This window comes from Mytilus galloprovincialis, chromosome 10 (genome assembly GCF_965363235.1).
Source record: "Mytilus galloprovincialis chromosome 10, xbMytGall1.hap1.1, whole genome shotgun sequence".
Taxonomy (NCBI): domain Eukaryota; kingdom Metazoa; phylum Mollusca; class Bivalvia; order Mytilida; family Mytilidae; genus Mytilus; species Mytilus galloprovincialis.
The window spans coordinates 65264095-65408273 of record NC_134847.1 but is presented as its reverse complement, the minus strand read 5'-3'; the positions used below and the strand labels follow the sequence as shown (position 1 = coordinate 65408273).

The window sequence follows — 144179 nt, the reverse complement described above, 5'->3', positions numbered from 1 at the left end:
ACAACGCCAGAGGCAAACCGTTTGCTATTTCCTTAAATTTGATTGGTCTTATATATACATATATATAGACCTTTATTTTTACTGATATAACTGATTTGATTTTTCCATACTTGATAATGCAGATAAAAATAGATATCCGAAGTGTCATTATCGGGTCAAACGTTGACATATCTCGAAAGCTGTCGTTCAAGTTGTTTATGACATCTTTTATTTCACAATATATATATTTGATAAAGGCTTAAGAAAAGTTATTGCGTTTTAATTTTAGCGGCCAAACAAACACGATACATGCATGTACAGTACACGAAAGCATGTGTATCATATGTACTTAGCGTGATGCACGCATAACCTAAATCTTTTTCAAATAGGCTAAATGAATAGCTTTTCACTATACATTTAATCGAATGTCAGTTGTTATTTTGTTATATAACAACATAAAGATAATGGAGTGCGATTTATATCAGAGAGAACCCTGTTGTTATGTAATTTGCACTTTAATGTCTTTAATCAAACCTAGGGCAATGTCCTACCTTATTTTCATCTGTTAAAATGGAAAATCACCGATAGGTTGAAGCACCTACAAGCCTATAGTTACATTAACGATTGCGAGGAACAAAAGTCGTAACAGATCAGCGGTCATTGAACCCTTTGATCTTATTTTTTCATTTCTATAATTAACCTGGTTAAAAAGAAATTCTATCGTACGGTGACCTATACTTGATAACTATGCCAACTGGTCCCTGGTGGAGAGTTGTCTCATTTGGCAATCATACCACATCTTCTTATACAATATAGATAGGTTAATCTTTAACCCGAATTTACAAATAGACAAAAGAAGATGTGGTGTGTCAGTGCCAATGAGACGACTCTCCATCCAAGTCACAATTTGTAAAAGTAAACTATTATAGGTCAAAGTCCGGTTTTCAACACGTAGCCTTGGCTATCACCGAACAGCAAGCTATGAAAAGCCCCATAATTTACTAGTGTAAAACCATTCAAACGGGAAAACCAACGGTCTAGCTATATAAAAAAAAAAACGAGAAACGAAAACACTTATGAACCACATCAACAAACGACAACTACTGAACATCAGATTCAAGTCTACTTCTGCTGCAAAACACAGAGCACTTCAAACTTGCATAGTTTTTGTTCTTTTAATAAAATTGTATAGTCTTTTTCTTTTAACTAAATTGAAAAGTCTTTGTCTTTTAACTAAATTGCAAAGTCTTGGTCTTTTAACTAAATTGCAAAGTCTTGGTCTTTTAACTAAATTGAAAAGTCTTTTTCTTTTAACTAAATTGCAAAGTATTGGTCTTTAATCTAAATTGCAAAGTCTTGGTCTTATAACTAAATTGAAAAGTCTTAGTCTTATACATACATTTCAAAGTCTTGGTCTTATAACTAAATTGCATAGTTTTTGTCTTTTAACTACATTGCATAATCTTGGTCTTTTAACTAAATTGCATTTAATATTTAGTTACAGACGTTTAAGATATGTAGGTTCTAAATGACTGCGGTACACTTGAACCTTATTATAGAAAGATATAGACCCCTTGATTGTAATCCACACCAACCCGGACATTTATATATGTTGTGTTGTAATCTTAACAGCGATTTATATTATTCCTGTTATATAAACATATGGCTCTAACATTTTCCTTGCTTTGACAAATGATTATAAATGCCCTCAGTGGTACAGAATACTCTTACTAAAAATCTGATGAACGTTTTAGTCCCATATGAAAGTAAAGAAACAATCAATCTTTCGATGATCAAAATTAGTCTTTTTATTACTGCTATATTTTCATTGGAACTATTCCTATAAATTGTGTGATTCAAATTTCTTTAAATCTAAAGGTTCTTTTTCAAAAGGTATTAGTAAATTTTTTGTCAAACTTTTATAAAAATTAAACGAGTCAAATCTAATATAATCACAGAAATTCAATTTTAAAAGGATAAATTACATGAAACTAGGCCGGAACCGACTACCGATGTTGTGTAATGCGGGGTTCACACATTGCCGATTATTGCTCCCGTTTGAGACCAGACAGCGATACGACACGAAAAGTGAAAAAGTCGGATTAGTATCCTCAATTATCTGGAATGTCCTATTATTGTCTGAACGCAGTCGTTTTAGTTCGTAACAGATTCCTACTGGTCGGGAAGGGTCCGAATAGTTCGGCAAAGCACCCCGACAGTTAGGTGCGTCCCGTAACATTCGGGGAAACTCAGCCGATTTTGTCTAGTCGGATTACAATCGTGCCTATGTCGTGACAGATTCTGCTGTATCGGATCGAATTCCTAACAATGTTCTTTGTATTCTGGACGGTGTCCTGTGGAACGAGAATGATCTGGAGAAGTCCCGACAATAACAGAATACAATACGACTGAGACCAGACAAAGCCGTTTGCAATGCGATAGAGCGGACCGTGATAGGATTACGTTCCGACAGTACCTGATCATCCCGATTATGCCGACAGTTTTCGAACGGATAACTTCCGTCAGCGTCGGTTCACTGTCTTGTCACTATCTGATCTCTGTCGGATTACATTCGGTAGAATCGGGACGCAGTCGTGACAGACTCGGTCGAATTTTACCTGGCGAAAGATACAAATCGAATTTCCATCCACGATTCACAGGATCTTGATCAGACTTTTGACACATTTTAATCGGGAATGGTCCTGTCAAGGACGGCAGTAAAAATCGTTAATGTGTGACCCCAGCTTTACGCTTTTTATTATTCATACAACTCGGCCAGTACTTTATAAACATGTTTTTGTTATGAAAATAAAGTCTAACTTGTTATTTACTTTTCGTCGTTTATACATAGATTTATAGTTATTTGTAAATATGGTGAGTGATAATTTATCTAAATAAATGACCAGTGTCCAAAATAAATAAACAACTGGACAGTCATGAGATTACAACAATAACCCCATCCAATGGTCAGTAATAGATCTTATTACTAGTTAGTGAACTGCCTTGACTTTATAGGTTACTGGTTGAAATACTTGTGTGAAATGTCTTGTTTCTGTTCACTAAGTAATCACACTTGTTACACATGTTACACTTTTAAAGGAATCTTGGCTATGGGAGAAAGACTAATTACATATGACACATGAAGCATTGGTTGTTAATTATTCCTGTCCGATATTAAGATGGTTAGACGTAGCTATTTCTAGGCGGTGTACTTACTATAGTGTCTGCATTAACCTACATCAATTTGTTTCGTATAATCTAGTTTTCGGTGGAAACATTCTGTTTGGTCAAAACAATCAGGGGAAATATTTCTCTGTGCGAAATAATAAATAATCACTAGATATCGCAGTTCTGCCAATATCGAACAACAGCCCATGTGAATGAAGAGTGAAAAGATATAGAAATCAGGTACTAACGATCAAAGACAGAAGACCAAGACCAGCTGGTAATAATACCAACGGTGAATAATACACATTTAAATATATCCAAAGGAGCTAAAAAAAAAATCCCCAAATCGAAAATATAATTCCATAATCATGGCAAACTGCGGCAATTTCCACAGCTCTAAATACTGTTCAGATTACACTTAGGGTATACAACCATTACTTATCCTGCATAGCTGCATATATTATCACAATAAAGACGAAACGGCACCTTTAAGGGGTTGATTGAGGTAAAAACTTCCATGTTAAAAAGTGGCGTTTTTTTTGCTTGAATTTCCTGTTCTTAATCACGAACGACCCAAATTTTGAAGCAGTGTTCATTATAGAAAATTAAAAAAATAGAGGTATTTTTTTTATTTAAAGTGAGAAGTATCAATCTAAAAGATACAATATCCACAAACACATGTAGACGAACAACAGGTCGACAAATTATATATTTTTCCTTGTAAATTGGAAATTTCAAAATTCATCCCCATTTACATATTTATAATAGACAGGTTATCTAATATTAATGCTTGTTTTTAGTCTCACATTCCTCAAGCAAATATTCATTTCTGTCATTTCAAAGAAAACAGTTGAGAAAAAATAAATAAAGAGCTTTGGTGTATCAATTCAGAAACAAGCATCCCTACTAGCACTGGATTTACTTTTACTGGGAAAAGGGGGTAGTTACCTTGCATTATTAACTTAAGTTCAGTAGTCATGCGTTTCAGAACAGATGTTTTTTGGTTTTTTTTCATTTACTAAATACAACCTAATAATTTTTAAGTTGATGTAATGAGGGTTTTTAACTGAGACAAATAATTCGCAGTTAGGAAATCCACCCACCTTTAATTTAACAGGGACTCGTGCATTCATTTTATGCGAAAAAAGTAAATTCCCAAATGTAGTCACTCATATATTTGTGATAACTTCTGTACTCAACGATATTTGATAACATTAATTTATAATCATTGGAAACAAAGTCAACAAACAAATGATTGCATGCAGTACACGTATATGTCATTATGTGTTTAACACCTAAAAGTCCTATCGACTTGCATGGCGCAAAATTTCAAATAATATCCGAAAAGAAAGCAAAGCATATATATCCGAGAAAAGCTAGACAAGAAAATGTTCTTCGTCTTTTTAGGACAATAAAAGTTTGATATATAATGTTTTTTTTACGGACTTAAAAGGACTTGCACGTAGAAATTAATTTTCGTAACAAACTTTTAAATATTTCACCGAATAGTGGGCTACTTCTTCGTATGGCTGCTTTATTCATTTCAATTATATTGTTCGTCATATTTTGCATCAAATTGAAAAACTCGTATAATAGGTTTTTTTGTGATTACCGTTTAGTATGTTATAAACCAAATAAGCTTTTTATTGTAAGGACTTATATATTGCATATCCATCAACATAAAATGAGCTAATCCAGCTATATAGATCATCATTCTTTTAGAGCCGCTTCTCACTCTAAATATGTAACAAGTTTTATTTATTCTGATCTCTCATTTCAAAACAATTAATGCTTTAATCCTTTTAATTCGTAGATCTTCGAAGGTAACAAGTTGTGTTGCTACAAGTCGAATAGAATCAATCTACCTTTATATAATCCTGATGTAAATCAAACATGCATGACCTATATTATATGCATTGCACATATTATCATTTAGCAAGCATAATTTAGCAGCAAGCATCGATGAAAATTTACTATGATATTTACACATCTTACCTTAAATGTTCCTGTAAAATGAATAACCAAAGCTTCACTTTATATAACATGTATAATGTCATATGATAATAATACGTAGTGCGAGCTAGTATCCTATTTTTTTGTATTAAGTTTCATGAGCTTTGCACATGATAAAACTCTATTAAGTTTGCATGCACTAGGATGCATTAAAAAAAAATGCAGCGGATTTTGACACACTTTTCGTACGAACAATTGCCAGAAATAACATATATTTTCCGCTTACGATATTTTGATTTGATGTACTTTGTGTTGTCCTAGATATGAGACAAAGTATGTGCGATATTAAAGACTCTCTTCAGGGTCATTGCCGATCAATATAAGCGTGATATTTTTAGAAAGGTTTCATAATTATTATTTTTTAACAATTGATGGATTGACTACTTAATTTATTTAATGATTTTATTTATATTATATGTTTATTAATTCATTTTTATTTATTTAGATGTGTATTTATGTTGGGTTTTTTTTTTTTTTTTCATCTATCCATTTTTTATTCATTTGGCATATCTTAACCTGGTAAGATCTGTAAAAAGAATTTGCACAATACAGGGTTAAACTCAATGTTCTTAAACACAAACAATTGCATAAAAAATTTATATAGTTTTTGTGCTAATAAAAATAAATATTCAATCCGTAAAAATATCCTACTCCTTCCACCAGAATATCAAACGCTCGAAAGTATCAAAGCATGAGATGAACTGTTAATTGTTTTTAAATTATATTTTCAACGTACCTATCGACAAAGCATACAGCAGAATTTCCTATTTATGTGAATCATTTGTAGATAGGAAGAGTGGTATGATTGTTAATAAGACGACTATTCACCACGCTTCAGAGTCCATATGACAAAGATGTAAGAAACTACATGCATATTTCACCGTTCGACCTTTATGGCAAATACAATATTAGGATAAAGGCGGACGCAAGGCTGGACAAGAATAGAAGTTATATATTTCTGTAAAATAAGCTTTTGTAATAACTTGTGAATATCCTTGAAGGGGCGATTAAATTTTTTTTGCATGTGAAGGGAATTAAAATTATCATAACCAAACCGGAGAAAAAAACAAATGGTCAATAAAGTTTTATTTACAAAATTCAGTGCACTAATGTGTGTGTTTGTGAGTTAAATTGCAGATGTTTTTGCTTTGTTTTAGATGTCTGGAGGTTACTATGTATGACACGTCAAAACATTGTCATCTGAACTCTTGCATACAGTTACTTCTGGTTAAAGATTTTTGTACATCGATATTGTTTCATCAGTTTCTCGAAAACCTATTCAGCGGATATTTATTTGTTTATTGGTTAATTCGAAGTTATTTGCCTATTTGGTATTTTGATTTTACTTTTTTACATTTATGTATTGGTATATATTTGTTTCAAAACTTTTAACAGCTTTTTGTTCAAAGTTATCAAAGGTACCAGGCTTATAATTTGATTTAATCTGCAGTTGAACCAAATGCTTGGTAAGGTCTCTGCTCCTATAATGCACACACAAAAAAAAACGCAATGCAATTTCGAACTGAGACAAACATAATTTACATGCGTGCGTTCTTTATTGTCATTTCTATTCACTTATATTTTATCCACTACTTTCTCTCGTGCAGGAAGAATGGCTAGGAAGAGTTATCTAATATACCAAAAAAGTGGTGCGTATTAATATTTGAAGATATGTGCCTTTTTCGGAATTTGCAAGTATTATATACTTTACAATTCATGATGGTGTTTATTGCGTCTCGGATTATCATGGTGCGAAGTTCTAGATTAATGAAAGGATTAACAACTGATTACTTTTTAAGATAATAATATAAACTATTAAAAAAATCAATAGTTTTTAACATAAAGAGATTTGATTTATTTCTATAAAGATATTGGTTTTTTTTATCAGAGATATTCTGCAAAAGAACACCATTTCGATGATCTGTTATCAAGAGGTTATTCTGCAAAAGACCTAGTTAAAAATTTTACATTAAAATAAGTGGCCTGATATAACATGTTGAAGAGAAACGGACTCAAAAGCAATTGTTTACTAAATATGAAAGGTTGATAAATAAGTAATACATCATAAATGTACTGGATATCAGGTGATATAGTAATACACTAGTAAGAATGGGTTCAATGTCATAATTATAAAAGAAGACGCCTGTATGCACTCTGTTTATCAAGTAGGAGACATTTTGTAAAAAAAGATTTATGTTATTTTTAAACCTTTGTCAAAAGGTTCAGGGTTACTTGTTCTACATTAAGACGACAGTAGTTTAGCGATGTTTAAAGCTCGTAAATGGATAAGAAAGACATAATAAATACAAAGTGATAGATTAGCATGAACTCCGAAAGAAGTGAGATTAATTGCGTCGACAGTGTTAGCGTCTACTCCTTGATTCGAGCGTCACTGATGACTCTTTTGTAAACGAAACGCGCTCTGGTGCATATATACAATCAACGATGAGTTTATTTATTTGTATGCATCATTATCGATGCGTATTCACACTCAGTCAAAATGTCTAAAAATCTGGAATAAGAAGCAATCCGTAAAATTACAGATCTGATTACTTTAATAGTATCTAAGAGTCTAAGACCGAGAAAAAATGTCGCTTTTGAGATGAGACATCGTCACATTGTATCGGTCAACCAACTCATGATGATAACTTTTAAATGTATGTAGTGATGTAGTCGTTCTTTCAAATAACTCTGAATAAATAAATGTTCGTGTAACACTCCTTATAATGAAGTCCGTATAGTGAGAACATGTACCAGCGTAACGTATAAACTAATATGTAAACGTCACACGATGGAGCATTGGGAGTGAGGGGGGAAAGTTGACACTTGAAAGTTAAAATCATCATGTTTGTCATATATTCTAGCTTGAAGTCATTCATATGTGTCGATATCAAGAAAAGTTAAAGATAGGAAGTAAGCGTACTTTCGAACAGTAACTTTAATCTCGAGTCCATTGGGGTACAAAGCACTTATTGAAAAGAACATCATCCGATTAAGAGTAAGTGCCCATGTGCTCATATGATTCAAAACACACGATATATTATTGTACATATACTTTTGGTCCTTATCGGTTTTATCCGGCATTACGGTCATTACACTTTGGCATACTTTGTCAGTAACTTAACTAAGATTTTAACTCCCTCAGGTAAAGTTATATTAAACGAATTTGTTTTTATTTTGGTCCTTTTTGGTCACATAGCTCTTTCATTGTTTCGGTTCATATACATCCTTGTCTTCCAAATATTTGGCTTTGAGTGTTCCCGTCGAAGGTAAATCCAGACAAGCGCTTCAAACACGTGACGTTTATAGCTGTAATACCACCAAAACATGGTACGTCATATCCAGTTGTATACGAAAATAGGTAGAAAAAAATATTCCTATGAATTTGACAGTTATAGGTAATTAATCCTATATTTTATTGCAGAAAAACATTTTCTGTGTCATAAACATATGGGTTGGGTATTGCAGAGCACCATTATTTTTTTCTGGGGTTTCTATAGAATATTTGGAAACTCGAGCTAACTTGTACACAGGTAAAATGAGGGGGAAATTATATTGGTTAACTTTCAGTTATGGTTATTTTCTTATATGCAATGAAATGTTATGTGTCTATAGTACCGGACAGGATAAAACTTTACTCATGCCAAGTATTTCTTTATTTGAAACAAAGACTAATAGGGGAAAATCATTGGTGGTATTACATGTACACCTCTAAAGTGTTTTTATTCATATTTTACAGCGATGAGTCGTAATTCATGTTTGCTTTACAGATTTGTCAGACAATTTATTTTTATTTTGCAGATTGTTTGAGTTTCAAAATGACAGTGCGTTTTACAAATAGGTTTACCCCCTTCTTCCTGTTTTTCGTTACTGTCAATTAAATTAAGAGTACGACACAAATGCGTGCATTCTTTTTTCATTTTCTTTGTTCGTCAAACAAATATTTACGTCACTCTCTTTTTTAATACTACTGAACATAATGATTTCATTTTTGGTCAGTAGTTTGACAATGATGAGTTGTTTCAGGGAAAACGGTACTATTACATTTTCCTAGCATTAGGTTGGCCAAGGCAGGTGAAGGAAGTAAACTTCGGAGCACAGTGATTGGATATAAGGGTACAATATATTTTTTTCTTTCTTTATCTATGAATAACCCCAGTGTTTATGTTTACACCTTACAATATAAATTTTGAAACCTATTGAAATATTTTCTGTAGAATGATTCGAAAAGACTTCAAAAATTTTATACATTTGGTGTAAAATTACGATGGGCGTGAACAACATAAACAAGCGCCGTTGGTCATGATACTATTTGGCTTAATTTTTTAAAACACAATAATAAAGTAATAACACCACACATAACTGTTTTATCCAGGTTTTTATTTTAAAAAGTGGTAGAAAATGTTAGTATTGTCGCCTATGGGAGAATAAATAAAACCGTTTTCCCTACATGTGGCGAATTTTTGAATCTGCAGGATAAGTTCTTATCTATAAAATGTTTGTTTTGACATTTGAATGCCTTCATGTCCGGCTATTTTGCCTGACATCCCCTTTCTGTTTGCCGATACGTTATAGGAAACACAAATGTTTCCACTCGTTTTACAAATCAAAATTTACTCTTTTAACACCTTATTGAACCCGTATAGCCAAGTTTTCAAACTTAATTCCCCTATGCACTGGTCTAGTGTGATCACATTCGGATGAAGGGTTGTGATTTTTATTTTGACCTCTACGGGACTAGTATCGAGTTTCTGAACTGAAAACAATTCGAAAGAAACAAATATGTTGCAATGACTTAAAACCAAATGTTCAAGAATTGCATTGATACACAAACTTTAAGTAGTATTTCTGTTTAAAAAAGGTAGCCTAGTTCCCTTGCTTTTTAATTATTAATTAGATTTTGTTGGGACTATATATCATCAGAGATTATAGGAACATACAATTCTTCAGTAGCACATCGCCTCTGATATCGTGATAGTGTTCTCGCCTCTAATGCGGGAGGTTCTGGGTTCGAAATTTTGTCTTACCTAAGACTCTCCGTACCAAATGGCAAAGTTCTGTTATCAAAACTTATGTAAGAAATGTAATATTAACTTTCGACACTTAACTCTGACTTAATAGTTTCTGTGTAAGCAACCCAATACTGATTATGAAGTCCGTATAGCGGCCTGATATTTTATAAAAAGGTGAAAAGGAAGTAAATTAGCTCATCATAGTTCTCAGGAATAACTAATTATTCGCAAGGCGTGTTTTGACTACAAGAGACTCATGCATGACACTCGTATCAAGACAGTGCAAAAGGCCAAATAAAGTACGAAATTGATGTGCATCGAGGACCCAAATTCCGAAAGGTTTTGCCTGATAAAACTACGGTAATCTTATCTTTGGGTAGGAAAACTTTAGTATTTAAAAAAAAAACAGTTTTGCTAGCAGTTGACCTTATGAATGACGATTCATGTCAACACAGAAGTGCTGACTTCTTGACAGGTGCTAATCTCGGGGAGAAATCGCCACTAGCAGTAGCACTGAAACAGTGGATGTTAACAAATTCATCATATATACCAGGATTAACGTTTTGTACGCCAGACGCACTGTTGTCACTGGAACTCAAATAAAAAAGTTCAATAGCCCAAATCAAGTACGAATAACTTACTGTTTATCAAATATGAAAGGTTAATAATATGTACTTGATCTGAACTTGATGTCAACTGCTAGTCATTACACTGGTAAGAATGAGACCCATTTAATCATTCTAAATATCACACTCCGTTTATCAAGGTGTCAAAACATTTTGTACTATATGAATTATGTAATTCGTATACCATTGCCAAAAGGTTGAGGGTTAGCTGTTCTTAAATAAGACGACAGTAGTTTAACGATGTTTAAACCTCATAAATCGATTAGGAAGATACCAATCAAGATAACAAATAAAAACTGAGATAATTACATGGATTCCAAAAGGAACAATACCTGACATTATGGTATTAAAACAATAGAGTATAAATAGAGTACTCATACTCAGTTTTAATCAAATATTTCGAGCAGAGATTATGTTTTTTGAGTACTAATTAAAATCTAATGATCGTAGTCCCGGGTGCGTCGACAGAGAAGCGTGAATTCAAATGCGCTCAGTTACAATCGGGAATAGTACACATTCCGTAAAATTAAAGATCGCACGACTTACTGATATATTAGGCTCTAAGATCTCGAAATGATGTGTCGTTCAATCAATTCGTAATGGCGACCCTCAATCTTACGTAGGATCGATTTTAATTTTTCTTCCTCATAGCTCTGACTGAACAGTTTTTGTGCGACCAACGCAACCCTGATTATGAAGTCCGTTTAGGATGAACATTTACGAGCTATACGTATTCGCTGGAATATGTTAACACAATACAATAAAGTGAAGGATATATGACTGCTTACATAAAATAGAAAGTGAAATTTAGAAAGTGAAATTCATCATGAATACCACGTTGGCTGTGTCTTGATGTCTTTATAATTTTAGTAGTCGAAGCCATCAATAAATCTGCAGGCTTTTAAAACTTGATTTTAATATGACGTCCATATTACGCTTTGTAAACAAAGCCGTATTCTGATGAGTACAACATATGTTTGGCACTTGCGCACAAAATCACTTTACATTCTCTTTATTTTGATTTTTTTCCCTAATAAAAATACATTTTTTAATAACTTACATAAAATAAAAATATAAAAAAGAATATAATATATTTAACCTGCTATTAGTTTTTAAACTTACCAATTATGAAAATGAAATGTACATAATTTACGAAAAGGAAACGGGAAAAGCCAAATATTCCCACGGTATTTTCGTATGCTTCGACCTATAAAAATACAGTGTGTCATATTAGAATCGGAATCATTCCTTCATATATAAAAAAGAAAATGTGGTATGATTGCCAATGAGACAACTATCCACAAAAGACCAAAATGACACAGACATTAGCAACTATAGGTCACCGTACGGCCTTCAACAATGAGCAAAGCCCATACCGCATAGTGAGCTATAAAAGGCCCCGATAAGACAATGTAAAACAATTCAACCAAGAAAACTAACGGCCTTATTTATGTAAACAAATGAACGAAAAACAAATATGTAACATATAACCACATTTGTACGTAAATTTCCGCAGTATATTTTTTTAACGAACATATATCATCAAGATAACGGTAAGTGTTGTTGAATTTATCAATTGAATGCAATTTCGACGGGTCTTTACTGATTTTAGTCATGAACTGTGATTCGTAACAGTACAAAAACAAGTCTGCTATTAAAGGGGCACAATTAGTGACCATGGGGATACCTACAACCTGTCGATAAACTTTGTTGCCGAAACGTACATAAATGTTATCAAGGAGAAAATTAATAGCTTCAATCATCTCATCACATCTTCAGTAAGTATATCTAGCATATTTACCTTTCTCATAAGAGAAGAAGGCTTTAAATGAGTTGCAGTAAATATATCTACATTCAGCTTTACCAAACGACCATTTAATTAAATAGGAAAACTTTTGTTTAATTAGATGTTCATTTTAACATGGTAGGCATTAAATTTGACTATATTTCACACAACGCTAACGCTCAGTGTAAAATATCGTCAAGTTTAATGCCTATCCATGTTAAAATGAGCATAGAGCATGACATGAAGGAATTATTTCTTGATGAAGTTGGAACACTTTGCTTTTCCTCCTACAGTACCAATCGTTACTGCAGAAGAGAAGACGATAATTGTTCTCACCTTAACATGTATATCTACTTCTGATAAATCAAATGGAAAAAAACATTTGGTCGTGCAGGAGAAGACACAATGATATTTTAGAATCTTCGAGTCTGGATAACGACACTAGTATGTTTTCCGTACGTGTCAATTTGGCATCCACATGGGCAATTGTGTAATAAATCTGGAAGCATAAAACCTTCCGAATGCCAAGAAAATATTCATAAATCTTTTAAACAACTTTGAATAATTTTATATATACTGCAACTGTGCTATTTGCATTGACCGTATATTCATATGTGATATACAGCCACTGACCGTTTATCGCCTTGTTTATGACAATGGGTTTTAATGGGGCTTGTGTTGCTTTCTCTGTAGATTTCTGTGTCGTATTTCGTTGACTTCCATTATTTATCTTGTATTGGTGTCATTTTTCATTTTGGCCATATTATTGTCTATTGTATATATATATATATATATATATATATATATATATATATATATATATATATATATATATATATATATATATATATATATATGTATTATGAATTTATGGATGCATGTATAGTCTGATAGCTTATCGTATTGATTTGGCCATGTTATATAAGTGTGCTTACATTTCAATATATATTTTCCCCTACATATCTGGACGTCAATGTGTTGGAGCGGGGTTCGAACTCACAACCTCAGTGTTGACTGGCTAGCGATGACAGTAGTAACTACTTAGACCAATACAAGTGTATTTAAAATTTCAACTCTGAACATTCCTGATTAAAGGCAAAGCATTGAACGCTGTTAGAATTTTTTTTTTTTTTTACATTCATTCGACCGATGTTATTGCTGATTGCACCTCAATATATTATACTTTTTACGTACATTTCATTAATTTTCAACTGAGAAATTTTATAGTATTTGAAAAACAAGTACGCTGCAAAACCATGTGACATTTTGACAGTTGTTTATATACTTTTATGATAGTTTAGCAACCCTCCACATCCCACACAAAAACTAATTTCTATACATTTTAATATCCTCACTCTGTGCGCTGGCCATTTGGGATGAGGGTTTATAAGAACGTGCATACACATTTCGCGCTAAGCTGTAACAATCTTTAAAATTAAAATAGGGAACTACGTATGTAGTTATAGAACATTATTGAACATTTAATCTGACTGACAGCAATTTTCTGTCAGATATGTCGTAGTATTTGGACATCGATATCATTAAGTCAATATAGACAGAATAAATTTCACCAAATCTGGCAGTTATTTCATTTTATGTGCTGATAATTAAAACGATTTGATTGATGAAAACATTTATCCAAGGAAAGTAAAACGACTTCAGGTTTTCCATAGACACAACTCTGTGCAACATTCAAAATTTTTGAAAAAGTAGAATAACAGATACCGAACTCAGTGGAACATTCAAACCGGAAAGTATCTTATCAAATGAGAAAAATAAAAGCCCAAACATATCTACGAATGGGTAACAACTGTTATATACCTGACTTGGTACATGCATTTTCTGATGTAGAAAATGGTGGATTAAACCTTGTTATATAGCTAGCTAAATCTTTCACTTGTGTGAAAGTCGCATTAAATTCCATTATGTTGAAAACAATGTGCGAACAAATCAGATATAATAGGTTAAAATGTCAATAATAGGGGTACATCAGTCAACATTGTGTTATAAAAGTAAAAACTATAAAAAAAAATACTTCCTTTTTCTTATTTTAGATTTTATTTTAGTACTATCAAATAAGGTTGAGATTCGGCGGTCATTTTCATTTTTCCATTACTGAAAATAAACACATTTGTTATAATATCTTTTCAATTCTGGTATTGTATTTTTTACAACATGTACCCTTGGACATATTCGAGAATAGCACATATTTGTTTTGTATGACGTAAGTATCACGTGTAAGATTCAACTCACAATGTCATAAGCTGTTTCTCTGTGTGTCAGTTATACATGCTAACACATGGTCTATGTTTATTTTTAGCGCTTTGTAATAACATTCCTGCCACTCTATGCTGAACGTGAAAGATAGTTTTAGCCTTATATAGATTGTCGCTTCTCTTTCCTGTTGAAAATTTTCCTTAAGTTTTTTCTTACCGCAGAACATCTTAAATTGTTGTTATCATTTCATTTACCAATATTTCATTCAGTATTTGTTCCTGTGTAAAAATGTTTGTTTGTCAAACGTAAAAGTTCTGACTTTAAATCGGTCTCCATTAGCTATAACGATTCGTAATATGGGTTGTATTAAATAAGAAATCTTCAAGTCGACTTCTTTCAATGTAAAAGATATCTACGTCATGTACGTTTTAGTCAAACTGACATAAACCATCGAAGTCTTCTTGTTATCCACAAATATAAGGGAATATAGCACGATACATGAACAATTTCATCAGTAAACACTTTCACTCAAATTATTTGTAGCAGAGGTTTAATCGCGAATCCAAGAATATTACACCGAAACGCAATGTATGAATTAGATGTAAGATCAAAATATTTGTGTCTGAGTCGTTTAATTAAAACAGTTCTTGTACTTCTAATTTTGATTCTGGGTCGGTACGATTTGTAAACATTGGCGCCTGTTCAAATTTCCTAAGGGGGTTGAGATCGGCCTTCATTTCCAAAATTGTTTTCCAACTACTATGATCACGCGATAATGAAATAGGTACTTGATCGTTTACACCTTTCTCTTGATCAAACAGGAATTATCTCGTTCTCCATCTACTTATTGCTGTGTGACACGGTGCAAACCAGTTTTGTCTTTGTCTTTATATATTTTTAAGTCAACCCCAGTTTCTAAAAACATCAACATTTATTTTGATATAAATGTTTTCAAGAAAGTGGTACGAGCGTCATTATTTGATAAGAGAAGATGTTTCTGTGTACAAGCTATTGCACAATTATTCAATTTTGCACTGATCAAAGACTATAGTTGATCAATGCCAATGCCATACTTCCCCCCAGATATAATAGAAACATCGTAAGCGTGTATAAAGTGTTTCCCTGTTAATGTCCTATAAAAAAAAAATGAAAGGAAAACTTCAAGCAAAGCAACGCTCATTTACTGTAATTGCTTTTCATAGAAGGTTCAGCACCGCTTGAAATTATTATTTCCAAAAGTTCTAAATCTGCATCCGCAGCAACAGCGATGAGTAGAGCCATATTTTCAATTGGTGATTTGAAATTTACATCGTATCCATTTTTGATAACGCTAAACTAATAACAAAAAAACAAAAATTCTGAACTCAAAAGTTAAAAAGGAAATTCCCTAATGAAATGGCAAAATCAAAAGCTTAAACACATCAAAAACATGGATATCAACTATCATATTCCTGACTTGGTACAGGAATTTTCTAATGTCCAAAATGGTGGATTAAACCTGGTTCTGAAGCTAGCTAAACCTCAAAATTGAATGACAGTCGCATAAAATTCCATTATGTTGACAACAAGCATTAGCCTTTCAAAAAGGGCTAGTCGACTCTTAGCTGATGAAAATGGAAAGTGCTCTCGCTTTGTAGATTTATTCATTTACTAGAATAGCCACGTGCATGCATCAATCAACAAATTTTACCACACACGTGAGGTCACACGTTATGAAGTAGTATATATCGTTTAACGTTGTTGTTTACGAAACTCCAGAGGATTCGACTATTTATAGATAAAAGTTACCTGTGTACCAATATCATGAATATGCATGATTAATGACCAGGCAAAATCTAATTGCTAAAATAGAGAGGACAAATCCGATACTCTACGGGATTGAAGAACATTTACTAGGTTTGGATTGTCCTAACCAATCAATAAACTTTGATTATTCACGTCTCGTAGTATCTTCCAATCAGGGAGCAAGAAAATTCACGCACTGACTGTCCATCGTTCAATTCTTAATCTAGGAGTCGATAACAAATAAAACTAAACAGACATAATAGGTAAATATGTCAAAAATAGGTGTAAAACAGTCAGTGTTATAAACTTAATCACTATAAATACAAACAAATTTGTAAAAAAATACAATAAAAAGGCAACGGCAATGCACATCAGCAAAAACAAAACGATAGACAATAATACAATTATTTACAATAGCATAATTACACAATGGCGGGATGTATAAGAACCGAGTTACGTCTAACGGGTATTACCAAAAATAGACTAAACAGTAAAATAAATAATATTACAAAGAAAAATAAAAGAACACTTATAAAGATGATAAATAACGACAGTACCTAAAGTCTATACTTCGGGACCATCGTGAACCATTTGTGTAGTTGATGAGGAAAATTTATCAGTTTTTCAATAGTCATAATATAATGTAAACCTGGCGAATGATGAAGATGTAAAAGAAGGTCATTAAAAATCCCAGAGAACTATCTAGATTTGCAAGATTTTTTACATAAGGCCGATGATAGTGATTTTGTTGACTACGCTGGTGTCATTAAGTTGTATCAAAAATAAGCTCATTACATTAAATATCACTGCAGGCTTGTTATTATCATTGCAACCATAGGGCATTACAGTAGCGATTTTCCTTATTCAGATTTTTTTCTCAGTCTTTTCGGACAGGTTTACTTAGTATAGGGGTATTAGTGTGGTGATACATTTTCTCACTGATGCATACTTTCATAGATAAAGATAATAATGATCCGGTTGATTAAAATTGTTATAAAGAACCCTGAATTGTTTATCTTTATCATCAGACCAGTGTTCCATCTTCTTACGCAGTGATGTTAAGGCAATTTCGCCGAATTTCACGGAATTTTTGTCAGGGGTAGGTAACTCCGCAATTACCTCATTATATATTCATCAATGGCGGATTCCGTAAGCAGCGTCCATCGATAAATTGTTAAATACAAATTGCATGCGGACATGCGGATAAAAAAGTGATACTGGTATGATGTCATTTGATTATTAAAATAAGATGACGGCATTTATATGCTGAAAATATATTATAAATGGTTGCAATAGATGTTTTTATTGCCGGGATTACACCCCACCTATTTCCGAGTAGCAACCAATGAGAGCCGATCATCCCCAAATCGCCGTCATTAGATGTTTGGAAGTTTGCAGAATGGAAAGCACCTTGCCGGAGCAATTATTTTCTCTAATGTGTGAAAATATACCAACAAAAATAAGTGACAGCTACAAAATATGTAAGCATTAATGAATGTAAGTTGTTTACTTTGTAATTCATCCATTTTAGTAGATGAAAAAGGTGGAGAGTTAGAAAAAACGAGTTTTTTGTCTAACGTGGTAACTACACGTGTTCAGATGGGGGGAAATTAAAAAAGGTATAATTGACTTTCATTTTTAAATTGATAGAGGAGCAGATGAAATGAATGTGTACGTATACTACCACTTGCATTCCCGATATTTAGGGCACTCTCACAGCGTTTCTTCGTAAATTTTTTTAATTTTTTGTTGTGAGCACCTGCTTAATTGTCCGTTCAGATAATCATTTCTGGTGATCAATTTATAATTTTATAATCTAGGAACAAACAAATAAATCAGCCTATCAAGATATCATTCAGTAGACTGCACAAAATACGTTCATTTCCGTAAACGACAATGTCTGCGGAACAGTCCAGAGGTTCAAAAGATTTTGTATAATAAGTTTTGTTTCTGATAGGTTACTAGTAAAATCAGGAGTCGTGTTTAACATATAACATGTCTTACACGTGCTCCTTTTTGCCGTTTTTGTATTTAAAGGGATTGTGCTTTTTAAAGTTAATTATGGATAGGCATATCTTGTAGCATTTTCCTGTTTCGTTCGTTTAAAAATAATACTTACGTCACGCTTATTGGTATGCTCTTCGACTTTTTTCTTGTTTGGCTTTATAATTATTTTGATCTGAGCGTCACTTATGTAAACAAAACGCGCGTCTGGCGTATATATTTATAATCCTGGTACCTATGATAACTATTATTAAAAATACTCCTGAACAGAATGACTCAGCCGTTTAAAAGTGATGAGATGTAATATTGTAGCCGTTTTTTTTGGGGGGGGGGGGAAGATCAGCCAAAATTTTCCTTCTATTTATCGATACTTTTTATATAATTGTTCTGTGTACTACGAATATTTTAATCAAACTCTTCTCATGTAGTGCTGATCAGAATGATATGTGTTATTTCGTCGGACATTTACTAACTGTTGTAAGTCGATTGAATGTTCGATGCCTAACGTCCAGTGATAGACATTTCCTGCTTGTGAAGGACGGGTCTGTTGCCGATGTTTTAGTTTTATCAATATGATATTTAGTCACATTATTCTGCAATGATATATGACTATCAAACAGAAATAATGCATATTTGGTCAACAGCCTGGCAGTAATTGTGTGAGCGCTAATCGGATATGTCAGACACCTTTGACTACTTTACCAATTTTTCGATACTAGTTTGTCGAATAAACGTATAATGTTCATCTCATATATCTTCCTCAACTTAACTAAATAACTATATATCTGGTCTGCAACAACTTCGGGCTCTTTTGGATCTGTCACACATTTGTTTAAGATTTCGATCCTTTGAATAGTGTGTTTTGATATGCGTCCATATTCTTGTACCTATTCAATAAATTAGTGTGAATTTGATTTGAGCAAAGATGATCATATGATTGACAAATACAAGTCAGTTATATTATTTGTTATCTTCAATTTTATATGATGCTTTTTGTAATAAACGTGACCGGTCTGTAGCTTATTACTCTGTTTACCATTAAGTGTTAAGCGTTGATGGATTAACAGATTGTTTAACAAATTCCATTTTAAATTGTGAGTGATTGATAAATGAATTGGTGTGTAGTCTCCAGCGGCAAAAAGTAAATGAATATGAGGACGAGAACATGATAGAGAGAAAGAGTATGGACCCTGTTTTGTGCTACCAAGATACCACTGTGGTGTTTATTTGAAAGGAAAATAATAACAACATTAATTTTAACAAGAAGGCTATCTGTGTCACATGGTTTCTTCTGGAGAGTTGTCTCATTAGCAATCATACCTGATCTTCTTATTGTTTTACACAATTAATCGCTCTGTTCTAGCTGAAGAACGAACATGTATAAACATGACGACTCGCTTTGTTTATAACAGCAACTTCATTAGCATTTAAAACAATGATTATGGATTTCATTTTACAAGACCCTACACGTACTACACGTTCTAAATGATTCAAAAGAAGAAATTATTTATTGTCGTTCTACATCTCAAAGTTCAGGTCTCCGACACGAAACTTCTCTACAGTTTCGTGACCTGAGAGAATGGGCTTATGGGTATGAGTATGCGTCAAATGATATGGTAGCCAGGGTTGACGAAAAGTCCTCAAAAATGCGATATAATTGATGGATAACCCATTATTTCCCTTAAAACTGTCGATAATTTAAGCCTCGAAAATTTGATATAAAAATAAGGATATGTGGATGTAAGCAATTTTAGGCCACCAAACGGCCTTCAACAATGATAAAAGGCTTTAAAAGGCCCCGACATGAAAAATATGAAACAATTGAGAAACCTAACAGCCTGATTTATAACAAAACAATTAACGAAAAACAAATACGACATATTTGAAACAGCCGTTGGACGTCAGAGTCTGACTTTTATGCATATTTTGTCAAAGTGAAACCTAAGTGCCAATTATAGGAACAGATATTAAAATGTGTTTCGTAGGTAATTTTAACACTTTTAAAAAAACTAGAATAACACAATTGAATAACAACAGCAACAAATTATTTAATAATTAATTTACCTACATGAACAACGCCACGTGTGAGAACTAAAAAATATTGGGAAAGAAGATTTGACAAAGCAACAACAGCCAAGTGATGTACTAAACATCCACTTTGTGAACTGTCTTAAGAAAAACCTGAAAACTCATTTAATCAGACATGCTTTTTCATTGTTCTTAAAATATTTCTGTATCATTGTAATTCAGAATTTTTGAACCATTATTTTTGAATTTTTAACTTACTTTTATTTTAATGGAAAATAGTCAAATAACAAAAATACTGAATTCCGAGGAAAATTCAAAACGGAAAGTCCCTAATCAAATGGCAAAATCAAACACAAACACATTAAACGAATGGACAACAACTATCATATTCCTAACTAGTGTTATTGTCTCCTTATTTTTACCATGCCCGTTTTATATAAATTTTATTGTTTTTCAGTTAATATTTATAGTGCAGTTTTATATGCTATATATTTTAAATCAGTTTTTTAATGATTTTGTATCATGGGCTTTAATATGTTATTGTTAATAGTTATATATGTGAATGGATATATATGATGTAAAGCGCTTATGGTTATTTTAATATTGTATAATGCGGTGTTTATAAATACCGTATTATAAACTATCAGCTTCACATCAATTAAAAGCCTAACAACGACATTAACGTTCTCTACAAAAGGATTTCAGAACATGGGAATAGACTTGAAAGTCGGAAAACATGTCAGGAAAGTTGTCGCTGATGGTCGTACGATTCATCTTCTACAGAATCAGACAACAATGATTTTCCAAGGTACCTATATTACAAAAAAACTTTTAGGCATTCCTAGTCAGAATGCGAGACGCTGTAAAACATAACATCGATTCCTTCTTGTCCATGGACAGTCGATTTTTTTGTCAAAGTGACGGGTAAGAGTGAAACAAGAATTATCAAGATATTTCTTAGCTTGAAGCAGCCATCCGCAAAGGTGAAGACAGCACAAACTCAAACAAATCTAGAGACTATAGTACAGAGTCTCATAAACCTTTCCGAATCTTTAATGAAGTAATTTTTCTAAATTGGTTCTTATTCCTTAACATGTATGGTATTAGTTGTTCAAAAGTGGGTTGTCATTTGCAAATAATGGAATAATGTCGGGAGGGGGGGGGGGAGAGAGACCAAACCAAGGAAGTTAAATAAAGAAAATTATCATATTTAAGCACATAGCTAAATAAAGAAAATTACCATCTTCCTTTCTTTGAAAAATGTACACTTGTTAACTCTTAATTTAAAAGAAAACTGTGATTATTATTCTTTTAACACAAAACAGCTGCAAAACACAACATTTTGCTATGTAGTACATGAAACAAATTTTAAAACGCATGTAGGGTTTGTTGCTGACTTCTTCTTTTTTAATTGTTTAATTTTAGAACTAAGAGAATGGAAATGGGAAATGAGTCAAAGAGACAACCCGACCAAAGAGCAGACATATTTTTGTTTTCACTTCATCTTCCGTTGTTAACTTTTAAATAAACCAATAATGTGTATTAAACAGGGCTAATATCAGCAACAATCAAAATATTTGTAGTTAACAAGGTATTTAATAAAGCAGGCAATCAACGTTAAGTTTCCAAACTTGATGTTGCTTTCCAGTTTTATTTTATACCTTGTTAGTAGCAAAAATTCAAAAAGTTCTGTTTCTATATGATCAGGAATCGTTGAGATTGGAAGGTCATTTTTATTTTGCAATAATTGAAATGTACACATTTTCATCATTTACCATCCTGGTCTTGTATTTTATCACCTTGGGCTGTGTGGATGTAGTAGAATATGTCCCCGAGCTTGTGGTGTATGCCCTTATATTTTTCAATTACAAATATAAAATTTAGTCTGGTATCTTTGATGAGTTTTTTTTTTAGATCCATGTACACTGTGAATTTGATGTAAGTATTACATGCAAGATTATACACTTAATTTATATAACGTTTCTCTGTGTCCATCACAGATATTCAATATTTGAAAGTTTCATTAGACAAAATAACTCTGATTGAAATATTATTACATCTTGTATATTGTTTCATATATTAGTTGCATTGATACAAAATGTTTATTTTCGCACTGTAAAGTAATAACCATGGTATTTTCTACATAAGAATATACCTGTACCAAGTCAGAAATATGAGTTGCTTTACGTGTTTGAGCTACTAATTTTTCCATTTGCTAAGGGACTTTTCGTTTAGAAATTTTCTTGCAATTCGGTATTTTTGTTTTTTACTATTTACACAATGCTGACATGAATGTCGGTTCTAGCCTAGTGAAGTTTATTTCTTCTTTTTGTCCAAAAAAGTTAATAGTTGGGGCTAAATAATTAATGTTCAAACATGCATCATCAACACAAACAAAGTTTCATTCATCAGTATTCTTACTTTAGTATGCATGTCTTTTCTTTCCGACTGTATCATAGTATTTGTTAGTATTTTCTCATGGAAAGAAGTCACAAGACAGATTTTTGAAATCAACTCATTTACAAATTGTTCAAAGAAGTACAACTTTTCTATAAACTTAAATATCAACACTTGCAAAACCCCTCATTAACATATCTACTCAAAAAAGTAATCTCAATCCACGAAAATTGGTACCCCAAAAAGTAAAGAATCCACAGTATTTCAAAATCTTCTATATAAAGCTCAGAGAAAGATGTTCCCTATACAAATACCACCAGCTTAGCAAACATTTGTTTCTTGGCAAATACTTTCTTAAAAGCTTCTGTTAAAATTTAAATAAACTTGCCATTTCAGGGGCAGAGGATTCACTTATTTGTGACTTTAAAACACATGTAAATGCCAGTAAAATAACTCCAAAAAGTCTTTTAAGTTTTATTATTATATTTTTGTATAAAATTGAATGACATAATCGATTTCTAATACTTTTCCATAAATATAAAACAGTTCTGACACATAAAACATCTTCGTTATCTTGCCATTCTCCTGTATCATTGAAATTTGAATCGGCCACATATCCATATGTTTCACTTAAGCAAAAACCTGACCTGAATAATATGAATAGCTAATTCTTTGATCATGGTTAATTTACAATCAATATAATCTTAAAACTTTTACTTAGGCAGTGTAATGTTAAAACACCACGAACTAGAAATAAAGAGTGTAGATATTTGTTTCAATAGAATTTCTTCTTATTTATAATACATGTAGTACATTAGATAGTTGTAGCTTATTTAGATTAATATTTCTTTTCTTCAACTTTCATAAAGCTTCTGAAAAGCATTATCTTAATAAGCATGAATTATAAATTGTTTTTATACTTTTGTCTCTTTCTACATTGAAGGTAAAAGGTAATATTTAATGTACACAAATTGGTTTTGTATTTATTTTTTCTACATTCATTATGAAATCACTTTCACTAGCATGAGACATTATAAAATATGTACACAAGGTTTATGTGTATTAAATATAAAATATGTACACAAGGTTTATGTGTATTACATATACATTAATATACAATATCACTTCATTGGTAATCATTGTTTATAAAACAGCAGGCGTATAAATACATTATGTGAACACAACGTTAAGTAAAATTATTCTTTTAAACAAGTGTGTGTGTGCCTATATAATATTATATAATAAAAGAATACAAAAATAGTTAAAATCTAAAATATCTGGCAAAGCAACGATAGTTGAAATACACTGAAATGACAGCACCATTAAATAAAAAGATATTAATATAGACATGTATTAAAACTTTAAAATTATCATTTCTGAAATATTGAAATAAACAACATATGCCAAGCCTCAACATTGTTCATTATCCTCTTGTTCAAAAGCATAGGAAGAATGTTTATAACTTATGTAATTTGTATGGACAATGATTATTTGGATGAATACATATTTTTAGCATGATAGTCTCTTCAAAACAGTGTAAATTATGTTTAGGGCTGATTTTTGAAGAACATAGATATTTAACAAAATTCATCTTAAAAATTGTTGTTAGTCAAAATATGAAATAGCTTATCAGTTAAACTGCACACTAATCATCAGTAATCTGTCAAAAAAATAATTGACAAAGAAAAATTATAATAATTCATTCTGAAAAATAAACAATCATGAAATGTCTTAAAAACATACAGTAATAAATCACAGGTGCTCTGACTTATTTTACACAAACATAAAATATTGCACTGTTGTTAATTTGTATAAAATTTTGACATTGAAATATGTCTTCAAGGAGCTTGGCTTTCTCAACCCTACCTGCAGATGTGGTAAATATGAAGTGGCTTGCAAGAAGTCTACTTTTAGAGATGCATACCTTTTTTATGCAATTAGTAAATATATTTTTAAATATGTGTAATTTTTCTTTCTTTTTTCTATGGTTTAGTTTTCTTATAAAATCTGTTGTTAAAAAATATTGTCTGGTGGTGCTTTCATTAAAAACAAGAGAAATTTGAAATCCCTATCATCTTTTAAATGACTTTGACAAGAAGGCATTTAATGATAAAAACAAAAATTTGAGAAAGAGATTATCTTTTAAAAAAAAAAATGGTTTCTAAATAAAATGAGTAAAAATCCTATGCAAATAGTCTATGATAGGAACTGCCTTTAAAGTCATCTAAAATTTTAAACAATAATGAAAGCTGTATAATTATGAAATGTATTTAATGAAAATGTAAACTGTACTTATAAAATTAAGTGTAAAATGCAATTCAGCATTTTTACATCAGCATTATTACACATAAATGAAAGCATCATAGTAAACTATTTAATTTTCACATGTCTTATGTTCAAATCATTTGATCTTTTTTATCACATAAAACAAATCATTTATATCCCAATATATACAAATTATCACATACATGCAGTTTTTTATAATTATACATTCATACACACACATTTACACTGGTATGCATAGATTTTGGCACTGGAATGTTTTACTGCTGTAATTCTACATAGTTAGCTGGGAAAAGTCCTGTTTTACCATGACAATCACCTCTCCACCAACCTTCATCAATCTGGAAAAATAAACATGCCACATATCATTACATTGTTATCCTACAGGCTCTCACTTGTTATTTATTAAAGTTGTGTGTTGGTGTATCCTACACATTCAAAAACTATTGGCTCTGTCTAATTATATTTTCAGACTTGAATTTTCTTACTTTGAGAGGTTTTTTGCTTTGTCTACAAGTTTTTCAAAACAATTTCTTCCTACCTGAACTAGTAATTTTTCAAATGATTAAAATTAAACTAAATGTTCATTCTTTTCATTTGGATTTTTTAAGTAATAGAAGATATATAGCATACAGCAATATGACAGCAATCATTAACAGAGAATCAAAATAAATTTGAGAATGGAAATGGGGAATGTGTCAAAGAGGCAACAACTGGACCAAAGAGTAAAAATCAGCCGAAGGCCACCAATGGGTCTTCAACATAGCTAGCTTCAGCTGGCCACTAGAACAAAAATGCAAAAATAAGATATCTAGACAACAAAAAACTGTCTCTAAAATAAAGACATGCGTGTAGCTTTAAATCACACTATTTTTAAAGCTGCTTGCCTAGGAGATGAGAGAAATTGAAAATCAAGACACTGTTCCAGTGTGTGAAACCTTTTTTTTTCTTGGAACTCGCTAAATTTGCGAGCAGATTTTAATTTCACCTCGCCAAATTGAAATCCCACTTGCCAGTTTGGCGAGTGTCTAAAATTTTTAACTCGCCATCTTATTCAGACATTATTTATTATATGTATTAAATTTTTTTTAGAAATAGCTCCAAAGTTGCTACTGTTACCATATTTAATGCATTTTTCAATATTTATGCTATGAGAAAAACAAATATTGTTCTGCTATGTACACTGTAAAGATTATTTTGCTGACTTTTTCCTTTCTTTCATTTTAATTAAAAGCAGAATTAATAAGCAATGTACAACCTAAAGATATTTATGTCACCCGATCGACAATGTTGGGTGACATATTGCTTTTCCTCTGTTTCTTTTTATGGCACCCTCAACGGAGTTGGGGTGACGTATTGTTATTCTACGTTTCTTTTTTTTCTTATTATTATGGCACCCTCAACGGAGTTGGGGTGACATATTGTTATTGTTCGTTTCTTTTTGTCTTATTATTATTATATTTATTCTTCCACACTTTTTTGTCCATACTATTTCTCAGAATTGGCATAAACAATATTGATGGAACTATACCATAATGTTGACCACCACATTAAATAGTGCAGTGAGGTATGGCATCATCAAGATGGCTGCCGTTGCCATGGAAACTAAACAAATGTGAAAAATTTCTGTTTTTTGTTTTGGTGAACTGTTTGAATATGCTTACACTCAGAATCATCATATTTTAATACAATGTAGGTGCCAACTATATACAGCTGTTGGATGATTTTCGCACACATTGGACCTACAATGTTGCCATGGAAACTACACCAAAAATTTCAAAATTCTCAAAATGCTCCAAACTTCAGGAAACTTCACAGTAACGATGAGCAACATTGGAAGATGTGGAATTTGGCTTTGGAATTTCCAAAATATCTGTTGTTACCTTGGAAACAATGCAAAAAGGTCAAAACTTTGGATTTTCACAGAACATTCCAGAACATCAATGTTAAATTAATTCTAGAGACATTAAATTGTATATGATTATGAACGGAAAAAATTGCAGCAGGGGTTTGACTTTGGAATATTCAAAATGGCCGCCGTTACCATGGAAACAGCAAAAATATCCAAAATTTCAAAATGCTTCAAACTTGATGAAACTTTGCAAAAATGTTACTTGACATCTGTAGATGCACTATTTGACTTTGGAATTTTCAAACTGGCTGCCGCTCACCTGGCAATGGGGGAAGGGTGCCATCCGTTATTGCTAGCAATTACAAATCTAGTTATGGCACCCTCAACGGAGTTGGGGTGACATATTGTTATTCTACGTTTCTTTCTTTTCTTATTTTTCTTCTTGCAACAAATTTTGTCCAGGGGATTTCTTAAAATCCAATGGACCAATGTCGATGGAACTCTACTATAATAAGGACCCCAACGTGCAGAGTTGCAGTAAGCATGGAATGGTTCAAGATGGCTACCGTTTCCATGGAAACAGAACAAATGTGAAAAAATCTAGTTTTTGGTTTTGGTGAACTGTTTGGATATGCTTTAACTCAGAATCATTATATTTTAATACAATGTAGGTGCCCACTATATACTGGTTTTGGTATGATTTTGGCAATAATTGGAACTACTATGTTGCCATGGAAACTACACCAAAAATTTAAAAAATATCAAAATGCTCCAAACTTCATGAAACTTCACAATAACGATGAGCAACATTGGAAGATGTGGAATTTGGCGTTGGAATTTCCAAAATAGCTGTTGTTACCATGGAAACAAAGCAAAAAGGTCAAAAATTTGAATTTTCACAGAACATTCCAGAACATCAATGTTAAATTTATTCTAGAGACATGAAACTTTATGAAAATGTTCTCCAGTATGCCAAGATGTCAAGACAATATTTTGAAAGTTCAAAATGGCCGCCGTTGTCATGGAAACTAGGGCCAAGTTTTGCATTGACCCTATGGAAATATGCATAAAATCTGCATTTTCTCAGAGAGTAGTGCACCAAAGTTAATGAAACTGTATTGATATATAACATGACATGTGGCAATGAGACGTCTGCTTTTAGAATTTTGGAATTATCTACTGTAACCATGGTTGCAGCACAAATGTTCAAAATTTCCAAAAAAAATTATGTGCTGCAAACTGGATGAAACTTTACAGGAATAGTGACTGTCATGTGCAGAGTTGCATTTTGAAGTTGGAATTTCCAAAATGGCCGCCGTAACCATGGAAACAGCAAAATTGTCCAAAATTTCAAAATGCTCCCAACTAAATGAAATTTTGCAAAAATGATGACTTGCATGTGTAGACGCACTCTTTGACTTTGGAATTTTCAAAATGACTGCCGCTCGCCTGGCAATGGGGGGACGAGGGTGCCATCCGTTATTGCTAGCAATTACAAATCTAGTTATGGCACCCTCAACGGAGTTGGGGTGACATATTGTTATTCTACGTTTCTTTTTTTTCTTATTTTTCTTTTTCTTCTTCCACACATTTTGTCCGTCGTGTTTCTCGGAATCCAATGGACCAATGTTGATGGAACTTTACTATAAGGAGGACCCCCATGTAAAGTTGTGCACCTTGGTATGGAATGGTAAAAGATGGCCGCCGTTTCCATGGAAACAGCATAAATGCGAAAAAAATCAAAGTGTTCCAAACTGGAAGAAACTCCACAGGAATGTTGACTGGCATGTGCTGATTTCCAGTTTGACTTTGGAATTTTCAAAATGGCTGCCGTTACCATGGAAACAGCTTAAATATCAAAAATTCTAACTCTTTCGTTATAAGATCCAACTGGATGAAACTTTATGAAAATGTTCTCCAGTATGCCAAGATGTCAAGACAATATTTGGATAGTTCAAAATGGCCGCCGTTGTCATGGAAACTGGGGCCAAGTTTTGCATTGACCCTATGGAAAAATGCATAAAATCAGCATTTTCTCAGAGAGTATTGCACCAAAGTAAATGAAACTGTATTAATATATAACATGACATGTGGCAATGAGATGTACGCTTTTAGAATTTTGGAATTATCTACTGTAATCATGGTTGCAGCACAAATGTTCAAAATTTCCAAAAAAAATAAAGTGCTGCAAACTGGATGGAACTTAACAGGAATAGTGACTGACATGTGCGGAGTTGCATTTTGAAGTTGGAATTTTCAAAATGGCCGCCGTAACCATGGAAACAGCAAAAATATCAAAAATTTCAAAATGCTTCAAACTTAATGAAACTTTGCAAAAATGTTACTAGACATCTGTAAATACATTCTTCGACTTTGGAATTTTCAAAATGGCTGCCGCTCACCTGGCAATGAGGGGAAGGGTGCCATCCGTTATTGCTAGCAATTACAAATCTAGTTTTTATTATTTTTCTTCCACACATTTTGTCCAGGAGATTTCTGGAAATCCAATAGACCAAAGTTGATGGAACTCTACTATATTGAAGACCCTTAGGTGAAGAGTTGCAGTCACCATGGAATGGTTCAAGATGGCTACCGTTTCCATGGAAACTGCAAAAATGTGAAAAATTTTCAAAATTGTAAATCTTTCATTATAAGACCCAAGTGAATGAAACTTTATGGAAGTGTAACCTGATATGCCTAGATGTGCATGCAATATCAAGAAGTTCCAAAATGGCCGCCATTGTCATGGAAACAGTGCGAAAGTTTAACATTGACCCTATGGAAAAACACATTAAAACTGCAATTTCTTGAAGAATATAGCACCAATCCCAATGAAACTTTATAGATATGTAACATGGCATGTACCAATGTGGCACCTGTCTTTGGAATTTTGGAAATGGTACCCGTTACCATGGAAATACCAAAAATTTCAAAAATTTCAAAATGCTCCAAAATTAAAGAAACTTTACAACAATATTTATAAACTTCTGTAGATGCGGTCTTTGACTTTGGAATTTTCAAAATGGCTGTTGCTCACCTGGCAATGGGGGAAGGGTGCCATCCGTTATTGCTAGCAATTACAAATCTAGTTCTGTATTATTATTATTCTTCCACCTATTTTGTCCGGCAGTTTTCTACGAGCCAATGGAACCAATCTTAATGAAAGTTAACTATAATGAGGAACATAAAATTTCGGGTTGCAGTAGGTCTTAAGAACATAAAAAATGGCTGCCGTTGCCATGGAAACAGAACAAATGTGAAAAAATCCAGTTTTTGGTTTTGGTGAATTATTTGGACATTATTAATCTCAGAATCATTATATTTTAATACAAAGTAGGTGCCCAGTATATACTGGTTTTGGATGATTTTGGCAATCATTGGAACAACTATGTTGCCATGGAAACTACACCAAAAATTTCAAAAATATCAAAATGCTCCAAATTTTTTGAAACTCCATAGTAACGATGAGCAACATTGATAGATGTGGAATTTGGTGTTGGAATTTAGAAAATTTCTGCCGTTACCATGGAAACAATGCAAAACTGGTCAAAATGATCCAAAAACCTTAAAGTGGCATTTACTTTCTTAAAATGGTAGGTCAAATTGATCGAAACCTTGATGGTATGGTCCCTCCCATGTACCAATGTGGTATATGCCATTATATTTTGGGAATGGTCTCTGTTGCCATAGGAACCATCACAAATGTCAAAAATTTCAAAAATTTCAAAATGCTCCAAAATTGATGGAACTTAATAGGATTGTTGACTGTCAAGTCTGCATGAGACTTTTGAAGTTGGAATTTCCAAAATGGATACCGTTGCCATGGAAACTGGAAAAATGCCAAATATTTTCGAAATGCTCCAAACTTAATGAAACTTAATATTATTGTAAACTGGCATGTATAGATGAGACTTTTGACTTTGAAACTTTCAAAATGGCTGCTGTTGCCATGGAAACAGCAAAAATGTCATGTTTTTAAAGATGATCTAAATGTACTGAAAATTTACAGAAAAATGTATAGCCATGAAAATATGTGCATTCATTGTTAAAAGTTTTTGAAATGGCTGCCGCTTAGTGGCAATGGGGGGAAGGGTGACATCCGCTATTGCTTGCAATAGCAATTCTAGTTTTGTTTACTTTTCATTTAAAAACAGAATTAATAATTATCATCTTATTTCCCATTGATGCTGTTCATTTAAATATTCACTAGAACACACCAGCGAAATCGCGGGCAATCAGAGCGTGGTTGAAAGTATGTGAAGTGTTGTAGGAAGAATTTTGCAAAAGATTTAATGACTGGAGAATTTTAGGAAAAGTATCAAAAGTCATAGGTACTTGGGGACAGGAAAATGTTGGTTTTTTTTTTATCCTTCCTTTATTTCCCTAATTCCCATTTTTTTGTTTTCTATTAATTTCAATATGAACATACATTTAGTATATTCAGAACATTCAAGTCAGGAGCCTGTGATTCAGTGGTTGTCATTTGTATATGTCTAAGCCTTACATATTTTTTTTCGTTCATTTTTTTTGTACATAAATAAGGCCGTTAGTTTTCTCGATTGAATTGTTTTACATTGTATTTCGGGGCCTTTTATAGCTGACTTTGCAGTATGGGCTTTGCTCATTGTTGAAGGCTGTACGGGGACCTATAGTTGTTAATTTCTGTGTAACTTTGGTCTCTTGTGGAGAGTTGTCTCATTGGCAATCATACCACACCTTTTTTTTTTTTTTTTTTTGTTATAATGAATTTTTGTAAAAGATTTAATTGATGGAGAATTTCAGAAAAGGTATCAAAAGTCAGGTGCTTTGGGACAGGACAATTGTTTTCCTAGCCCTGCTCCTCCTTTATTTTTGAAAAATTCCCATTTTTTTTATTTGTATTAACATTAATAACACATGCATACTTTTAACGCTTAACTGTATATAATGAACATTCATTACTATAAATAAAGTGTATTTGCTTTTTACTTTCAATTGTCAGGTTACTAATCGATCAACGGCGGTCATTTCTATATTATACAGACTCTCTCTCTCTTTTAAGTTTACTCTGTGACCTCCGTTGATAGTAAACTTGAAAAAGATAGCAGATAGAAAATACACTTTATTCGTAGTATATGTATCAAAGAATACAGAAAAACGTAAACCGGAAGTCTAATATGACTTAAAATTTTGCCCAATGACTGAATCAATATCCGGATGCGTTTTTTCTTGTTTTTCTCCCAAAATAACTCAATCTGAATAATCATAAAAATGGATGACAAATGCGACTATGCACTGTACCTATAGGACACAGAGACATGATGATTATTTTATTGTGGAAAGAAGAGAAGCGACACACAAAATGAGGTCTTCTCGTTTAATAGTATAGATTATAATTAAAATTAAGTTTTTATTTACGGTTTACAAGAAATTTACTCTTGCTTCAATCTTCAAAACATACTTTACATTGCCAAAAGGAAAGTGAAAGAAAATTTGTCTATCTATAAAACACAGTTTGATTGGTTTAAGTTTTTCATACAACTCATCTAGCCAATCAGAACACATGTAACATAATATGTATCACCTGGGTCTCTGTTTAAACAGATTTCAAGGATAACAGTATAGATTCTTGGGGGAAAAAAGTTTTTGTTACGATCTTTTTGATGGCTCGATTCAAAGTCGCCACAGAAGAGCTATTCGCCACAAGTGCAAGTTCTATTGAACCTGGACTCGCCAAATATGATTCTTACTCGCATTTGGCGAGTTGGCAAGCAGAGGTTTCACACACTGCTGTTGTGAATCAACTTCAAATAACAAATTACAGCAATAAGCATGATAAGAACACAATGAATAGATTGAGTGAAATATGAAAATTAAAACATAGTGAAAGTATAACTATATGTGCATTTAAATTGCTTTAGTCTAGTCTTTGTTTTAAAACACATAAACAAATTGTTCAGATATGTCTCACAACTATGCAAAAGTCAATGGACCTTGACTGGATACAAATTATCTATACAAACCTAAAGATGAATGTAATGTGCTGCAATACTGAATCATACTTACAATTTCAATATTTGTTATGAGGTCATCTGGGTCAAAGGTCAATTCATCATCATCAGCTGAAATCATAAAATATCATTTATGATTTAAAACAATTTAAAAAAGAAAATGATACTGTTACCGATTCAACAAAAAACCAAAACAGGTAGCTAATGGTAATTGAGTTGTATAAAAAAAATTGCAATAACCCATATTTGCTAGCTTATGAAGATTAACATTTATAATTTCAACAACCATTATATTATGTCACTCAGAAAACTGAAATTTCACTATTTTGTAATTGTCTCCTCTTAATTAGGATGTCAAGATATTCCCAAATAAATTATTATAATAATACATTTCCAGTTGTGATGTATCTTAACAGGGGGTTGTAGAATGTGAAGGTATATTTACCAGCTTGGTAATCATATAAAGCAACAGCAGTTTTTCCAGCTTCTCCCGATGAGACCTGTGGTTCATAATCTTGTTCTGTTGACTCATTATCTCGATGCGTTGGTTCTTCTACTGGTTCTTGTTTGTACTGCTGAACATCATCATATTCATCTTGTTCTTCCTCCTGTATCTCAGTTGGTGCTGCTACATCACCATATGCATCAGGTTCATAGTCCTCCTGGGCACTGGTACCAGAGTAATCTGGGTTCGGCACCATGACTGTTTCCTCCTCCTCCTCTTGTTGTTGTGATTGTGCTGATGCAGCATCTGCTTGTTCTCTATCCCATCTTTCTTGGTTCTGTCTTTCCTAGTAATATAGTAAAACAAAATAAGATTAAGGCAAGGTATTAAATAGGACTAAATACTGACAATAGCATAGAATAGTAATACTACTTTTAAGTTCAAAGCTCTGTCTAGTATAAAGGCAGAAATGAAACACAAAGGCGTATAAATACTAAAAATAATAAAAATAATAAACAGCAATAAGCCACTGTGACAATTATATTACTCGACATAAAATACTGTAAGTTCAGAAATTATTGTGTGCATTTATCATTGCAATTTTATAATTTTATAAATTTATTTTAGAAAAAATAATTTCTGAATTTATAGAAGTATCTTATTTTTGTTACTTGTTTATTTTAGATTTTAATCAATGAGGACAGGAAGAATACCCCCAACCCTATTTAGTAGTAGTAAAAGTTTGTACCTCTTCTTGTTTTCTTGATATTTCTGATTCCCTCTCTTCTCTAGCCTTCCGTCTAGCTTTCTCTTCCTCTGATCTTTTCTTTGACTCTTCTTCACCTGCCTTTGCCATATTTTCAAATTTTGATCTTAAATTTTTAGCACCATCTGAACCTATAAAGAAAATGAATATAAATATAAGAAGGGGCAACCAATTATAAAGTGTAATTTCAAAGCCCTTTAAATTACCTTTATATATTGACTTTATTTTAAGGAAAATTAATAAATTGAGAGAGGCATTTAATTATCTTAAAATGAGCTGAAAAAAATGTTTTCCAAACTAAACAATATTTTCTTTAAGACATGATATGATTAACAAATTTTAAAACATATAAAGTATATAAATTTCCTTATATGTTTCATCTTGATAAAAAGATATTTATCTCTTATTAACTTTTAGTCACAACTCATGAGGTAAAATTCTTAGCTCCTTTGAAAATTGGACATGAAAAAATATTTCATTAAGATATAATGTAATTAAAGCCACAAAATTGATTCTATGTGACTATTTTTTTTTCTATAAGAAAACAAACTTTTTGAATTGGATTTACCAAGCAATATACACTGGATGAGAAGATAGCCTAATTATACGAAAACGAACTTTTTGAAATTGATTTACCTAGCAATATACACTGGATGAGAAGATAGCCTAATTGCTGCATGTCCCATTAATCATTTATTTTGTTAATTATTTCCCCTTATAAATTAGAAATATAATGATAGAATGTCTATCTATAACCACAGCTTTTACTTACTAGAATTAGCTCTCGTCTTTTGATAAGTTGTTGATGCTCCTTGCATATCCCCATAACCACCAGCAGACTAAAATAGAAAGTCAACATGTTATATCCAACGTATAAAAAATTTGAATGCAAATACATTGTCTGTCTGCAATATGCAAATAAGATAAATAATTATAATTTTAAAACAAGAAATATAAACAACTTTTATCACATATGTTATATGACAAATACAAATTTGAATCTTAATTGGATGAAAGACACAGTCAGGAAAACATAATGTTCCCATATTATCATAGGCTAGGCAATAAAAACCATGTATATATAATGTTAGTTGGTAAAAAACTAGTTTAAAATCACTTGGTATTTCGAGTACTCATCCTTTGTAAGGAGAACTCTCGGTGGTTGTCTAAGTCCTATCTAAAAGTATTTCTTTATTTCGAGAACTTAGAGTTGATAGATCTTTGATTATTTCTGTTGAATGTATTCAAACTTTTAAAGACCTACAATATAGAGCTTAGTACTTTGTAGTATATTGTTGAAGACTGTATGTTGCCCTCTAAATGTGTTTAAATTATTTTTGTCATTGGGTTTCTGTTTGATTGACGTATGCCACACATCTCCTTTTATTCATATAAACAAAGTTAAAATGAGTTTTGATAACAATTTTGTCAGCGCCACTTTGACCTTTAGTTTTCTTTTTTTGTGTGTTGTAACCTATAATTTTGCAATAAGATTGAATGACCACTTTGTTCTGGTAATGTTCTATTAACTCTCTAATGTAAAAAAAAAATCATTGCACTTAAATAAATTAAGAAAACGTTAAGCCTTTTTTTTTTTGCCATGTTTCATAACTAATTTTCAAATGTTTATTCCTAAAATATCGAGAGTGTTAACCAAGTTGTTCATGAGTTGTATGTGATCCTTGTACCTGATCTCTTCTGTCCTCCTCTACTCCAAATTTGCCACCAAATCCTTTTTTGGAATCTGTTTGTGATGAATGTAAAGCCATTGTTTCTTTACTGTCATAACCAGCTGCTGATTGGTCAACTCTGTCTGTTTGTACACCATACTTTCCACCAAATCCCTTAGAATGGTCTTTAAAAAAAATTATCAATGATATATTCAATTTCAAATCATCACATCTAATTATAAAATATCTAGTTCTAAATTCTAATGTTATAAGTGTATCTCCTAAAGCATGAATGATGTTGGGAGTACCAACATAGAATCTAAAAAAAACAGTTGATAATATTAATATTCATGTATCAATTATTTGGTTTTGTAGGTTCTTAAGACAGATTTTGATAGTTCACCGGTATGTTAAATTTATTACTTTTCTTGAATTTGTGCAATTTAGAGTTTGACACATTGTATATTATAGTGATCTTTAGATGTCTTTTTAGTGTTATTGGGCAGTTTTATTGACATTTAATCAAATATTTCCTTTTATTCATGATGGTATATGTGCAGGGAATTATTTTAAACAACTAACCTGTTTGTGACTCATGTTTTCCTAGTTGCTCTTTGTGATCATAACCAACAGCTGATTTATCTACTCTATCTGTCTGTACACCATATTTACCACCAAAACCTTTAGAATGGTCTGAAAACATAGTCATAAACATAGTTTGAAATTCTGGAATTTGATGTATTAATAAAAACAATGCAGAACGTTTTACATGGAGGCAAATTTGTATTCTTCAAACCAATGTTGAAGCATGCCAGAGTATCCACTCAATAATAGGTCTTTTCTTTACATTGAACATATAACAAGGATTTTTTTTATATCAGGTCAGAAATACTAAGGCCAGATCAAATACAAATGATGTCACAAAGGTGAGACACAAGTTGTTTTGAAGAACTGACCTAGGTGATACAAGTGTATGGAAAACCAGTAAAAAAAATAAAAGAATTCTCAAAATGTTGATACTTTGGTCATTCTTCAAACTTGTTTTTAAGAATAAATATATGAATACTACCTTGTACATTTAGTTTCTGAATGATGAAATAAGCTTGATAAATAGCAATGAGCACTAAATTGCAATAAAATGTTTTGTTTGAAAGCAATGAAATGTTTTGTATGATAGCAGTGGCATGCTTTGTTCTATAGCAATGAATTGTTTTGTTCTATAGCAATGAAATGTTTTGTTCTATAGCAATGGAATGTTTTGTATGATAGCAGTGGCATGCTTTGTTCTATAGCAATGCAATGTTTTGTTCTATAGCAATGAAATGTTTTGTATGATAGCAGTGGTATGCTTTGTTCTATAGCAATGAAATGTTTTGTATGATAGCAGTGGCATGCTTTGTTCTATAGCAATGAAATGTTTTGTTCTATAGCAATGAAATGTTTTGTATGATAGCAGTGGCATGCTTTGTTCTATAGCAATGCAATGTTTTGTTCTATAGCAATGAAATGTTTTGTATGATAGCAATGAAATGTTTTGTTCTATAGCAATGGAATGTTTTGTATGATAGCAGTGGCATGCTTTGTTCTATAGCAATGCAATGTTTTGTTCTATAGCAATGAAATGTTTTGTATGATAGCAGTGGTATGCTTTGTTCTATAGCAATGAAATGTTTTGTATGATAGCAGTGGCATGCTTTGTTCTATAGCAATGAAATGTTTTGTATGATAGCAGTGGCATGCTTTGTTCTATAGCAATGAAATGTTTTGTTCTATAGCAATGAAATGTTTTGTATGATAGCAGTGGCATGTTTTGTTCTATAGCAATGAAATGTTTTGTTCTATAGCAATGAAATGTTTTGTATGATAGCAGTGGCATGCTTTGTTCTATAGCAATGAAATGTTTTGTTTGATGATAGCAATGAAATGTTTTGTATGATAGCAGTGGCATGCTTTGTTCTATAGCAATGAAATGTTTTGTTTGATAATAGCAATGAAATGTTTTGAATAGACAAGGAATTATTTGGAAAGTGAAATTGAAGCTAGTTTTAGTATCAGCAGCAATATTGTGCACAAGGATATATCCCAAAGGAGATGTGAAAAATCATTAAATCCATGACTCCATACACACTTGTTTATAACCATATAATAAAGGTTTCTTTTATCAATTTGAAATATAAGCTATAGAATGTTGCCTAAAAATCAATTTAAATATTATATTATGCACAATTTTGACCATTTTTCTGGTGTAGTCAAATATTTTTGTGTACAACACTGGCTTAAAAATATGGTATTAAAAATTAGGTATACTATTTTTGAAAAGTAAAAACTAGTAAAAACTATCAACATATTTATTGTGTGATGCATATCATGTATTTTTCAAATAGCAGAAGTGATAGCAAAAAGTACAAATGCAAAACCTTCGTAAGAACATCACAAATTATTCTGCTCGATAAAAATAAGTAATATAATATTAAATGATTTCTTGCAAGATTTTTTTTTAATATATCATATATCAATATTTTTGCCGAGGATATTCCTAACAGGATACCCACTCATTTAAATAAATATGAAAAATAATTTATGTAACTGGAAGTGAAGAACAGGCCTAAAATATGAATCAATAATTTGTTATATTAAATATACTTGAGGTTTATCAAAAAAATTTAACAAAATCTATCAAACAGAATATCCTTGTGATATCCTTTACTAACACAACACCAAATCTAAAATCAACCAAACTACACACAAACACAAGCCCCAACAATACCTGTCTGAGATTCATGTTTTTGTAACTTTTCCTGGTGGTCCCAGCCAAGTGCTGATTTGTCCACTCTATCTGTTTGTACCCCATATTTACCCCCAAAGCCTTTAGAATAGTCTGAAACCATGTAATATATAACAGAATGATTATAAACAGATTTAAGAAAAAGATTTTAGAGAAAAACTTTTAGTAAGAAGCTCAGTTTTCATTAGAAAGCATATTGGAATATCATTCAAAAAAATATATAAAAAAATACAAAGAAAATCTGAACAAAACTTTGTATTAAATTTTCTCCTGCAGGCATACAATAAAACACTTTTTTCAAAGTTTCTTATTGTATAATTATGCATAAAGTCATATATCATCTAGTTGGACAAATCATAAATATAAAGTGAACAGATAATGTGAAGGTACATATACTCAATCATATTTTCAGAAACAGTGAAACTTATCTACACCAAACTTTAATTAACTTTACAACCTGGTTACACTATCTCTTGTTCCAGAAAATATAATGAATAATTTGTGGTATTTCAACATTCTTAATACCAACAAATGTCTAGTAAAAACTCTCAATCATATTTTCAGAAACAGTGAAACCTATCTACACCAAACTTTAATTAACTTTACAACCTGGTTACACTATCTCTTGTACCAGAAAATATAATGAATAATTTGTGGTATTTCAACATTCTTAATACCAACAAATGTCTAGTAAAAACTCTCAATCATATTTTCAGAAACAGTGAAACCTATCTACACCAAACTTTAATTAACTTTACAACCTGGTTACACTATCTCTTGTACCAGAAAATATAATGAATAATTTGTGGTATTTCAACATTCTTAATACCAACAAATGTCTAGTAAAAACTCTCAATCATATTTTCAGAAACAGTAAAACCTATCTACACCAAATTTTAATTAACTTTACAACCTGGTTACACTATCTCTTGTACCAGAAAATATAATGAATAATTTGTGGTATTTCAACATTCTTAATACCAACAAATGTCTAGTAAAAACTCTCAGTCCATTGAATTTGGTTTAGATAGGTTTCACTGTATAAACATCAGGAGTTTGTTTTTTAGGTAGCTGCATGAGGAATTTGTATGTAATTAGGTACAATGAAGCTAATTGAGGAACTTGTATTTCAGGCAGCTGCATGAGGTGCTGTTATCCATATTTATGAAGTATAAAAAGACATAACTGAAGACTTTATATTACAGTAAAGATCTTCAAATATAAAGACGATACACAAATATATATTATATTGTTGTTTTTAATTAGTTTTTAAAACATCTCAACGCCATTGATAACAATACAGTTTTGATGTGCAATTTGACATGCTCCCATTTCCCTCAAGATAACTAAATATTATGCTTTGCAATATGGCCAGCTGTGCTTCAAATAATGATGAGAATACAATTACAAATGTACAATGTTTGACAGTTATCTCATAGGATATCTCAATAAGCTGGTGTTAATGTCCCAACCAATAGCAGCTAGTTTGTTAATAATAACCCCATGTCAGTAATGCTTCTTAACTTGTCTTTGATGAAAGCATGATTACTATGACTATTTGAATTATTGGTGTTAATCAAGAAATATTATGTCTTCCTTTGATCTACAATCAGATTGATGAGGGAGAGAGAGAATGAGATTTCAATTGTTCTTTTAGACTTGTAAAATTTTGTATTTGGTCACAAAACAGTAACTCTGTTTCTCAATATCATTTCAATAAACTTTTATCTATATATCATACAAATTTCTGAAGAAAATAATTTGTTTCATGCAAGACAAATGTTTAACAAATTCTACAATTTTTGTCAATGACTAAATACCTTATAAAAAACGTTGTGTTGCTGTATTTCAACTTAAAAGTAAAACAAACATCACAGACAGACACACATATAAACAATACCTTTCTGAGACTCGTGTTTTTCAAGTTTTTCTTGATGATCATAACCAAGTGCTGATTTGTCCACTCTATCTGTTTGTACCCCATATTTACCCCCAAAGCCTTTAGAATAGTCTGAAACCATGCAGAACAGAAGAAATTCATGAATAGAATTAATATATTGTTACATGAATAGAAAAATACTGCTACATGAATAGAATTAATATATTGTTACATGAATAGAATTAACATACTGTTACATGAATATTATTTAGAAGTAAAAAGACTGAAGAAACGAGATTACACAGATAATTCAATTGAATGAATTGAATGAGAGAAGTAAACTCTATAGTAATAACACAATATTTATCAATAAGCATTTTAAGCATATCTAATAAAATAAAGAATACCATAAAGTGTTCCAGCTAGGCCGTTTTCAGAGGGTGCTGTGCCCGCCCTTTCCCAAATGCCGCCCTGTGCTCTATTTACAGTTTCCAAGGCGCCCTGCCTTTTTTGAAGATCGTTTGTATAATATTTTGTTAGTATTGATATGATCCGCTAATTACTAAATTTTACCGGGCCAAATGTTTACGGCTTTGTGTACGACCCCATGCTAAACAACGGTTACAACTGGTGTCATAATCTGTTGTTATAGGTAATCCGTTTATCGGATGGGTCATTAATGATTATCAACATTAATTCATTTAAATAGAATCGGTCAGTCGGCAATTATATTTCAAGAAATGTGCATACGACAACTTGTGCACAATTTGCAATGTTTACCGTAGTTTCATAGAGAAAACGTAATGACAAAAAGTTGAAAACCATAACCAACTTGTTGAAGACATCGTTTTACTTATTTTCCGTGAAATAAATAGCAAATTCAGACGTATTGGTCATTGACTGCCCTCATTTTTGATACGAAAAATAATAAAATCGGCCGTCATATTGTTCATATTTACATCTCTTACGTACTGTTTATAATCCTCCAAAGAAGGAGCACACCCAAATAAAGAAAGATAACTCAATCTGATTTTTTCCTAGCATTGAGTAACCAACTTATATTTAACATATTCTAAAATATGTCTACATACTTCTTGCTTAAGAATATATATGGTTAGGTATTTTGAGTTATGGGAAAAGTTAAAAGAGGGTCTTGGCTTAGTAGCAGTGTTGCTAGGGTGCCTTGGTCATCTTATACTGTATTCTTTATTTTTAATACAAATTTTCACTGTTGCTTTATCCTAACATTGTGCATTTACTGAGCACAGCTGTTTTGTGCTGTATTGCCATTAACATGATTAAGGACAGCAGAGGTAGAAAGGTGAAACTGGTAAAGTGTGTCAGACCATAGAAACAGAATGAAGCAGGTCACCTTTCAAAACATACTGCATATACATAAAACTCAACTGTGCCAAGCAATGATCTAAAAACTTGTGTGACAAGCTGCTTGACAAGTTTTTCAGTCTAAAAAGAAGAAAGACAGAGTTCTATATCGGCTAATGGTGTTGTTCTTGTATAACCAGTGATTCAACGAATAAACACAATGTTTGATTAATATCTTTATTAAATCATGCCCTTTTCATATTATCATATCACCGATTAAATGCCCCTTTTCTGGATTGGCACCCTGCTCTTTTGAAATCCTAGCTGGAACACTGATAAATATGATAAAGATTTAGAAAGGCCAGATCCGTATTTCTTCAGTACAATACCTTTCTGTGAATCGTGTTTATCTACTTTTCCCTGGTATTCATAACCAACAGCACTCTTATCTTTCCTGTCTGTTTGAACCCCATATTTACCCCCAAAGCCTTTAGAACCATCTGAAAACAAGCAGTGCATAGCAAAAGGTTGAAGCAGAAAAATACTGCTATAAAAAGAAATGAAAACAATATATGGTCCAATAATTTATAATTTCAAAGTGTCTTTTCTTTCAGCATAATAAATATACTTGTTGAAAACTATGCGGTTAGTGGAAAACATTACTAATATTAATCTCTATTTGAATCATTTTCTATAAAACCAAGTTAATTATCTCCCCTGAATTGAAAAGTTATCACCCCTTGCAAAACTAAAAATCCAAGGTTTTCAGCATTGTGCATTAAAATTTATTTCCAGTTGTGTCATGTCTCACATTTTAAAAATAAAAACAAAAAATTAAAAAAAAAATTTGATTGTATCTTTGTTTATTAGTATCAATCTGATTATAAAAATTCATACTAAACACATTTCTGGCTTCAAGAAAATTTAAGATACATATTGTACCATCTAATATGAGGAAAGGAATTGTTATTATTCAGTAGCTTTAATAGCAGAACTGCAGCAAGTAAGATTTGTAGAAAGACTTTATTATTAGATACAGCATGCAGAATAGTATAATCAGTTATATAGCATGTCTTTTTTTAGAGTCATTGGGTATTTGTCTGATTGACACATACCCAACATCTCTATTCATTCATGCAGATAGTATATGAGCAGTGAACCAACCTGTTTGTGACTCATGTTTTCCTAGTTGCTCTTTATGATCATAACCAACAGCTGATTTATCTACTCTATCTGTCTGTACACCATACTTTCCACCAAAACCAGTGGAATAATCTGTAAATAGTCATATAATAACTGCATTCAAATCAATAATAATGTTAATGATGTTACTAGATAGATTAACTCTGCAGATAAAATCAAACAAATGGGTATTTCAGGTAGATAACAGAGTGAAAACTTCTGATATATGGATGGTATGGCACACTTTTGAACAGTCAACAATCTAGACATCTGATGTAGAAATGATGTATCAATGATATATATGATTGATTGATGATTGCTTAATGTCCAGTGGCAAATATTTCATGCATGTTTCAAAAATGATAAATAGGATGGAGGATATTTTATTTATACCATAAATATAAAGATCTACTATGTGTAGAAAACATGTCGAAATCATATTTCATTCAAATGCATGACAATAAAATTCTGTAAGTGTAAATTTGGATTAGTTTTTATGATGACCAAAATGAATGCTGGTTGAACAAGAATGTGTCTATAGTACACGGATGCCCCAGTCGCACTATCATTTTCTGTGTTTAGTGGACCGTGAAATTGGGGTAAAAACTCTAATTTGGCATTTAAATTAGAAAGATCATATCACAAGGAACATATATACTAAGTTTCAAGTTGATTGGACTTCAACTTCATCAAAAACTACCTTGACCAAAAACTGTAACCTGAAATTTGCACTATCATTTTCTATGTTCAGTGAACCGTGAAATTGGGGTCAAAACACTAATTTGGCATTAAAATAAGAAAGATCATATCATAGGGCACATGTGTACTGAGTTTCAAGTTGATTGGACTTCAACTTCATCATAAACTACCTTGACCAAAAACTTTAACCTGAAGCAGGACGAAGGGATGGAAGGACATGGACGGATGGAAGAACGAACGGGCGCACAGACTATCTATCGTAGGTGGGGCATAAAAATACCTTCTTGATGACTTTTTTAATGCTACTAACTTCCATGGTCTAATTAGCATTATGCTTTCACACAAAATTCACATTAGTTAGAACCAATAATGATTAATTCTCAGTATTCTTATAATGCAGTATAAATAAATTATAAAGACACAAACCTTTCTGAGAAGCATGCTTGTCTGTTTTTCCTTGGTAGTCATAACCCATAGCCGCCTAAATATACCATATAGTTTTATCATTAAAGAATTTTTGATATCATTATAAATGAGACCACCTTAATATAGTTTTATCAATAAATAATTTTGGATAAGAATCAGACCACCTTACTAATACTGTTTTTTATTGTGTTGATGCAATGCAAGGGTTAAAGATTTCATTTTAGTTTTTTTTTCAAAATACATTCATCACACGTTTTGTAAAATTATCTAAAAAAAAATCTCTTTAATAAATGGAATTTAAAAAAAAAATCCTTTTTCTCATCTTTAAACCCATTTCACTTTGTTCAGATGAAAAGTAACTTTTTGATAACAAATATGAAACAGTTAATAATTATAATAGCAGTTCTAACAATGTTCTACGATTCTAAATTTTATGCTGACTGGCTAACAGCATGCATCAACCCTTGCTTAGGCTACTGCTCATGCTCTGTTTATTAAGTACATACAAAGTGTTCTCTGGGAAATGTCAAGACAATAATGTTCTATTTAAAGAAACACCTCGTTATTATGTTATGTTGTACAGCAAATCTTCACAAAACTTCTAGCATCAACTACAGAAAAACAGCTCTAAAGACTAGTCCTATTCAGATAATTACGGAAGGTGTTAAAATTACTCCATGATTAGTTTTGAATATGTAACTTTAAACTTAAGAACTTAGGTTTCGGTACAAATTTTCTTAAATATGAGCCAATTGAATATTAACCTGATTGCTGAATGTGAACCTGAAAGCTGAAAGTTAATATACTGTATATAAGACAAAACTAATGTATTAAATTGTTAGATCACTGAAACTCCACACTGGACTTTTTTTGGTAGAAAAACCAAGACTAAAATTGTTGAATGTCAAATCACCTAAATCAAACTTGAGTTATTCTGTATAAATAATTCATATTTCAATGTTTTGTAAGGTTTGGTCCATTATCTGGCAACATTATGACAAATTAAAAAAAACAAACACAAAAAACATCTTTTTTCTTTAATTCTGATCATTCTATATACGAGTTGGGTGAACCCCAGATCCACATGACTTTACCTGCATTTATCAAGTGACACAGATGAATAACCAAACAGATAGACAAAGGCTTACAACTCACTAAGATCTGGGTGCTATGCCAAATAATTGTAAAGTGTCACATGAGACCATTGTCTCATCTGCTCTTGCTATTGTCGAAGTAAATGTGTTATGTTGACTGCCAAAAATTAAGTATATTTATCAGTAAAATATGGAAAAAAACTTTCTTCTTAAGATTCTATTCTTTATCTTGAATCAGCTTCTATCCAAGTTTCATACTTTCAACAAAAACCCATCATTATCAGAGTATGTACGATCACTCTCCGAAAATTTTCTTTCCGAAATATAATTACTCTACAGATATCTTACTTTATCTTTACGGTCTTGCTGAACTCCATATTTGCCACCGAATCCTTTAGCTGCATCAGTCTGACTAGCGTGTTTAGATAAATCTGCTTGATATTCATGACCCACAGCCGACTAATAAATGAATTAATATTGACTAGGTTATGAAGCAATACTAGCAACAAATCAACATAGTAATGCAGAGTTATTTCCCCTTAACAATAATGCAATGTTTTTGCGTATCATTATTCCTCTCATAGAGTAAAGTTTCTTAGAATCATTTCCAGATATGTATTTGATGAAAAGTACTTTAATCTTTCATTCCTTAATATGTTGGTACCAATAAATATTATTGAGAAAAAGTTGTCTTTTCATGGATATTTGATCTCATGGTTTTGCAAAAGTCTGCAAACAAACATTAGAAATTCATTTTGAACACTGAACATTTAATTTCCAAGTACAAGTATTACCATTCAATGTAAGAAAATATGTATCCCCAAATAATAATGAATCCATGTTATTAGAAATAAAAATAATTTAAAACAAACACTGACTGAAAAAAGATTGCAGTATGAAAAAGACAATTCAATCATATTCTATTTAAAGAAATGGATTATGAATCATCAAAATTTTGTGATAAACCAGTTCCTTTTCTTTGTTGTCCTAAAAATTTGGAATCTTAAAACATAAAAATGTTCATACTTGTTCTACATAAAACAACTCTGCATATCAAACTATTGCCAATACTTTAACATTATATGAATTCAACAAAGCATGGATTATATCATAACACAGCAAGCATAAAAATGATTCAGTAATAATCAATTCTACTGGTGATGGATTATTGATGAAACTTTAAACAAATAGGATCTGCAGTCAGTTTTTATCATATTCCTTCAATGTGTATGTAAAACCACAAGAAAAAGATTTACATTAAGTTATTCTGTATAATTTACTATAGAACGGAGATACAATCAGAAGAATCTCAATGAGGGGTTAGACTAGACTTTATTTCTAGATTTTGCTTCTGATTAAGGAGGCTCGCAGGTATAAGATTTTCAGAAAAAAAAATAAACATTTATTTTTCATTACAAATTTTATTTATTACCTTTAGTAGTTGTTACTTTATCATATGGTACAAAAATCATTCCAAAAAATCAATTCGTGTTGGTCCCAGGTGACTTTTAAAATGTAGATATCATTGAAAAAGCTCCAAATTATCTCCCCTTGATGCAAAAATGCCATTCTTTGGCTTTAAAATTGAAATATCTTTTTTAACTCATCGGTGACCTATATTTTTTATTGTTGTTTTCGAATAAGCTGTACATAAACTAAATAATTGTAAAATTTAAGCGATTTCTGTAATTTAGTTCTTTTTTTATTTCGATATTATTGCTATTTCTCCTATTAGTTCAACAGAAACAAAGGACATTAACAAAAATATATGCTCTTTTCGAAGGCATATTGTGAGCGTAAATGAACAGTGACCCCATTTTTTTTTATTTCTTTTTTCTATTAAGTATAAGATAAAGTTCATTTATACAAAAATAGAGCCAAATCCTATGTTAAATAAAAAAAATTGATTTAGACCCGCGAGCCCCCTTAACATTAAATTGAAAAACAAAATGTGCTTTTCAATTAAAACGTTTAAAAATATTCCTTTGTAAACTTGTCTCTCACTGAAAACAAATTTAAAACATCAAAAAAGAATTTTAGTGACATCTAATTCTGAGCCATGTTCACAACCTTAAATAATTTTACTATAATAATGTCTTCTGAAGATAAAGACTCTTTCATCAATTGCATTGAAATTCTTTAAAATCTAGTGACTTTATTAAAAAGTCATGCAAATTATTATAAATCTATGAGATGTGGGTTATTTGATCAGTTTACCACCAGAAGGCTACAAAATTGAAATTAAGTTTTCATTAATTTTACATTGGATACTAATCATAATTAACCTTCTGATTAATTGTTTGGAAATTCTGAAGATTCAATAACTAAATTTATGTTAACAAAAAATTCCACATAGCCTAACAAATAAAAATTAAGTTATCAGTTCTAAATATCTTCATTTTCAATTAAGTCAATCTTCAGATTTCTGCTTTTGAAATTAGAAATAATTAAGTCAGAAAATATAGTTGCTTCATTTTATGAAGGAAACTGCAATTGTATTGTTTTCCTTTCTTTTTATTACTTCCTGTTTGCAGCGTGTTAATAAGAAGAACATTCCATCAATTTCTAATGTCTTAATTGCAAATTCCTGTACAACGAATATCATTCAAAAATTTACAGCATGAAATATAAATATAATGATATTGCCTCAATTAAAGCACCATGCAATATGTTTGTAACATTATCTTATACAAAGTGTACAATTCATACAACATGTACAATACACATCTAACCTTATACAAAGTGTACAATACACACAATACACATCTAACCTTATACAAAGTGTCCAATACACACAATACACATCTAACATGTCTAACCTTATCCATTCTGTCCTTCATAACACCAAACTTTCCACCATATCCCTCAGATGCTTTGGGACCTTTCTCATACTCATCTTTTTTCTTTTTGTCATCATCAGTAGCTACCTGGTTCCTCAAATCCTTTAAACTAGTAAAATAATACATAGAAAAGGTTTGAAAAAAAATCACAAAGAACAAACATTTCAAAATGTAGACTGTCAAATAATTTTTCAATACATGATAAATGCACATATAATTTTGTTGAAAAGACATGACAAACAAAAATGTTTGTTGTTGTGTTGACCTTCATGTATTAAGCATATCCCCACTCATAATTCAAAATTGGAAAACAGGAAGTAAGTGTCTGAAAAAAGAACGCATTATAACTCCCTTTATTTTTATCATGTGAATTCTATAGCGACTTAAGCCTATGGAGACAGTTTATTAAACCTTATTATTATAGACGTCCATTGTCGTTCAAAATAGTGCAACTTCTCAGCACTGAAAATGTAAAAGATTTGCATAATTTGTGTAAATTCTTGATTAATGCACTTAAGTATAGGACCGAAATGTTATTGATCAATACTTCATATTTATTTGCTTCTCTGATGTATTAGATGTATGTCATGTTGTGTTATATATATAATCAAAGAGCAGATTGCTCTGAGGGATATGATTGCCATTGTTTTCATTGATACATGTATTAGTATTATTTTCAAAAATAATTCAACTGCACATGTAAAATACTTGTAAAATGTAATTTATGTAATCTGAATAGATATTCAACTTTAAAAATAGCCAATCCTCGATACAAGTGTATGAACAATGTACTTATTGTCTTTTATTTTTGTACTATTAATTCCAATTTGACTTTCCACAGCAGTCACTGAGGGTGAGAGAAGGTATTTCACTTCGTACCTTATCACTTATTTTCCTATGTGAATTCTAAGTGGAACCCCTATTCCTAGCTCTTTAGGTATTTAATTTCCTTTGGGTCAGTGGGCATGACTCTTTTCCATACACATTCCTCTGTTTAAATTGCAATCGATTTTAATATAATACGACGTCTATCGACAGAAAGAGTTAATTTTTCTCAACGTATCGTCGTTTTACAAAAGTTACTTATGGAAGGGAGACAACTCGAAGCGATAATATGGAAGACTCCATTTGTTATCAAACTTGGGAATTCCCTCTAACGTGTTCCTAAATTTATAAAAACACTAAAATATAAATACTGCTTCATTCTGATTTTCCGTGTTGTTAACAACATGCATACAAGTCAAGGGAAATATCGACACATGAAGATTATGAGAAGAACATAATAGGAAAGTTGTTTAAATTCAATCCTTTTGTTTTTTATACCATTTAAAGCAAAACAATCTCAAGAATCTGAGATGTTCCTTGATGTTTAGAATAAAACGGTTGATGTGAGAGCATGGCCCTGAGTCAATGGTATGTCTACAGATTGCTTAAAAGCAATCGTATCCCAAAAAAATGTATTTGTATTTATTGCACTGATAAGCATAATGTGCTTAAAGTAATAAAGAATTGAATTGAAAAAAACATATTACATTTACTTATGAGCTCCTCATATAAATGTAATTAAAGGAGCGGCATAATTTACATTTATAGTGTGAACATGCCTACATGTTAAAGTAAATAAAAGTCTTACTTTAATGACCCTTGATGACCTGAACCCTCTATTGTTTTAGCACCCCATCGCTGTTCCTGTTCACTTACATCATTCTGAAAAAAAAAAATTGAACATAAGTTATAGTTTTGTTTGTTGTCAAAGGTTAATTGGTTAACTGTCGGAAGAATATTGAATACCAAAAAAGCTAACCCGTTATAATGGATTTCAAAATAAAAGATTTAACATCAAAATACATCAAATTTATTTAAATATGTTTTGTTATGATGTGTGGGCAGCTTTTGTCTAGCTGCCCTTAACATGATATGTACAAAATGTCAGTACATTGTAATAAAGACTCAGTGGTTGCAATTATTCATCCAAACCTTTCTTTACTGTTGGTTATTTCAAATTACAATAAAATGAATGTGTACATGAATTATATTTTATGTAGTGAAGATCCAGCAATCCATAACTTTTTACTGGACATGATTGAGAACTTATTTGATATTTATTCAGTCAAACCAATCTCATGAATATTGGTCTTAATATCATCAACAAAGTCTCTTAAAAATTAAAACAGTTCATTTACAAAACCAATTACTAAATTCAACAGATATACAATTTTTCAATAAAAGATTGTTTGTCACAATTTACCTCAAAATCTGCCTCAGTTTCCCAATCATCATCATCAGCACCATTTGACGAAGACTTCACATCAACTCCAGCTCGCCACATAGCTGAAATATTAAGGGGAGACGTCACAACATTTTGAATTTAGTCCCTAAAAGTAATACATGTACATGTTCAAATGTTTTCGATTAATATAAAAAAGATGTGGTAAAATGTATGATTGGCAATGAGACAACTATCCACAAAAGACCAAAATGAAACAGACATTAACAACTATAGATCACCGTACAGCCTTCAACAATGAGCAAAGCCCACACCGCATAGTCAACTATAAAAGGCCCCGATAAGTCTGATTTATAGATTATTTTCTGATTTACAGGATTCTTTTACTATCATGACTATATCTTTAATCTGAGCTGATTTCTGATTTGCGTCACAAATGCTTCATATGCCTAATTATGTCTATGTTATTTTTCATTTGTTTCTCAAGCATCCTTGCCATCTTTAGATACATGTAACCTTTACAATGGTTTTGTGTGACAACATTTTTAAACTAAAGGGAATTGTTAAAACAGTTTCAATGCTCTTTTTTCAGAATATGGCTATATTCCTCTGAATGACCCTATATTTTACCCAGAATAACCGTCATGCCACAATCATTTTGTAAATATTACATAAAAGTTTAAAATTGTGGTGCATAATTCTATATGGGAACTTGCTTGTAAATGTAAATACATGTTAGTTTTTCGTGCATATCTCAACTTGTCGTGTTTGTATGAGGGTCTGTTATTCTGTAAACATTTAATTTTCACCCCTTTTTTCTCTATTCTTCAAAAAATTAACCCCCATTTCTCTAATCTTCAAAAAATTAACCCCTTTTTTCTCTAATCTTCATTTTTAAGGGCATTATTCTTTAATCATTTAACCCCATCTTTTTTTTTTTTATCCAATAGCAAATTTCATACAGTACATTCTTTGTTACATTATATTAAACAAAACAAAATTCATGCACTAGGCCAATTCAATGACGCAAATTATAAACAAATTATGTGTAATAAAATTTAGTATAGTGGGGAAATTAAATTTCTTATCCCCTGTTGTAACCCTTTCGCCAATGAGTCTGGTTTACCGTGATTCATGCTTCAGACAGCTGATGATGAGTCCCGTTTTACTTGGATCGGAAAACCTCTTTTATATTTCACGCTCTAAACAGTGCAAACACAAGTTATCTTTCTTTGTCAAATACCCGGATGAAAGTGTAAACATGGCGCTTCCATTTGTTCAAAACCTGTGTCAAAATCAGAGGAAATTTGGAAATGAGGATACATTTTTTTGAAAGAATATGGAAGAATTGAAGCCAAACTAGTACATGTAGTATACTTTTTGACATAAAATGTTGTTTTATGTACAAAACACTTTGAATGGTCATCGTTCAGTGTAAGGACATGAAGGAAGATGTACAGCCTTATTAAATCTTTCAAAATTTTGCAGTTTTGGGTTAAAAAATTAAGATATGGGGTCAAAGAGCAGAATTTTGAGAATTTCACCTAGATAATGCAGAAAATTTGAATATTTTATGAAGAAAAATTATCAAAACATCAACAAATCTGTCAACATGGTGTTAGTGAATGAACATGATGAAATAAAGACACAAATAACAACAGACAAGCTTTTAAAGGTGTTTAATACTAGAATGTTTAGTGACCATGTAGCAGGTAGGTCTTGCTTGGACTATATAATAAAGTACAATGTATATGTAATGGCCCAAATATTGTCATCCCCAATCCCCATAATGACCTCACATAATGCTAAAATTCTGAAACTATGTTGTAACTGGTCACTAAACATTCTAGGATTAAACGTCTTTATAAAGGAATTTATCGGTGTATAAACTCGACCAATTCACTCACAAACAAGCAAACCTTTTAAGATATGTTTGTCAGACTCAGAGTGGTCCAGTTAATACACCAATAAATTCCTTGAGTCACTTTGTTGTTTGATGTTTTCAATGATATTGAACATTTTGTTTGTAGTATTCAAAAGTGCAATAATTAAAACTGATTTCAGCTGAAGACTCACTTAAGGTTCATCATAACAAATGAACAAATATGGCCGTATTTTCACTTCAAAAACTACTCTGTGTACAGACTTACCTGTGCTATTTTGAAAGTTTTAATGCCTAGCATCCACTAGATGTATGAAAGTTAAATGCATTTTGTGTTTAAGAAAGATCTTTCTTGCTTTTTGATGGGCATTTTTTTTCCTTTCTGCAGAAGGTGTAAAAACAAACACCTGAATTACTTTGATACTGTCCACTTACCGACTCAGATAAACTCTTTAACTTACTGACAATCAAAACAATACAAACCGATTGTTTACCTGAGGGAGCATCTCATAGTTATACCACAACTTAGTTGATTTTCACACTTTTTGCATGAAGGAAAAAAAATGCCCATCAAAATCCAAAAGAGATTTTATCTTTCTGAAACACAAAATGCATTTAACTTTTTTATATCTAGTGGATGCCAGGCTTTAAAACTTTCCAACTTCACAGGTAAGTCTGTACTCAGACATGTCAGAGTAATTTTTGGCATGTAAATACAGCCATATTTGTTCGTTTGTTATGTATGTATGTACTGGTAGATTCCTCCGTTATTCGGAGCACCCCTCGAGAGCTGTGAGGGTACAGTGGAATCCGAGTACACTCCCTTTCGGGATTAATGGAGATGTGTCACTAACGTATATACAATGTGCAATATTTACAAGGACAATCCCCACCCCAACACAAAGGGAGTGCTAGGACACCGGGCTATCTGTTATTATGGTGAAGGAAGCCAAAGTTCTCGGAGAGAACCACCGGGACACTCGGCGGAAACAGACAAACCGTAGAGATATCAGTAGCTGATTGATCTCCAGGTCAAAGCAGGGGACAACTTTGACCAACCGAGGCCCCCAAAGTACCCATTTTAGTTTAAACTCCGGTGTGAGTACCAGAGATGTGTGTGAGAGGGTGAAAATCACCCTTCTGTTGTACTGAAATTTTTAGCATCCCGAGTCAGAATCGAACTCAGGACCTTCAGTACTGTAGCCATCGGTCTTAACCACTAGACCACGAACCTTAATTGATAAGTTTGGTGGCCATGGTAAAATTTAGACTACTTGGCTTGGTCACCAAAATTATCAATTAAGTGAGTCTTCAGCTGAAATCAGTTTTAATTATTCCGCTTTTGAATACTACAAACAAAATGTTCAATATCATTGAAAACATCAAACAACAAAGTGACTCATTCTGTGAATGATTTTTTTATGACAGTGCATGTCGATCCTCTAAGTTCTAACTTAGCATATAGAAGTAGGCGCATGTTTACAAATATCGTGCATACGAATATTGTCGATTCAAATATACTTTCCGACTTTTCAGGCTTACCTATTATAGACACTTAAATGAATTAAAATTAATACAAAGAATAACAGTGTACGAAAACTTTTCTTCCTGAATCAACTTCCCACTTCCGGCTAAGTCACATGACCAAGGCGTTCAAAAACTCCGGTACTTCACGGTAATGCAAGTTTCCGATTTTCGTTAACAAGGCTTGGCGAGTGAGAACATACCGAGAAAAGTTTTCTGACGATTGAAAGTGATATATCAATCGTTCTTTGAAAAGGATTTTTCCTTTCACACTTTTTGAAAAAAAGACGTTTCGGCCATAGAACCAGTTCGGTCTTGGGTGATTAGGCCTTGTTCATTTCGGCCAAGTTCCACTTCGATCATGCAGAGACATATACTACAATCAGAGACATATAATACAATTGTATTATATGTCTCTGCTACAATATTATATGTCTCTGGACCATGTAATAAAAATAGTTGCAGTCATACTTTTATTTTATATAAAATATATTTTGTTACATATATATACTTTATTTTTTTACCGTGTGGATTATAATTACACAATGTTGAACTTTGGTCACGTTTTTTTTAAATTTCAATTAGAATTGGGCTAGTATAATAGTCCCAGATTAGACAACTCTCAACAATTGACCAAATGACAAAGAAGCTAGAATATGACCAAAGAGCAGAAAACAGCCGGAGGCCACCAATGGGTCTTCAACATAGCGGCGGGAAAATTTCGCACCCGGATGTGGGCTTCAGTTGACCCCTTTAAAGTTGTAAACTAGTTCAGCGATGATTGAACGTCACACTCAAACCCCGAAACATATTTAAATTAACCGAAATTGAAAAAATGATCACAGAAAAACAACAAAGACAAGACGGGTTCCTGACTTGGGACAGGCGCAAAAATGTGGGGGTTAAACATGTTTTTGAGATCTCAACCTTCCCCCTAAACCTCTCGGCCATCCAATGTGGAATAAAAAAAAACCGGAAAACTCACATGCAATAAAACACAGTTTGAAAAGAAGTCCGAGTCCGATGTTAAATAAGAGGGTAGTAAGGGTTATTTGCGTCGTTTTCGGCCTTTTATTTCGCGTGTTTTCGTGTTTTGACATTTTATTTCTCGTTTTCTCGTGTTTGGTTCGATGGGCGTGCTTCGTGTTTCCTCTTGTTTATTTTCCGTGTATGGTTTAGGTCAGTCTATTCCCCATTATGACTGTTTTACGGAGTGTTCATTCACATTGCTTTAAGACGTGTCTCGGTACTTAGTATTTGTTTATCCAGCGTTCATGTATTTAGTTACGAAGTTTTATTTGTAATTCTTCTGAATGATCAATCGAATGTTGTTTTGTGTCTTATCGTTTGAAGTTGTGATTATATCTTTTATTTTCTATTTGTATGTAAAAGTAAAGATAATTAATCAACCAGTTCAGTTGTATGATTTTCGTTTAAAGCAACTATGTGCACAGGATTTATTTGTTTTACAAAGTTTGATTTGGAAGAAAGGCCGACATAGTTGTTATTTGCACTATTAATAACACAATTCTAAATCAATATTCTTGTTATAATTGTTATTAAAAACATCAAATAAGATAATAAGAAACCTAATCTTGAATTGTATTAAATTTTTAGTTTATACCAGTGACGTTATACTTTTAGACAATATACGTATAGTGTCTTGAAATATGAAATTTATTTGTATGAGGCTTAGAAACGGGAAAATGCGAGGTTCTACCGAGCATTTTCCCGTTTCGTGCCGAATACAAATAAATTTCATATTTCAAGACACTATACGTATATTGTTTTTATACTGAAATCGATAAAAAAAAATAAAAAAATAATAAAAATATGAAACAAACATTATTAAAAAAAAGTGTTTGGAATTTCCCCCTTGGGGTACCATTTTGGGGTATTTCCCTATGAGCGTAGTCTAGGCGGTAAGCATTGACAATTTAAGGAATTAGAAAGGGAAAATGAATTTAATTAATAACATTTGATAAACATGGTATATAAATTACCAATTTGAAGACATAACAGGTTTAAATTCATAACAGTTTGACCATTGTTACTACATGTTGTCATGGTTGTGACGTGACGTTGTAAGTAGGCGGGGCTTATAGGTGAGTTGAGGTCATTGACGTATAAAGCTAACGTTTATACGTATAGCTTTATCTGTATAGTAAAATAGCTGATTGCAGTATAAAATGTGTTTACCAGTGACGTTATACTTAATATTCTTGTTATAATTGTTATCAAAAACATCAAATAAGATAATAAGAAACCTAATCTTAAATTGTATTTAATTTTTAGTTTACCAGTGACGTTATAAGTTAATGTGGCGTTGGTCCATTCGTTTTACAGACACATACTTGTAATTCTATTAAGCTGTTTATTTATTTATGATTTTAGTTATTTGTTGTTATGTATTTCTCTGTCTTTGATGGTTTTTTTTTTCATTTATTTGTACTCTATTCCCGTCATGTAATGTTGTCATTTTAGTAGTGTATTTAACCGTGCCATAAAGCGCGGAGGTTTGGCTAGCCATAAAAACACGTTCAACCTACCATTTTTTTTTAAATGTCCTGTACCAAGTCAGGAATGTGGCAGTTGTTATCTAATAGTTCGTTTCTATGAATGTTGCATTGTTGTTTGTTTATTGTCGAACTTCTGTGTTCTGCCGTTTTATTTCGTTGTTTTCCCCTCTTACAGTTGATGTATTTCCCTTGGTTTTAGTTTGTAAGCCGGATTTGTTTTCTTTCAAACGCTTTATGACTTTTGAACAGCGGTATACTACTATTGCCTTTATATAATACCTTCTTAAACATGTGTAATCTAAACAAAATTGAAGCCGAGAATATTGTAACGGTAACCATTCTACTTCTGCAATTTTATTGTATATGTATGGTATGTTATAAGATCTATCAAATAATTATAAATAATATTTTTTTCCAAAACAGATGCAAGTAGCAGACGCTAAAAGGTGACCGCGAGGTCTTCATCATCACTAATAGTGGCTGCACGATCTCAATAAACGTAATAACTTCTTGTACTGTTTTCTTTGATATTTTCGATTTTATTTCTCGTGCTTCGTTTTACCCGATTTTTATTTTTCGTGCAACGTTTTTGTGATTTTTATTTCACGTGTTTCCGTGTTCAGTACCCTTCCCCCTTTACCACCCTCAAATAAGGTAACACAAGAAACTTTCAATTCTCTCTTATGGCTTTAAGATAATGCTTGGATGATTCTCCGAATTCCACCCTCGAAACAACTACCGTAGCCTTTGTCTTTGGCTACATTTATAAAATGCATGATTATCTGCAACATTTTAGTGATCATTTGTTATTTTATCATTATGGCATATGCATTAGACAGACATCTTCGTTAGTTTCCTCACTAGTCTTCCAGTATAATACGCTCTATAAAATAATTAAACTTTCTTATATATTGTCGTCCAAGTTTGCGGTACCAATAATGATAATATAATAATATATATATTCAGGTAAAGGCAGGATGTACAAATACATAATCAACCTGAAAATATAACAATAATTGTACATGTTCGGACTTCCTAAGGTTCTGATGCCGTAACTTAAGGATGAACCACGAAAACAATCAAGCTTATATCCAATGGGGTTGGTTCCTTATAGTCTTGATATAAAATAAATAATTTATCATTCAATATTACAACAATATATAGTATTTACGAATCACTGCTAAAAAAATTCATATAAAATGCAATATAATAAGATATAAAATCTGCATCTGACATTGACATGAGTTTACTCATTAGGTGTTTCTTTATTTCATACTTTAATCTTAATTTTTAAATTCACATGAATAACTTTTACCAGGGAACTGTATATTTCATATACAATTCCTCTTGCTTTTACATGATCCGGAAAAGCATTACAGTTTTTTATATCACAAAACAGATAGAAGAAGATTCTACACATTTTTGACATTTGGAGCATAAACAGTTGTAAGCAGTTGTCACGGTCTAGTGTTCTTAATTTTGGAAGTTTTTAAACCTTTTTTTTTTAAGTATTTTGGACATTTGTTGTGAAAAACATTAAGTACATGATTTAGACGAAGTTGTTTCACTCTGTTACAAACACTCAATAATGCCATTTTTTTTTCAAATTTATTTACAGTGATTGGTCTTTTCTGATGTAGTTTAATATTATAAACTTTGCAGTACTTATAACTTTATTTTGAATAACCTAAAACCAGTCTTTAAGTTTCTTGGACAGACCTTCATACCAACAAGCACATTCATGCGGCATTGACGGATACAAAATTAGAAATTTTGGTTGATATTATATACAGAGGGAGTCACTGAAGCAAGACTGGAGCGGGCACCCCTTATCTAATAACAAGTTTTGGGTCCTCCACTGATATTCAAGATGGCATTATATCAATGCAGTACACTAGGTTTTTCTAGATTGCCGAGATTTCATTTGATTTACTCTCAATTTTAATTACATTCTGACAAATCGTGTTTATCAAAAAAACTTATGAGCGGTTGATGCCTAAAGGTGTTTTTTCGTTATCACATGAAAAATAAACAGCTGCACCACGAGCGCATGGTACGCCCGTCGTCTTGTGTGTGAAGTTTTATGCAATTATCATAAAAAGTTTCTGAGATACAGCGCGACATGCATGGGAACCCCCCCCCCCCTTTTTTTTTTTTTGCAAAAAACTCAATAACTCCAAAATAAAATTTTGAATCATTACCAAAAAATATACAGATCTTAAGATTAATATAATTACGAAGTCTATAAAGTTTTTAAGCAATAATCATTAAAGGTTTTTAAGATCCGGTGCGACAAGTATAACCCAACCCCCTTTAAAAAAACCAACTCAATAACTCAAAAATAAAATTTTGAATCAAAGCCAAAAAGTATACAGATTTTAGATTAATATAACTAAGAAGTGTGTAAAGTTTTAAGCAACAAACATAAATCGTTTTTGAGACACGGCGCGACATGTGTAAAAGTCGACACACCTGTCTTAGTTATAAAGACCCGTAACTCAAAAAGTTTAAATCTTAATTTCACCAAATAGAATACAGATCGTTTGACCCATAACAAACAACTACCTATGTTAACATGGTTAAGTTTCATGATATTTTGATAAGTGGTTCACAAGTTACGGTGCGATGTGTGGACGCCGGACAAACAGACGGACGGCCGCCGGACATTTGTATACCATAATACGTCCCGTTAAAATTTTGGCGGGTGTATAAAAATTGCAAATCGGAGCGTGGATCGATTGATTGATGGATCGGTCGAGATCAGCTGGTGATCCGGAAAACCAGGTGGTGACGGGAAAACCCCCGATGTTTACAAATAAAAACTTCTTCCTGTTTTGAAATGTTTGTTTATCATCTGCTAAAATAAGAAATGACCAGATATTTTAAGCCTTAGACAAACGAAGGTTGATTAGTTTCTATTTCAGTAATTTTTTGACCGATAAAGAACAAAATTATATAAGATTGTAAGTATTCGCAACAGAATTCTGAATTTCCAAGCTGATTTAGTCATGTTATATCAGATGGATCATTGCTGGGCTTAATTATCTTGATCTCATGCATTACTGGCTACATGCATATCATGTTGCTTAATATATATTATTTTCAGCATTTATTTTATATAATACAGTTGTAAATCTGTACAACATTTAGTGATTAAAAAATGATTTGATATATAAATAGAATTTAATGTGAAAGTTGGACATATGAAGTTGATATGAAAAAAGAAATCTGGCTAAGTATTCAGTATAGTGCTGACAGTGTGTGACAAAATGTATGATTTTAAAAGTAGCTGTTTCAATCATAATAACATGATTTTCTGAAAGGAGAATGATTCTAGTTTAGGGTTTTACATGTAAAAAGATAGTTATTTAGTCAGAAAACATAAAATTAGACCTAAATAGCATGTTGGACAGAGGTTATGTTGGACGTAACAGGACATTGAAAAATGAATATTTTCCTTTTATATGAAGGCTTTGTTAATAAATATATTAATTTTTCTCTGACAGTTCATAAGATCTTCAATTAAAGTATATCATTTTGTTAAATGTTTCAAAAACTAACTTATAAATTTGAAAAATCTTAAAATATGTCGGACAAACGAGGACATTTTTGGATGAGAATTTGTTCCATTTGCATCATTTAAAGTCAAAAACAAAATCAAAACTTTGCTGTTTATACTAGTATCTACAGCTGGTGTTCCTCAGCAAGAGGTAAAATGGTTCATTATTAAATAAATGGATAAAATGAAACCATAAAAAACTGTTGGATGAACAGCGTACAGAATTCATTTATTGTAGGACAAACATAGGACAGATTATATTCCCTGTCGTACAAAGATAGGACAGAATTCATTATTTTACTGATCCTAATGGCAATTTAAAAATGGGCACCTCTTCAGAAGAGACGAGGAAGGGTCTGAGAACTATTTTTAAATTTATGTGGACTTGCTAGTTGTTAACAAGTTTCTTTTTACTTTTAAAAAGCTGTTACGTCCGACATTAGAGATTTTGTCCTAAGGTTCGTCCAACAGAACATTATAGGACTCTTTGTTACTCCTAATTTTCAAAATTATGTCAAATTTACACTGTCAACAGTTTAAAACCTCTTTATTTTTCATATATACGGTAGTAATTAAGGTTAACATGGTTAAGTTATTGTCAAAGTGGAAGTGAAATTGATTCCGTGACTTGTGGTAGCCATTGTAGAGAATATCTTGGATGTTGGACGTAACATTAATTCGGATGTAACTTCCATCTCTTGGTTGGACAGAAAGAGCGTTCAACCCTTTGATGTCGTTGACCTCGAATAAAAAGGAACAGTTGACAGCAATACCAAATGCGCAATGCGATTGTCTTAAAATATGTTGTCATAAACATTAAAAAAAACTTAAACCGAGTTGGCAACTTGCAAATGAAAATTGAAATTTTCGCCCGTTACGGTTGGACAGATTTTTCAAGAGTAAACTTTAATGACAATTCCTGAAAAAAAAAAGTTTCTGCTGTATCTTCATGATGAATTATCACATTTTAGTTAATAAGCTGAAGCCTCAAGATATTTTGTGCATTTAATTGCCCTCTATTGTTACATAACTTATATTTTATTTTCTCTTAGGAAGAAGACAGAAAATGTTAGTCCGACAACATGACCATTTAAAATTGTTTTTAATCCTTATTTTTCGAAGATTTTTCATGTTTTAGTGTCCTAAACCTTGCCAACCCTATTGTATTACCTGAAAATCCTTTTTACCTAGTTGCCATTCATAAAAAAAGGTTTATAAAACAATTTTGATTTTGGGTCATTCGACCATGTCACAAAATAAGCATGCACAAAACAGGGAATTCAACACTTCATTTATAAAATACTTTATTCAACAATAAACTTTTCATATGAGACTGTTTATATTATCTCTTCATTATACAGTGGATTGATTAGCTACCTACATTTAAACTCAAAATAATTTAAAATATGAAAAAAATGCATTTTTCTGGGACACCCATTGAAACAGCATTTTACTGAATACTTAGCCATCTATTAAGGTAATTATATTACAATTTTATTGTATGTCAGTATTGCAAAATGATTCATTTTTTATACGACCGCAAATATTGAAAAGTCGTCATCCGTCGTCTTCTGAAGACATTTGGTTTTCGCACTCTAACTTTAGTAAAGGTAAATAGAAATCTATGAAGTTTTAACACAAGGTTTATGACCTTAAAAGGAATGTTGGGATTGATTTTGGGTGTTTTGGTCACAACAGTTTCAGAAATAGGGGCCAAAAAGCGCCCAAATAAGCATTTTCTTGGTTTTCGCACAATAACTTTAGTAAAAAGTAAACTGAAATCTATGAAATTTTAACATAAGATCTATGACCACAAAAGGAAGGTTGGGCTTGATTTTGGGAGTTTTAGTCCCAACAATTTAGGAATTAGGGGCCAAAAACAGGTCCCAAATAAGCATTTTTCTTGGTTTTTATACGACCACAAAAATTGAACACATTAAACACATATTGGTATGATGTTGGCGTCGTCGTCCGAATACTTTTAGTTTTCGCACTCTAACTTTAGTAAAAGTGAATAGAAATCTATGAAATTTTAACACAAGGTTTATGACGACAAAAGGAAGGTTGGGATTGATTTTGGGAGTTTTGGTCCCAATATTTTAGGAATTAGGGGCCAAAAAGGGCCCAAATAAGCATTTTCTTGGTTTTCGCACTATAACTTTAGTATAAGTAAATAGAAATCTATGAAATTTTAACACAAGGTTTATGACCACAAAAGGAAGGTTGGGATGGATTTTGGGATGTTTGGTTCCAACAGTTTAGGAATTAGGGGCCAAAAAAGGGCCCAAATAAGCATTATTCTTGGTTTGGCACAATAACTTTAGTATAAGTAAATAGAAATCAATGAAATGTAAACACAAGGTTTATGACCACAAAAGGAAGGTTGGGATTGATTTTGGGAGTTGAGGTCCCAACAGTTAAGGAATTAGGGGCCAAAAAGGGGCCCAAATAAGCATTATTCTTGGTTTTCGCACCATAACTTTAGTATAAGTAAATAGAAATCTATGAAATTTAAACACAAGGTTTATGACCATAAAAGGAAGGTTGGGTTTGATTTTGGGAGTTTTGGTCCCAACAGTTTAGGAATAAGGGGCCCAAAGGGTCCAAAATTGAACTTTGTTTGATTTCATCAAAAATTGAATAATTGAGGTTCTTTGATATACCGAATCTAACTGTGTATGTAGATTCTTAAGTTTTGGTCCCGTTTTCAAATTGGTCTACATTAAGGTCCAAAGGTTCCAAAATTAAACTTAGTTTGATTTTCACAAAAATTGAATCCTTGGGGTTCTTTGATATGCTGAATATAAAAATGTACTTAGATTTTTGATTATTGGTCCAGTTTTCAAGTTGGTCCAAATCGGGGTCCAAAATTAAACTTTGTTTGATTTCATCAAAAATTGAATAATTGGGGTTCTTTGATATGCCAAATCTAACTGTGCATGTAGATTCTTAATTTTTGGTCCCGTTTTCAAATTGGTCTACATTAAAGTCCAAAGGGTCCAAAATTAAACTAAGTTTGATTTTAACAAAAAATGAATTCTTGGGCTTTTTTGATATGCTGAATCTAAACATGTACTTAGATTTTTGATTATGGACCCAGTTTTAAAGTTGGTTCAAATCAGGATCCAAAATTATTATATTAAGTATTGTGCAATAGCAAGAAATTTTCAATTGCACAGTATTCAGCAATAGCAAGAAATCTTCAATTGCACAGTATTGTGCAATAGCAAGAAATTTTCAATTGCACAGTATTGCGCAATAGCAAGAAATCTTCAATTGCACAGTATTGTGCAATAGCAAATATTTTCAATTGCACAGTATTGCGCAATAGCAAGAAATATCTAATTGCACAATATTGTGCAATAGCAAGAAATTTTCAATTGGTGATATCTTTCTTTGTTCAGAATAGTAGTTGAATCAACTTAAATCATTGTTTTATACAATATATACAATGTATATTCACTTTTACTACCAACCAATCTTTACCATTCAGTGATAACAAGCACTTTATTTTACATTTTAATATTTTATGATGTATTTAAGAGTAGTTATTGTTACAAACTCCATTAGAAATTTGAATTGATATCAGTTTTGGAAAAAGGGAAAGGGGGATGTGAAAAAAAAATGGGGGGGGGGGTTAAATTTTTCTCATTTCAGATTTCATAAATAAAAAGAAAATTTCTTCAAACATTTTTTTGAGAGGATTAATATTCAACAGCATAGTGAATTGCTCAAAGGCAAAAAAAAAATTTTAAGTTCATTAGACCACATTCATTCTGTGTCAGAAACCTATGCTGTGTCAACTATTTAATTTTAGATTTAAATAAGTTTGAAGAAGAAATCTTTAATTGATTTGTAAAATCTTGACATTTGTTTTGTGTAAAAAACCCATATAATGTCAAAAATTTGATCACAATCCAAATTCAGAGCTGTATCACGCTTGAATGTTTTGTCCATACTTGCCCCAACTGTTCAGGGTTCGACCGCTGCGGTCGTATAAAGCTGCACCCTGCGGAGCACCTGGTTGCACAATAACTTTAGTATAAGTTAATAGAAATCTGTGAAATTTTAACACAAGGTTTATGACCACAAAGGAAGGTTTGGATTGATTTTGGGAGTTTTGGTCCCAACGAAATTAGGGGCCAAAAGGGTCCAAAATTAAACTTTGTTTGATTTCATCAAAAAATGAATTATTAGGCTTCTTTGTTTGCCAAACTGATCGTGTATTCAAATTCTTTATTTTTGGTCCTGTTTTCAAATTGGTCTACATTAAGGTTCAAAGGGTCCAAAATTAAACTTAGCTTGATTTTAACAAAAATTGAATTCTTGGGGTTCTTTGATATGCTGAATCTAAATATGTACTTAGATTTTTGATTATGGGCCCAGTTTTCAAGTTGGTCCAAATCAGGATCCAAAATTATTATATTAAGTATTGTGCAATAGCAAGAAATTTTCAATTGTACAGTATTCTGCAATAGTAAGAAATCTTTAATTGCACAGTATTGTGCAATAGCAAGAAATGTTCAATTGCACAGTATTGCACAATAGCAAGAAATCTACAATTGCACAGTATTATGCAATAGCAAGAAATCTTCAATTGCACATATCGTGCAATAGCAAGAAATGTTCAATTGCACAGTATTGCGCAATAGCAAGAAATGTTCAATTGCACAGTATTATGCAATAGCAAGAAATGTTCAATTGCACAGTATTGTGCAATAGCAAGAAATATCTAATTGCACAATATTGCGCAATAGCAAGAAATTTTCAATTGCAGTTTTTATGAAATATTCTTTGAAAATTTGAGTTATCTTTCTTTGTCCAGAATAGTAGTTGAATCAGCTTAAATCATTGTTTTATACAATATATTATGATGTATTTAAATGAGTAGTTATTAATGCAAACTCCATTAGAAATTTGAATTGAGATCAGTTTAGGAATAAGGGAAAGGGGGATATGAACAAAAATGGGGGGGGGGATTTTTCTCATTTCAGATTTCATAAATAAAAAGAAAATTTCTTCAAACATTTTTTTGAGAGGATTAATATTCAACAGCATCATGAGCATACATGTAGTGAATTGCTCAAAGGCAAAAAAATGTTGTTAAGTTCATTAGACCTGTCACCACATTCATTCTGTGTATAAAACCTATGCTGTGTCAACTATTTAATCCCAATTCAAATTTAGAGCTGAATCCAGCTTGAATGTTGTGTCCATACTTGCCCCAACCGTTCAGGGTTCAACCTCTGCGGTCGTATAAAGCTGTGCCCTTTGGAGCATCTGGTTTTAGTTTATTGTATGTTATTTTTTTTTTTTTTGCACAGTAGCAAATATTGCACATTTTTTAAAAGAGAATGACATAATTCTGATAGTGTCAATCAAATTCAATAATGGACAGGATGGAAAAGAAGAGAACACAAATTGATTAACACATTGTATTGTTTTGGAGAAAAAAGGGGGATTGTCATTTTGAGATGTAATTAAATTCGTTTTCTGCTTTTCAAATTGATCTTTTAATAAAATTCATTTAGACAAGGGACCTATTGACATTAAAAGCTGCGCCATGTTACTTATCAAATGACATATTTACCTTTCTTTTTGAAGAATTGGAATTTTGCAACATCTCTTCATTGACTTAGGCAGCAACCATTTGATTTTCTGGGGGGGGGGGGGCTATGGTTTTTTTTTCTGTACAAACTTTTTTTTTCGCCTGCGGCGAAAAACAATCTATTTTTTTCGCGACAAGTCGAAAACAATTTTTTTCTTTCAATTTTAGCATTACATATAGTGGCAGCTGAGGGGGTAACAAACAATTTTTTTTTTTCAGAATTCAAAACAAATTATTTTTTTCTCCTAAAACTGGAAACAAACTTTTTTTTCCAAAAAAAACCATAGCCCCCCCCAGAAAATCAAATGGTTGCTGCCTTACATAGGAGAAATAGGTCAGATGTCTATAAAAATGCTACTAAGATTTTCTGTTTCCCACTAAAGGAAAGAGGTTTTACTGGGCACTTGAGATCACTACACCAATAAAATCTGACGGCCAATGAAGTAGCAAATAGTGCTGAAGCATTGGCAGATCCAGGTTCAGGGGGTTGAAGGTGCCTTTAAACACAAGTCAATCAATCAACAAACTGATGTTGTACATGCATGCATGTAAAATGTTATTCACATATATTTTATTTCATTTAGTTATTTCATCATTAAGACATTTGTATGCAAATCATTTAATGTAATTGAGAAGACATTTTAAGTTTAAAAACTTTTGTCTGATCCTATTGTCATAGTCTATTGATCATAACAATAAAATATGTTTAAACAACAACAAGCATCCATTTACACATCACACAACAATTTTTAAGTTGCATAAGAAAAAGTAAAAAACAAAGAAAAGAATTTGTGATAATAACAGAGCCATAATTAATTTTATTATTAGACATGTTACTTAGAAAGAAGGTCTGAATAAGATGTCAACAAGGAAACATGGCCTGTAGACATAGCATGCACAATAAGTTGAACAACTTACACGGACATCATACGTTTCACAATGTTTCAAGTTCAAGTATCAAATTATGTTTTTTCCTCAATATCCCTGTTCTGCGTGGTAAATGTATGTGAAAGCATGCCTAACGTTTGCAGTTGCATGTACTTATTTTTCAAATTTTTCTTTTTAGTTAAGTAATCGTTGAAGATGAATTTTGGCTCGTCTTTTGTGTATGTTTATGATGAACCAGAATATGAGGTTGTATCTGATGAAGAGTATGATGAAGGAATGCAAGTCAGGTAATATATGTGGTGATACTAAGTCAATGGAGATAACCCTTGGATCCTTGGTCACTGCTAATGGACAGTTGTTACACTTATTGGAATTAGCAGAATGTACAATGATCCAGTACTATTTTTTTACATGTTCTCTATGGATTAATGCTTTGTATGAAGGTTTAGGAGGGGGAGTGTTATTTATGGTTAATAATAAAGATTTTTTACTGGTTCCGCTGCAAATTGTGTATAGTTTGGAGGACCTTGTGTCCATCCTTTTAAAAAATCCTGGATCTGCATCTGATAAATGCAGCTTACTTCACCTGTTAGTTTTACCATTAAGGGTTTTCTATGTATTGAAGGCTGTGTTTTTAATTATTACCTAATAAAGAGTATTTTACTGTTTTATTAATATTTCTATATAATTTGCTATTTTTCTGCCATTTTTTGTTCCATGGTCTATTGCACTAGAAATTATCGTTCTATTGCACCATGGTTTGGTCTATTGCACTGACCTGTTATGACCTCTTATTCTGAAATCTGATTAGGTATTCATGTTGTCCAATCAAAATTGAACTGACTCAGTATGTATAAGGTAATACAACAGTTATTGAATGTGTAACAGTGCAATAGATCAAAATATATTTTCCTCGGTATGAATATCAGCTCATTGTTCTATTGCCCTCAGTCGTTGGCTTCAGGCAATATAGAACAATGAGTTGATCTTCATACCGAGGGAAATATATTTTGATCTATTGCATACCGGTAGTTACATATTAAATAACTGTATAATGTTTTACCCCTGTCTATGTAAATAAGAAAAATGTGGTAATTGAGCCAATGAGACAAATCTCCAACCAAGTCACAATGTATAAAAAGAAAACAATTACCAACAAAGACAACCTACATATCTGTGCATGTACCTTTGGAAGTACAAATCATTATCAGAGCTTCCTGAACATCTTTTTAATTACCGGTATGTGTGAGAATGCTGTTCAGCTGTATGATGCATTTTTTATACGACCACAAAAATTTTAATTTTTCGTCGTATATTGCTATCATAATGGCGTCGTCGTCTGCGTCGTCGTCTTGCGTCGTCGTCCGAATACTTTTAGTTTTCGCACTCTATCTTTAGTAAAAGTGAAAAGAAATCGATGAAATTTTGACACAAGGTTTATGACCACAAAAGGAAGGTTGGGATTGATTTTGGGAGTTTTGGTCCCAACATTTTAGGAATTAGGGGCCAAAAAGGGCCCAAATAAGCATTTTCTTGGTTTTCCCACTATAACTTTAGTTTAAGTGAATAGAAATCTTTGAAATTTTGACACAAGGTTAATGACCACAAAAGGAAGGTTGGGATTGATTTTGGGAGTTTTGGTTCCAACAGTTTAGGAATTAGGGGCCAAAAAAGGGCCCAAATAAGCATTATTCTTGGTTTTCGCACAATAACTTTAGTATAAGTAAATAGAAATCAGTGAAATTTAAACACAAGGTTTATGACCACAAAAGGAAGGTTGGGATTGATTTTTGGAGTTTTGGTCCCAACAGTTTAGGAATAAGGGGCCCAAGGGGTCCAAAATTGAACTTTGTTTGATTTCATCAAAAATTGAATAATTGGGGTTCTTTGATATGCTAAATCTAACTGTGTATGTAGATTCTTAATTTTTGGTCCCATTTTCAAATTGGTCTACATTAAGGTCCAAAGGGTTCAAAATTAAACTTAGTTTGATTTTAACAAAAATTGAATCCTTGGGGTTCTTTAATATGTTGAATCTAAAAATGTACTTAGATTTTTGATTATTGCCCCAGTTTTCAAGTTGGTCCAAATCGGGGTCCAAAATTAAACTTTATTTGATTTCATCAAAAATTGAATAATTGGGGTTCTTTGATATGCCAAATCTAACTGTGTATGTAGATTCTTAATTTTTGGTCCCTTTTTCAAATTGGTCTACATTAAAGTCCAAATGGTCCAAAATTAAACTAAATTTGATTTTAACAAAAATTGAATTTTTGGGCTTTTTTGATATGCTGAATCTAAACATGTACTTAGATTTTTGATTATGGGCCCAGTTTTCAAGTTGGTTCAAATCAGGATCCAAAATTATTATATTAAGTATTGTGCAATAGCAAGAAATTTTCAATTGCACAGTATTCAGCAATAGCAAGAAATCTTCAATTGCACAGTATTGTGCAATAGCAAGAAATTTTCAATTGCTCAGTATTGTGCAATAGCAAGAAATCTTCAATTGCACAGTATTGTGCAATAGCAAATATTTTCAATTGCACAGTATTGCACAATAGCCAGAAATATCTAATTGCACAATATTGTGCAATAGCAAGAAATTTTCAATTGATTGGAGTTATCTTTCTTTGTCCAGAATAGTAGTTGAGTCAACTTAAATCATTGTTTTATACAATATACAATGTATATTCACTTTTACTACCAACTGATAAATTAAAACAATCCTAACCATTCATTGATAACAAGCACCTTTTGTTACATTTTAATATTTTATGATGTATTTAAATGAGTAGTTATTGTTGCAAACTCCATTAGAAATTTGAATTGAGATCAGTTTTGGAAAAAGGGAAAGGGGGATGTGAAAAAAAATGGGGGAGGGGGGTTTAAATTTTTCTCATTTCAGATTTCATAAATAAAAAGAAAATTTCTTCAAACATTTTTTTGAGAGGATTAATATTCAACAGCATAGTGAATTGCTCAAAGGCAAAAAAAAAATTTTAAGTTCATTAGACCACATTCATTCTGTGTCAGAAACCTATGCTGTGTCAACTATTTAATCACAATCCAAATTTAGAGCTGTATCCAGCTTGAATGTTGTGTCCATACTTGCCCCAACCGTTCAGGGTTCAACCTCTGCGGTCGTATAAAGCTGCGCCCTGCGGAGCATCTGGTTAAGATTCATTGTTCATCAACTTCCTGTTCATTGAATATTTATATATTCATGTATGAAAGTTTGGTCATATTTTTCTAGAGAAGTATTAAAAAAAAGGTTCCTGGAATTTGTTATTATACTGCATGATACATATTCTTATCCTTTGCTCTTCAGCTTCCTGTTAGCAAAGTACTTTAAGGGGAGGTACATGTATCATAATATGGAGCAACAGCCTTCAATATTTAGAAAACCCTTAATGGTAATAGCCAGATATCTCACACTTCTACTTGTTTTAGGGAAAAACTTTTTTGGGGTACATTATACCCATTAAAAATAAGTTTGCATATTTTCATTCTACCGCAACAAAAATTTGGAATCATATAATGGTATGATGTCGTCGTCATCAACGTCATCAGCGTCGTCCAAAGACACATTTGCTTTCTGGACAATAGCTTTAGTTTCTCCATGAATGGATCTCTTTGAAATTTAATAAGATAGTTCAATACCACAAAAGGAAGGTTGGGATTGATTTAAGGGATAATGGTCTTACTGGTTTAGGAATTAGGGGCCCAAAAGCGCCCCAAAACAAGCATTTTTATACTTTTAGGATAATAACTTGTGTATAATATAAGTATTTCACTTGCTCTGAAATTGTACCACAATGTTTAATACCGCAAGTAAAAGATCTGGATTCATTTTGGGGTCTATGATGTCAACAGTTAAGGAATTAAGGGGCCAAAATGGGCCTAAAACAAGCATTTTTGTAGTTTCTGGACAATTACTTGTGTTTAAGTGTATGGATCTCTCTGAAATTGTACTACAAGGTTCCATACTACAAAGGAATGGCTGGGATAGAGTATTGGGGTAATTGCTCCAAAAGGGAGGGGTCTAAATGTTTGGAGGTTCAAATTTTTTTAAAGACTTTAATTTTTTTTTTCAAAATTTTTCGAATTTCAATTTTTGGAAAGTTTAAAGAAAAAATCTGTAATTGTACAGTATTGCCCAATAGATTTGTAAGACCTTGACATTTGTTTTGTGTCAGAAACCTTTATTATGTAAAAAGTTTGATCACAATCCAAATTCAGACAGTATCAAGCTTGAATATTGTGTCCAAATTTGCCCAAACTGTTTAGGGTTCAACCTCTGCAGTCGTATCAGGCTGTGCTAAGTGAAGCATTTTATTAAAATGTATAATGATACATATTCAGGAATTGATAAATGTTTATTTAAGTTGTCAAATTTATGAGAATTTTCACTGTAGTGATGAAGAGTCAGATGACGAAGAGGCTCTAGAAACAATAGCCGAGAAATCAACACTAAATAAAAGAGGAGCAGATCCCAATGTCGCAGATGGAGCAAGTGGGTCAAATTTTACAGATGCTATCATGGAGACTGGTATGATATATTAAGGACAATTTTAATGTACTCTTATGATTTTAATTCAGCAATGCCAGATCTGTATTTGGTCACTGCAGATTTTACAATTGTTTAGATTTCCGAGTTAAAGGCATATCATGCAACTAACTATATGTTTTATGACTTGCAGAAATTAATAATGTCATTTTAATTATCTACTGCAAAATTTAAAGAGAGGTCAAACAGCTTCTTGATTTTAGATACGTATACACTTTCATAAAGTACCTATGTAAATGAAAATTTAGCATGTTGCTGTTTATGAACTAAGTAGAAAAAGATATATATACATATAAAAAAGAAGATGTGGTATAAGGTATATATATTAAATTAAAGCAGTTTATTTCTCAACAAAAAACTGATCATCTTTCTTGACTTAGCCCAATAGTGATATATCAAATTTGATTTTTTTTTCACCACTATTCTTGAGAATATTATTAAAAATGATAGTCAATGCTTTTCCAATCTGTCCATCTTTGATTTTAATTTCTTGATCAGATGAACCACAAATTAAAATGTAAAGTAAATTTACCAATTTTCTAATGGCTTGTATGCAGACTATACTAACAAAACCATTCAAAATATCCATGAAAATTCAAATTAATCCTTGGTTCCCAGGAAAATAAATGAATTCACAGCAATGATAATTATTATGAATCAACTTTAACGATAGAACCATTGAATTACAGATAAACCAGAAGCTCCTCCTCCAGCCCCACTTACGCCCGGAATCTTAGGCGTAAGACCACCACCCCCTCCAATTCCATCTTTTCCGAGGAGGAACACCACTACTGATATAATACAGCCATCGGAGCCAGCCAGATTACCCCATTTTCAGAAGAAGAAGAAAGGTCACTGGAGAAATGTCAAATCACATGAAGTGTGTAAGTAATAGTTTAGATACAGCATACCATTGATTTAATTGGAAAAACTAGTAGTGAAAAGATTTTACAATAATCAAGATTTTTTTAAGGAATATATTTATTTGTAGACTTTGTTAACCACCATACAATTTAATTTGAAATGATGCACACAGCTTTTCCAATTTGTCCATCTGTGATTATGATTCCTTGATCAGGTGAACCTGTGGCAATGGGTCAGTTTGAGCTATTTTCACCACTTAGCATATATCCCCCACTGATATCACTTTACTTTTACAAAAATCTTCTACTCTTAAACATTTTGGCATTTGCAAGCGAATTTGGACACAATAATACCTTAGAAGATGTAGTTCAAAAACTTATCTAATGAACTTGCTGTCCAACTAATACAGTAGTCATGGCTAAAAATAAAACAAAGGGGTAAAATGCAAGTATTGTCTTGTATCTTGAGAAAAAAAATTAGCAGTTGCAAAAATGTCTATGAAGCTATACATTCTGTATGGACAGGAAAAGGATGACCAAGAATCAATCATTAAATTTGTAAACAAGGTCGTAATTGTCAGTTCTAATATTATATGAGTTACTGCCCTTGCATGATATTTTTTTATTTTGCTATAGTTGGTAGAGAGAATTCAACCAGAAAAAAATATCAACAAGAAAGAGATATGTGTCTTGAATCATATTCTAGTATACAATACCAGAGAGTTGCCATTGATAAACAATCAATTCTGTACTTCTTTTTGTAGACAGTGCCCAACTACCTCAAAACCAATCAGGAAGGAGAGAGAGAAGAGCTGATACTAATGTGGTCTCTATCAATTTCTCTAAGCTGATAGCCCCTGGCCACATGTTTACAGGAGACCCTTCCTACTGCCAAGATTGTAAAGCTATATTGTCACATGTTAGTAAAATTACAAAAGACAATGAACAGCAGGTGAGATGATTAAAAAGTAACTTTTATTTGCCCCTTGTATAATGATGAAATGAGACATATGCTATAAAATAGAAGATTTGGTATGGTTGCCAATGAGACAACTCTGTCACAAGAGAACAAATGACACAGAAATTTACAAGTATAGGTCACCTTACAGCCTTCAACAATGAGCAAATTTCATAGTCAGCTATAAAAGTCCTCGAAATGACAATGTAAAACAATTCAAAGGAGAAGACTAACGGCCTAATTTATGTACAAAAAATGAACCAAAAAACAAATATGTAACACATAAACAAACGACAACCACTGAATAACAGGCTCCTGACTTTGGACAGGCACATATATACACAATGTTTAATGAATATAAAGGTAAATTTGTCATCAATGCTGCACTAAAGTCAGAGTTGAAGTAGAATGCAGTTCTTTACTGTCAACGAAAATAAATTTCATCAATTCATGTTTTAGTTTATTGAAAACCCATCAATGTTCTTCATTTGACATTACTTCAGGTGGTTATTTTAATGCCTAAATCTTTGATTAGTTTATATTTAAAATGCATTTGAGTTAAAATTGATTTATCTACAAGTTTTTATTTACAAACGAAGCTGTATTAATTTAAAGTGAATTGACATGTTCTTTACTATTTAAGGTTTGGTCATGTGAGTTTTGTAACAAAGTAAATGAGATTGACATAATGGAAGAAGAAATTCCTAAAGAAAGGGACGTCACCTTTATGTTAGAACCTGCTTTATCCACAACAACAGCTGGGCCTTCTGGAACTGATGAGTCTCTTGTTATCTTCTGTATTGATACATCTGGCAGTATGTGTGTTACTACTGAGGTGAGTCCACAATTGATTAAAACTAATATCTAACATATTATTCTAGCCATTGCAAATGGACATTAAGTTTTACCCTTGTCTGGTCTCTGACTTTAGTTTACCTCAACCAAATGTTATGAAACTTATACACAATGCTTATTACTACTGATCAAGTTTGAATTTGGGGTGGCCTCACTTTTACTGTTCTAGAGTTATGCCCCTTTACAAATGGAAAAATTGCTTAATTTATTCGTTTCCATTGTCTTAAGTTTGTCTTAACCAAATGATATGAAACTTATACACAATGCTCAGATCAAGTATTAATTTGGGTAGCATGCCATCACTTTTACCAAACTTGAGTTATGTCTCTTTATAACTTTATATGCAATTGAGCATCGTCTGTGTCCAGTGAACATATTCCCCATTTATTTTATATGCAAACATACCATTACAAATTATTCTTTTATACCTGATAAAAGTCGAGATGTTTTGCTGAACTAACTATTAAATAATTACAGGTAATCTTGTATATTTCTGTTAATATCAACAACATTTTATTGTCTGATGAAAGTTATTCCTCATTGGTGATGGCCAGATAACAGATTAATCTGTCCATATTATAAATTTTATAACAGGTGCCAGGTAGAATTAACTTCAGAGGATCTCACGCCTTGTCACGCATACAGAGAACAAGAGAAGACCAAAGAGACCAATACCTCCCTAATCAGCGACGAGATGTCACCTTTGTGTCACGTCTTCAGGCTGCACAAGCTGCTGTTGATCATCAGTTAGAGGAAATGTTGAAGGAACATCCTAACAGGAGAGTGGCTCTGATAGCTTTTAATAACGAGGTTTGTTTCAACATTTGTCAAACTTACAACTTCAAGACACTCATTGCTGTATCATACAGAGATACTTCATTAAAGTAATTTACTAAATTGTGATAAATACTTATCTGGGGTTTATTCAACACAACATTCATAAATAATATAATCAACTGATCAGGTGTTCTATACGTAACTCTAAACAACATTTTTTTTTTAAATATGAATGGATAATATCTTGGTCAATGGTCTTTCATTTGTTTGTGATTGACTGGTTCTGTTTAATTAACAAATGTTGCATGTCCAATGAAATGAATGGATTTTATAAGAAATTTGCATAACATATAATAATAAGTGATAAAGATTTCATAGTTGAATATCGAATTTCTATTTCTATAATTATGTCATTTATTGACAAATGATGTAGATCTTATCTATGTATAGGTTACTGTAATTGGTGATGGAAAGGATACCCCAGTAACTATAGCAGGAAGTAAATTAACTAATAAAGACGAGCTAAAGGATATAGGTAAAGATTTAAAGATGCCAGTGTCAATCAAGGATACCAGACAACAACTTGGTGGTCAGGTCTTTAGGTAAGTTTGAACTGTCATTAATTATTGGTAACATTAAAGGTCACATTCACTTTTTAGTCCAAAGGGCCAAGTGACCTTTTCTCATCACTTGGTGTCCGTCATCCGTCGTCAGCGTTAAGTTTTTACATTTTGAACTTCTTCTAGAGAACCACTGAATGGAATGAAACCAAACATGGCATGAATGTTCCTTATGAGGTGCTGACCAAGTGTTGTTACTTTGTAGCCGATCCATCATCCAAGATGGCCGCCAGCAGGGGATTTAGTTTTACATAGGACCCTAAGGGAAATGTATACAAATGACTTCTTTTAGAGAACCACTGAATGGAATGAAACCAAACATAGCATGAATGTTCCTAATGAGATGCTGACCAAGTGTTGTTACTTTGTCACCAATCCGACTTCCAAGATGGCCACCAGCGGGGGACTTTGTTTAACTAAGGGTGCTATAAACAGTTTCGTATAAAAAACTAGGGGTTATTCCCGTACTAAAAATAACCATGGAGGGAAACCCCTGTTTATTTACTCAATTGGTGAAAAAGTATCATGTTTTTTGTATTTGATTGTAAAAATTAGTTAATAAGCTTTCAATTAAAACAGGTTGAACGATTGAAATAATTTAAAAAATTATATTAACTTTACATATTTTGAGGGGAGACAACACTGTAAACATCCTGTTTTTTTGGCAGTGAAAATTGAAAACTTATTTGCAGCCACTGTAGCTCTTTTCGGAGCAGGAGATAGTACCCTGAAACAAGATTTTTTTGAAAGGCCAGGTAAAAACCTACAAATTTCATACAGTTTTGATTATGTAAAATGTGCATGGATCATGTCTTCATGGGTGTGCACATGACCTGGTTTCAAGTTTTTATACGACCGCAAAAATTTTTATTTTTCGTCGTATATTGCTATCACGTTGGCGTCATCGTCGTCGTCGTCCGAATACTTTTAGTTTTCGCACTCTAACTTTAGTAAAAGTGAATAGAAATCTATGAAATTTTAACACAAGGTTTATGACCACAAAAGGAAGGTTGGGATTGATTTTGGGAGTTTTGATCCCAACATTTTAGGAATTAGGGGCCAAAAAGGGCCCAAATAAGCATTTTCTTTTTTTTCGCACAATTACTTAAGTTTAAGTAAATAGAAATCTATGAAATTTTGACACAAGGTTTATGACCACAAAAGGAAGGTTGGGATTGATTTAAGGAGTTTTGGTTCTAACAGTTTAGGAATAAGGGGCCAAAAAAGGGCCCAAATAAGCATTATTCTTGGTTTTCGCACAATAACTTTAGTTTAAGTAAATAGAAATCAATGAAATGTAAACACAAGGTTTATGACCACAAAAGGAAGGTTGGTATTGATTTTGGGAGTTGAGGTCTGAACAGTTTAGGAATTAGGGGCCAAAAAGGGGCCCAAGTACCGTAAGCATTATTCTTGGTTTTCGCACCATAACTTTAGTTTAAGTAAATAGAAATCTATGAAATTTAGACACAAGGTTTATGACCACTAAAGGAAGGTTGGGTTCGATTTTGGGAGTTTTGGTCCCAACAGTTTAGGAATAAGGGCCCAAAGGGTCCAAAATTGAACTTAGTTTGATTTCATCAAAAATTGAATAATTGGGGTTCTTTGATATGCCGAATCTAACTGTATATGTAGATTCTTAATTTTTGGTCCCGTTTTAACAATAACAATCTTTACCATTCAGTGATAACAAGCACCTTTTGTTACATTTTAATATTTTATGATGTATTTAAATGAGTAGTTATTGTTGCAAATTCCATTAGAAATTTGAATTGAGATCAGTTTTGGAAAAAGGGAAAGGGGGATGTAAAAAAAAAAAGGGGGGGGGGGAGGGGTTAAATTTTTCTCATTTCAGATTTCATAAATAAAAAGAAAATTTCTTCAAACATTTTTTTGGGAGGATTAATATTCAACAGCATAGTGAATTGCTCAAAGGAAAAAAAAGTATTTTAAGTTCATTAGACCACATTCATTCTGTGTCAGAAACCTATGCTGTGTCAACTATTTAATCACAATCCAAATTTAGAGCTGAATCCAGCTTGAATGTTGTGTCCATACTTGCCCCAACCGTTCAGGGTTCAACCTCTGCGGTCGTATAAAGCTGCGCCCTGCGGAGCATCTGGTTTATGTTCAAATTAGACCTTTTTTTCCCCATGTTCATTGGATGGAATATTTTTAATATTATAAAAAAGTACACATTATTTTAATTTCATTATAAACTAGAGAACATTCTGATTCCAGTGATATCTAGTTTTATACAAGTATCTTTATTAATCAGTCCACTACTAAGGGTCACTTATACATGGTCCCTCAAAATGTGACGTCATAGAAAAAAACTGTTGATTGCACCCATAGGACTCTAAGGGAAATGAATACAAATGTCTTCTTTTAGAGAACCACTGAATGGAATGATATCAAACATATGAATGTTCCTGATGAGATGCTGACCAAGTGTTGCTACTTTGTAGCTGATCCATCATCCAAGATGGCCACCATGGAAAATACATACAAATTTCATCTTTTAGAGAACCACTGAATTGAATGAAACCAAACATAGCATAAATGTTCCTTTCCTAATGAGGTGCTGGCCAAGTGAATTGAATGGAACCAAACATAGCATAAATGTTCCTTTCCTAATGAGGTGCTGGCCAAGTTTTGTTACTTTGTAGCCAAATTTTATCTTTTTTTTATGTGATTTCAAAAACCCAGGTAGAGTCAGGTGAGTGATACAGGTTCTTGAGGGCCTTTAGTTACATTCAATAGCATTGATTTAGGACGAAATTAAAATTAAAAAGCAAAACAATCAACAAAAATTTGTTTCTAAGTTATAATTCTTAGCATTTCCTGGCAAAGTGGATAGAGAATATAAAAACACATTTATTGTGTTTAAAAAACTTTTATTTTACCATACAAAATTATTTAGATCAGTAATTCACAATAGCAATATACGACTGAGCCTAATTATTTTCTTGAAAAGTATATTAAATAATTTAGATAAATAATGATCGCCAAAAATTATCAAATTATTGCTTGAAATTAGAGACGGTCTAAGAACTGAGGACTTGAGATAAAAGTAAATAAAGCAAAATTGTTATTTTGTTATTTTATTTTGTATTAAGTTTGGAGGAAGGTGGAGCAACTGCATTAGGGCCTACTCTTTTGATTGCTGTTACCATGGCAGCACAACATCCAGGGTCAAAGGTGATTATTTGTACAGATGGTATGGCGAATGTTGGCATGGGAAGATTGGACAACGATAATGAATTACATGAAGGAGAGTTTTATGAAGAAGTTGGATTGGACGCAGCATCAAAAGGGTATGACATCTTTGCTTTGACATTTACTATTTTTATGGTACCCATTGAAACAAACTAAATTTTCCAAAACAAAATTGAAGATTTATTGAAAATCTGTGTTTTTAAATGGGGAGCAGCAGAAAGTGATATAAAAATATATTTCTGAGATACTTTCTTGATACACATGTATTTATATTATTAATTAAGTTATTACATTACTCAAAAAGATTTCCCCGATGCCCCTTCTCCAAAAAAAAGATTGAAATTCCTTCTACGAAGTCTACTACTCAATGCTTTCAAGATAGTTTGAAAACTATATCAAAGAAATTGTCTTTATATTATTATTTTTTTTTTCATTAAACATTCTATGTTAAATAATCTTATTGGAATAGGTAGGATATTTTTATGGGGCTTTACTAGCATTATCTTTAGTTTGACTTTTATTGTCTATGTTTCAGTGTGACAATCTCAGTAATCAGTATTAAAGGAACAGATTGTAAGTTAGTACATCTGGGAAAACTTGCTGATACCACTGGTGGACAGGTAGGTTATAGGTTTTCAGTATCTGTCATATTTTTAGTATAAGTCAATATATTGCGTTTTATCATCCTGTCGTCTGTAAATGTTGACATATATGACTTACACAGATACTTTGATATCTACCAAAACTATGATAGAACTAGAACACATAGATATAAGAAGATGTGGTATGAGTGCCAATGAGACAACTCTCCATCACAATTTGTAAAAGTAAACCATTACAGGTCAAAGTACGGCCTTCAACACCAAGCCTTGACTTGAAAAAGCAAGCTGTAAAGGGCCCATGTCTTGTTCTTCCAATTTTTCATGTTTAGTAAATCCATTGTGAACATATCAAAGAGTACAAATAGAAAGTACAGAAAATCTCAGACACCCTGGTGGTAAATTTTGCTTGTAATCTGACTTGAACAAACCTTTTATACCACAGACAGAAAATCTCATCTCTGAGAGTTTTAAAAGATCATCTACATGGTTACCATGGCTACTCTGAAGGAAACAATTCTTTGGTCTATTTTATGAAGAAAAAAAGGAACATAACATCATAGATCAAATATTAAAATTCAAGAATGTTGACAAGAAAACTTTAATATGTCAAATCATAAGAAATGAAATTTGAGTTGATTTTACATTCTTAAAAAAAAATTTGAGATGCATACGATCTTCAAAAAATTACCGATGGCTATGCATTTTTTATTTTCTTTACTGTAGGTTAACATTGTTGATCCACTCAAGTTGACACAGGAATTTTCTACCATCTTGGCTGATCGTATCATAGCAACTAATGTTGTAGCTACTTTTTTGCTTCATAAGCAACTGTAAGTCTGCTATGCTAATTATTTCCTTGTTTTTACTCTCAACTACTGTGTGATTTATCAGGAATGAAATTGCTGCATATTTTACAAAGTTTCTAAAATAACATTGATGAATGAATGGATTATAGATGACTGTGATTACAGTTCAGTACAAAAGTTTTAACTGTTGATACTTTAAACAGGACTGTTGAAATCAAGACCCAAACGGACATATTTTCACATGGAACATGTTATTTTATGTTTCATCAAGGATTGACTTTTTATACGACCGCAAAAATTGAAAATTTTTGGTCGTATATTGGTATCACATGGGCGTCAGCGTCGTCAGCGTCGTCGTCCGAATACTTTTGGTTTTTCGCACTATAACTTTAGTTTAAGTAAATAGAAATCTATGAAATTTAAACACAAGGTTTATGAACACAAAAAGAAGGTTGGGATTGATTTTGGGAGTTTTGGTTCCAACAGTTTAGGAATTAGGGGCCAAAAAAGGGCCCAAATAAGCATTATTCTTGGTTTTCGCACCATAACTTTAGTATAAGTAAATAGAAATCTATGAAATTTAAACACAAGGTCAATGACCATTAAAGAAAGGTTTGGATTGATTTTGGGAGTTTTGGTCCCAACAGTTTAGGAATAAGGGGCCCAAAGGGTCCAAAATTAAACTTTGTTTGATTTCATCAAAAATTGAATAATTGGGATTCTTTGATATGCCAAATCTAACTGTGTATGTAGATTCTTAATTTTTGGTCCTGTTTTCAAATTGGTCTACATTAAAGTCCAAAGGGTCCAAAACTAAACTAAGTTTGATTTTAACAAAAATTGAATTCTTGGACTTTTTTGATATGCTGAATCTAAAAATGTACTTAGATTTTTGATTATGGACCCAGTTTTCAAGTTGGTCCAAATCATGATCCAAAATTATTATATATAAGTATTGTGCAATAGCAAGAAATTTTCAATTGCACAGTATTCAGCAATAGCAAGAAATCTTCAATTGCACAGTATTGTGCAATAGCAAGAAATTTTCAATTGCACAGTATTGCGCAAAAGCAAGAAATCTTCAATTGCACAGTATTGTGCAATTACAAGTATTTTCAATTGCACAGTATTGCGCAATAGCAAGAAATATTTAATTGCACAAAAATGTGCAATAGCAAGAAATTTTCAATTGGAGTTATCTTTCTTTGTCCAGAATAGTAGTTGAATCAACTTAAATTATTGTTTTTCTCATTTCAGATTTCATAAATAAAAAGAAAATTTCTTCAAACATTTTTTTGAGAGGATTAATATTCAACAGCATAGTGAATTGCTGAAAGAAAAACAAATTTTAAGTTTATTAGACCACATTCATTCTGTGTCAGAAACCTATGCTGTGTCAACTATTTAATCACAATCCAAATTTGGAGCTGAATCCAGCTTGAAAGTTGTGTCCATACTTACCCCAACCGCTCAGGGTTCAACTTCTGCAGTCGTATAAAGCTGTGCCCTGTGGAGCATCTGGTTTCTCTTGACATCACTTTTTAACTGCACTACATCTATAGATTATACAAAGCTCATATAGTTTCAGAAATATACGCTGTATTAGAGATGGGCCCAATATTATAGTATTATTGTTTTGCCTTAAAGCTTCAAGTAGCCAGTGAAATCGTTTTTGGACCATTTTCATTTTTGGACTTGTACATCTCCCTATTTGAATAAACTAAAAAACTAGGAATTTTATATGAACATAGGTTTGTGCAACAGGATGATAAAGAAGAAAGTAAAGTGGTCAGACAGATAGGAAATGTTACGGCAGATACAGAAATCACATTTGAGTATGGTATCAGAACTGGTCAGACAAAAGACTCTTCACCTATGGAAACTGACAGCAAGAAAGAAGGTATTACAATATAAGTATATCAATATATTATAGGAATTATCTTTAACTTGATCAGTATGCTTGAAAAACATTTCCTGATGTTGAAAAAATAGTCTGGTTTATTTTTCAACATTATCAAATTCATACCAAATGTCATGGCATAAACTAACCTATTTTAATGGTTTTACAGATTAATATACAGTTTTATAGTGCTGCTGATAGACCTTTAGTCCCTGATCGTATCATAAACTCAGTATTCAGTACTTTGGTACTGACAAAACTTTTGAAAATTTTCTGTTTATAAAAGACTTATTAATAGTAGAATTAACAAAAAATAAAGGTTTCATTTGACTCAGGCTAAGTTGACCTTACATGGATTTGGCAATTATTTTTATGATCTTTTATGGTCATATATAGCTCATCAGCTGTTTTGGTTCTTATGGCTTTCAAATATTTTATTTTTGTCATTTCTAATGATGGTAAATCAAGAAAAGTGCTTTGGACGCATGCAATTATATAAAGTGTTGTTTTCAAATTTTACTCTTTACTTATAACTAAAAAGAAATTTTTAGCCAGTTCTGTCTTTAGCTACTTAGGAATTGTTTTCTTCTGTCATATTTGAATCATAGTGGAAAATTTGATGGATTTTATTTTTTTCCGTACTATGAAAGAAATATAAGACACCAAACTTCTGTAGCTTAAGTTTTCTAATTGACCAATAGCAAAACCAATGTCAACAAAGTCCTACCCATTTGAGGATTGCTTCTATGATAATGTGTCCAACATTCTGATAAAATGCTTTTATAGTAAAATTAGAAACTCTATATTCTAAACTATATTCAATAACTTTCTTCATTGTTGTTTTTATTTTGACATTCACAGAATCTAAAGATAATGTGCCATCCACTGAAGGTGCTAGTGCTCCTAAAGATCAAGAGTCAAAGTTCAAGGTTGAAGTACCTGATGAATTACCCTTCCAGCTACAGATAAAATACACAGACACAGAAGGAGCTACAGCTCTGAGAGTATTAACACAAACTAAACCTATAACAAGAGATAGGAAACAAGCTGAAGGAAGTAAGATTCAATGAGTTACAAGTCTACCTTATAGTCACATCTTCAAATATTCCCAAGAAAATATCAAGCATGTGGTCAAGCCAGCTGGACATCATTTGTCTGTACATATAAAAATGCACATATTATCACTGACATTTTATATTTATTAAAATGATGAATGTATTGATAGTAAGATAAAAACTTTTCATAAGGAACTTTATTTAAAAAAATATGAAATATTTTTGATAATGAACATTATTCTATGTCAGATCAATTGTTTGATTTTTTTTTTCTAACTGATGCCATGCATGCTTATTTTTATGCCCAATTTTTGAGCATTATGTTTTCTGGTCTGTGTGTCTGTTCGGTAGTTCGTTCGTCCATGTGTTTCGTTCCTCTGTCCATCTGTCCCCCTTCAGGTTAAAGTTTTTGGTCGAGGTAGTTTTTGATGAAGTTCAAGTCCAATCAACTTGAAACTTGGTACACATGTTCCATATGATATGATCTTTCTAATTTTGCCAAATTAGATTTTCATGGTCCACTGGTCATAGAAAATTATAGTGTGTTTGGAGCATCCATGTACTAGGGACACATTCTTGTTTTTAATATCTTTAATATTTTTTACTGAATTATTTTGATATCAATGGGAGATAATTTTTAATTGAATTTTAAGAATAACTTAGATTATCTCCCTTTATAATGTTTTCAACTATTATTTTTTTTCAAAATTTTCACTTGTTTTTTTCCAAAAAAAAAATTAGTTTTCTTTCAAAACACCTAACAATAGTGCTATTATCATTGAAATAATTGTTAGAACACATAACCCATGACATCTTTATGTTGGAAGCTTTCATATATTCTAGTACTTATTTTTATGAAAAGGTGTTCTGGGTAAATAGATGTATATTCATTTGAAATTTTGCTAATCACAATCAATTATTCTGTTTTTAAAAAGTTTCTGTTTTATATTTGAAAGGAACAAATGTTCAAGTAATCGGAGCTCATGTTCAAAAATCAACAGCCTCATTAGCATTAGAAGGAAGATACACAGATACAAGGTCAAAGGCTATGATGAACCAAAGACTCTTGTGGAGACATAAAAAGTAAATGTTCTCTTTATGTCAATTTTTATTTAGTTTTGGAAGCTAAGAATATATATTGATGTAGACAGTTATGCTTGGTGTGTAATAAAATATCTTTGAACTTCAGTAAAGACCGTATATTGGTATCATATAGTCGTCATCGTCGTCGTCAGAGGCCATTTGGTTTCTGAACAATAACTTTAGTAAATTAAAAAAGAAAGCAATGAAATTTAAACACAAGGTTTATAACCACAAAAGGAAGGTTGGAATTGGTTATGGTCCCAACTGTTTAGGAATTAGGCACAAAAAAAGGACCAAAATGGGCATTTTTCTAGTTTGATTTGTTTTGGTGGGGAAGAAGGGGGGGGGGGGGCAATTTGCAAAAGCATAGCATATTGCACAAAAAGCAAAAAATTGAAAATAAATTCTAATCTTATATCCAATTATCAAATTCTTAGTTCTTGGACTACAGTTGTTCTGTGTCAGAAACTTATTATGTGTTAAATATTTTTAATTACAATCCAAATTCAGACCTGTAACCAGTGGGAATGTTGTGTCTATTTTTGCCCCAACTGGTTAGGATTGGACCTCTGCTGTTGTATCAAGCTGCGCTGGAAAATTAACTATCTATTGTAAATTTTTAGATCATGTCCTAAAGGATCTGAAACAAGATCAGAAGCAGGAGAAATGTATAACAATATCTTCTCAACTGTGTCTAAACTGGAGAACAAAGTCAATGTAGCACAGAAGGTAAGGTTACTCCTGAATTATGTCATTCATATTCTTTTAACTGAAAGGTAGATGGTCTACCATTTGTGACAAAATTTAATAGTTTTTAGTTTGTCACTTCTCATATTAATTCTAAATACTAAAATAATTCATCTCAGAAATTTTCTAAAATTAACAAATTTTATAGCAACAAAATTGATCGCATGAAGTAATTTTAAGTGTTTTGTTAAAAAAATTTAAGAAGGCTAATGATATTCTTACTGTAGTTAAGATTTTAAATATTTCTTAAAATCAATGAGTCATTTTTCCAGTCTCATAATTGATAGAAAATGAAAAAAAAATAACTGATGATGAAAAAAAAATTGATGTTAAAAATTTGCATCTTACATGGCCAGTTTTAATCCTTATACAAAATTTGCAACTTATTTAAAGTAAGATATGTTTGAAAATGGAACAAATAATCAATTGATGAATATCTGTAATTAACTTGTAGAAAGAGGTGGCATTATTTGGTCGGACTAGAAGTGACTCAGAAGGATCAGATGATGAGAACCCAGTACCAAGCTCCAGTATGTCAGCTCCTCCTGCGTCTCTTAAATCTAAAGGATTCTTCAAAGCCAAGAAAAAGAAGGTAAATCTTTTCATAATTTTCTAGATAAATGTATATCATATATTTGTAATAATTGATGAGTACTGATTTTTATACGACCGCAAAAATTGAAAATTTTTTTGTCGTATATTGGTATGATGTTGGCGTCGTCGGCGTCGTCCGAATACTTTCAGTTTTCGCACTCTAACTTTAGTAAAAGTGAATAGAAATCTATGAAATTTTAACACAAGGTTTATGACCACAAAAGGAAGGTTGGGATTGATTTTGGGAGTTTTGGTTTCAATATTTTAGGAATTAGGGGCCAAAAAGGGCCCAAATAAGCATTTTCTTGGTTTTCGCACTATAACTTTAGTTTAAGTGAATAGAAATCTATGAAATTTTAACACAAGGTTTATGACCACAAAAGGAAGGTTGGGATTGATTTTGGGATATTTGGTTCTAACAGTTTAGGAATTAGGGGCCAAAAAATGGCCCAAATAAGCATTATTCTTGGTTTTCGCACAATAACTTTAGTATAAGTACATAGAAATCAATGAAATTTAAACACAAGGTTTATGACCACAAAAGGAAGGTTGGGATTGATTTTGGGAGTTGAGGTCCCAACAGTTTAGGAATTAGGGGCCAAAAAGGGGCCCAAATAAGCATTATTATTGGTTTTCGCACCATAACTTTAGTATATAAGTAAATAGAAATCTATGAAATTTAAACACAAGGTTTATGACCATAAAAGGAAGGTTGGGTTTGATTTTGGGAGTTTTAGTTTAGGAATAAGGGGCCCAAAGGGTCCAAAATTGAACTTTGTTTGATTTCATCAAAAATGGAATAATTGGGGTTTTTTGATATACTGAATCTAACTGTGTATGTAGATTCTTAAGTTTTGGTCCCGTTTTCAAATTGGTCTACATTAAGGTCCAAAGGGTCCAAAATTAAACTTAGTTTCATTTTAACAAAAATTGAATCCTTGGGGTTCTTTGATATGCTGAATATAAAAATGTACTTAGATTTTTGATTATTGGTCCAGTTTTCAAATTGGTCCAAATCGGGGTCCAAAATTAAACTTTGTTTGATTTCATCAAAAATTGAATAATTGGGGTTCTTTGATATGCCAAATCTAACTGTGTATGTAAATTCTTAATTTTTGGTCCCGTTTTCAAATTGGTCTACATTAAAGTCCAAAGGGTCCAAAATTAAACTAAGTTTGATTTTAACAAAAAATGAATTCTTGGGCTTTTTTGATATGCTGAATCTAAACATGTACTTAGATTTTTGATTATGGACCCACTTTTCAAGTTGGTTCAAATCAGGATCCAAAATTATTATATTAAGTATTGTGCAATAGCAAGAAATTTTCAATTGCACTGTATTCAGCAATAGAAGAAATCTTCAATTGCACAGTATTGTGCAATAGCAAGAAATTTTCAATTGCACAGTATTGTGCAATAGCAAGAAATCTTCAATTGCAAATTCAACTCCCCCAAGGGTGACTGGGGTTTAGAAATATGGTCACTTGGTCTTCTCCCGACCGACAGTAAAACGCTTGCCGAAGTGGGGCGTCCGTTTGGCTGTGTGGGATGTATCAAGTTTACAGTCACGTCCGGTCAGAAGGGGGACGTTAAATCCGATGCCTCGTGTAAGGAGAGTGCCACGCTCTTTGCATGTTAAGAACCCTTGCAACAACTCTTTGAGGGGTCCGTAGGTGGCCTGTTGCAAGGCCAAATTTCTGTCCCTATCCAATATACCCTCATTTTCCAGTGACAGTCCAAATTTCCCCGACCATCATCCCAGATGGCCTCTATTGTATCAACCTACATATTGTATTTATTGTGAACTTGTTCTCGTCCTGAATATGCATGAAATATTTGCCACTGGACGTTAAGCAATCAACAATCAATCAATCAATTGCACAGTATTGTGCAATAGCAAATATTTTCAATTGCACAGTATTGTGCAATAGCAAATATTTTTTTTTGGAAAAAGGGAAAGGGGGATGTGAAAAAAAAATGGGGGGTGGTAAATTTTTCTCATTTCAGATTTCATAAATAAAAAGAAAATTTCTTCAAACATTTTTTTGAGAGGATTAATATTCAACAGCATAGTGAATTGCTCAAAGGCAAAAAAAAAAAATTTTAAGTTCATTAGACCACATTCATTCTGTGTCAGAAACCTATGCTGTGTCAACTATTTAATTTTAGATTTAAATAAGTTTGAAGAAGAAATCTTTAATTGATTTGTAAAATCTTGACATTTGTTTTGTGTAAAAAACCCATATAATGTCAAAAATTTGATCACAATCCAAATTCAGAGCTGTATCACGCTTGAATGTTTTGTCCATACTTGCCCCAACTGTTCAGGGTTCGACCTCTGCGGTCGTATAAAGCTGCGCCCTGCGGAGCACCAGGTTATAGATTCAGTAGGTATAAGGGGGTCTTATTGGGGGATTCTGATTCGGAATACCGCTTACTGTTTTGTAAGATTCCCGTATCCCGCTTACACTATGTACGTAAGCAATTCTCATTTTTTGGTAATTTCCTGTGTCCCGCTAGACTTTATTTCCCATTTTCACGGCAAAATAATTTGACTTTCATGTGTCACGCTTACAAAAAAATCAGCAATCCCACGTCACGCTTAGACCCAAATGAGACCCACGTATAATAGATCAATGAATTTGAGAGTTCAACCAAAAAACAAAAAAAAATCCAAAATTCATGAAAACAAGTAAATCCATAGTATGATGAGTTCTGGTACTATTCAAAAAGATATCTAAGCTAAGAAAAATAAGAACAAATACCAAGCCACTTTATTTAGATAGATAATTTTATAACATAATAAAATGTAACAACACTACCCAAGACCAACATCTAATTTCTTTAAACTACAAAACCATTTTGATAAAACTTAAGGCAGTCACTGAGGAGGTTTTTGGCTAAGGTCACACAAGTTAACAGATACATGGATAAAACTACATTTTGTAGCATTTCACCCCCCAGTTTTAACCTCAATACTAGTTGTGTGGGATGTATTGCCATCACATTGTCCGGAAGACCAATGTTCCATCAAATACTTTTGTCACATTTTTCTAGGTACGGCTTTACAGATTGACTTTAGATTTAGTCAGTATCTGAACAGTAATGATTGGAGAACTTTTTAGAATCCAATTATCTTGTTTACATTGAATTTTTTAATATGCTCATAAGCAATGAACTTATTGTTTTTGTCTGACTGTTTTCCTGTTCCTCTCACTTTGGAACAGAATAACTTCATATCTAGTTTGCAATGAGATACTAAAGACTTTGTAAGCCTTTTTCAGATATGTCTGACACTGAATTCCGATACCTTGAATAACATTTATTTTTTTGTGCAATATATTATAAAAGCATAAATGATTGGTTAATATTTTATAGGCTATGAGATCTAGGGATATGTCAGATTCATTCTCAGTTGAATTATACCAGCAAAAAGTAATGAAACCACAGTTTAAACCCAGTAAAAAGAAGGAGGACTCTGATAGTGATGAGGAGATATAAAAAACATCAAACTTATAATCAATGGAAAGACACAATGGAATATATTGTACATTGTAACTGCATGTTTTGATGCATAAGAACACTGGAAATATTTGTTTCCCCTGTTGAAATTGATTGAATTAAAATGTTGAACTATAATAATATTGCATAATTGTTAAACTGTTATAATAATGCATTACTAAATTATTGAAAATGTTTAGGTTTGGTTTAATATCTTTTTATACGACCGCAAAATTTGAAAAATTTTTCGTCGTATATTGCTATCACGTTGGCGTCGTCGTCGTCCGAATACTTTTAGTTTTCGCACTCTAACTTTAGTAAAAGTGAATAGAAATCTATGAAATTTTAACACAAGGTTTATGACCACAAAAGGAAGGTTGGGATTGATTTTGGGAGTTTTAGTCCCAACATTTTAGGAATAAGGGGCCAAAAAGGGCCCAAATAAGCATTTTCTTGGTTTTCGCACTATAACTTTAGTTTAAGTAAATAGAAATCTATGAAATTTTGACATAAGGTTTATGACCACAAAAGAAAGGTTGGGATTGATTTTGGGAGTTTTGGTTCCAACAGTTTAGGAATTAGGGGCCAAAAAAGGGCCCAAATAAGCATTATTCTTGGTTTTCGCACAATAACTTTAGTTTAAGTAAATAGAAATCAATGAAATTTAAACACAATGTTTATGACCACAAAAGGAAGGTTGGTATTGATTTTGGGAGTTTAGGTCCCAACAGTTTAGAAATTAGGGGCCAAAAAGGGACCCAAATAAGCATTTTTTTTGGTTTTCGCACCATAACTTTAGTATAAGTAAATAGAAATCTATGAAATTTAAACACAAGGTTTATGACCATAAAAGGAAGGTTGGTATTGATTTTGGGAGTTTTGGTCCCAACAGTTTAGGAATAAAGGGCCCAAAGGGTCCAGATTTAAACTTTGTTTGATTTTATCAAAAATTGAATAATTGGGGTTCTTTGATATGCCGAATCTAACTGTGTATGTAGATTCTTAATTTTTGGTCCCGTTTTCAAATTGGTCTACATTAAGGTCCAAAGGGTCCAAAATTAAACTTAGTTTGATTTTAACAAAAATTGAATCCTTGGGGTTCTTTGATATGCTGAATCTAAAAATGTACTTAGATTTTTTATTATTGGCCCAGTTTTCAAGTTGGTCCAAATCGGGGTCCAAAATTAAACTTTATTTGATTTCATCAAAAATTGAATAATTGGGGTTCTTTGATATGCCAAATCTAACTGTGTATGTAGATTCTTAATTTTTGGTCCCGTTTTCAAATTGGTTTACATTAACATTCAAAGGGTCCAAAATTAAACTAAGTTTGATTTTAACAAAAATTAAATTCTTGGGCTTATTTGATATGCTTTATCTAAATATGTACTTTGATTTTTGATTATGGGCCCAGTTTTCAAGTTGGTCCAAATCAGGATTCCATATCAAGTATTGTGCAATAGCAAGAAATTTTCAATTACACAGTATTGCACAATAGCAAGAAATATCTAATTGCACAATTGTGCAATAGCAATTAATTTTCAATTGGAGTTATCTTTCTTTGTATAGAATAGTAGTTGATAATATATGTTGGAAATTTACCAGACATGACTATGATGTCATTTTCTATTTTTATTTGCCAATAACTTTATGTAAATAACTTCATTGGAAATTTGCCAATATAAAATGTTGCTGATGAAGCTTTTTTTCCTTATCTTATCTAAAATGTTTTTAGATAATGTATGTTGGACATTTGCCAGACATGACTATGATGTCATTTTCTATTTTTATTTGCCAATAACTTTATGTAAATAACTTCATTGGAAATTTGCCAATATAAAATGTTGCTGATGAAGTTTTTTTTATTGTTTTATACAATAAATAATGTATAATCACTTTTACTACCAACCAATCTTTACCATTCAGTGATAACAAGCACTTTATTTTACATTTTAATATCTTATGATGTATTTAAAAGAGTAGTTATTGTTGCAAACTCCATTAGAAATTTGAATTGATATCAGTTTTGGAAAAAGGGAAACGGGGATGTGAAAAAAAAAGGGGGGGGGGTTTAAATTTTTCTCATTTCAGATTTCATAAATAAAAAGAAAATTTCTTCAAACATTTTTTTGAGAGGATTAATATTCAACAGCATAGTGAATTGCTCAAAGGCAAAAAAAAAACTTTTAAGTTCATTAGACCACATTCATTCTGTGTCAGAAACCTATGCTGTGTCAACTATTTAATTTTAGATTTAAAAAGTTTGAAGAAATCTTTAATTGATTTGTAAAATCTTGACATTTGTTTTGTGTAAAAAAAAAACATATAATGTCAAAAATTTGATCACAATCCAAATTCAGAGCTGTATCACACTTGAATGTTTTGTCCATACTTGCCCCAACTGTTCAGGGTTCGACCTCTGCGGTCGTATAAAGCTGCGCCCTGCGGAGCACCTGGTTATATTTTATTTGAAGTTGTTAAATGTTTATATACAGTAAATTTCAGAAACTAATGTGTGTGAATATGTTGATAAGTTCTAAAATGAAAAAATAAAATTTGATTAAAGATGAAACATTATTCCTAAAATACAAAAATCAGATATTGAATTTTCAGATCCTATCACAATTTTTTTCTTCAAAATTCACTTCAATAATTGATGAATTTACAATATAGTTTTGTTTTCACCAGTATGTATTATCTAATCACTGTTTTTTTGTCTGTGATATTACATTTTGTTGTAAATTATCAAGGTATATTATATCAATTTTGGTAATAAATTTGTTAAAAATGTAAAAAATTATGTTATCATATCTCTACCTGTTTGAACATTATTTTAAGTTTTGTATTTTTTTATATGCACCTTTTTCACATACTTAACTGTAAAACCTTTGACCTGTTTTAGATTTTCATAATACATTGTGATATATGTGGTGTTTTATACTAATTTTTGTATGCATGTGAAGTTCATATATTTTTCTATTGTTTTGCTAGTGATAATATTTCAAATTTGAGCATATCAAATTTATAGTTCAATTGATCTGAAAAGAGCATTTACAAAATATATGGTAGATACTTAGATACAAATGTAGAGGACAGGTATAAACAAATAAACTCTTTTCAATTTTTTGAAATTTCTACTTTGCTTTTCATATATTACAACATGAGTGTCATCCCATATATGTAATATAAAAATCCAGACACATCCTTTCTACACCAATTATTCTACTTTTTCAAATGGTTATATCTCAAATATAAACACATACATATTTATCGAATCCCTTTTCAAAATGTTATTATTTTGAATTTATCAGGGAATATCTTGATGTGTTGATTTTGTGCAAAGGACAATTTGCTCTTTAAAGGATTTTGCTTGTTACTTATTTATTGATTAACTTATATTTGTATAGGCACTGATTCAATTGCTTGCTTTATTTTTTATTCAAATTTCATATTTAATTTTTCTAATACATACTAAAAGTTTTTATAATAATGTTGAGTGTGTTTACAAATTAACCAAATTTAACACAACCTACAGATTTATCTGAATGAAAATATCAGCTAGAATGAACATAAGAAACATTATGTCTTATAGATCATCCAAATATTGATCTTCTGTCTTGAATTTTTGCATTATAATATATAAAACTTCATATTTTTGTGGCAATTTCTTTTTAGTGAGTTGGTAATTGCTACTTCACAGACAATATTTATGAATATGCCACAGACACATTAATCATTCTAAGGACCTCAGATGGAATACATTATACTAATGTAGGACAACCAAGCAAAATACCCTACATGTTTTGAATATCCAACACATTCACAATTATATCAAAGTATGTCAGGGAACGCAGCTTTATGTTTTTAATTTGACATGCATGTAATAATTAATGAATATGTTACAATAAAGTTTGTTGAAAATTTATTTTATGTTTTATGATGTTCTCTTTAAAAAAAATAACGTGTTGAATGTGAATAAGTTTTTTCAGTTTAAAATTGGTAACCTTTATTAGATTATTTGGATAAATAAGTTCTATGGATTTAAAATAGTATAGAACTCTCTAAATTTACAAAAATATATCATGGATAGTGATAGTCATAGCTGCTAGGATCAGAGATTAGCCTCTGTGGGTTTGTAATAATGTTCTCGTATTTAGTTAAGAAGGTTTTTGGTTTGATCCCTGGATGGGTCAAGCCAGTATTTTAAATTAGTAATTGGTGATTATCTAATAAGCATTTGGCATTAATGATAAGAGCAATGACTGAGCTGCTCAAAGTCAGGTGATGTATTCAATACACTAGGTTTATGCCAACTATAACCTTGTGTGCTAGCATATTATGAAATGGTCATGAGTTGTTCGTCTGGTAAAACCTGGGTTAATTCATAAATCTTTACAAAGTTATGGACCTGAATATTTATCACTTGGCATTACAAGTTATTGACTAATCTGTCAACAGTCAATCAGTCAATTTTGTTGTTTAGATGATGACATGATAATCTAACATGGGATTAAAATCACATTTGGACATATGGTCGCATAAAATGAAAGAAAGGTCATGTTTTGCAGTTAATATCAGATCTACAAAAGTCAGTAAAGAAGTGTTCAACAACCTTTGTTTAACTTTGAATCCAAGCATAGACATTTAATAAACATTCATCAAAAGAAATTCCAATAAATTATGAAGGAAAAGTTACACTTAAGAAGTTCAGTTAGTCAATATTGAAATTGCAGAAAATCATCTTTGATTCAAAATTAGACATTTATTGAGTATCGTTGCAAAAAAAATTACAAAGTATCTTAAAGCTGAGTTTAATACATTGGATTACTAAAAATTGCAAGATAAAACTTCATTCCTTGCAACGTAAGAAAGATCAGGAATTACAGTTGTCGTTGATATCAGTAAGGATGAAAACCATTACAAATTGACTACATATTCTGTAATGTTTGAAAGTGTAAAACCAAGGTTATGTTTTTCTTTGACAATATGACTGACACATGTTTTTCAAATAAGTTATTGTGCCTTTAACAAATTGTAAATTGACAATACTGAACAAGAAGTCATGCTGAAAGGGATTTTTGTACAGATAGAGCAGAAAGTGATAGTAAGTTAAGAGACATTGATAAGCAGGCAGAATAGTGGACTCTATTATCAATGTGTTTTCAGTGCAAACTGGCACCCAACGATGGTTTTAATTCATTGATATATTACAAATCTCATTCTCGAATCTCTCATATTGTGTTTGGCTTTCTTTCTTTTAAAGTAATATAAATAAATAACTGATAACAATTGATGTTTAGGGTTTTTTTAACTTTATGCATTTTTCTTTGAATCTTTGCATTACCATGATTATAGTTCTAACATTCTTAATGTGTTCTTAAACACCACCACTGAATACCATCACATCGTCTAAATATGATATCTATATGTTACCTCAGAAATCAGATATTGTTCTTTCAATGTAAATCTGTGGATGTACAGGTAAATCCAAAGGGAATTCTTATCCATTTGTACTAACTCCAACTTGTACATAAAACTTGATTTTTGACCAGCTTCATTCATAAATCATTGATGATAGTCAACACTGATTCAGGACTTTTGATAATTTTCTCACCTAGCATGTGTATCATATCTTAGACCCTAGGAATAGGTTGACTGTCGTATATAGTTTTCTTATTGAGCCATCTGTAGTCAACACAGAGACAAATACTGTCATCTTTCTCCATCAAACATACCATATTACTTGAAAAGGGAGAGTTGCTCTGCTGAAATCAGGAATAGGACAGTTGTTATCCATTTGTTTGATGTGTTTGAGCTTTTGATTTTGCAAATTGATTAGGGACTTTCTTCTTTGAATTTTCCTCAGAGTTCATTTTTTTTTGTAACTTTACTTTTTAGCTCACCTGGCCCAAAGGGCCAAGTGAGCTTTTCTCATCACTTGGCGTCTGTCGTCCGTCGTCGTTAACTTTTACAAAAATCTTCTGCTCTGAAACTACTGGGCCAAATTTAACCAAACTTGACCATAATCATCATTGGGGTATTTAGTTTAAAAAATGTGTCCGGTGACCCCGCCAACCAACCAAGATGGCCGCTTTGGCTTAAAATAGAACATAGGGATGAAATGCAGTTTTTGGCTTATAACTCAAAAACCAAAGCATTTAGAGCAAATCTGACAGTTATTATCTTGAATATTATTATAGATAGAGATAAACTGTAAACAGCAATAAAGTTCAGCAAAGTAAGATCTACAAATAAGTCAAAATGACCACAATGGTCAGTTGACCCCTTTAGGAGTTATTGCCTTTAATAGTCAATTTTTAACCATTTTTCGTAAATCTTAGTAATCTTTTCGAAAAATCTTCTCCTCTGAAACTACTGGGCCAAATTCAACCAAACTTGGCCACAATCATCATTGGGGTATCTAGTTTTAAAAATATGTGCGGTGACCCTGCCAACCAACCAAGATGGCCACCATGGCTAAAAATAGAACATAGGGGTAAAATGCAGTTTTTGGCTTATAGCTCAAAAACCAAAACATTTAGAGCAAATCTGACAGGAAGTAAAATTGTTAATCAGGTCAAGATCTATCTGCCCTGAAATTTTCAGATGAATCGGACAACCCGTTGTTAGGTTGCTGCCCCTGAATTGGTAATTTTAAGGAAATTTTGCTGTTTTTTGTTATTATCTTGAATATTATTATAGATAGAGATAAACTGTAAACAGCAATAATGTACAGCAAAGTAAGACCTAAAAATAAGTCAACATGACCAAAATGGTCAATTGACCCCCTAAGGAGTTATTGCCCTTCATAGTCAATTTTTAACAATTTTCATAAAATTTGTAGATTTTCGCTAACATTTTCCTCTGAAACTACAGGGCCAAGTTCATTATAGATAGAGATAATTGTAAGCAGCAAGAATGTTTAGTAAAGTAAGATATAAAAACACATCACCATCACCAAAACACAATTTTGTCATGAATCCATCTGTGTCCTTTGTTTAATATTCACATAGACCAAGGTGAGCGACACAGGCTCTTTAGAGCCTCTAGTTTAATCACAGTATAGAAAATCACTAGAAACACTGTTCAAGTAGGATTAGATAAATGTACATAGAATGAAAATTGTCCACTTAAACCATAAAGGGTTAATACATAATACTTCACATAAGATTTAATCTACATTAGATTGATTTTTTATTAAACGAAATAAAAAAAACATATGTTATTCGATTTTTAAGAATGTGAATTTAAGCATGCAGTGGCGGATCCAGGGGGGGGGGGGGGGTTCCGGGGGTGCGCACCCCCCCCTTTATTTTTGCCGATCAATGCATTTGTATCGGGACATATGTTTTGCACCCCCCCCTGCACCCCCCCCTTTGCCCTGGGTTAGCACCCCCCCTTTCGAAAATTCCTGCATCCGCCCCTGGCATGCATGCAATTTGGGTACTCCTCATTACAGAACCATGGATGGTTTGGAGGTCGGTTCAAACCCATTATACTATATGATTCAATAAGAAATTAAAATTAAAAATGGTAGAACTATAAGTTAAATAAGGATACAACTGCAAAATAAACACAGAATGGAAACTTTTATCTAGATCATAAATAAACATTGGTGAAAAAAACTTGTCAAAATAGGTGCAATTTGGGTACCCTCACGTAACATGCACATGGAGAGATGAAGATGTCCTCAATGAAGAGTTATTTAAACTTATCTCTTTTTGTCTGTATGTCGACCTCTAGATGTAATTTTGTTATACAGTAGACTCCGGCCAATCGGATACCCAAAATGTCAGCTAAAAATATCCGATTGTCCGATATATTCAATTAGCCGATGAACGTATATTCCTCCAAGTTTTTTTTTCAAAATTGACAGACACAACCCTAAGATACCAATAGCTATTATAGCTGCTTTATTAATGGAAATTTGTAACTAATCTCATTGTTTTTTCAGGTACAAGTTCGGATAATTCGGTTGATTGAGTAACAGATCAATCAGTTGATAATAATGTATTTTGTTTATCTGTCAGTCTATTGATTATTAATTATTAATTATGTGTTGATTATCTGAATAAAATATGTACCATTTAAATAATGTGACTTGTTGTTTTTGCGTGATTTGTTTCATTTGTGTGTTAAAACAGGTAAAAGCTCAAAATAGCTATGAATTCTCGGAAGTAGGCCACAGGTAAATTCTATTACAGCTTTTACATTAATGCTAGCAAGACAAATCTTTGTTTGGCTTGCTTGCTTTGTTTGTATCAATGTTTGCTCAAGCATGGCAGTTCAGATAGGCGGGGCTTCAGCTTGTATACATCATACTTATATTTTATTGGACGTTATGTCTGAGGTTAAGGACACTTAATTTTAAAACATCACATGACAAATATTCTCACATGTTTTCTCACCTGTAAAAATACAATAATTTGTCAATGAAAGAAAAATATAAACTTTTTTCTTGTATGAGGCTGAGAAATTAATTGACCTAATATTGTTTTTATAACATATCAATCTATTAGTTCAGCCAGTTATTTATATGTCTGTCCTTCGATTATGTAACTCAAGAAAATATTCCAAAAAATGGGAAACAATTGTATCGAAAAGAGAAAATCGAGTGCACCTTTTTTTTTATGTTAGGGTGTGTTTGAGATGAATATTTTGTCTTGAAAATGTACAAAACAAGAGTATTTGAAACATCATCTCGCTTCAGACTATATCATTTTATATAGCAAAGCTACAGGTTGACTTTATAACATAAAAAATCACAGTACTAAAAGATGAAATATAGGGGTCAAGTGAAATACCTATCCAATGGATCACAAAATCAGAGTAGGTGTGTTCGAATAGTTATTTTACTAAAAGTGCTTGACGACAGTCTTTAAGTTGGATCTTTGAAAAAAAATTGTCTTCCATTTTTACGATTGCGAAAATGAACTGGCATAATAGGAAGATAATTTCGACGAAGTAGAATCCTGTCTGTATTGTATATTTACAGGTAAGGAAACATGTGAGAATATGTGTCACGTGATGTTTTAAAATTTAGTGTCCTTAACCTCCAACAAAACGTCCAATAAAATTTAAGTATAATGTATACAAGCTGAAGCCCCGCCTATCTTAATTACCATGCTTGAGCAAACACTGATACAAACAAAGCAAGCAAGCCAAACAAAGATTTGTCTTGCTAGCATTAATGTAAAAGCTACGAATTCATGCCGACTATAAACTTCTACCTGTAATCGTACTCGGATGTAATTTTCTACAGTTTTTTATTTATGAAATCTATTTCCAATTTCAAGTAATACAACTATGTTTATGATTATAAAATTGTAAAATTAATTTTGCTTTTCTATCTTACCTGTCGTGGTTCAAAATAAAAGGCTGAATATTATGTAAATTAGGAAAATGGCGTACGTGTGTACAAGTTACATAATTCTATTTCACCTGGGACATGCTATTGACACACGATTCCTTGTTTTTACACGGGACTTCTATATATATTTTAATAAATTGTTGAGAAAGAGGTACATTTCATTCATATTTAATAAACATTGATGAACATCACGCACAGTTTATCATTTTGTCGTGTCATTGTTTGTGAAGTAAACCCCCCCCCAGAATATCAAATGGTCGTCCCCTAATGGAAATTTATTAAAAAAAAAAATAATTCTAAATTCTAAATACTTTATTATTTACGACCATTTGATATTCTGGGGGGGGGGGGGGGGGGGGCAGGAGGATTTTGAAAATAGATAACTCAGCCATGATAATCATAAAAATAAATGGTTTGTTCTGTGGTAGTTTGAAAATAAATTACCTGACTGGCAATGTATTGAAAATAAATAACTCAGCAGATCTAATCGAAAGTATGAGATGGCACCAGATTCTTCGTAAATTCATCTTTTCCCCAAAAAAAATCGCGAAACACTTTCCAATTTTTTTTAATAATAAAAGTATAAATATTATTTAAATATTCTTGATATGTCTGAAAATTGGTTTTATTTAACTTGAGGTATCTTGTCTCAGGAAACCTTAACTCACTTTTATTATAACATATTTTAAATGCTTCATGTAGGAAATTTCAAACTAAACACTTGTCTCCATATCAAATTGTGTTCACAGCGAGTGCCTTGCAAGAAGCAAATTCTGTTTTCCCTCAGACGTAGCCCTGATTTTTCGGGATCAATATTTCTTATTTATTTGTCTTTTGTTCATTGATTGCCCTTCTGTATTCTGTTAGTGTTTCATTCCTTTTGTAATCTAGTAATTTTGTTATGAACTTGATCATGAGTTTAAAAAAAAAACGGCAGCCACAGACTTTACTATGTGAATTCCAATTTTATACGCCCGTCAAAATTTTGTTATACGCCCGTCAAAATTTTGACGGGACGTATTATGGTATACAAATGTCCGGTGTCCGTCCGTCTGTCTGTCTGTCTGTCCGTCTATCCGTCTGTCCGGCGTAAACATGTCGCACCGTAACTTGAGGACGACTTATCCAAATTTCATGAAACTTAATATAGTTGTTTCTTATGATGGTCAAATGATCTGTATACTTTTTGGTGAAAATAAGATTTAAACTTTTTGAGTTACGGGACTTTATAACTAAAACAAGGGTGTGTTTTTTTTCACATGTCGCACTGTATCTCAAAAACGATTCTTGATTATGACTTAAAACTTTAAAAACTTCTTAGTTATATTAATCTCAATATCTGTATACTTTTTGGTGATGATTCAAAATTTCATTTTTGAGTTATTGAGTATTTTGTAAAGAAGGGGGAGGTTTTTTCACATGTCGTGCCATATCTCAAAAACTATTTATGATTATTGCTTAAAACTTTACACATGTCTTTGTTATATTAATCTAAAGATCTGTATACTTTTTGGTGATGATTCAAAATTTCATTTTTGAGTTATTAGCATTTTGTAAAAAAGGGGGAGGGTTTTTTTACATGTGCCGTATCTCAAAAACGATTTATGATTGTTGCTTAAAACTTTACACACTTCTTTGTTCTATTAATCTAAAGATCTGTATACTTTTTGGTGATTATTCAAAATTTTATTTTTGAGTTATTGAGTATTTTGTAAAACAGGGTGGGGGGTTTCACATGTCCCGCCGTGTCTCTAAAACAATATATGGTTATTGCTTAAAACTTTCTCAGAAACTATTTATGATTATTGCATAAGACTTCCACATAAGACGTCGGGCGTATCATGCGCTCATGGCGCAGCTGTTTATTACTTTATCATGCACATTGGTCTTTTGATGTTGTCCCTAGAAACTTAAGTCTTACACTGAATTTATACATTTTGCTTTGAGACCAAAATATTGTCAAAAAGTTATTAATACAAAACTTGCATTTTCAAATTATGAAAGGGTCTTCGGAACACTCAGAAAGCATGATTTTGCATCATTTGTTCTATAGCTTCTTGAGCCTTCAGTGGCTCCAAAACCCTTTAAAAAATTTGCCTCGCTCCGCTCGGCAAATATGTTTGCCAATACTTTTAAAAGAGGCCTTAATTACAACCAAACTTTAATACTATGAATTGCAATACATGTATATGCAGTTGGGAATATAAAAGATTCATTTCTGCATAGGATGATGATTAATTCTGATTAAAATGGTACATATTAATGTCTTGACTATACATGTCTTATTTATAATAAACAAATCATTTAAAAATTGTATGTTTTTGAATATCATAAATATAGTAATAAGTTGTGAAAATGAATAATCAGTCCCTTGCTTTAATGAAAATGAAAAATCTTGCTTCAATAGTGCAGAAAATGAATAATCTGTCCTCTTAGTTTACAAAAATAAATAACCGATCAAAAACAAATCCTCCTGCCCCAAACCCCCCCTCCCCAGAATATCAAATGGTCGTCCCCTTATGCCTGGAGGTAAAAATCAGTGAATCTTGATAATGAAGTCAGACAAGATTCTTTGAAAGCTAAGTTTTGTTAGATTGATTGTTTCCAATCGGTAAACATCGGGTGGACTCGTTGCTGGATTACTTCCTGTTGTGAAATAACTTTCGTTTCTAAAAATAGATGACGTTTATAAAAAGCTGAAAACGTCTGAAGAACGTTATAGTTGATGGGATTATAGTCACACTCACATCGTAAGATATTGGAACAGCAATGCATTTCTACAATGCTTAGATTTAGAAAACATTTATCTCTTTCACAGATAAACTACAAAGTCTAAACAAAATATGCTTTTGTCTATAAATTAAAAGAATAGGATAAATATGATGTTTTATAGTAAAATAGTGTTTTAATATTATACCTCAATTATCTTTTCTATACAGTATAAAATAAGTAAACAATATTTTCACTATTTTTCAAATTGCAAGTGGTGTATTTGACTGCTCAATAGTACCAAACTATATATTGGACCTCAGTGAAACTATTTGACCGCTAGGGTCATGTCATTATATTTCGCAGAATTTCAAATACCACTTAGGGATATTGAGAATATTGGGGAGAAATGACATTGTGTTTTACCTATAGTATCTAAGGGTTGACGTCAGTGACTGCAGCATGTAGTCTTAATGAAGCATTGATCAGAATATGTTTGAGGTAAACACAAAACTGAGTATTGTTGTGTTTTTATACGACCGTAATTTTGGGGTTTGTATAATGCTATGATGTCATTGTCTTCGTCATCGTCGTCCAAAGACCCATTTCATTCCAGACAATAACTTTAGTTTTAGTAAATTGGATCTCTATGCAATTTTACATGAAGGTTCAATACCTCAAAAAGTAGGTTGGGATTGATTTTGGGGGTAATGTTATAAACAGATAATAAAAAAAGGGGCAAAAAACTAGCATTTTTGTAGTTTCCAGCCAATTACTTGTGTGTCATTGTCATGGATCTCTTTGATATTGTCAAAACTTAGATGAAATTTACTTTTTTTTTTAATTGCTTGCTTCCAGTAAACAATTTGCCGATATATTTTCTGTAGGCAGTGAACTCAACGTGACCTTTCTCGTAAAATCTGGCTGTCGCAATATGCATGAATTTGTCATTGAAATAAACTATTATCATATTGTATAAATATATATATGTTATACATGCGCTCAATATCCAAGCTTCTTTGTTGATTGGTTTAATTACTATAAAGGTGACAATCAGTAAACTACGGCTTAAAAACACAACAATAAATAAGCTGCCAATATATTTTCACATCACAACAGACCGAGAGAAATGTTATTCAAATTTCACGATAATACGATATGGATGCATAAAAAATGATAAAATCATGCACAGAAGACTTAGTTTATTATATACATGCATTGGTTCAAGAATTGGATGAACATTATTTTTCACCAGTCACTCGTTTCATATGAAGCTGGATTTAGCTCTTCAGGAAGAAAATTTGCATTTAATCTATGATAATGATGGCATAAGACCTACATTCTAACTGTATCTATAAAAAATGAGAGAAGAAGGTATCAATTTGTAATTTTAGCAAACAGAGTTTTTATTTATTTTATTATTATCTATAAATTATAATGTTATTTTGAAATGATTACATATTGTTCATTTATTTGTATAAATTCTTATAATTACTGTCTTAAGATATTGTACATGTCTTAAAGGAAATTTGCCTTCTTTTCTTTATTTGAAAGTAAATGTCCCTATTAACAGTAATTATTTTTACAGAATCAATAAACAGATAAACATGATGGATTTTGGATCGTCTTATGTTTATGTTTATGATGAACCAGAGTATGAGGTGTTTTCTGCTGGTGAATTTGATGAAGGGATGGAACTGAGGTAACATATTTTAATAAAGTGTAATGTTATGAATTTAGTTTTTTTTAGGAATTGATTTTGTTTTGAATAATTATTATGATAAGTAAAATAATGTACATAGGTTTTAATTGAAACATTTGTCATTTGCTTTGGCTTTTGTCTGAATTATTTCCCCCTGAGCATGTGCTTACCAGTGTGAATATACACCAGAGGTGAATGTTTGACAAAATAATTGTTGTCTGAAAACCTAAACCTTAGAAGTACTGCATGTATCTGAATGTTAACTGCAAAAAATCAAAATAATCCAATTATTAGTAAAATATACTACTGAAAATATGTTTATGCATATTATGATTTTATCATTGGATAAAAATACATTCACAAAAAAATATACAATGGATTTGTTTTACCATAATGATCTTAGTTAAGCTATCAGATAACTAATTTATGTTCAGTTCTTTTTACTTTTATCTATTTATAGTGACTCGGGATCAAGTTCAGAAGAAGACTGTGGTAAGAATCTATATCACCTTAGAATTAAATGGCTTGTTTTGTTGCAACTGGTCACTTTATTTTTGTTTAGAGAGAAAGGCTCTGTGAAAGTACATGAGCATGATGATGACTGTGTAAGCAGTATACAAGAATGAAAAAGATATACAATGTAAAACATTAATTCAATTAACAAATCCATTACCATGATAAATTGATAATAATACTAAATATTAATGCTATCATAGAATATGTTTCAGGTTTACCTGATTGTCATAAAATGTGTTTCAAAGTACATTGTATACATATATTTGTGAATGTCATATCATTTTTGCAGCACACTTTGAAAAAATCCTTCATTTTTATTTTAGCTTCATTGACACATAATGCCATTATATATTTTCACCAAGTTTGATATTTCATCACTAATATTTCTTTAGATTTCTATGATCTCTTGTAAATAGAATGGCACAAATCAAGGTATGAAGTAATATTTAAAAACTCAACAATCCTTGATCTGTGCATGTATCAAAAAAATTGTGAAAATTGCTTTTTATGTTCATTTTAATAACCAAACTACATTGTATTGAACTGTACCCATACTTCAATTGTATTGTGTGTTCTATTGATATTATGTAGTATGTGGAAGAATGGTTAAGTAATGATAGGGCATCTTAGTTGTTTGATAGATGGCTGAATTACTTCCCCTGTCAAGAGATTGTAAATTTCAATTTAAGTAAAACACAGGTAAGTTGCATCACTTTATTTATTTCTGCATGCACTATTTTCTGAATTTGATTACAACATTATGATTTACAAAGAACCAAAGGTGTAGAGTCAGAAGACCTAAATGATAATTAATTGTTGATTGCCTAATGCCCAGTGGCAAATATTTCATGCCTGTATCTTTATTTGACAATTTGTTAAAAACTATATATATATATCTTGCTCCACCTTTAGGGCAATGTAAACACATTGAAACCAAGCACTTTTCAATTTACTTTTGTTTTGGACTGTGTTGATAGCTACAAAAATGTATTTATATTTTAGTTTTTATACGACCGCAAAAATTTTAATTTTTTGGTCGTATATTGCTATCACGTTGGCGTCGTCGTCTGTGTCGTCGTCGTCCGAATACTTTTAGTTTTCGCACTCTAACTTTAGTAAAAGTGAATAGAAATCAATGAAATTTTAACACAAGGTTTATGACCACAAAAGCAAGGTTGGGATTGATTTTGGGAGTTTTGGTCCCAACATTTTAGGAATTAGGGGCCAAAAAGGGCCCAAATAAGCATTTTCTTGGTTTTCGCACTATAACTTTAGTTTAAGTGAATAGAAATCTATGAAATTTTGACACAAGGTTTATGACCACAAAAGGAAGGTTGGGATTGATTTTGGGAGTTTTGGTTCTAACAGTTTAGGAATTAAGGGCCAAAAAAGGGCCCAAATAAGCATTATTCTTGGTTTTCGCACAATAACTTTAGTATAAGTAAATAGAAATCAATGAAATTTAAACACAAAGTTTAGACCACAAAAGGAAGGTTGGGATTGATTTTTGGAGTTGAGGTCACAACAGTTTATGAATTAGGGGCCAAAAAGGGGCCCAAATAAGCATTATTTTTGGTTTTTGCACCATAACTTTAGTATAAGTAAATAGAAATTTATGAAATTTAAACACAAGGTTTATGACCATAAAAGGAAGGTTGGGTTTGATTTTGGGAGTTTTGGTCCTAACAGTTTAGGAATAAGGGGCCCAAAGGGTCCAAAATTGAACTTTGTGTGATTTCATCAAAATTTGAATAATTGGGGTTCTTTGATATGCCGAATCTAACTATGTATGTAGATTCCTAATTTTTGGTCCCGTTTTCAAATTGGTCTACATTAAGGTCCAAAGGGTCCAAAATTAAACTTAGTTTGATTTTAACAAAAATTGAATCCTTGGAGTTCTTTGATATGCTGAATTTAAAAATGTACTTAGATTTTTAATTATTGGCCTAGTTTTCAAGTTGGTCCAAATGGGGGTCCAAAATTAAACTTTGTTTGATTTCATCAAAAATTGAATAAATGGGTTCTTTGATATGCCAAATCTAACTGTGTATGTAGATTCTTAATTTTTGGTCCAGTTTTCAAATTGGTCTATATTAAGGTCCAAAGGGTCCAAAATTAAACTAAGTTTGATTTTAACAAAAATTAAATTCTTGGGCTTATTTGATATGCTTTATCTAAATATGTACTTTGATTTTTGATTATGGGCCCAGTTTTCTAGTTGGTCCAAATCAGGATTCCATATCAAGTATTGTGCAATAGCAAGAAATTTTCAATTGCACAGTATTGCACAATAGCAAGAAATATCTAATTGCACAATATTGTGCAATAGCAATTAATTTTCAATTGGAGTTATCTTTCTTTGTATAGAATAGTAGTTGATAATATATGTTGGAAATTTGCCAGACATGACTATGATGTCATTTTCTATTTTTATTTGCCAATAACTTTATGTAAATAACTTCATTGGAAATTTGCCAATATAAAATGTTGCTGATGAAGCTTTCTTTCCTTATCTTATCTAAAATGTTTTTAGATAATGTATGTTGGACATTTGCCAGACATGACTATGATGTCATTTTCTATTTTTATTTGCCAATAACTTTATGTAAATAACTTCATTGGAAATTTGCCAATATAAAATGTTGCTGATGAAGTTTTTTTTATTGTTTTATACAATAAACAATGTATATTCACTTTTACTACCAATCAATCTTTACCATTCAGTGATAACAAGCACTTTATTTTACATTTTAATATTTTATGATGTATTTAAAAGAGTAGTTATTGTTGCAAACTCCATTAGAAATTTGAATTGATATCAGTTTTGGAAAAAGGGAAAAGGGGATGTGAAAAAAAGGGGGGGGGTTTAAATTTTTCTCATTTCAGATTTCATAAATAAAAAGAAAATTTCTTCAAACGTTTTTTTGAGAGGATTAATATTCAACAGCATAGTGAATTGCTCAAAGGCAAAAAAAAACTTTTAAGTTCATTAGACCACATTCATTCTGTGTCAGAAACCTATGCTGTGTCAACTATTTAATTTTAGATTTAAAAAGTTTGAAGAAGAAATCTTTAATTGATTTGTAAAATCTTGACATTTGTTTTGTGTAAAAAAAACCCATGTAATGTCAAAAATTTGATCACAATCCAAATTCAGAACTGTATCACGCTTGAATGTTTTGTCCATACCTGCCCCAACTGTTCAGGGTTCGACCTCTGCGGTCGTATAAAGCTGCGCCCTGCGGAGCACCTGGTTTAGTCATGTTTCTTCTTGTCTTGAATTTGTTAGAAAATTGTCAAAATCAAGAAGTAGCTGAAATATAGCTTGGTGAAATCAAAATATATTGCTTGTTTATCTAAGTTCTAAACTGATCCCTATAGAATATTGTCATCATTGCAGTATCCCAAAACTTGTTGATTGTTTACTATTAGATATTCTTTACATACATGGGTATCATATTTTACAATGCTTTTTTAAACTCAAGGAGAAAGTGGATGATTTTAAAAGCTTACTTTTTATACGACCGCAAAAATTTTAATTTTTTGGTCGTATATTGCTATCACGTTGGCGTCGTCGTCTGCGTCGTCGTCGTCCGAATACTTTTAGTTTTCGCACTCTAACTTTAGTAAAAGTGAATAGAAATCAATGAAATTTTAACACAAGGTTTATGACCACAAAAGCAAGGTTGGGATTGATTTTGGGAGTTTTGGTCCCAACATTTTAGGAATTAGGGGCCAAAAAGGGCCCAAATAAGCATTTTCTTGGTTTTTGCACCATAACTTTAGTATAAGTAAATAGAAATCTATGAAATTTAAACACAAGGTTTATGACCATAAAAGGAAGGTTGGGTTTGATTTTGGGAGTTTTGGTCCTAACAGCTTAGGAATAAGGGGCCCAAAGGGTCCAAAATTGAACTTTGTGTGATTTCATCAAAAATTGAATAATTGGGGTTCTTTGATATGCCGAATCTAACTATGTATGTAGATTCTTAATTTTTGGTTCTGTTTTCAAATTGGTCTACATTAAGGTCCAAAGGGTCCAAAATTAAACTTAGTTTGATTTTAACAAAAATTGAATCCTTGGGGTTCTTTGATATGCTGAATTTAAAAATGTACTTAGATTTTTAATTATTGGCCTAGTTTTCAAGTTGGTCCAAATGGGGGTCCAAAATTAAACTTTGTTTGATTTCATCAAAAATTGAATAAATGGGTTCTTTGATATGCCAAATCTAACTGTGTATGTAGATTCTTAATTTTTGGTCCAGTTTTCAAATTGGTCTACATTAAGGTCCAAAGCGTCCAAAATTAAACTAAGTTTGATTTTAACAAAAATTAAATTCTTGGGCTTATTTGATATGCTTTATCTAAATATGTACTTTGATTTTTGATTATGGGCCCAGTTTTCAAGTTGGTCCAAATCAGGATTCCATATCAAGTATTGTGCAATAGCAAGAAATTTTCAATTGCACAGTATTGCACAATAGCAAGAAATATCTAATTGCACAATATTGTGCAATAGCAATTAATTTTCAATTGGAGTTATCTTTCTTTGTATAGAATAGTAGTTGATAATATATGTTGGAAATTTGCCAGACATGACTATGATGTCATTTTCTATTTTTATTTGCCAATAACTTTATGTAAATAACTTCATTGGAAATTTGCCAATATAAAATGTTGCTGATGGAAGTTTTTTTTATTGTTTTATACAATAAACAATGTATATTCACTTTTACTACCAACCAATCTTTACCATTCAGTGATAACAAGCACTTTATTTTACATTTTAATATTTTATGATGTATTTAAAAGAGTAGTTATTGTTGCAAACTTCATTAGAAATTTGAATTGATATCAGTTTTGGAAAAAGGGAAACAGGGATGTGAAAAAAAGGGGGGGGTTAAATTTTTCTCACTTCAGATTTCATAAATAAAAAGAAAATTTCTTCAAACATTTTTTTGAGAGGATTAATATTCAACAGCATAGTGAATTGCTCAAAAGGCAAAAAAAAAAAAGTTCATTAGACCACATTCATTCTGTGTCAGAAACCTATGCTGTGTCAACTATTTAATTTTAGATTTAAAAAGTTTGAAGAAGAAATCTTTAATTGATTTGTAAAATCTTGACATTTGTTTTGTGTAAAAAAAAACCATGTAATGTCAAAAATTTGATCACAATCCAAATTCAGAGCTGTATCACGCTTGAATGTTTTGTCCATACTTGCCCCAACTGTTCAGGGTTCGACCTCTGCGGTCGTATAAAGCTGCGCCCTGCGGAGCACCTGGTTTCATCATGTTTCTTCATTGAGTTGTTGCTGTACTTTCTCATTTTGATTTCATTGATGATTTTTTTGTACATTAGAATTCATGTTGTTTTGCAATATGGTACCCTTGTTATATGATTTCTCATGACTGTGTCAGATACAATCTTTAGAACTATGTAGTTACTGTAAATGTACACTTGTTAAATGCTCAATGTTGGTTTATTGTGGTTCTATCATTATTCACTGACCTTTCTATTCATTTTAAGGTGCATTATAAGTCATATTACCTTATCCTTATTATTTTGTAGATTCACATGTTAGAAGAAAGAAACACACTTGGAGAAATGTTTCATCAAAGGATATATGTAAGTGTAAATTAGAATATAATTTGATATACCAAAAAGTATTATTTTTCAAACAAAATTTTCTACAATATAGTACCTTGTATGCTTGTATATAACTTTAAGGGCATAGGATACAGTTACAGGGAAGGTAATGACGTTACTAATGTAAATTGTTATTTTCGCGACGTCAAACTATGACTTATCAGGAAAAGATTCAGTTTTCCACTGATTTTTATCCCTCAAACTTATCTATCTTGAAAACGAGTTCATGTACCCCTCTGTTTTAAAATGCCATTTGGTTTGATAAAGTTCGAAGATTATGTGTGCCAATTTTCATGAAAACGTAAATAGTGCATTTTTTTGGTAAATTTGATAAATATACAGCAAACAAAGACATTTTTTTCATACATTTGTGAACATTTGATAAATATGAGTTATTTGAGAAGTAAATTCCACAAATTTAAAAGACATTTATATAAAACAGAATTTATAAATAATTAAATCCACAAATCCAAATTTTGAGCAAATATATAAAATTTGGACCTCATTTTACTCAAAAAGTAGCACATGAAGGTATATTTTTTTTTACATAATTGATTTAATCAGGCAATAAATAGCCTATATGCAAATTGTCAGCAAAGTTTGAATAGGGGATCAAAACTGTATCGTATGCCCTTTTAAAATAAATAAACAGATATCATACCCAAAATATACCACAATCAATGATTTGTGAAACACTTACAGAATGATTATATCTATATTAAGAAAAAAAGACAGATTTAAAGATAAAAAGTAAGTAAAGAAAGGAAAGTGAACTATAAGAAGGTAAAATGTTGTTGTGATTGTCCTATTATTTGATATGAAGAAGCATTCAAAAGTAATTTTCTTAAAATATTTTCAGACAATGCACCAGATCCAACTGTATCAGGAAAAAAAGAGAAAAGAGCTGATACCAATGTGGTCTGTATTAATTTCTCTAAGCTGGTATCTCCTAGTCACATGTTTACAGGAGATCCTGTATACTGCAAGGATTGTAAAGCCATTCTGTCACATATCAGTAAAGTGTCAAAGGCAGAACAGCAACAGGTAAGCTAAAATTCATTTTTACAGAGGATGACCTTGAGGTCACTCCGATGTATTGTTATAGCTTAAATTTCCGTCATGCATAAATTAGTCAAATTAGTTTTGGGTTTTCAACACCAGTGAAAAAAGTACATTTTTATACCTGCGATTTCTGTTCTCCGGTTGTACGATGTTTCAACAAAATATGGAATCTATCATTTCAGTTGTTGATAATTAGTGGTGAAAATTTGACTGAATTATATCTTAATAAATACGGTTTTATATGTTTAATTGGTGTTTAAGAAAGAGGTCAGGTGCTCTTGTTCATTCATAAAATTATCGTTCATTCATAAATTTATCGTAAAATAAAAATCACTACACAGGTTATACGTGTATATGACTACCTGTAATCTAAAAATAGCGGTCTCACTAATAACGACAAGAAGAATTTTAGCGACAAGAAGTGTTAAGAACGGACAAGAAGAATAAATTCAGCGACAAGAAGACTATTTAGCGACATGAAAAATTCTCGAATCGCATGAGGATGACACATATCAAATGAACAATTATTTGTGGGACTTAGTTTTAAGAAATGATGTCAAAGTAACACTATGAAAATATTTTTAGTAAGCTGAAATAAATATTTATTTTTTACATGTTTATGTCTTGTAAGATATTTTGTTTCTGTCCCATTTTTCAACATTAGCGTCTCGAAAGGTGAATTGTTTTAACTGAATGGTTAATTTAAATTAATTATGAAAATTGTTAAAATTAAATCAATAAAAGTAATTATTGCCCAGTTACAAACACTACCAGGGGATAATCTATAATTATCCCCAACTTTAGCCTGGTAAACTTGTCTCCTTGTGAAATATAAGTCTTTTATTGATATAAAGTCAAAACCTTCTTCCTTTTCACTAGACAACCATGTCCTGTCAGGTTTAATTCTTATATATGTAGATGAAAAATAAAAGTCCCCAAAACATTAACATGGCAGCAATTGCTTTTACAGCCTTTAAGGCTTTGATTTTTTTTTACAGAAGAGTGTCCACCATGCACTTGCACTGCACTATAATAATAGTAGAATAGAATGATCATATACAAATAGATGAAAATTATATATACATGCAATCGTAATATTAATAATATATATAACAACAAACCAGTGTATTCTCTACGACTATTATTATATAAAAGTATAATAGTTCAAGGAATACTGATTTCTTGCACTACAATATAATAGTTATTAGGGTGAGGTTGAATTTCCTGTCATTTATTCATCATTCAAGCACGAACTTGTATCAGAAAAAAAAATCTCTGTAAATTAACTCCACTTTCAGGTATAGAGATGTGATCTGTTTCTGTGACATGTGCTTTTGACCATCCACAAGAACCTGCGGTCATCCGATGTTCAGTACTTCAGTACTTTGATTTATATATTGGTATCACGTTGGCGTCGTTGTCCGAAGACATTTGGTTTTCGCACTATAACTTTAGTATAAGTAAATAGAAATCAATGAAATTTTAACACAAGGTTTATGACCGTAAAAGGAAGGTTGGGATTGATTTTGGGAGTTTTGGTCTAAACAGTTTAGGAATAAGGGCCAAAAAGGGCCCAAATAAGCATTTTTTTGGTTTTCGCACTATAACTTTAGTTAAGAAAATAGAAATCTATGAAATTTTGACACAAGGTTTATGACCACTAAAGGAAGGTTGGGATTGATTTTGGAAGTTTTGGTCCCAACAGTTTAGGAATTAGGGGCCAAAAAGGGCCCAAAAAAGCATTATTCTTGGTTTTCGCACAATAACTTTAGTATAAGTAAATAGAAATCAATGAAATTTAAACACAAGGTTTAAGACCACACAAGGAAGGTTGGGATTGATTTTGGGAGTTGAGGTTCCAACAGTTTAGGAATTAGGGGCCAAAAAGGGGCCCAAATAAGCATTTTTCTTGGTTTTCGCACAATAACTTTAGTATAAGTAAACAGAAATCTATGAAATTTAAACACAAGGTTTATGACCATAAAAGGAAGGTTGGGATTGATTTTGGGAGTTTTGGTCCCAACAGTTTAGAAATAAGGGGTCCAAAGGGTCCAAAATTAAACTTTGTTTGAATTCATAAAAAATTGAATAATTGGGGTTCTTTGATATGCCGAATCTAACTGTGTATGTAGATTCTTAATTTTTGGTCCGGTTTTCAAATTGGTCTACATTTAGTTCCAAAGGGTCCAAAATTAAAGTTAGTTTGATTTAAACAAAAAAGTCAATCTTATTTGATTATGGCCCAGTTTTCAAGTTGGTCCAAAATTAAACTTTGTTTGATTTTAACAAAAAATGAATAAATGGGGTTCTTTGATATGCTGAATCTAACCATGTATTTAGATTTTGGATATTGGACCATAATAGGTAAATGTCCACATTAATTTTTTTAAGTTTTTAGACCACATTCATTCTGTGTCAGAAATCTATTGTGTGTCAACTATTTAATCACAATTCAAATTTAGAGCTGTATCAAGCTTGAATGTTGTGTCTATACTTGCCCCAACTGTTCAGGGTTCGACCTCAGTGTTCCTATCAAGCTGGGCCCTGCAGAGAATCTGGTTGTAACTCACCCACACAAAAAGACATGAGATAGCAGACTAGTACCAGCAACAGTTATTTTTTTTAAAAACATAATAAATCTATGAATAATTTTTTTTGCATATAACTCATCTTAAATTCTTGTATGAATGTGTTGTCTGTCAGAAACAAAAATGTATTCTTTGGAAAATAAAGCTTGTACATAAAGATAGAATTTATGAATTTTAGTTATGGACCTGTCAATTCTGTGGAGCATTAAATGAAATCAATGTCATGGACGAGGAAATACCCAAGGAGGAAGATGTAACCTTTATGTTAGAACCTGCTTTATCCACAACCTCAGCTGGACCATCAGGAACAGACAAGTCTCTTGTTATCTTCTGTATTGACATATCTGGCAGTATGTGTGTTACTACTGAGGTGAGTGTACAGGATACCAGGAGAAATGAGTCTCTTGTCATCCTCTATATTGACATTTCTGGGAGTATGTGTGTTACTACTGAGGTGAGTGTACAGGATACCAGGAGAAATGAGTCTCTTGTCATCCTCTATATTGACATATCTCCTAGTATGTATGTTTTTTCTGAGGTGTAGTTTGTACAATCTTTAGTGTATTGTATATAAATTCAGGATTGCTCAATATGACGATTTATTGATGAAAAGAGAAAAATTGAGACTAGATAAGCTAATTTTCCAAGTTTTTTACTTTTTTATTTTTTTATACGACCGCAAAATTTGAAAAATTTTTCGTCGTATATTGCTATCACGTTGTCGTCGGCGTCGTCGTCGTCGTCGTCGTCCGAATACTTTTAGTTTTCGCACTCTAACTTTAGTAAAAATGAATGGAAATCTATGAAATTTTAACACAAGGTTTATGACCACAAAGGGAAGGTTGGTATTGATTTTGGGAGTTTTGGTCCCAACATTTTAGGAATTAGGGGCCAAAAAGGGCCCAAATAAGCATTTTCTTGGTTTTCGCACTATAACTTTAGTTTAAGTTAATAGAAATCTATGAAATTTTGACACAAGGTTTATGACCACAAAAGAACGGTTGGGATTGATTTTGGGAGTTTTGGTTTCAACAGTTTAGGAATTAGGGGCCAAAAAAGGGCCCAAATAAGCATTATTCTTGGTTTTCGCACAATAACTTTAGTTTAAGTAAAAAAAAATCAATGAAATTTAAACACAATGTTAATGACTACAAAAGGAAGGTTGGTATTGATTTTGGGAGTTTAGGTCCCAACAGTTTAGGAATTAGGGGCCAAAAAGGGACCCAAATAAGCATTTTTCTTGGTTTTCGCACCATAACGTTAGTATAAGTAAATAGAAATCTATGAAATTTAAACACAAGGTTTATGACCATAAAAGGAAGGTTGGTATTGATTTTGGGAGTTTTGGTCCCAACAGAATAAGGGGCCCAAAGGGTCCAAAATTAAACTTTGTTTGATTTCATCAAAATTGAATAATTGGAGTTCTTTGATATGCCGAATCTAACTGTCTATGACTGTGTATGTAGATTCTTAACTTTTGGTCCCGTTTTCAAATTGGTCTACATTAAGGTCCAAAGGGTCCAAAATTAAACTTAGTTTGATTTTGACAAAAAATGAATCAGTTAGGTTCTTTGATATGCTGAATCTAAAAATGTACTTAGATTCTTGATTATTGGCCCAGTTTTCAAGTTGGTCCAAATCGGGGTCCAAAATTAAACTTTGTTTGATTTCATCAAAAATTGAATAAATGGGGTTCTTTGATATACCAAATCTAACTGTGTATGTAGATTCTTCATTTTTGGTCCTGTTTTCAAATTGGTCTACACTAAAGTCCAAAGGGTCCAAAATTAAACTTAGTCTGATTTTAACAAAAATTGAAATCTTGGGGTTCTTTGATATGCTGAATCCAAAAATGTACTTAGATTTTTTATTATGGGCCCAGTTTTCAAGTTGGTCCAAATCAGGATCTAAAATTATTATATTAAGTATTGTGCAATAGCAAGTCTTTTCAATTGCACAGTATTGCGCAATGGCAAGAAATATCTAATTGCACAATATTGTGAAATAGCAAAGTTTTTTTTGATTAGAGTTATCTTTCTTTGTCCAGAATAGTAAGCAAGAAATATCTAATTGCAAAATATTGTGCAATAGCAAGATTTTTTTTTAATTGGAGTTATCTTTCTTTGTCCAGAATCAACTTAAATCTTTGTTATATACAATATACAATGTATATTCACTTTTTACTACCAACTGATAAATTAAAATAATCTTTACCATTCAGTGATAACAAGCAGTTTTTTTACATCTTAATATTTTATGATGTATTTAAATGAGTAGTTATTGTTGCAAACTCCATTAGAAATTTTAATTGAGATTAGTTTTGGAATAAGGGAAAGGGGGATGTGATTAAAAAAATTGGGTTCAATTTTTCTCATTTGAAATTTCATAAATAAAAAAGAAAATTTCTTCAAACATTTTTTTGAGAGGATTAATATTCAACAGCATAGTGAATTGCTCTAAGAGAAAACAAAAATTTTAAGTTCATTAGAACACATTCATTCTGTGTCAGAAACCTATGCTGTGTCAACTATTTAATCACAATCCAAATTTAGAGCTGAATCCAGCTTGAATGTTGTGTCCATACTTGCCCCAACCGTTCAGGGTTCAACCTCTGCGGTCGTATAAAGCTATGCCCTGCGGAGCATCTGGTTTTAACTTGCTCCTAAAACAAGTTCATTGCAGCTGTTACTTGCCTGAGAATGATTTTCAATTGTCCTGGGCAATCAGTTTAGTGTTCATGTGGAACCCTGTCACTGTCTTTCTGTCTGTCAATCCAAGACGCTTTCTTCTAAATTATTCTGAAATGCTTGTACATGTATATATTGATTAGATATTTGAATATATAGTCATATCCTAAAGAATCACATAAAAAGAGAAATGTAGGATAAAAACAAACCTACTTTACTTTGATTATATTAGAAAAAGTAATGTTTTAATGGTTTATAAAATTCTTGCATCAGCTATGCCCATGTTTACAAAAAACTATCTGTGAGTTACTACTGGGGTTGAATTCATAAAACTTTGCTCAGTGCTGGGAGCACAAAAATCATGCTTGAAACATGAAATCCAACATTTTGATTGGTTGATTTTGGAGTATGAGTATGTAAAACTTGGCTCAGTGCTCAGAGCTAAAAAATCATGCTTGGAACATGAAATCCAACATTTTGATTGGTTGATTTCGGAGTATGAGTACATAAAACTTGGCTCAGTGCTCAGAGCTCAAAAATCATGCTCTTAACATGAAATCCAACATTTTGATTGGTTGATTTTGGAGTACGAGTAGAAAAAACTGACTCTAAAGTTTTATGACTTCAAGGCGAGGTCCAAAATTTTACTATCCTAAATAATTTGATACTGTTATATAGATATAGTCATTATTGCAAATGTTTATTTTTTCTGATGGATACATCAGCTTTCTTGACAACTAGATATGACAGAACAAAAGAATCTTCATACACTATAAATTTGTATGTTTCCGTGGGTATCATATAAGGGGAAAAACGTTTTTAGTGGATATTTGATTTAAAGGTTAAGTAAAGGTCTGCATACAAGCCTTTTAAAATGTGCACTTCCTTGAATATTAAAATTTGTGGTTATGCATGAAAATTGGTATCTGCACAAGAATAATAATGAATCAACAGTAGGCATAGTATCAATAATTTAATGAACTTGTGTTGTATGAAGCTGGAGATACATTCCTGACAGCATTTATCAAAATATAACAGAGATATATTACCCATCATCATTTAGAAATCAGAGCAACCATTTCATATTTTATATCTTATATTCAGGTTCCTGGCAGACTTGACTGGATAAAAAAAAGCTGGCGAAATACTGGTAGATATGATGTATGCCGAGATGTTACTCAGGTCTCCCGTTTACAAGCAGCACAGGCAGCTGTAGACCACCAGTTAGAAGAAATGATAAAGGAACATCCAAACAGGAGAGTTGCATTGATAGCCTTTAGTAGTGAGGTAATTGGATCTGAATTGATTTGTAATTTTCAGGGTTTACTGAGATTTACTGTGCCTAATTGCTTACATTTGTATACTTTTTTTTCCATATCAACAAATGGGTTAGAAATTGTGTCCACAACTCCTGTTATAGTACAAATGTACTATACTACAAATCTTATATCAAATAAGATATTTTGATTGTATAAAAATTAGGGATATAAGTAATGACATAAGTTTAAAAATATTTTTGGAATTGTTCATTCCTAATTCATTATTTCACACACACAACTTTTTTTTATTTTAAAGGGGCACTAGCTGTCAAATTCATGGTCACCGATTTGACTCAAATTCTCATATTTGATTTATAGCAATGTAAAACATTTATCCAAACTATCAAAAGTCTAAAATAATCAGTTTACAGAGCATGGGATAGATAATATATAGGTTCGTTTCGTGTGTATTTAAGTCCAGACGCCATCTAATTACCTATCGATTTTGACCTCAGATGACCATATAAGCGATGTAAACATAAATAAAGATATGAATAGATTAAACCAACACGTGCAATTGGATTATTATAGGTCTGTTTGATTTTATTTTATAGATTAAAAATAGATGTTTCTCATTGTTTTAACCGTATAAGAATGATTTTATGTGCATCGAATTAGTAATCAAATGATTTACTGTAGTTTCACTTTCATTGTTGACATTCTTTTTCTTTAAATAACCAGTACACGTACAATGCATGCGTTGTCAATCTCTAGCTAGGGGTTAAATTGAAGTTCACATGAATACGGATTTAAAGAGGTCGACTCATCCACTTGCAAGTGAATTACTAATAATCAATGTTTCTTAGCGTAATTTGACAAAATTGAACCTTTTTGGCTGCAAAAAGCGAATTGTTATTTCACTATATCACTTTCATTATTGATTGAATAGAAAAAAATCAAACTTTAGATTTTTTTATATCTCGTAGCTAGTGCCCCTTTAAGCTTTTTATGATTTGAAAATATAACACAGATAATGATTTTCCTAGGTTATTGTTGTTGGAGATGGAAGTCAAAGGCAGATAAGAGTTAGAGGAAAAACTCAACTCAACAATCAAGATCAACTCCTCAAGATTGGTAAAGACTTAAAAATTCCAGCAGCCATTAAAGACACCAGGAAACAGCTTGGAAAAGAAGTTTGGAGGTAAGAAAATTACTATTTATACTGCTGTAGATTTTATGTCCATATAATAACATTACATTGATGTTGCATAAGGATTCATCTATTGATATTTATTGGTAGACAACAATCACATGATCTTTATTTGTAATCCGTAATTACAATGCTCTCCATGACAACATTACAAATATGTATAGAAATGGCAAAAATTAAAAAAAAAAAAAAAAATATTTGTCATTTCCTGGTAAAACATTGAAATTATATTTTAGAATTGGATGCATATATTTTGAAGGTTTATAAGGTCATATAAGCCTTAACCTTGTGCATATGAAGAACTTTTTTGGTTTCATTCTTTGGTCAATGCATTTTAAAAATTAGTCTTTAAAGAATTTCACTGACATTCTATCACAATACAAATTGGATAAATACTCCATTTGCCAACTACCAATTTGATTCTGTTATTACACACTTTTTTAAGCAAATTACTTCCCTTTGTCAATCGTCGACTGGTTCCATACCGGACAAAATTGGCATTTTCCAATTTTGGCATGATGAATTGAAGGTGAAGTATCGTCGGTTTAACTAATTTTTCATTAAAAATAATTTCTGATGTTAAAAGTATTTAGCTGAACAACAAATTAATGTAATTATAAGATTTAAAAACCTTAAAGATTACTCACATTACGCACAGGTAAATTTGCTCTTTCTGCTGGCTCTCCATTGTAAATAAAAATTAATGTCCTTCATAAGGGAGACAACTAAAAAAGGGATCTCTAATTACCCAGTTAATTACAGGAATTGTCAAGTAACCTATTAGATATGAGATGACCATTTCAATATATGATTATAAGCATTTAAATTCAGTACATGTAGAAATTTTTAATTTACTACATGTAGTACATTATCTGCAGTAAATGTTTATTGCAGCTAGACCTATACCTTAAAACGTTTTATCTATAAAAAGTGTTAAATGGAATTAAATTGTGAATTAGAATTACACAACAAATGAAAAAATGAAATTCATATGAGTAATCATACATTTTGGTCAACAATTGCAATAATAAATGCATGTACCGTTATACATTTCCAACTTTATACTATTATGATTTCAGTCTAGAAGAAGATGGATGGACAGCACTTGGTCCAGCCTTATGTATAGCTGTAGGCATGGCAGGAAAATGTCCTGGGTCAAAAGTCATAGTCTGTACAGATGGAATGGCCAATGAAGGAGTTGGTAGTGTGGATACATATCGATGTAGTCGAGATGAGGGAGCAAACAGTGAAAAATTCTATGAAGATGTAGCAATGGAAGCAGCAAAACAAGGGTAATTTTATATCAAAGATTTATGTTAATGATTGTGATTAGAGTATTTGTTCTTCTAATGGTGAATAGTATTGAAAATAGAAATAGGGAATGTGTCAAAGAGACAACAGTAGATATTGAATTTGTTATGCCAGGTTATGTTTTTTTTATATCCTTTACATAATAACTGTTGCATTTTGTGTCATAAGTGGTCAATATTTTACAAAAGAGAGGCCATTTGGCTTTGGTAAAAAAAGGATTCAGACAGTATTACTTGATTTTAATTGAATATGTTTTTTTTTTTTTTTATGTCATAAGTAAAAGTAAAGAAAATATATATGGATACTAGTTTTACTCATTGTTAAAGGTTGTATGGTGACCTATAGTTTCTGAGCCATTTGCTCTTTTGTGAAGAGTTGTTTTATTGTCAATCATACCACATCTTCTTTTTTTATATATCTAAAAAAAGGGTTCTGTAATTACAACTTACTAGAAATCTCTATTGAACTGCAGCATTTAACAACTCTTCTTTTTAAGACTAGAGTTTTAGCCTTTCATTTTGTACTTGAAATAACAAAAGGTTTTAAATGTATTTTAGGACTTGTATTTCTGTCATCAGTTTTAGAGGAACAGATTGTAAACTGGTTTACTTAGGAAAACTTGCAGATAAAACAGAAGGCCAGGTATGTTCAATAATAAGGAGCTAGGATTTTTTTCAGTCTTATTTATTGAAGCTTTTGTAAAAAAAAAATTTTGTTTTAGTCATAAATGTTTTAATTTAATTTTTGATAGAACTAAGACTTACTTAAAACGAAGACTGCAACAAATAAATTCTGTCAAGAGTGGAGTGTTTTAATTTTTTATGCAGAAAATATTTAAACAGCAGAATAGATATGTATGTATACAATAATTTTCTGTTCAGATAATTCCAGTGTTCAAATATGTAAAACAATGTGTACTGTTGATTCAGTATTATTTGTTGGACACCAATTTTCAGGGATTTTGTGTTTTATACTAAGTAACCACGAATTCCAATGTCCAATACATAACAAAATTTCTTAAGAAATGAATTCAGACTTTGGCAAAATCATGAAATCAAATTTCCATGAAAATGCAAGTTTTCTTCAATCCCCAAAAATTGGTACCCACAAAAATAAATGATTTTTCAGTTATTCTAATGGTGCTAATGTAGGGTATTAATCATGAAGGTATTATTTAGGCTTGTATGATAAATGTTCTTATGAATATTTTAAAATTCCAGGTGAATATTGTTGACCCTCAGAAGTTGACCGATGAATTTTCTAGTATTTTGGCTGGAAACATCATAGCAACCAATGTTGTAGCAACTTTTCTACTTCACAAAAAATTGTAAGTATAACTGTATGAATAGAATTTGATATCTTCAAAATTCCTTTACAGCTGTGATGCAGGTGTACTTAAATTATATAATTTCAGTATATATTTCAGTAAGATTACCTGTGCTAAAAAGGTTGATGTTTTGTCAGATAGATATCCTGTCAAAATACAGAAACAACACATGTATCGAAGAGAATAAAATAATACTTACTAGTTTAAAAGACAGAATAGAATATGTATAAAATATATTTGTCCTTATTTAGTATTGTTAATTTTGATAGAACTAAGAATTGCATTTGAAAGCTTTATATATCAGAATGTTGGTGTCAAAATTTCGCTAATTCTCAATCTAAATGACTATTGGTAATTTCATTGTCATACATAAAAATGAAAATTATCTCAGTTCAGTGAGTTGAATTTCCATTGATAAGGACATATTAAAAACAAATAACAAACTTCTAATTATTTTATGCTATTGAAAATATTCCAGTGATTGTATCAGATTTTGTAAAGGAAAGATTAAAGACTGCAGAAGATATAAAAGTTCCTGTTGGTTGATATTATCTATTTATACATTTATCTAATATTGTTGTTACTCTTGACTTAAATTTGTGAAATGTTCACATTTATTTTCAATAACTGAAATTTTAAAACTTAATACAAGTACTGGGGATTCATTATTATTCGTTGGATACCAATTTTCGTTGATTTAGTTGGTACAGGTAAACCATGAAATTAAATGTTCAACGAATTACAAATTTTCTATAGACTTTTATGCAGACCTCTGCAAAACCATGAAATAAAATATTCACGAACATACAAATTTTCCTTATCCACGAAAATTTGTACCCACGAAAATTAAAGAATCTACAGTAATAAATTTATATCTCAAAGACTAACAAATACGATTCATAACAATAGATTGCTTTCTCTTCGGTAGGTTTGTAGATGATGAACGTAAAAAAGAAAGCAAAGTTGTGAAACAGATCGGAAATGTTACGGCTGACACAGAATTTACATTTGAGTATGGAATTAGGATCAAGGAACAGATAGATGAGGAAGACACTGTCATGGAAACCAAACATAAAGAGAAAATGGTATCCATGGAAATGGTGGAAGAAGAGAAAACTATTTCCATGGGAACTGATAAGAAACAAGAAGGTACAAACACATACTGTAATGATTTAGAGCCTATTTGCAACAAATAGTTTAAAGCTCATTTGCAACAAATAGTTTAAAGCTCATTTGCAATAAATATTTGAAGCTCATTTGCAACAGTTTTTCAACATGTTAATATTTGTTAATATAATTTTAACAGAACTTAGTTAAATAGTTCAAATAAGATAGATATTTTTGAAATTTTCATTCTTTGTTGTATTTAGTATCATAATTATATCACCTGAAATTGTTCTTGTTGTCTTAGGTTTTGTGTACCCTTTGTGCAAACTGTGCAAAATTCTATGTCAATAACTGAAAAATCTGTTTCAATATTAGAATATTACATAACATAATGTCTGTTGGTGAAAAATACTATAAAGGGTTAGTTAAAGTTCCATAGTTGGATTAAATGTTAAAAGATGCATTCTTTATCAAATATTAAATATTCTTTCAGAGAGAAAAGTAGATGATCAGCCTAATGAAGCAAGTACGTCCTCGGAAAGTGGAAGGTCAAAGGTCAAAGTTGAGGTGCCCGATGATTTACCTTTCCAGCTTCAGCTTAAATACACGGACACAGATGGAGCAACAGCATTAAGGGTTTTTACACAGATAAAACCTGCTACAAGGGACAGGAAAGAAGCTGAAGAAAGTAAGTAAACTCAGTTTGACCTCAACTATGAACAATAGGTCACTATATTTGTTGTATGGCCGATTGTAAGCTGTACATGTCTTCCTGGCATGGTTTATCTGACCTTGACCTAATTGCAAATTGTTTTTTTCTTCATAATATTAAATTATTAAATTAATCTTCCAGGTTATGACATCAGTTAACATTGCGACTTCTAAAGTTTGTGAAACATCCAACATTTGCCTGAAATCTGATTTCTACAGACCTGAATTGTTTCCCTTTTAAAAAAGATGACACAATTTTATGATGATTTGGTTCAATTTAATTGATAACATTGATATGGAAGAAAAATTTGAAACTTAATGTGCTGATAAAAATGATAAATCAAGGAAATGAAAAGTAGATATTACGCAAATTTTTATTTTTGCTTGTTTAGTTTAACTTCTTAGCAAGTCAGCCTCATGTACTATTTCTACATATTATGAAACTGCCTTCTTGTTATTTCAGAAACAAATGTGGAAGTGATTGGAGCTAATGTACAGAAACAGATAGGTTCTTTAGTACTAGATGGTTGTTACACAGAGTCCAGAGTAAAAGCTTTGATGAATCAAAGACTAGTATGGAGACATAAAAAGTAAGTTTCATGTCACTAATTGGTCTTTTTTCAGAGGATGATATTTCTTAGCTGTATTAAAAAAGAACCAAGATGAAAAAAAGAAAGTCATAATATTTTCGAAATAGGCATATTGAGAGATTCTTGTTAATTAATTCACTAGGAAAAAAATTATACAATTATGTTATTAATAATAAATTTGAATTGGGTATGAATACAGCTTATATAAAGATGTAAATAATAGGTTATAATGCAGGGTTGTACCCTTATTCACCTTATGACGTTACTTCTATAACTTGTTTCTTGCTCGTCTTTCATTTTTGCTATGTGCTTTGTCTGTATGCCTTTTTGTGTTTCTCCGTTACATTTATGATATGGCTCTGTACTTACATGTCCTGTCATTGTGTTATTGTACTATGATAAATTTGTGTTCTTGTCTTTAATTTTTACTAATATGCTTCGACTGTACGCCATTTTGTGCTTCTTTGTTGCATGATTGTATGTTTTTTTAGTGATTATGATTATAGCACAATGTTGACTGCTGTATTATTGACAGTTTTACCTATTATGTCTGCTTGTTTTGTTTTGTTCATGCATAGATGTCAATATAATGGAACTTGATGCGACTGTCATACAAGTGTGAGGTTTAGCTAGCTATAACACCAGGTTCAATCCATCATTTTCTACACTAGTAAATGCCTGTACAAAGAGAGGAATATGACAGTTGTTATCCATTCGTTTGATGTGTTTGAGCTTTTTTTTTGCCATTTGAATTTTGAATTTTCCTTGGAGTTCATTATTTTTGTGATTTTACTTTTTATTCATATGAAACCATGTTATCATAATGTTATGTGCAACCATTTTATAGTAAGATGTTTTATAGATATAGTAATATAATTATACACCCATTGACGGGACGTATTATAGTATATATCTGTCGGTCAAACCATGAAACTTTGGTGAATTATTTATCTATTAATGTAAGCTCCCATTAAATTTTTATAAATTTCAGAATATATTTTCCACGTTATGGGATTCTATTCATAAAAAGGGTGGATTCTACAGTTTTTGGACAATAACTAAAAAATACCTTATGGAATGTAGCTGTTGTATTTTATTAATATCATTTGTTTATTTCAGAATTTCTAAGCAGAAATGTGAGAAAAGGGAAGCAAGAAAAAAGTATAGAAGCATTTTCAAAAATGTCTCTAAGCTAGAACACAGAGTGAAAGCAGCTCAAAAGGTAAAGAAATGAAGAAGTCTGAATGCAGACATTTTTTTATTGGGTTTGAAAAGTTCCTTGAAGTCCTTAAATTTACTATAAAATTGTATTACACTTTAATTGGTTGGAACATAAAAATCTGATAAAAATATTCAGCTTGGTACACCTTTTGGAACCTAGTAATGAACCTAACAGTGAATGTAAAAGTGAACAACAGACGAGCACTAACTTTCACATTCAAATTCTATGAATTTCACTCATTGTTGAGTGTATTCAATCCAAAATCTAAATGTTAATCCTTTAAATGTTTCAAACACCATTTTAACAAATTACATGAAAAAGATTGTATGGATTTTCTATTGTGACGTCCAGAGTCTATCTGAAAATAACTATATCTCAATATTATTTTGAAATAATGTTGAAGTGGCAGTTTAAATCTCAAATTTGTTAATACATTTATTTTGAGCACCTTGTATTTGTTAGGTCACAGTAAAAACATAAAGACATTGTCAGTTAATGTTATTTCTTTTTGAAGAAATATCGAAAATAATTTTTCCATCAGTTTATTCAGAAAAAAATGGGAATTTCTTCTATGTTAAACTATATAAAAATATAATAAAAAAATATACAAGCTAGGTAATATCTTTCGCTTCCAACTAATCTAGTTTATTTGTTTTCAGACAGAAAAAGCTACAAGAGGGAGATGTTTGAGTGAATCAGAAGGATCAGATGAAGAAGAGATGGGGAGGAGCAGAGGAAGGTCAAGAAGTAGAGAAAGAAGGACCAGAAAAAAGGTAATTATTGTCTTTTTATATGCCCTCTTATGGGGCGAATAATGGTATACCGTTGTGTCGGTCCTTCGTCAACATGTCTGACATTTACTCAAAAACACTTTATTTGTATAATCTTATGATGTCGCCTTCATCTTCATCTAATAAGTGTATGGATTTCTGTCAGATTGTACCTCAGTATTCCATTCCACAAAAGAAAGGTTGGGATTGATTTTTATTACTGAGAAGGTTTTTTTAAAGTTCAGAAAGGGGTCTTAAACAAGTAACGTGACGGTACCCAAATTGCACCTATTTTGACAGTTTTTTCATCTACGTTTTTTATGATAAAGACAAAAAATGTCCATTCTGTGTTTATTTTGTAGCCGTATCCTTCTTTATTATAAAGGTACACCAATTTGATTTTTATTCCATAATGGAATCATAGAAAAATTGGTCTAAACTGACCTCCAAACCATCAATGATTCTGAAATGAGGAGTACCCAAATTGCATCCATGCTTAAATTCACATCGTCAAAAGTCTAATAACAGAGCTTTTGTTTAATTTCTTCAAATATTTTGAACAATTGGATATTAGTCCATGCTTACTCTTCATTATTTTTTAAATGAATACTTGTAACATATTGTATTTACTCATTTTAAAAAGATGACGTTTTGATGACGTCGCATAGCGACGTTTCAGTACATTTTGCTTTTTCAGTAAATACTTCATCTGTTGATAAATACTGTGAACGTTTTGTGCATATCTAAATAGTTTTACCTATGTTGAAAGATGTGCTTAGTATCAAATCATAAAAATACAAATTGTTTAGTCTCTATGAAATCTTGTAAGATTTTCGCTGCTAGTTTTGCTAAATATGTGCAATTTGGGTACTCTGTGCAATTTGGGTACCGTTACGTTATTTTTCTTGTTTCAGGACAATTACTTGTGTATAAGTATATGGATCTCTAAAAAAAAAATGTACCACAAGGTTCTGTACCTCAAAAGAAGGTTGAAATTGATTTTTGGGATTATGATCCAAATTGTGTAATGAATAAGGGACCAAAATGGGACCAGAAAACTAGAAATATTGGTTTCTGGACAATAGTTTCAGGATAAATATATGGATCTCTATGAAATTGTACCACAAGGTTTCATACCATAAATGAAAGGTTAGGATTCATTTTGGGGGTTGTGGGCATAACAAAAAGATTTATTGGAAACAATATGCTTTTCTAATTCTTTAAAAGGGGCATTATTTGTCAAAATTGATCTTCACCAATTTGACTCAAATTCTCATATTTGACTTAAAACATACTTAAACTTATATCCAAATTATAAAGTCTTTTAAAGTAACTATTTTGACAGACTTCTTTCTTTTTTCTTTTCTTTATTACACTTTTTTCTTTTAACAATATTTGAATTGAAATAAAAAGGACTTGTACAAAATTTGTCCTTATTAGTAACATTTGTACCTAATGAGAGTTATTAAAGTCTAGATATGAATAAAGGCTTAGTATGGTCTTAGTTGGGAAAAGTTGTCAGACTGGTATGGAATTTTGAAGATCTTCCAAAGAAGTAGCAAATGAGAATAAAAACTTAAACTGGCTATTTTGCTGATTCACATATTTTACCAGGTGAGCAATACAGGCATACCCAAGCCTCTAATTATGTTTCCACATAATGTATGCTAATGAACAGATCCAGTGAAATCTCACTAAAAATTATGTTCAATATGGTCTTTGAGTTTGGTTTTATATTTGAAAGATTTATTTCAAAAGAATGATAAATAAATAGATACTGTCATGGAAAATAAGAAATAGAACTTAGTTAATAAACTAGGAGAAGATAAATCAACCAAAGATAATCTGTACTCCATACTAAAAAGTGAGCATGATTAAGATTTTAACAACACTATGAAACTTCAATCAGTGCCTGATATGGATGTAACTATAGCAAGCCTTTTACTAAAGTGACTATAAAACAAAAGATAAACAAAGGAATTATTTGCAGCCAATTTTGTATCAATGTAATATGATATGGCTATTCACAATGGATGTCAGAACTTTTTTTTATATTATTCAATGTATCAGATCTCCCCCAAAATTACCAATTGTGAAAAGTACGATTAAAAGTTATTTATTTATTTTAAAAAATAGAAAAATAAATTGTAACAGCTTGACATTTCACTGCAGTATGTTTTTATTTCAGACATTGAGAGTCTCAGCCATGTCAGATTCATTTTCTACTGCTATGTATAAAGGTAGACAATGTAGATCTATCAGTAGGTCAAGGTCTAGAAGTAGGTCACCAATAAACAACATGAGAAGGAAATTGTCACAAGCTGATAGTAGCTCATCTGATGATTCTAGTAGAAGCAGGTCACCAGTTTGGAAGAGGAGAACCAGATCATCAGACAGCAGATTTAAAAGCAGGACACCAACTTGCAATTCAAGGAACAGCATATCACCACATCGTCAGTCAAGAAGTAGGTCTCCATGTTATTGGAGAAGGAGGAGTCCACCAGTGTTTTCTCCATTGAAAAGCAGATCCACAGGTTTTAAACCTCAATGGGGCAGATTTTCAAGTAACAGGTACAGAAGGAGTATATCACCAGCTGACCGATCCAGGAGATCTAGATCAAGATCTGTCACCAATAGGAGAAGAAGGTCCCCTGTTTATAGATGTACAAGTAGATCTTTCAGTTACAGAAGTAGAAACAGATCACCAAGGTATAGACAAAGGACCCAGTCACCAAATTATAGAAGCAGGACCAGGTCACCAAGTTACAGTGACAGGATCCAGTCACCAAACTACAGAAACAGGTCCAGGTCACCAAGTTACAGTGACAGGATCCAGTCACCAAATTATAGAAGCAGGACCAGGTCACTAAGTTACAATGACAGGATCCAGTCACCAAGTTACAGTGACAGGATCCAGTCACCAAACTACAGAAACAGGTCCAGGTCACCAAGTTACAGAAACAGATCACCACATTTCAGGCAAAGAAACATGTCACCAAGTTGCGCATCATTAACAAATACAAGTGATTCTGAGAGTTCTGATTAATGACGTATCTGCAATTGATATTTGAATTTTATTTTGATTTATATTAAAAACAAAATTTGTAAACATGTTCCTGAAAAAATTGTAATTGTTCTTTCTGCTTTTAATTAAATATCTAATGAAATAATGATTTTAAAGTATGATGCACTCATTTTCTTTTTTTCGAAACAAATTTGATATTGCAATAAATCAGCCAAGTTTCTTGGATTTTCTGCTGAAGAATAATGAATACAGGTCTTTAATTCCAATTGAAACATAAATATCAAATTTGAATGATGTTGAATAAGGTTTTTATACGACCGCAAAAATTTTAATTTTTTGGTCGTATATTGCTATCACGTTGGCGTCGTCGTCGTCGTCGTCCGAATACTTTTAGTTTTCGCACTCTAACTTTAGTAAAAGTGAATAGAAATCAATGAAATTTTAACACAAGGTTTATGACCACAAAAGGAAGGTTGGGATTGATTTTGGGAGTTTTGGTCCCAACATTTTAGGAATTAGGGGCCAAAAAGGGCCCAAATAAGCATTTTCTTGGTTTTCGCACTATAACTTTAGTTTAAGTAAATAGAAATCTATGAAATTTTGACACAAGGTTTATGACCACAAAAGGACAGTTGGGATTGATTTTGGGAGGTTTGGTTCCAATAGTTTAGGAATTAAGGGCCAAAAAAGGGCCCAAATAAGCATTATTCTTGGTTTTCGCACAATAACTTTATTATCAGTAAATAGAAATCAATGAAATTTAAACACAAGGTTTATGACCACTAAAGGAAGGTTGGGATTGGTTTTTGGAGTTGAGGTCACAATATTTTATGAATTAGGGGCCAAAAAGGGGCCCAAATAAGCATTATTTTTGGTTTTTGCACCATAACTTTAGTATAAGTAAATAGAAATCTATGAAATTTAAACACAAGGTTTATGACCATAAAAGGAAGGTTGGGTTTGATTTTGGGAGTTTTGGTCCCAACAGTTTAGGAATAAGGGGCCCAAAGGGTCCAAAATTGAACTTTGTGTGATTTCATCAAAAATTGAATAATTGGGGTTCTTTGATATGCCGAATCTAACTATGTATGTAGATTCTTAATTTTTGGTCCCGTTTTCAAATTGGTCTACATTAAGGTCCAAAGGGTCCAAAATTAAACTTAGTTTGATTTTAACAAAAATTGAATCCTTGGGGTTCTTTGATATGCTGAATTTATACAAAATTCTCAGAAATGATCCTGAATATGTTTAATTGTCATTTGTTCCATGTTTGCATTGTGTTCTGATTCTTTGTAAATATTTTTATGGGTAAATTTATTTCTGTTTGATGTGATGCTGTTCTAATCTTATTTTAATTGTCTTTTGTTTATACTGTATCTTTTCTGTGGTAATCTGTTATGTAATAGGGAAATGTGTGTTAACACCTGAGCAAACATCCAACCTCATATCTTCTTGCAAATTCTTTGACCTGACAATTAAACCATCCTGATCTAACTTTCGGCCCTATATTTTAATTTTGCTAATAAATGTGTCAGTGAACAAAATCCTCAAAGTCACACATAATGAGTTCATATTAATTTCATAGTAATTTAAATAATTTAATTACCCCTGATTTCTTTCAGAACACACCGTTTGAACTCATGATATGTAAAATTAAGGATTTAGTGCTCACATTATTATCAACCTAATTTTTCCTGCTATCACCTATCTTGTAAATAAACTCCTGGGAAATACTGTGTAGCAATGCCATTGGTATCCATGTTTGAATTAAACATAAATCATAATTTAATTACAACTTTTATTTTATATATATACATCACAATTATAATTTGGCCCTTGGGGAAACTACTCAGCTAAAAAATTTAATTTTTTGCTCCATGCCTAAACCAAGAGCCTAGCTATGTGCATACTGAAAAGTAGCAAAGTATAGACCCCTGGCTTGACATCACACCAATCCAATTGGAACGATGGTTCAAAATAAATGCATGAGGCTATCAGGAAGCCTATGAGGCTATCATTCCTAGAGGCTATCATGCCTATGAGGCTATGAGGAAGCCTATAATGAGACAATGAGGAAGCCTGTAAGGAGGCTATGAGGAAGCCTAGTAGTGTTGATGTTGAATTGGTGTTGGAATGAATTTGTATGAAATTTGACAGTTTATCCCCAGAAATTCTTGGGGGATGAGTGAAATTTTTGAAACAACCAGTGATAAAATTTCATAAATGGCCATAACACAGATGGTAACAGCTGAGTGTCCCCAAGGATTTGTGAGGTTAGGGAGGGGGTACCTTCAATAAACGCATGAAAAATAATAAATGTTATCACATAATAATACACAATATCAAAATCAATTGTCAAACAAAAACAATATCATCCAGAATCTCTGTAAAAAACATGCGTATGGAATATTTGAAAATGAGCATGCCATTAAATTCTACCTAACCTACTTTAAGCTGTTTTAATAGATGCTGGCGTTACCCTAATGTATCTGATGTAACTATCTGAAGTCCAACGCCCTAATGTTTTTATCAAGTGATCTTCTATTATTGCCTTACCAGCACTTGTAGCTGCCCCAATTCTAAAACTATGACCATTATAATGACTTGAGTTGAAACCACATATATCCAGTACTTTTTTAATACAAGTGATGAAATATTGTCTCTCCAGAGGTTTCTTATCAATGGTTATGAAAAGTGGATCAGTTTGATTAGTAGGAGATAATTCTTTCCTTATTTGTATATATTCTAACAAAATTGTGTAAGGGCAGATAAGCTGACCTAATTTATGTAGCTGTATATTTATGCCTTTTCTAAAAGGATCTGTTTTTGATTGTTTTAATTTCAAAACTACTAAGTCTGAGTGAAATACAACATCTTCAATACATAAATTAATATGTGGATCAAACTGTGAGGCCTTTGACACTGTAAACTCGCCACATCTCAAAAATCCATAAAATGCGACAATGCATGCAGTTCTTAACATTAAATCAGTAAACTTGGAACAAAAACCTTTTCTCAAACAATTTACAATTTTTTCCAAAATTTCGAAAGTTATTGGTAATCTTATGTGATTTTTTGTTTTTTGCAGTCTTTTTACAGAATTTAAAACATAATCAAGTCTGATTAAAGGTGTATTATGAGCAGATTGTAAGGGATCATTTTGATTACCCTGTACATATTTATACCTAATTCCACATAAATATAGTTTAATGGTAGAGTATTGTAAACTCAGAATTTTAAAGCAGTGGGCTATGAAATAAATTAAAATATCCTCAGAAATAGGAGGTAAATTAGAAAATTGAAAACCATTCAATAACATAAAAGTCTCAAATTTTCTGAACCCAGTATCATAAACAGTTCTTGTAGTATTAGCAATAGCACTGTTCCAAAGTTCATTCACTGCTTGATTTAGGACCACATTACATCTGAGCTGCTTGGGCACTTCATTGGATGTTGTGCTGCACTGGGAGCTAGTTTGCGGAATCTGTCTATCTGTAAACGAGATAGAGCATCACTTATATCATTCTGATATCCTGGAACATGTTTGGCACTAAAATGAAAGTTGTATTTACAAGCACACCATGTAAGTTTCCTCATTAATTTCATTATTTGTAAACACTTTGAACGGCCCTTTTTTACTATAGCCACTGTAGCTTCATTGTCACACCAGAAAAGAATGCGTTTTGTTGTCCACTGTGAGCCCCACAGTATTGCGGATACTACAATGGGGTATAATTCAAGAAAAGCCATTGAAAATGTTTTGTCAGGATAAGCAATGTTTGATGGCCATGATGAATAAAACCATTCTCCCTTGAAATATCCACCAAATCCTTTTGTTGATGAGGCATCAGTAAAAAGTTCCATATCATAACTTGAGTAAAATTGTCTACTGTAAAACATGTTCACACCATTCCAGCTGCTCAGAAAAAGTAACCAAAATTCTAGGTCAACACGGCATTCCTTATCTAATTTAACATAATGATGCAAATCATTGACAGTAGTGGACAGCCCTATGAGGTATGAAACAAAGGATCTACCAGGTAAATTGACACGTGAAGCAAAGTTTAAGTGACCCAAAAGCTGCAACAATTCCCTTTTTGTACAAGATTTTTTCCTGCATAATTTTTTGATGAATTCACAAATGCGATCAACTTTATTAAGAGGTAGTCGAGCTTCCATTTTTTCAGAATCTAGAATAATACCCAAATATTCTAAACATTTTACAGGACCTATTGTCTTATGTTTTGCTATAGGAATGTTCAGTTTTTTGAAAATCATCATCATTATAGCCATAGTCCTCTCACCATCAGCATCTGGTGGATCTATGGTTAGGAAATCATCCAATAAATGCAAAATGCTATTAACTTTGTAATTGTTTTCTGCAATATGACACAAAGCTTGGGATAAATGGTCAAAAATTTTGGGGCTTGAACGACATCCAAAAGTTAAACGGACATAAAAATAATACATTTTTTCCCATTTTATGCAGAAAAGAGGCCACTGACTTGGTACAATTGGACAATTTTTGAACGCGTCGGATATGTCGAACTTGCAAAGCCAGGAATTTCTTCCAAATTTCAAAATAACATCAATGGCGTCATCTATTCTAACATAAGACATTGAGCAATCCTGTTTGTCAATAAGATCATTAATACTTAGATGTTTATTATCATTATGTGGTGAAGATAAGTCCAATATTAAACGCTTTTTACCAGAATATTTCCCTTCTGCAATACCAATTGGGCTTACCCTATATTTTTGAAAAGGGGGATCCTTAAAAGGCCCATACAAGAAACCTTTAAAAACTTCTTTCTCTATCAAATCAGAAACCACATCTGGTTGTGTCCTAGCAGATAAACTATTCCTACATTCTTTTGTAGGTAAATCTGTTGTAGATACCATAGTATCAAATCCTTTCTCTAAGCCATTGCATAAATAGTTAACAAATTTTTTGTCAGGATGAGAAATTAATTCTTTTGCAAGTTTAATAACATTAATTGGAGTAGTAGCCAGATATGGGAAATCATGTAGTCATTGACCTTGCTTATTTGTTGTTATTTTCTCAAACTTTTGTGAAGAGTTTACTGTATGTGGCTTAGATTGTACTTCAGTCCTACCTTGAGAGGGGAAAACTTTTTGACAAGATAATAGGGTATGACCAGCGACTTTACATCTGCTACAGATATGTGAAAAATGACAAAAACTCCTGGTACAACCCCTACTGGTATTAAAATTATTGCACACCTCCCGCCCAGAATGATAAATTTTCTTTCTACCTAACTTATCAGTAGTGTCTACCTGCCGTGATACTTTATCTGGGTAGTCTTGATATGTCACGGAGGTTTGCATAGGACAAAAAGCAGTAGTGTGGTCAACCAAATTACAAATTTTGCAAACATTTACATTCCCACCAGCAACTATTAATGAAAGAAGATCCCTATCTCTTTTGCTCCAGTCAACCTTAATCCTTCTCTCCCTTAAAAGAGCTGCTGATTTTGCAGAAAACAATTTATGGTAATCATAAAATCTGTCACAATAAAAATTACTAATATCTATAATCTCATCTTCATAAGCATCTAGCTCTGCTCTACGGTCAGGGTAAACTGATGACATGACCCTCTTAAACTTGCCAAATGCCTTAATGAATTCTTGAATTGTGAGTTTTCTATTAAGACGGGGATCTGGCTTCCCAGAAATATTTAACTCTAACCCATTAGCTGCAACAGAGTGAATTTGGGGAGTTTCATAGTTTGGGATAAGAAGAGATGCCAAATTAACATCCTTACCGTCAATGATTTGCTTTTGAATAGAAGGAGATATAATGTCCACATTAGAATATTCATCCGAACGCACTCCACATGAAACATTTCCAACTTGTGGTCCTGAGATGAAAGATGCATGCTCTTGTGTATTTCCATGTAAAACGGTATTATTTCCTCTGTTAGAAGTTTCACTCCTATTCCCAATCCCTGCATGGTTGTACCACTGTTGAAGGTTGAATTCGCGATCTCTACCTGTGTCATGAGTACAATTGTCTCTGTAAATTAGCTGTTTGAAGGTCTCTTGAAGTCCTTCAAAACACTGAGCTATGTTCCTGTCTGTTCCACCATTCTCATTTTCACCATTTGAAACACTGCTTCTGTGTTGATGCACTGATTCTGCTAAGGTAATTGGAAGAGTGCTCTCTGGTGAGGAATCTGTGTTAATCTCATCACTAACGGTCTCTGTCTGTTGTGTCTCTAAAGATGTTACTCCATCAAAACAATTCTCTAAATAAAGTTGTTTTAACACTTGTTTTGACATACCAGAAGGTGTTCTTATTCCCTTTTTGTTAAGTTCTTCTTTTAGTTTGTTTATTGTCCAGTTAGAAGGGTTATTAGAATCCCATTGGGTCTCATACGGAGAACTCCTAGTTTTCCTTCGAACACCTTTTCCTCTGCCAGACATTTTGTTGTCAGTTATTCCAAAATAATGTTTATTTTTTCAGGTTATATAGTTTGAATTATATTTAGTTGTTTAAAAACTGTCATATAGCTTTGTAAAGTAATCCAAACACTGAAAGTTCAAGTTTTTAGCTAAAACACTATTAGCACTATTAGCCAAGATTATTCTATAACTGCTTAATCTGCATTTAGATAAATGAATACTCAATGCAGCATACACAGGTTTTTAATACACAACTTCTTAATGGGATACTCCTAAGTGGGAGGAGTTACAAAACTGCACCCAGATTAATGTATCAAGAAACAAAGGACAAAGGAAACCAAATGCCACAAGTGGTCACTAATTAACAAGACATGTATATTTGTATTGGAACTGATGAAATTAGACCTCCTGCTAAGAACATGTGATAAACTTCACATCTAACTGATTGACATATGATAATAAATCTGTTTCATCTCAACAGCAAAGAAAATACACATCCTGGGAAAATCCTAAAATAATGACTACTGAGTAATTAAAATCAAATTATGTATAAACATAACTTATATAACATATAAGTACCTATTTAAAAATGTACTTAGATTTTTAATTATTGGCCTAGTTTTCAAGTTGGTCCAAATGGGGGTCCAAAATTAAACTTTGTTTGATTTCATCAAAAATTGAATAAATGGGTTCTTTGATATGCCAAATCTAACTGTGTATGTGGATTCTTAATTTTTGGTCCAGTTTTCAAATTGGTCTACATTAAGGTCCAAAGGGTCCAAAATTAAACTAAGTTTGATTTTAACAAAAATTAAATTCTTGGGCTTCTTTGATATGCTTAAAATATCTAAATATGTACTTTGATTTTTGATTATGGGCCCAGTTTTCAAGTTGGTCCAAATCAGGATTCCATATCAAGTATTGTGCAATAGCAAGAAATTTTCAATTGCACAGTATTGCACAATAGCAAGAAATATCTAATTGCACAATATTGTGCAATAGCAATTAATTTTCAATTGGAGTTATCTTTCTTTGTATAGAACAGTAATTGATAATATATGTTGGAAATTTGCCAGACATGACTATGATGTCATTTTCTATTTTTATTTGCCAATAACTTTATGTAAATAACTTCATTGGAAATTTGCCAATATAAAATGTTGCTGATGAAGATTTTTTTCCTTATCTTATCTAAAATGTTTTTAGATAATGTATGTTAGACATTTGCCAGACATGACTATGATGTCATTTTCTATTTTTATTTGCCAATAACTTTATGTAAATAACTTCATTGGAAATTTGCCAATATAAAATGTTGCTGATGAAGTTTTTTTTATTGTTTTATACAATAAACAATGTATATTCACTTTTACTACCAACCAATCTTTACCATTCAGTGATAACAAGCACTTTATTTTACATTTTAATATTTTATGATGTATTTAAAAGAGTAGTTATTGTTGCAAACTCCATTAGAAATTTGAATTGATATCAGTTTTGGAAAAAGGGAAACGGGGATGTGAAAAAAAAGGGGGGGGGGTGGGTTTAAATTTTTCTCATTTCAGATTTCATAAATAAAAAGAAAATTTCTTCAAACATTTTTTTGAGAGGATTAATATTCAACAGCATAGTGAATTGCTCAAAGGCAAAAAAAAACTTTTAAATTCATTAGACCACTTTCGTTCTGTGTCAGAAACCTATGCTGTGTCAACTATTTAATTTTAGATTTAAAAAGTTTGAAGAAGACTTTAATTGATTTGTAAAATCTTGACATTTGTTTTGTGTAAAAAAAAACCATGTAATGTCAAAAATTTGATCACAATCCAAATTCAGAGCTGTATCACGCTTGAATGTTTTGTCCATACTTGCCCCAACTGTTCAGGGTTCGACCTCTGCGGTCGTATAAAGCTGCGCCCTGCGGAGCACCTGGTTTTTATTGTTTTATACAATAAACAATTTATATTCACTTTTACTACCAACCAATCTTTACCATTCAGTGATAACAAGCACTTTATTTTACATTTTAATATTTTATGATGTATTTAAAAGAGTAGTTATTGTTGCAAACTCCATTAGAAATTTGAATTGATATCAGTTTTGGAAAAAGGGAAACGGGGATGTGAAAAAAAAGGGGGGGGGGTAAATTTTTCTCATTTCAGATTTCATAAATAAAAAGAAAATTTCTTCAAACATTTTTTTGAGAGGATTAATATTCAACAGCATAGTGAATTGCTCAAAGGCAAAAAAAAAATTTTAAGTTCATTAGACCACATTCATTCTGTATCAGAAACCTATGCTGTGTCAACTATTTAATTTTAGATTTAAATAAGTTTGAAGAAGAAATCTTTAATTGATTTGTAAAATCTTGACATTTGTTTTGTGTAAAAAAAACCATGTAATGTCAAAAATTTGATCACAATCCAAATTCAGAGCTGTATCACGCTTGAATGTTTTGTCCATACTTGCCCCAACTTTTCAGGGTTCGACCTCTGCGGTCGTATAAAGCTGTGCCCTGCGGAGCACCTGGTTATACATTCAAAGACATTTGGTTATTAGGCAATAACTTGTGTATGAGTGTATGGATCTCTATGTCTGCATGATGTGTGTTTTAATGTTGTGTTTATGTTATTTTTATTCTGTAAAAAGCTCTTAAAAGCTTATGTTTGTATTGTTATATGTGAACCGAATCAAAATAAAACTTTTGTATTTGTATTTGTACTCGTTTTTATATAAATTATACCACATGGTGTTTAGGAATTTGGGACTATGAAGGGACTAAAACAAGCATTTTTAATGTTTCAGAACAATGACTTGTGTACATACCAAAAAAAAGGGTGATTGGGATTGATATCATCAAAAAATGAATTCTTGGAGTTCTTTGATATACCAAATATAACCATATATTCAGTTTTTTTATATTAAAACATAAAAGGTTTATAAATGTCCAATTCCAAAATTTTACCACATTCATTATGTTTCAGAATTGTTTGCTTTGTCAATTATTTACAGTACAATTGATGGAAATTGAAAGTACATGTTTATTCATAGTTAAAAATATTTATAGCATCCTATTCTTATATAAGAAACTATCTTTAAATATACTTTGAAATTTAAAAAAATCAATAAATGGTAAGTATTATAGAATTTTTAAAGACCAATGTATTAATGAAGAAAGATGTTTTGGAAATTGTTTTTTTTCCCTTATTTTTGAACAACTTTAAACACCTAGGATATATTGGCCATCAATAAATAAATTAATTAAATTCAAGATGTACTTTGATATGCATAATCTTACAGTGTATTTATATTTTTGATAATTGACTAAGTCCAATATTGAGTTTTTCTGTTATTTGACCACATTCTTTCATAAGCCTATTGCTGTGTCACAATCAAAATTTAAAGCTGTATTAAGCTTGAATGTAGTGTCCATACTTGCCCCAACTGTTCATGGTTTCGAAATCTGCAGTTGCATCATGCTGTGTGCCCAACAGAGCATTTTATTTAAATTAGGCATTAGAGCTGCTTCTGAGGAGTCTTTTGTTTAAAAAAAGAGAGAGAGTACTAAGATACCAAAGGGATAGTCAATCAAATAAGTCGAAAAACCAAACAGACAATGTCTGGACAAAAAGAAGAAAAACCAAACTAACAATGCCTGGACAAAAAGAAGAAAAACCAAACTGACAATGCCTGGACAAAAAGAAGAAAAACCAAACTGACAATGCCTGGACAAAAAGAAAAACCAAACTGACAATGCGTGGACAAAAAGAAGAAAAACCAAACTGACAATGCCTGGACAAAAAGAAAAACCAAACTGACAATGTCTGGACAAAAAGAAAAACCAAACTGACAATGCCTGGACAAAAAGAAAAACCAAACTGACAATGTCTGGACAAAAAGAAAAACCAAACTGACAATGCCTGGACAAAAAGAAGAAAAACCAAACTGACAATGCCTGGACAAAAAGAAGAAAAACCAAACTGACAATGCCTGGACAAAAAGAAGAAAAACCAAACTGACAATGCCTGGACAAAAAGAAGAAAAACCAAACTGACAATGTCTGGACAAAAAGGAAAAACCAAACTGACAATGTCTGGACAAAAAGAAGAAAAACCAAGCTGACAATGCCTGGACAAAAAGAAGAAAAACCAAACTGACAATGCCTGGACAAAAAGAAAAACCAAACTGACAATGCCTGGACAAAAAGAAAAACCAAACTGACAATGTCTGGACAAAAAGAAGGAAAAGGATAAATAACAAACAACGATCAACAAAACACAACATAAAAACTAAAAACTGAGCAACACAAACCCAACCAAAATAGAATGATCTCAGGTGAGCAACACAAACCCAACCAAAATAGAATGATCTCAGGTGAGCAACACGAACCCAACCAAAATAGAATGATCTCAGGTGAGCAACACGAACCCAACCAAAATAGAATGATATCAGGTGAACAACACGAACCCAACCAAAATAGAATGATCTCAGGTGAGCAACACGAACCCAACCAAAATAGAATGATCTCAGGTGAGCAACACGAACCCAGCCAAAATAGAATGATCTCAGGTGAGCAACACAAACCCAACCAAAATAGAATGATCTCAGGTGAGCAACACAAACCCAACCAAAATAGAATGATCTCAGGTGAGCAACACGAACCCAACCAAAATAGAATGATCTCAGGTGAGCAACACGAACCCAACCAAAATAGAATGGTCTCAGGTGAGCAACACGAACCCAACCAAAATAGAATGATCTCAGGTGAGCAACACGAACCCAACCAAAATAGAATGATCTCAGGTGAGCAACACGAACCCAACCAAAATAGAATGATCTCAGGTGAGCAACACGAACCCAACCAAAATAGAATGATCTCAGGTGAGCAACACGAACCCAACCAAAATAGAATGATCTCAGGTGAGCAACACGAACCCAACCAAAATAGAATGATCTCAGGTGATTCAGAAGGGTATGCATATTCGTCTTCATATTTAGCACCTGCTGTGTTGTTTATGAAAGTTCAAATTGAGATATAAGTCTAACTGGTAGATCACATTCATGGAAAATGGGACAGTATTGAAGTTTTGTCAATTGGAACATATCTGCTGTCATCAGTGAAACAAACTTTTCCACAACATTTCATCAATAATAAACTTTTGGAATCGAATGAGTTAAGTTTTACTAAGTTTAACTAAAATTTCATTTTATTTAAAGACAGTTAGATAAGCTTTAAAATTAACTATCAGATCTTTAATGGCTTTTAAAAGAGGGACGAAAGATACCAAAGGGACAGTCAAACTCATAAATCTAAAACAAACTGACAACGCCATGGCTAAAAATGAAAAAGACAAACAGAAAAACAATAGTACACATGACACAACATAGAAAACTAAAGAATAAACAACACGAACCCCACCAAAAACTAGGGGTGATCTCAGGTGCTCCGGAAGGGTAAGCAGATCCTGCTCCACATGCGGCACCCGTCGTGTTGCTTATGTGATTACAAATCCGGTAAATAGTCTAATTCGGTAGGTCAAATTCATGAAAGGGAAGGGGATTGTAGTTACGAAGTGAGGAACATATCCGATATCATTTGTGAAATGGTTATTCCATAACGGTCAACCAACTCGTGATGGCGTCCGTAAAATTTACGAAGAGATGATTTCAACTTCATCATTTGGAACTCTTGATTTAATAGCTTCCTTGTGAGCAGTAACCCTCTATCAAGAAAATCATGATAGGAAATGCAAGCACGGGAATATCGTATCAATTGAGAGATATATACCCCGTATGCAGGTGCTGCTGGAATGTTGCTACTTAGAAATGGAAAGTTCACAATTGGAAAGCTGAAATCATCTCTTTTGTCGTAAAGTTTTGTCTTCAACCGACCCTCATTGTCAATTTCTAGATGTAAGTCAAGATATGAAGCTGACTTAACTGTATCTGTAGTATCCTTTATCTCCAATTCGATGGGATAGATGCGTTCCACATAGTCACCAAATTTTGAATTGTTTAGTGAAAGAACGTCATCTATATAGCGGAAAGTAGAGTTAAAGGATATTGCTAACTTCTTATCTTTCTTCCTAAGAAGTTCCTGCATGAAGTCAGCCTCATAATAATAAAGAAACAAGTCAGCAAGTAGAGGGGCACAGTTTGTTCCCATTGGTATGCCGACAGTCTGTTGAAAAACACGTCCTCCGAACGTAACAAATATGTTGTCAATCAAGAAATCAAGCATCTTGATAATATCGGTTTCAGAGAATTTTTTGTTTGAATCAGAGTGATTCTTTACAAAGTAGGATTTATCCCTCCCTAAGACAAGATACTTGTATCTACGTTGGCCATTCTTTTTTATGAAGCAAAGTAATACCAACTCTTTTAATTTGTCTTTAAGTTTGGAATGTGGAATACTTGTGTAAAGAGTAGAGAAGTCAAATGTTTTAATACTGTTACAAGATGAAAGAGAGTTAGATTGTATGTACTCTAAAAGATCTTTGGAATTTTTAAGTATCCACATCTGATTCACGCCACCTCTAGAATAGGCAGTTTCACAATAACTTTGAAGCCCGTCTTTGATTGCTGATAAAATGGATGTTAATAATTTAGAAAGAGGTTTTGTGGAGCACTTGGAAGACCCAGCAATATACCGCTGTTTGTAAGGACACTTATGTAGTTTAGGTATCCAATACAGTGATGGAAGATCCAGTTCTTCATCTTTGGTTGAAATACCAAAGGAACAAAGAACAGACCTATGATTATCCAGGATTTCCTCTTTGGTAAGAATCGTGAGGGTATATGTTGAGTTTCCAAGTGAATTGTCTATTCCTAATTCGTTTATCAAGCAATTAATGTAATGACTTTTACAGACAAAAACGATGTTATTTGGGGCTTTGTCTGCGGGGACAACAACATATTTATCATGGAGGTCGGATAGGTGTTTAGCAACATTTGGGTCTTTAAAAATTGACGTAGCATGGGCATTGATGGACCCATTCAGTTTCTTAATTCTGATTTGTATTAAGGACCTCACTGCCTTTATCCATTCGGATAGAGTGTCTACGTCTTCCTTCTCGCGCTTAGCCCATTGCCTGGCATAATCCTCGACTGAATCCATCAAAATTTTAAAGTTGTATTTCCAATTGATGGATTTAGGCTCACGATATTTCGGACCTTTCGATAACACGTTTCGTAGAGAAGTGTTATTAACAATGTTAAGGTCACCGGTAATAACGTGGCCTGCGGGATTATATGTGAATTGGGAACTAGCACAAGTGCAATCAGGAGGTTTAGACTTGAAGTCGTCAATATCGAGATCCTGCAAAACGCGTTTGTAATTGAAAATTTTAGTTGCAATAGGTTTGGTATAGTGTCTTTTGTTAAAAACAAAAGAATACAAACGTATTAGCCATTAATATGAAGGGAGAGAATTGTAGACAAAAAAGCCAGTTATTGTCTGCTACAAGTAAATGTCAGGAACTTCATCACTGGTTGTCTTGTAGAGAATTTGCTGTTGATTGCCGAATTTATTAGTCTTTGTCAAATAATAAACAAGTATAATTCCACACGACTAGGGATGATTTAGAGCTTGACATGTGATACACTCACTTGTAAACATCATTAGACATCGTTTTGACTTTTTGATGTCCTTATTATGTTTCATTTTCTTGTCTTGTAAGACAATCAAGTATACCAAACATGTTAAACAGTCTAGTGGACATAGATAAAGAAAACTTACTTTTTTATTCAGCATAGCATACAACATACACACTTAAGCTATAGTAAGCTTTTAATGGAAACAATAACCCAGTACAAAGCAGGGTTTATATTTGTTTGGCAATGACATGTTCTCTTCCTGAGTGACGCTCTCAATTAGTCCCTTGATTTTATCCATCTATTCAGACATCGGATTGTTTGATTCTTCTGTTTTTGTGAATTTGACATAAACTGTGTCCTCATAGACTACTTTCCTTCAAATGCATCAATTCAGCTATTTTAAGCAGTGCATTGGAAGAACATGTTCTCTAATTTTGTACTACTTCTTCTAACATTGATGATACGAGTTTGGCTTTCAGCAGCAGTTTACCGTAGTAAAGTTTATTTGTAACTGAGTATTATGAAAAAAACTGCAAATTAGTAAGAAGAAGTAAGATTTTGATGCCACGCCTAAAATAGGTTAAGAGCATATTCTTTACCTGTCTTTAAGTCCTTCTGTCCATCCATTTTGTACTTGTTTAAAGATTTTATTTTAGATAGATTACAAGATTTGTTTAGAGAAGTTTGTAGTCACATAGTTTGAAATTTAGTTCACATGAAGCGAACTGTTTTTTTAAAGACAGGTACCAAGTCTCGTCATTTCTGTCATTAGTTTGTGTATGAAGCACTGAATAAACGCCTGCAAGATCTTGCATTAAAGATCATAAATTCAAGCTTTTTATGCTCCATTAATTTGCATTTTGTTTTTCTGGTTTGTGCGTCCGTTTGTTCGCTCGTCCGTCCGTCTGTCCCGCTTAATGTTAAAGTTTTTGGTCAAGGTAGTTTTTGATGAAGTTGAAGTCCAACTTGAAACTTAGTACACAAGTTCCCAATGATATGATCTTTCTCCCCAATTTCATGGTCTACTGAACATAGAAAACGGCAGTGCGAGTGGTGCATCCGTGTACTATGGACACATAATGGCATAAGATTTGAATAATGATCATGAATAAAAAGAGATTAAGAGCGAGCTGAGGTGGATGTGTTGCATTAGTACATTAAAAATACTAGGGATTATTTCAGAGAATCTGTCATCTGAATATCTATAGATTTTATGAAGAGATGTGTTCAGTGTTAGCTATTTCATTGTGTCTATATGAAGTTAAAGCTAAATTTTATATTCTAAATGTGCCATTTTCTTCTGTTGTTTTAGGCTTTAAGAGCAAATGCAATGTCAGATGGTTTCTCTTCTGCTGTGTATAAAGGCAGACAATGCAGACAAATTAGCAGGTCAAGAAGCAGATCGCCTGATCGTAGGTCTAGAAGCAGATCACATGATCGTCGGCCAAGAAGTAGGTCAAGAAGTAGATCACCTGATCGTAGGCCAAGAAGAATGTCAAGAAGCAGATCACCGGATCGTAGGTCTAGAAGCAGATCACACGATCGTCGGCCAAGAAGTAGGTCAAGAAGTAGATCACCTGATCGTAGGCCAAGAAGCATATCACCTGATCATAGGTCTAGAAGCAGATCACCTGATCGTTGGTCTAGAATTAAATCACCTGATCGTATGTCCAGAAGTAGATCACCTATCTACATCGGAAATTCACCAGCGTACAGTGTTAGTTCACCTACTTCCCCTTACACTTCTAATGATTCAGAATAAGGTGTAATTAAGATTGCTTAGTTGTAAAAAATCTGTGAAAATCAAAATATGATCCAGTGTTAGTGTATTTATACAGCCATGTATTTAAAAGTTTAGGGTTTAGTATTCCTGATAAAGACAAATCTAGGGATAAAATTTGGAATATTCCTTTTGATATAAACTTGATTCAATTGTAATCAGACTTTCCATAAATGGAGTTCAGATGTTTTATCCTCTTGGCTTCATTACTTTTATCAGAGGGCACCATGAGTGAACTGTTTGCTTTTGGTAATACTAAACATACTAAACTGAATGTCTGTTTTGTTTTTTAACTGTTGTACATATCTTTTTTGCATTTTGTATATATGTGTTGTAAATAAAGACTTGTTATGAATTTCTTATTTAGTATTTTTATCATGTTCTTTGAGACAAACTGTTCATTAAAAATAATGTGTATAGCTTACTGGTATGGAGAATATTCATGCACAATTAAATTGTTACCATATTTATCGTTACACGAACAACAGAAAGAATGCTGCATTTAGAGATCTGTTTACCCTTCCGGTGCATCAAGATTATCCGAGTTTTAGTTGGGTTCTTGTTGCTCAGTCTTTGGTTTTGTACGTTGTATTTTGTAGACTGTTACTTGTCTTTTCGGTCAGATTTTTCCCATGGTATTTGCAGTTCTTTTTTGCCTTATGGGTTTTAGTATCCTTCTATCTACTTTTTGAACAGGAATGGAAAATTCTTAAAGGATATGTGGATTGAGATTTAAAAAAAAATCGTTGATATTTGATTTTGCGGCTTTGCAAATGTTTTCATGCATTCCTATAGGTAACTGGTTTTTCATTGCACATGCTATTTTCAGTTTTTCTTTATACCAACGGAAATAAATATCCAAATAATATTAATAAAAAAGTGACAATACCCAAAATACCAAACGAAAGGAAACTTCAAACCAGAAAGTCCTTTATCAAATGACAAAATCATAAGCTCAA

General features: G+C 31.9%; 4 protein-coding genes across 15 annotated transcripts in view; 2 read left to right on the top strand and 2 right to left on the bottom strand.

Annotated features, from left to right (window-relative positions):
• Positions 1 to 23, bottom strand: part of LOC143048142 (organic cation transporter protein-like) — a 10932-nt gene extending 10909 nt beyond the window's left edge. Inside the window, exon 1 of the mRNA XM_076221646.1 lies at positions 1 to 23. This exon is cut by the window's left edge and continues 1 nt beyond it. The gene's annotated coding sequence lies outside the window, so the exon portion shown is untranslated.
• Positions 24 to 23477: 23454 nt separating this feature from the next.
• Positions 23478 to 54022, bottom strand: LOC143048141 (src substrate cortactin-like). Of its 6 annotated transcripts, XM_076221639.1 has the most exons (17): positions 53901 to 54022; positions 50498 to 50580; positions 49883 to 49956; positions 48229 to 48358; positions 45758 to 45868; positions 44316 to 44370; positions 43173 to 43283; positions 42398 to 42508; positions 40707 to 40817; positions 38789 to 38899; positions 36604 to 36714; positions 36040 to 36206; positions 35124 to 35190; positions 34334 to 34482; positions 33586 to 33931; positions 33196 to 33251; positions 23478 to 25639 (listed from the first exon to the last, which is right to left on the bottom strand). In XM_076221639.1, exons 2-17 carry the CDS (start codon positions 50576 to 50578, stop codon positions 25559 to 25561), a joined length of 1872 nt encoding a protein of 623 aa, XP_076077754.1. In that variant the 5' UTR covers positions 50579 to 50580; positions 53901 to 54022; the 3' UTR covers positions 23478 to 25558. The 6 variants fall into 6 exon arrangements, with proteins under 6 accessions (XP_076077754.1, XP_076077755.1, XP_076077757.1 ...); XM_076221640.1 differs by lacking the exon at positions 38789 to 38899; XM_076221642.1 differs by lacking the exon at positions 42398 to 42508.
• Positions 54023 to 59218: 5196 nt separating this feature from the next.
• LOC143048140 (circularly permutated Ras protein 1-like) lies at positions 59219 to 92531 on the top strand. 2 transcript variants are annotated; one of them, XM_076221637.1, is made up of 17 exons: positions 59219 to 59364; positions 66635 to 66743; positions 70875 to 71008; positions 71716 to 71910; positions 72654 to 72841; positions 73491 to 73682; positions 74297 to 74512; positions 74930 to 75081; positions 78219 to 78416; positions 78854 to 78938; positions 79644 to 79750; positions 81478 to 81626; positions 82488 to 82682; positions 83638 to 83764; positions 84388 to 84493; positions 84966 to 85103; positions 88484 to 92531. In XM_076221637.1, exons 2-17 carry the CDS (start codon positions 66652 to 66654, stop codon positions 88604 to 88606), a joined length of 2397 nt encoding a protein of 798 aa, XP_076077752.1. In that variant the 5' UTR covers positions 59219 to 59364; positions 66635 to 66651; the 3' UTR covers positions 88607 to 92531. The 2 variants fall into 2 exon arrangements, with proteins under 2 accessions (XP_076077752.1, XP_076077753.1); XM_076221638.1 differs by lacking the exon at positions 59219 to 59364 and adding an exon at positions 66098 to 66116.
• An 8106-nt stretch (positions 92532 to 100637) lies between these two features.
• On the top strand, positions 100638 to 143582 carry LOC143048138 (circularly permutated Ras protein 1-like). Of its 6 annotated transcripts, none has more exons than XM_076221636.1 (18): positions 100638 to 100726; positions 102274 to 102387; positions 102848 to 102879; positions 108475 to 108531; positions 109412 to 109596; positions 112381 to 112656; positions 115994 to 116176; positions 117195 to 117349; positions 118438 to 118650; positions 119227 to 119311; positions 119890 to 119996; positions 120925 to 121145; positions 121597 to 121791; positions 122278 to 122404; positions 123524 to 123626; positions 124286 to 124399; positions 142753 to 142934; positions 143028 to 143582. In XM_076221636.1, the coding sequence occupies exons 2-18, from the start codon at positions 102293 to 102295 to the stop codon at positions 143200 to 143202; spliced, it is 2505 nt and encodes an 834-aa protein (XP_076077751.1). In that variant the 5' UTR covers positions 100638 to 100726; positions 102274 to 102292; the 3' UTR covers positions 143203 to 143582. The 6 variants fall into 6 exon arrangements, with proteins under 6 accessions (XP_076077751.1, XP_076077748.1, XP_076077750.1 ...); XM_076221633.1 differs by lacking the exons at positions 142753 to 142934; positions 143028 to 143582 and adding exons at positions 126585 to 127204; positions 127340 to 127457; XM_076221635.1 differs by having other exon boundaries at positions 142753 to 143582.
• The last annotated feature ends 597 nt before the right edge of the window (positions 143583 to 144179 follow it).

Excerpts from the sequence above, each read along its gene's own strand:
- LOC143048141 (XM_076221639.1), bottom strand. The coding sequence starts at position 50,578 with ATGTGGCGAGCTGGAGTTGATGTGAAGTCTTCGTCAAATGGTGCTGAT. Across the intron at positions 49,957-50,497 it reads AAACTGAGGCAGATTTTGAG|AATGATGTAAGTGAACAGGA; the intron begins GTAAATTGTGAC and ends TTTTTTTTTCAG. Across the intron at positions 42,509-43,172 it reads AAAACATGAGTCACAAACAG|ATGGTTCTAAAGGCTTTGGG; the intron begins GTTGGTTCACTG and ends GCTTGTTTTCAG.
- LOC143048138 (XM_076221631.1), top strand. The coding sequence starts at position 102,293 with ATGATGGATTTTGGATCGTCTTATGTTTATGTTTATGATGAACCAGAG. Across the intron at positions 102,388-102,847 it reads GATGAAGGGATGGAACTGAG|TGACTCGGGATCAAGTTCAG; the intron begins GTAACATATTTT and ends ATCTATTTATAG. Across the intron at positions 117,350-118,437 it reads CTTGGAAAAGAAGTTTGGAG|TCTAGAAGAAGATGGATGGA; the intron begins GTAAGAAAATTA and ends TTATGATTTCAG.
- LOC143048140 (XM_076221637.1), top strand. The coding sequence starts at position 66,652 with ATGAATTTTGGCTCGTCTTTTGTGTATGTTTATGATGAACCAGAATAT. Across the intron at positions 74,513-74,929 it reads TGATAGCTTTTAATAACGAG|GTTACTGTAATTGGTGATGG; the intron begins GTTTGTTTCAAC and ends ATCTATGTATAG. Across the intron at positions 84,494-84,965 it reads AAGTCAATGTAGCACAGAAG|AAAGAGGTGGCATTATTTGG; the intron begins GTAAGGTTACTC and ends ATTAACTTGTAG.